Genomic DNA, 125,389 nt, shown 5'->3' with positions numbered 1-125,389 from the left:
GGGAGTTAAGGTGAAAAGAGGAGCCGGTAGTGGAGGGCTACTGAGTAGTTTCGACCACCTGGGGATCTTTAACGTGCGCTCGCATCGCACAGCACACGGGCGCCTCTTCGCCTCCATCGAAACGCAGCCGCCGAGGTCGAGTTCGAACCCAGGTACTACGGCACAGTGGTCGGACGTCTTACCACTGCACCACCCCGGCGGGGCATCGTGCAGATATAGGGCTCCGGATTTCGAACCGGCTGGCGATCCGAGCATTGATATTGCACACACAGACGCCTTGCTTTTAGTCATGGAACGGAAATTGGCGCAGTAGCTCACACTTCTTCGTGGACACCTGCCCGCGCTGTGAGGGAAATGGGGAATGAAAACGAGGTGGCGAAGTGGAGGGCTCCGGAATAATTTAGATCACCTGATATTTTTACCATTTGGTTTTATTAATAATAATAATTGGCTCACAGGAAAGGAAAGGCGCAGTATACTGTCATACTTTCTGTGGGCACCTGAACCGCGCCGTAAGGGAAGGGAGAAAGGTGGGAGTTGAAGTAGAAAGAGCGAAAGAACAGCCGTAGTGGAGGGGTGCGGAAGTAATTTCGACCACCTGGGGATCTTTAACGTGCGCTGACATCGCACAGCACACGGACGCCTCTTCGTTTCGCCTCCATCGAAACGCAGCCGCCGCGATCGGGTTCGAGCGCGGGTGCTCCGGCACAGTAGTCGGGCGTCTTACCACTGCACCACCCCGGCGGGGCATTAACAAATGGTTTATACAGGAACAGAAAGGCCCCATAGCTAACTTCATTCATGGACACCTGACCATGCTGTAGGGAAGGGATGAAAGTGGGAGTGAAAGCGGAGAGAGCTGAAATGGAGGGCTCTGGAGTAATTTCGACCACCTGGGGATATTTACCCTGCACTGACATATTGCACAGCACAAGAGAGGGGGGGGGGGGGGGGTGAAGGGGGGGTTTCCCTGGCCCTATGGGGCCGGGACTGTCAGCTCTGCTTGCGGCGGAGCTATCCTGCCACCGAAGTTTTATCTGCTGTAGGCCGTCATTGCCACCGCTCGTCTTTCTTTCCCTCTTCTCTCTCTCTTCTGTCCGCACCGGACAGCGGAGCCCCGCCAGGGTGGTGCAGTGGTAAGACGCCCGATTGCTGTGCCGGAGTACCTGGGTTCGAACCCGACCTCGGCGGCCGCGTTTCAATGGAGGCGAATGAAGAGGCGTCCGTGTACTGTGCGATGTCAGCGCATGTTAAAGATACCCAGGTGGTCGAAATTACTCCGTAGTCCTCCAATACGGCTCCTCTTTCACTCCCACCTTCCTCCCTTCCCTTACGGCGCGGTTGAGGTTTTTACAGAAAACAAGTGAGACAGTTACCGCACCTTTCCCTTCCTATAAATCAATCAGTATAAATCAATCAATCGGATGGCTCAGCTAGAGCCAGTAGCAGGCCCGTGCATTTTTTCCTTCTTCCTACAGCCACAACAGCACTAGGATGCTTTTGCTTTTATAAATTGATTTAAATGCGCTTTGGCTCCCACTCCTCCATGGATACCCGACCATGCTGTAGGGAAGAGTGGGAATAAAAGCGGAAAGGTGCTGAAGTGGAGGGCTCCGGAATACTTTCAACCACCTAGGGATTTTTACCCTGCATGACATATTACAGAGCACAGGGACGTTTTTGCTTTTATAAACAATTGGTTTATAGGAACAGAAAGACCTCAGATCGCATTTCTCCATGGTCACCCGACTATGCTGTAGGGAAGGGAGGAAAGTGGAAGTGAAAACAGTGCAAGGCTCCCAAATAATTATGTCTACCTGGGGATCTTTAACCTGCACAGACATCGCACAGCATACAGACGCCTTCCAGTTTCGCCTCCATGGAAACGCAGTTCACTAGCAGTCTGATTCAAACTAGGGTACTCCAGAATAGTTAAGTGCCTTATTAATCCCCAAGCCACCATGGCGGGGCCCCTGGTGTTTCAACTCTATCAAAACGGAGCCACTGCTGTTGGGCTCAACCCCGGGTACTCTGGCACTCTGGATAAAGCACTTATAACAAATTCGTTTATAGGAAAGGCAAGGAGCAGTAACACTTTTTTTCATGGACACCTGAAGGCAAGTAGGATTGAAAGCGGAAACAGGTGCCATAGTGGAGTGCTGCAGAGTAATTTTGACCACCTTGGGATCTTTAACATGTGCTGACATCGCACAGCACATGAACACCTCTCCCTTTCGCCTCCATCAGGCCGCGGCTGCTGAAGTCGGGTTCGAACCCCATGCAACATGCAAAGGGTTGCATTTTTTCTATGCCTTAAAGCATGGAAATTCAGAACACTGCCGAAGCTCCTGTAAATCTTCGAGCACATTGATAGTTTCGTGGCTTCAAGCAGACAAGGGAGCTGCAACAGCAAACATATGAAATGCAACCAGTCGTACTAGTACTGCACTTGATTTGGCTTTGAATGGCTGCTTAGCCGTTGATGGCAGTACTGGTGAGTACAGTGCACCTGCAGTTTCTGTGGTGTGGGTTAGATAAAGACCATTCTTGCATGGGAAGAGGCAACTTATTGGAAGATGTAGAACAGTGGTCACAGCATCTAAAAGTTCAGCGAAAAATGGGGAGTCTCCCAGTCAAATCAGGAGTATTTGCAGGTATGTTGTTATGGCAGCCTAGTTTGTCACTAGTCTGTCAGTCAAACTTTACTATGGGTCTAAGCTATTAGCCAAAGATCAGCAGCAGTACATAGGCAGTTTTTGATGAATTTAGTGTGTTATGTTGAACAGCAGAAATATTTGGCAATTTTCTATGTAATCTGCCGTATACTGTCACTGAAGCTAGTTAAACATAAAACTTGCACCTGTCTTTCATACTCGAAGTGTTCAGGCCAAATTTAATGCAAGGAAAACAGAACAAATCTCAATAGGCACTTCTGTATAATATGATGATTGTTATTCTCTTTTCTTCATCACCTACACCAAACAAAAATGAAGTAGCAAGATGCCTGCCATCGCATCAGCCACATTGGCACTGTGTCTATGCGAAACCCTGAAGCAGATCCAAACACGAATTTCTCGGCTTGATCAGTCTTTGAGACTAGTCACGCCGCACCCTAGAGGAGGCCTTCTGGAACCATTCCCAGGACATGGAAACGCCGGTCGATGCTACTAATTTTCTCCAGACAGCTGTTTAAATCTACTGTACGAGGAGAGGCTGTGTTGTCACGACGACCAGGGCAGTGTCATGGGTTGAGGGTTCTGCAAGTATGTCATGACCACTGCAGAAATTGACAGCCTGTAAAAAAGAAGGGCAACGGTGAGTGCACACTGCAGATCATGAGTTCCAGTTTCAATACACTCGCGGAATGTAAATAGTTGAGAACTGTGTTTTACACCTGATACCTGTGTATTGTGATATCGTTAGGTGTTTGTACATGAATGAATTGGTGCTGCATTTACTGGCCTTAAAGACGATAGCTGAAAAAAAATAATCTAGTGAATTTGGAAGTTCAGTCACCTTTCGCAGTAGCAGGAAGATTATGTGTCGAGAGAGTTTCTTGAAAAGCTCATTGGAAGAGCTTAGTCCGGGTTATTGCCTTAGGTGCAAGGGACTGACATAATGCTTCCAACGTCCCTTGCTGCTCTTCAACTTCAGAGGAACTAAACTCGAATGCAAAGCATTTTGGCATTCTTCGTATAGCAGAGCAGGGGTTCTCCAATTTCTTTTTTGCCTCTAGTAACCTCAGCAGATATCCCTGGGAACTCCCCTACTCCACTTTTTTTTTTTATATTTAATTCACCTTTTGTATGAATTTGTTGTTTCCTTGCTTTCGGCACTCGGGTTTTTATTCATTGGCCACCTCCCACTCATACGAGGGCCTTTGAATTCAAAACAAGAAAGCAAGACACTGCAGTTAAAAGGCCACTTTCCTATCTCACTTGCGTACTTTACCGACACCGGTAGCTCATTGGCTGGGCTGCGTATGGAATCACATGCTGGTTTGCCCAGTTTTCACTGGTCATCTCTCACTCCCTGCATTTAGGAAGGAGCTGGGACAAGAAAAACTAAAGCTCTAAAATGGATTTCGACGACGTAGGCACTATGCCTAGTTCACACATAGAACAAAAAAAAAGGGGGGGGGGGGGGGGGGGTTAAGTCTAGTTGGAGCATGTGGAAACTCGAAAAGCAGATCAGGGAATGGTGGAAGCCAGTTTGAGAATCCCTGCAGTAGAAAAACCAGGTCCTTTGCCATCATTTCCCCATTTTTATGGTTCAGGAAGCGACTTTTTGGTCACAATAGATTTGTATTTTAAGCCATGGTGGCTGAACTAGTGACAGTCAATGTGGAACTACGAAAATATAAGCCAGTACTGGGCATGTGATGACACCAGCCTGGCTTTTTTTTTCCTCTCTTATTTTTGATGTACTTGAAGCAATGCAATGCAATGCATTTTTCCAATAAACAGCACTTCAAGCTAAAGAGTATTTATATTTTTGCACTCTAAATGCTGTTTTTTCCTCAATTCCTAAATAATGTTGGAGGTGCAGCCAAGGAAATTTTCTCTCATTAGTAGCTCAGTTGGCATGAACATGATGTTTACATTTTCCTGTTAACAAACCATGGTTCTGATATTAATTGCAATTATATATAGTTATATTGTATAGCCACACAGTCAAACTGGCACTCACAGCCTTTTTAATGTGCCATTAGGCCAGTGCAGCAGGAAATCTACTAATTCCATAACCCTCAATAAATAATGTGCACAGATAAGAATAATATATGTGTCTCTGGCTTTCAGTGTATTACGTAGGCAAATGTAGGAAAAATGAGGAGCCCGTTATGACACAAATTTTGGCTGCTCTCATATAGCTATTCAATGAGCAAGTTATGGCTGCTAGCAATGCCAGCAAAACAGCTATCTGTTGAAGGATTAAGCTGGTTAAAAAGCAAGGAGTGTAACCATACATCATTAAATCATTAGTGCTCACTAAGGCCCACTTATAAGATTTTGGTTAACTTAAGGAATCACTCAACCTCGAGCTCACCGAACCCATCATGGAGGAAGGAAAGAACTTAGGAGAGGCCCTGACGTCATTTTTTTGAAGCCAGTGCGGCCGCGCCGCGACCGGACGCTGCGACGTCTCTCCTCCTCCTTTACCCTCCGCATTTTCTTTCTCATCGACGCTCACGCACCTAGGGCCCTTAGCAACGCTGTTGCTAGTGGCCCGAGTTTTCATAGCAACAGCGTCGCCGTTGCTAATCGCCCGACTTGGCTAACCCTAAATTTTGACGTCACTTCCGCCACACTTTCTCTAATGCATTGGGAATGGCAAGGGCCTCTCCTAAGTTGTTTCCTTCCTCCATGGAACCCATGAACTCAAACTCATTTAGGCTCACAACTCACTTGGACTCGCGACTCATCCAGAGTCAACCCTTCAGAGTGACTCACGAGTCATTTCGACTTACAAATCAACTGGACTAACTCATTTTGACTCGCAGCTCACTTCGACTCACAAGAGCTCAATCACTAGCCTAGTGACTCATCTGGACTCAGTCACTGATTAGGGCTCACTAATGTCGACTGAAGTCATTTAGATTCACTCACTGAGCTGAGCAATTTCTTTATCCCAAGTGGCCCTGACCATGGCAATTATCTAACAGCTTCATTTTTTGTTTTGGTCGATTATTTTTGTTGCTAGTGAAGCGCCACATGCAATTTTTACTTTGTTATCAAACACAACGTTTAACACATATAGGTTGTCAGTAGGCATAAAGAAAAAAAAAAGGACATGACTAGGACTCTATCCACATTGAGTTATATACACGTGGCAACATTCATTCTGTGCAAATTCCACAAAATACTTCAGGGAGCGCACATAGGAAGACATTCCACCATTGGCAAGGCAATGCGTCCACAAGCCTCCTTTGCCGTGGCAATAAATCTTTCCTCTCCTCCCCTGTCAGTATATAAGAAAAGATAGCACACACTGTCAACACGAAAACAGGTCACGATCTGAGCCTGAGCACGGACTCATGATTGAGATCATGATCTGAACATTAGTCTGGACTAGCACAAAACTCAGATCATGATCTCAACGCAACTCCATGCTTGCTCATGACTGAGATCATGGTCTGGATACGAGTGGGAGTGAGCCCGAGTGAATCAACTCAACAACTTAAACGTTTTACCTCAATTCATTTACTGTTTACATGAATACTTCAGCATGGATGCTGAAATGTACTGACAGCTAAGCAAAAGCTTCACACCAAAAAAGGAGGAGGTCAAAAACAAAACTAGTAATTGCGCATAAGGAGTGCTGATGAATAAATCACTGGGGAACTCACATGAAACTGCTCAGGATCTGTTTTGTGTCGTCATTTATTCGTGAGTTTGCAAAACTGATACTGGAACAGTAGAGGGCTACCCAGGCACACCATTTGAGCTGAAACAAAAATGAATGGAGCCGGAAACAAGAAACATGGTTGAAAAACGAGAAAACACAAACAACTCCCACATCATCTGTTGCACATTATTACAGACAGATCTAGCAATGTAGGTAAAAGCCAACATAACATGTCACAAACAGCAAAAGTTATGAATACGGATCTGAATGCCTTTTGCATTTCTATTTTTAAGGCGGATCATGAAATGCATGCTCTAGAATGTATCCACATAGGCCTACAGCAAGCAGAAAGGAATGAAAATAACCTGCTGGTCGCAAGATTTATCCCTAGTTTTGCAACTAAGCTTCAAGGTGGGCCACACTTCTTAATTCTACCCGTAACGTGGCATGGCCATGGCAGCAATGTGGCAGCGAAATTGTAACTCCTACATGCACAGCTTCTTATCATTCTATATATGATACATATCATGACCCAACGTGGCCCCTTACCTTGAGCATAAGACCGCACATGCTGAATATCATGGAAAGAACATTCATGTAATCTGGCGTCGGGTCATCCCCGGGTGTGCCAGCTGCAGGAGGCTTGTACCTGCAGAAAATCAGACACATTTGGAGAAGACACATTATCCCAGTGTCCTTGCAAGTAAAGTTTTTCAAAGTAAAAAGACATGCGCCTCGACGTAATTGGCGGCCGAGGTGTTTTTTTTTTATTTAGAAATTCATGAAGCAGAAAGCACGAAACTGTGGAACCTCAATAGCTTTACAGACTAGCAAACACGGCAGGAAACTAGAAGAAAAAAAAAAAAAAAAACGATACGAACAATCAAACAGCCAGTTAACCTTCGACAGATTATCGCATCGCCTACATCGCCGAATCTACCACTAGTTCCGCAAATGAAACCTAGCTTCTTGACCTTATAAACTCAAGAATGCGCCTCCAGCTCTCCACGCCGCGATGGTTTCGAAACGAGACAGAACATCACAATCAAAGGGCTTCCGACACAGTGATGTAGTTTTCACGGAACGTGCATACTGGCTTTAGCAGTGACGCAGCCGTTTGTAGTCACTCACTCACTCAAAGACGCGGAGGAAAAAACCTTGAAGAAAGCACGGAACCAAAGAGAACTTCCAAGGCCGAGACACTAGTTACAGCAGGAGCGAAAACATACGGCGCCAACACTGAGCGCAGCTCAGAGCTTTAAGCTAGCTATCCTACCGCTAGCAAACTAATAAAAATTTCCTTTTAAAATCGCGAAGGTTAACAACTCAAGCGTGCGCCATAGAGGCGGAACTTCACGCGCTGTCACTATCAGCACCTAAAAGCATCTCGATTGTACGCCAACGAAACAAAGCGTTTTTCAGTCAAGTGGCTTGTTCTTAATACAATCACGACGCAAACTTCCGAGGGATGCTTTTTGTATGTATTTCACGATTCGTTTCGCTTGAAAGCTAATTTCCGAGGTCATGCCACTCGCCAGACGCACCTGATAATCCTATCCGCTCGACGCGGATCGTTGACGTTGTTGCTGGAATGCATGGCTGATCGAGACCTTCAGTTCTTCCACTTGTTTTATTGTAGGACGAACAGCAATAATTTTCAAACCCAATTTAACTAGCACACGCTGAAAGCAACGTCAACAGAGGAGCACGGACGACTCAACGCCTGCGCAGCCATTACTAGCGTATCCGTACCAATGATGATGACATTCTCTTTCTCCAAAATGATGGAAAAAAAGCATAATAGTAATTAAATAATAAATAAATTGATTGTTTTATATTAAAAAACGAATATAATATAATATTATAAAGTTTTAATATATATCTTTTTTACTTTAGGTTAACGGTAATAAATAATGCAGCTGTTGTGATTATGTAGCCAATAGTAGCCAGAAGCAACAATAACGAGCGGTGCATTTTATAAGCCGTTGTGGAAGAGGGGGATGCATTCGTCTCCGCTTCTCTCCGCTTGCTGTTCCCAGCTGCTTCGTGCCCCACATCACCCGCTACGTTGTTACTGAAAAGGCTGTCGCTGTGCTTGGAACGGTATAGTATCGAGTGAGCGCTGAACTGTCATCTCCGCCCACCGGTGGTGTCGTTCGCCGACGGGGGACACGAAGCCGTCGCGCGATGTGTCGACGGCAGACACTGCCAAACCGCGCCGTGCGTGGCATGCGCGGTCGCGCTGTGTGGCTCGCGGACTGATTGCGGGTTCGCACTCATGAGACGTTGTTTACTGCCTCCGACGCGTTTTGCTCGTTTGCTGCCGTCTTCTCTACGCGAGTGTCGTTAGTTCGCCGAAGTCTGTGCGTCTGTGATCGCTACATTGGTGCAATAGCGTATGTGCTCGTGTTGCTGCAAGCATTGTCGCCGCCTTGCGTTTTAGTGAGAACGCGAAGTCTTTCAACATGACCCGAAAGTCGAGGACCGTCGCCCTGTGCTGCCTGGCCAACTTCGTGAACGCGGCCGACCGCGTTCTCATGCCGATAGCCATCGTTCCGATGAGCGAACAGTACCGGTGGAGCCTGTTGTCGCAGGGATGGATACTGAGCGCTTTCGCCGTCGGCTACATCACTAGTCAGGTGAGCCGCGAATGTCAAGTCCGACCGTCCGACAGTTTCGCGTGAAAGTGCTGTGCGCGCTGTCTGCCGCCGTGAGCGACGTGTGTTTTATGCGAGGTGCGGTGTTGGCAAGAGAGAAAGAAACCACGTCGTCGTCGGTCGGGTTTTTCAACTTCCGGTGCTCCCTCGCAGGCGCTTGACACCGCGAAGCGTGACTAGCGTACGCGCCGACACCTTCACGCCCTTTTTGTTTATTCAGCCGGCGTTTAACGGTTCTGCGCCGTGTGGCTCGCACAGTTGTCTTGTCGAGCCTTAAGAGTTGGCCTAGGCTTCGTAACAGACTGCTTCTTGGCAGCGCTTGGTTGGCGTTTGAGATGACTCGCGGACAGCAGGCACTCCAAAAAGTAAAATAACTCCATTATAACTTCCGGAACGCTTTGATCCAACAAACCTTTAGTTTAACGGCTTTCCATAAAGGCTTTCCTTAAACCAACTGCGATTTGGAATTATGGAGAATTGGCTCATGTGAAGAGAAACTGGCATAAATCTAAATTTACTTGGCAGAGTGCTATAGCTTGGAACAGCCATTCCCCAAGTATGTTCCACATGTGCAGGTGCGCTGACGTAGTCGGTGCAGAGTAGAAAGTAAATCATTAAAGTATAAACATAGAGTTTGATCAGCTGAGTGTCAGCTGATCAAACTCTGTAGTGTAGAGGAATGTCGTCTCTGTCAAGTTCTTATTCTAAGTGTGCTGCATTTCTAGAAGTGGTGGCCTATATAGAACTGAATATTATTTCTGCAACTTGAGACACGTGGTTCTGTTCAATTGCACTGTAGCTTAAAGCTCCTGTGCAGATGGCACGTGTGAGTTGGGTGGCAACTGGATATTCCCTAGAGGGTGGTATTGTAAGAGGGGGACAAGTAAGATTCTTGAGCAGGCATTGTTCTTCTGCAAGATGAAAATAAACTAAACGGGCCATCAAGAGCATCCACTCATATCCCAATGCACCGATATCGCACTGCACACAGACTTCTCTTTGTTTCGCCCCCATCGAAATGCAGCTGCCAATGTTCCCGGCTACTCCGGCACAGTATTCAGGCTCAAATTGCGATAACTTGAGGAATTAATGCAACATGGAGTGAATACCAAGTTGTGAAAAATTGGAAAAACAAATTGAGAGAAGTTTAGAAATAAATGCATTACCAATTTTCATTTAAATTTGTAATGCATCTATTCCTAAAGTTCTCTGCTTTTCCAATTTTTATTGAAATTTGTTTTCACAACCCAGTATTCGCTCCCATGTTGCAGTCATATTAATACATCGCATGGTGCATAAAATAAACTGGCATATTGTAAATGGTTTTGGCAGAATATTTCTATTCTGCATAGTATATATACATGTATATATATAACAAATAGTGTAGTGGATAGTAACAGAATAGTAAAGGCTAGCAGTAATCATAAGAATTGCATCACATTTGTGCAGTGAACTGGTTGCGAGGTCAATGCAACCTTGTGTGTATAGTTATTTGTAATCCCCCTTTTTTTACATTCAACCGAGAAGAGCTCCAGCTTTTCTAATTTTCTTTTTGTGCGCTGCCATTATGGTTCGAAGATGTGTCTTTTCTCCGCTGTGCAATGACTGCTTGACTGCTAAATACATTTCTCTGGTTTTGAAGGCCAAAGCGTGGTATAAAACTGGTTTCAATTGTCACATTCTTGTTTCAGATGGAAATGTATAAATCTTTTTTCCTTGTCATAGGCTGGCATAGTGAATCCTGTTGTAACAAAAATGCAGTGTCGCCAAAGCTTTGTGGTTTGATTGTAGTGGCACCAAGGCATTTGATTATTGAAAGCGCGCATTGTATTAGCTTTTCATTGTGTTGTAAGAATATGCAGTCTTAAGAGTGTATTGCAGACTTTATTCACTTTATTTATCATTTACAAGCGACTCATCGCAAGAATGTGTATACTCTTGTCACCACTACAATCGCTGTTCTTGGCTGCGCATGCTTTTCATTAAGTGGCAGAGGTGTTACTTTCATATCAATTACTTAGTCACATTGTTGTGATGTGTCTGCACCTGTGTGACCCTTTGTCTGGAACACTTAAACGAGCTGGCTGATGTCACAGCACACTATGTGGGCATAGAAGCAATGCTACGGAGCAGATGGCCACAGAATGGGCGAAGCTGTTCAGAAGAACAGATGGTAATATGGCGAAGGAAGGTGCTTGGTCGTCGTCTGCCCACGCCATTATGGGTCTTCTGCAGCGCATTTAGGCACGAGATGCTTGCAGCATCAGTTTGCTGTGCCGACGCCTACATCTTTAGATCAGTAATGCATGTTGCTGGGCTAGTTGGTTTATTAGGGTTGAAAATAACTTGGTGCAATCAAGACGCGGCAAAGACAGACGGGCATAGAACAGTGGTCGTACTGTGTTTGTCTCTCTTCCTTTTTCTTTTTGTTGAGGTAATGTTTTTAACCTGGTTCTGTAGTTTTGCAGCGGAACCAGTTTTCTGTGCTAAGACAGTTACTGCCAATGACTACCACAACCATCGGCAGTGCCTACAGCTCACTGCCTTCAACCAGTGCTGAGGCGCAGACATAAATTGCCTGCTTTTTATGCAATGGTGTAAAATGGCCCGTTCTCCAGAAAACTCTGTGTCAGTGCGGTGACCAAAAGATCAAAGGCATGATTCTTGAGTGGTCTTTCTTTCACATAGAGTAACTTAAGACTGCTTGCTGATCAATATGTGTGAGATAGTACAGGTGCAAATTAAGGGATCAGTGATAAGTGAGGTTGTGTATTAATTGATTATCTCCAAGAGAGTACTTGCAGATGAGAGCCATTGATGCTGTTACCGTTAAAGGCATAGTTTAGGTGTCAACCCACTTTTTGTTTTTTTCTTGCATGGCCTTGAGGGTCATGGATCCTGAAGCTTCTAAAGGGAAAACGGCATAAAAGGGGGGGGGGGGGAGAGGAAACCCTGCCAGCTCAATTTCGTTTGGTCTCGTGACATCACAGAACCAACTGACTGATCAATGCTCAACCAGGTCACCTGCCAGAAGAACACTCGTGACTTTTTGGTCACAATGCCGTCTGCACCGGAGAACGGGACCTCTAACACAATCGTGTTAAAACACATTCATCTTTTTGTGGGTTCGCCGACATCTGCCTTCGTGCTTGAAATTTTTGGAGATATGAACGTTGATGGCTTGCGGTCCACGTCCAAACTGATTCAAACTTGAGGCAAAGCAGTGTCAAATGAGTGGAAGGATTTGCTACCATAATAGAGTATGTTGTTACTGAAATCGCTTGTCTTCAATTGCTGGCCAATGGGAACAATATTAAGTTGGGCATAAGCTATTTGGACTGACGATCAGACAATGTATGATGTTCAGCTATGTGACCATTTCAGCAGATGATTTGGGAGGCAGGCAGTGGTGGTATGGAGCTGTCGCTTCTACTGCGCTGTGGACATAGATTTGGGTGTTCAGGTCATTCTGCCCAGGGCACAGCGGGCATCACTATGGACAGTGTAAAGTCAGTGAATTCCTTACAGAATTAGGAGAGGCTTAAGTCAGTTTTTTCAGTGGCACTTGCTGAGAAGTACTGGTTTGGCTCCTGGTTTAGGTAAGGATTAAAGGTCAGGCTGTGGTCGCTTGGAAGCTATGCTGACCTTATAGTTTCAATTATTGACCCGAGGCCACATGGTTGTGATGCCGCAATGCAGCTTAGCCAATCAGAGTGTGTGCACATGCTGTTCCATTCTCATCTCACCTTTCCTTCCATATGGAAGGAGCTGCCTGAGCTGTCAGCTCATCTTGTCACCTTCAAACTACCACTTGCATGCTTATGAATTTTTTGAGGCTGCGAGCTTCAAATGTAGAGTGGTAGACTCCCATAGGTTTAGGTTGATATGGAAACGGCTGATGACGTCATTCACTTAATGACGTCACAAAACAGCTTATCTAATCAAAGTGACAACACAAAATGATGTCGCTAAGCAGATTAACCAGTGAGAGCAACTGCACATACAATGTAGGTTGCTAGGGTGTAGATTGCTATGGCAGTGGCTAAGGACGTCATTCGCAATAATGATGTCACAGAACAGCTTAGCCAATCAGAGCGACAGCGCAAGCACAATTCCGATACTTAGCTTGGGTGATCCTACGACTGTACTCACCATATCCATGTCTTTCGCAGTTGGTGGGTTCCAGTGCGCCGTCGCGCTACGGTGGTCGCACCGTCATGGCGGGCGCCGTGCTCCTCTGGTCAGCCTCGACGTTGGTCACGCCCCTTGTGGCCTCCTCACTGCCTCTGCTGCTTCTGTGCCGTGCCCTATTGGGCTTGGGCGAAGGCCTGGGTCTGCCCTGCATGTTCCACGTGGTAGGGCAGGCTGCAGCCGTGCCGGAGGAGCGCTCGCGAGCAGTGGCCAGCGTGCTGGCTGCGGGAGCCGCGGGGCAGACAGCCGCAGCACTGGTGTGCCCGCACCTGGAATGGCACCGGGCCTTCTATGGCCTCGGCGCGCTGGGTATCGTGTGGACGGCTGCCTGGACTGTGCTGCACCGGGACGACGCGGCCGCTACGCCGCATAAGGAGTCCAGCAAAGTGGCTGCTGGTAGGTATACCCCATGTTGCCATTTTGCTCGCTGAATTGCTTCATGCACCGGGATTAGTTACTACCGTGGAAGCGGTAGTGTGAGGGATAGGCAGCAGTACAGCCGGTAATATGGTGACAGCGAGGGTCTATATTCTGAGTTTGCGTCGTTTTCGGAAGTGTCGTTATCTCCCCGACCTCGAGTTATCTGATTAGTGGGAATGCTGGAACTGGTAGTGGCATCGGTATCCGGTGTTTCCATCAATCAGATGACTCAAGGTATGGGAGATAACAACCTTCCGAAAATGACACAAACTCGGAATGTGGATCCAGGTTGGAAAGCACTGTAAATGTTGTACTGTGGCTGCCATTTTGAAGAACTAGGAGCATGATGGAGAGTCTGTTGCACCTGTCTCATCTGCTTTTCGCCTGCCGCACCATGAAAGCTTGGTGAGACCTGTTCATTGTGCACCATCATGGCACCTGCAAACCATGCATAGCTTGTGGAACTGCCTATACATTATGCATTTTGAAAAAGAAGAGGGAAGGGAAATACATGGAGTGAATAAGCAGGGTACCTGCATGTTCTGATGGAAAGTGCAGAAATGCTTGTGCTAGGACTTAGGCTAGTGCACACTGGGAACCGGAATTGTGTACTGCTCTTGCAGGAAGCACCTTGGTTGCACCTTTTTAGATGTTTTCCCTCTATTTTTTCCAGCATCCCCCCACTGGTTAGAGCTGGTCAGCCACTGGCCCCTGTGGGCCATCTATATTGCGCACTTTGCCATGAACTGGTCCAGCTACACCATCATGCAGTGGCTGCCCACATACCTGGCCAAGGCCCTGTCTGCCCGGCCGGGCCACCTCAGCTTGGCCGCACTGCCCTACGTGTGCAACTCTCTCTGTGGTCTGCTCACGGCTCGGGCGGCCGAACTGGCCGGCCGCCAGTGGAGCCTGCTGGCAGTGCGCCGCCTTGCCACCTCGTGCCTAGGCCTGCTCGCACCAGGCATTGGCCTGCTAGCGTTTGCCGCTGCTGGCAATCTGGCCTCGGCGCTCTTTATCGTCTCCTGTGCCATGGGCCTACTGGCTTGCAACTCAGCGGGGCACCTGGCCAACCATGCCGATGTGGCGCCCGCGCACGCGGCTCTCACGTTTGGAGTGAGCAACACACTGGTGAGGACCGCACGCACTGCTAACCAGTGTTTAGTGGCAACACTTGAACACTGTCGTCACTTGAAAATCCGCCGTCGGCGGCCTTCTGCCAACGTTGCCGTTGTGAACGAAAAATTGCAAGCATGGTGCTGGAAGGGGGTAGCTGGCAGGTGACATGGCCGAGTACTAACTTACTTAGGGCTGCTTGTCATTACGTTTGGTAGAAACTGCCTAATCAGGCTCCTGATTTCATATTGGTGGGGGCTGATATCACAATCAGCCTGCCTTCCTTGCATTCGCATTACCCCTTGGTTGCGCAGGCACGTTCACAAGGCTTGGTTAAAGCGGCGCTCTATATTTGGGATGGTAGCCTACGCTATCACGTCATATCCTTAAAGGCAGAGCTTAAGTGTCGCCCATAGTTTTCTTTCGTTTGTTTAAAGCAGTACGTGTACAACTTAGTACTAGTTGTCATGCAAGCTGTGACTGGTTTGTCACCATGACATCCGGCTCCTAAGCACAAATGAGGGTTCATTCTCGCAAGAATGCGCCACGGGGGCTATACGCTACAGTCGTCTCCTAGCCCTAACGTGCCAGCCCTAGCAGACAGAGCTGTGACCCCCATCCCGTGGTGCGAGAAATCTGTGGCGGGTTCGGGCCGGAGGGGACAAACACGAGTCGCGCAGCTTTAATCTGTCCGAGTAATTATACACGGCAAATCAACAGCACACAAATACAACCGCTGCTTAGTGAGCGAACGCCACGTACGGGGGTGAAATAAAAACCACCTAATAGGGAAGCGCGCCAAGAAGGTGAGAAGAAAAGTCTTCTCACTTGACACAGCTTCGCGCTCACATCCCGTTGCGATAAGTGCCTACGGTCAGTGGGCGATTCTCGGTGACGGCGGTGGCCCCCTCGGCAGAAATCATGAACCGCGCGCGTGCACGATCAACCGCCGAAGAGCCCCAAGTGCGATGAGACAGACACGCTGCTCGACTCGCATGGGAAAGGAGGTCTCCCGGTTATGCCGGCAGGAAAGAGGGAAGCCCGCGGCAGCGTCACCAGGAGACTGGGAGGCGGCTGGGGTGGCCAGCGTGCCCTCTCCTCAGCCCACCTCTCTACCAGTGCGTGTAATCATGCGTGTTAATTACGTGCGGGCGTTATAATGGAGGAAGGAGGTTGTGAATCCTCACAGTTTACAGGTAATGAAATGATCCAAGCCCCGTTGAGAGAACACCTGTGTGGAGAAGTGTGATTGGGTTGGGTTGAAGACTAGACTGTGCAGTGCAGGGCATCAAGCCCTGCTGTTTGAACATGGAAAATTGAGTGCAAACATGCAATTTCGCTGCTCTAGTTACCTTCTTTTCTGCATGCCAAGATGTGGTTGCTACAAAGAAAAGTCAAGCAACTTTTACAGTTATGGCCATGAATGGGAAGATAAACAAACACCCACGCAGTGGAAAGCCACACAGGGGAAGATGTAGGAAAGGAGTATGGAGGCTGTGTGCAAAGCTGGAGCGTCTGTAGTTACAATCCAATACTGTGGAAGAGAGATGTCGTGGCATGGTGCAGGGGGACGGTGCACTGATCAAAAGATGTCGGGCTAGCATTATATAGCACTGTGGAGTGTCTCTCAATCAGCTATTCTTCATAGCATAAACACATCAGTTTTTTGCTTTTTTGTTCATGAGAATGGCTCACTGCATGCAGGCGACCATTCCCGGAATACTGTGTGGACCACTGACTGCGGAGCTGGTGACGCAGTCGCACGGACGCTGGTTCCCCGTGTTTGTGCTCGCCGCAGCCGTCAATTTCGTCGGTGCTGTTGTCTACGGAAGCCAGAGCTCAGCCAGCCAGGTCTTGTGACAACCAAGCTCGGACCAATCAGCTTTCTTCGTCTCTGCCTAGTCTCGATGGCACTGTGGGACATGACTGATGCAAAGTGGACCGATCGTTGGGAGCCGAGGAAAAAGACGAGCGGATGCTCGGACCAGAGACTGTGAACTGTTTAGAGGATATTTTTTCGTTTCCACTACAGAAATACGTGGCAGTGAGTGGCTTAGATCCTTTTTCCCCGGTGGGCCACAGTTGTAGCCGTGCGTTAGTGATTGTTGTGCAACAAGTCGCAGAGGGTGACTTGGGCAAAATGCCATGTGTGTGTTGATTGGTTAGTTGAATGTGATCGTATAGGCACTGCTGCTGGGAGGTATCTCGGCTATGATGCCAGCTGCAGTAAAGCACACTTGAGGCACGAACTCAAAAATGGTGGGCAAAAGGAAACCCATTTGAAGATGTTATATTGATACGACATTGAGTCTGTATTGGCTTGTGCAAGTTTTATGGGACCTAGATTTACATTCTTCTCTTTATACCATAATTCCCATGATGTAGCCAGCTGAGGACAGTTAGTCCGTGTTGTGTACTGTTACACCTTTTTCCATTGCGAACTCAGCAGCGCAAGGGGGGAGGAAATTAATTTGTGCTGCAGGTGTCGTATTTAGGTTGTGGCCATCAACAAAAGTTTTCGGCATTAGTATGTCATCAGGTAGTGGCCTTAACTCACAGCTTCCTGTCAAGGGGGTAATACTCATGATGTCATGGGCATTCAGCCTGGACCATTGTCGGTCCTTTCCCAGTGTTCACGCCTTGTCCATCATAGGCAGCAGCACCACCTTGGTACACAATTTTTGTTCTGAATGACACCTTTGGTGGTGTTGAGTCATTCCTCCACCAGTAGTGTGATTAAAGGTGGCAAATGGCAGCCTTCACTGTATAAACAGCAAACACTAACGAAGGCATGCAGTAATTGATAGCTTATATATAATTCGATGTTGAGGGTGTTGAAGGTTTCAGCTTAGTTTGCTGCACTTTTTTTTCTGTTTGATGCTCAAATGAGACAGGCGAAAATAAATATTTGTTGCGAGGCATTTTGGCCGAAAATTCACACTGTAATGAGTGTTCTCTCTCAGCCAGATGCATTCAGCAAAGTGCGACTCCGAGTGAAGAACGAGACAATGCATGAGTGAAGACGTCCAAGTGACTGTGCATCAGTTCAGTGAACTTTGGCGAACCCCAGTGTTTGTGGACGGATACAATCTCAATTGTGGCATTTTATTTGTCAACAAAGAATTCTCCCGAACATTGTGGTTCTGTGCGTGGGTAAAAACAAAATCCATACATAAGGAGAATATATTGTTCTGCAACCCTTCAGAGAATCGAATGAGTGGTGTGGTGGGGCATTCTTTTCATGACAGAGACATTTCAGTGTGTTTATGAGCGTTTCATTTTTGTTGTCTTTTAAGAGTTGTTCTTATCGTGTTTGCACTCTTTTTCAATGGCACAATGATTTGTCCAGAGCTTTCAGTGACACTGCTAGGATTGGCATTTTTTACTTCCCAAGTGTAGCCGATTCGTTGAAATGCTATACATATATTGATGGCATGCAAGATGCTGTCATTGTTTTACACAGACAAGCATGCCTTGGTCACGCTGTTTTACATAAAGCACGAGTAACCTTATCCGACCAATGCAGACTTTCTGCAGGATAGATGCGTCGGTAGAATGTCTTTCGCATAAGTGCTTTGTATAATCCCGGTAAAGATTTTGTAAACCATGACACCTCAAACCGAATCTGTTGATTGTTAATGTGAAAAAATTCAAAAGCATAAAACATGTTCTTGAATGATAAGCTTGTAGTCCATCCTAGATAACAATGAAAGGCTGTATTTTCTGTGTTGAGGTTCTTCGACAGTGTTGGTTCCCGATACCACCATGTCTGACTGGAAGACAAGTGTTGGTACTAAAAGATTTATTTCTTTACTATGCAACATATGTACACTTTCAATTCCTTCTGCCCGGAAAAGCATGTCAAATTAGCATCTGGCAGCACACAACATGAAAGCAATGACCGCAGACAGAACATATAGGCAGGTTGCAGAAACTTGATGTGGTGCTAGTTCAAAATTCTCATTGGAAAACTAAAGCTGCCACAGTCTTAGACCTTACCATGAACTGAACAGTGTGGAAATCGTATATATATTAGACAAAGTTTTACCAGGTTTCTTTCCCTTCTTTCTTTTGGGCAGCGTTTGATCACATTTTGTCAGTTCAATCATGAAAGGGGGGGGTCATGCATCTGGGACTTCAAATATGCATGTTAGGGTGGATGTACAGACACAAGCCTGGTAAATATAACAGCAGCTATACAGCTGAAACATGAGAGAGAGTGGAAGATGCGAAAACTTCGACAAGAAAAGAAAGCCAGAGCTTGAATTTGCTGTGCCTAGGCAATCAAGTTCAGAGAATATGCGCGGAGAGTTTCACGCGTAACATGAAAAAGGAAACTGCAGCAGCAGCTTGTCAGCTGGTGAAATCACTGCAATGCGCCTCCCGGAAAGAAAAAAAATCTGCGATGAGAGAGCGCGGTCATCCAACATGAAGGTATAGGCGGCAGTGTGCGTAAGTGTGTGCAGGCTTTTTGTGAACACAGGCATGTCGGTTGTGACCGACACACTGCGGCAAGCAGATCTCTTAAGGTAATGCCGCGGAGGAAAAGTAAGCCCTGCACATCAGTCTTCTCACCACCTGTGGAAGTGGCGGACATATGCGTGAAGATGACCACCGCGGCCTACCTCCACGGGAAGTCATCGAAAGACTTGGCTTGACGTTTGTCGTGAACTAAGCGGGCACATTCCAGTAGGGATCTAGAACCCTTCTCATTCCTTTCCTTCCCTGGGAATTAAAGAAGGTCGCCACAACGTTGAAATTTGCAAGTAACGGGTTAAGTATTGTATTTCACTGTTTACCTTGTTTAGTGCTGCAGCCTCAACTTATATTACAGTTACCCCTCTGACTGACCTACTGGACTACAACTGTAGAAACTGATAGTAGTGGCTCTAATCACGAGACTGAAAATTCACCCAAGTTAATGCATCTTCTCTCAAAGCTATTTCAGGCCTCGAGGGTTGAGATGTGGACACCACGAGGAATAAAAAGCTTAGATTACTTATATAACTAAATTTCACAGACTCCAATTTAAATTCCCACAGCTTTCATGCTAGCCACAATGGCAGAAGTAGGCCTAGCCTCAAAGTCGCCACTTTTTCGTTTGTTCGAAGGCTTCGTGCAACGCGCCCCACTTCTGACATATACGCAATGACTCTAAGCTGGTGGCAAATGTGATTAGGTGAGCAACGACACATGACTATGGTTGCGGCAGCCTGGCGCTCAACAGGGGGTGCAGGGAAAGCATCCAGCCTTGGCAAGCAACACTGCAGTTCCCCCAGGCACAACGTCGGTGCCTCAACAGGAGTACATTTCGGTCCCAATGTCCTGGCGGGGAGAAGAAAGCTGCGCTGCATCGTGGGCTTGCTGCAACACCGTGGAGTGTCCACACTACAAAAGGCAATGCTCGTAAAACGGAGTACTCCGTATCACAGGTGCTAGTACAGTACTCTTGCACCACATCCACCGGAAGAGCCACAGCACCGCACCTATCCGCACAACAGCTGCACCGGTTCCAAAAGGTAATTTACGGTGTAGTGCAAATCGGTGACGCCACCCAATGACCTGTCGAATGGCCGGCACACAACGGGGCGCTCTCCTGGTACGTGCGGATGAAGGGGCAGTCGGCACTTGCTGGTTGTGTCAGTGCAATGATCCCCGCCACACAAGCGCTGCACCACGAAAGCACAGTCTCAACCAAACGAATCTCTCCTGTGCTGTATTATGCTCACAAATGCAAGCTAGCTCGAGTGATGAATGTCCCAAGGAAGAGCACGTCGTCGCTGAACACATGTTCACGCACACTCGTCCAAGAAATGCATTTATGTTCACACAGCCATCTGCCCCCACCTTGGCAATGTGGTATTCAAAGTGGGCACGCACTCGCGCCATGCGTGGTGCAGTGATGAAGTATGCTGACGACGCCCAGAGAGTCGAGACGGTTGCGGCGACACCACAGTCACCACAGTCACAATGACGTTCTTTCACAAGTGCGGCCCACTGCGACGACCCAGTTTCGAGACCTGCCACGAGTGCGGCACGATGCTGCGTCCGCTCAGGACAGGGAAATGGTGACATTGATGCCCAGGTTTCCGCTGTCGGCAAACAGCTGGGCGATGCTGGTGTCAAAGACGAGGCAGTCGCTGCTCATGATGGCCGCCTGAACGCCCTCGTGGATGCTGCGCGGTGTGGCCTCCCACGTGAGCCGGCGCTTGTGGCCGTTGAGCTCAAGCCGGTAGATGAAGTTGTCGGCTTGCTTGCGCGAGCCAATGAGCTGCACCACGGCGAAGAACTGCTGGTGGCCGTCGTACTTCTCCTGCTTCTCCAGCACCAGCATGAAGTGGTGGCCAAAACATGACTGCATCATTACCCAGTCGACAGCCCCCGGCAGGTTGATGTCAGTCGCCAGGAACACGATGTCCTCGCCTGGAAAGAAGGTGGACATGAGAATGCTTAATGGTCAGCAGGAGTGCGCACATTGTGGCATTTTTGGCTCAAAGTAAACTCAAAGTAAATGGTAAATTCTCCCGAATAACTTACAAGCAAACAGTTCAAATAACTTTTTAAAGCTAAGGGGTGAACAATGTAGCTCAGTGTTTTTGGAGCCACTTGTATTTCTTATGCATTGGGAATTGATTCGGGTTTAGGTTACAGGTTTAGGTTAATCGGTCGGCCCACTCCCACCAGATCGGCTATCCTTTCTTGCAATCTACAGCTCTCCTGCAAGGATGGTTACATAGCAAGTGTTCTCAAAATGCATCCAAGCGCCTCTTGAGTGTGTGGTTTATGCCTTTACATTTGCTAGCATTTTTAACAGTGCCTTGCATCTTGTACAGCTGGCCTCACAGCCCAAGGGAAAGGTTGAGTAGCAAACTATTTCTGATGGTGGATTGTCATTGCGCAAGGGCCCTTTGGGATCAAAGATAGCTTGGTTTTGAGGTTTAACGTTCGAAAGTGGTTCAAGCAATGAGGGACGCCGTAGTGGAGGGCTTTGGATAATAACGGCCACATGGGACTCTAACATGCATTGACATCGCCCAACACACTGACACCTCGAATGCCACCGTCACCAAAAGCGGTCGCCGTGAGCCCGCACTAGCACTGAGCCCGGGTCCTCCGACTCTGCAGTGCTGCGGCATCAAAGTAATACAATTTCACTCCAGGTAAGCCAAGCACCATGTCAAGCGTGCAAGCTTCAATGATGCTTATCTTAAGAGCACAAATTTATTTATTTATTTATTGATACGTCAAGGGCCCCAATATGGGACTTTACACGAGGGATGGGGCCTGTGTACGGCGATACGTGGTGACAGGCTAGTGTTATACATGGCTATGATGAGACAGCTTTCTCAATGGCAGCTTTGAAGCGTACAGCATCACCGACGAGTGCCATATGGTGCTAAATGGTATTGCAGCAGTGTTCTTTTTGTCTGAAGCAAACTCTGCACATTTGACAAGAGTGCCGCCGGACACTGCCACAGTCGAACCTTTCCTGTTTGCCTTTCGCTCCTGACAGCCTCCGAATGATCATTAAGAAAACAGTAAACAGCCCGGAAATGTGGGAAAACAAAAACTAAAAGTGCACCAAATGAACAGAAAAAAGGAGACTTCTAAGCATAGAGAACAGCACCAAAAGCACTCCGCTTATTTCGAAGAGATCTAGCTTTTCAACTCTTCTTCTGAATATTCACTCAGAAAGCATGCATCTTTTCCGATAGGAAAGCTGGCAGCTAACCACGAAGATAAGAATAAGTAAAAGAGGAAACTAAATTGTTAAATTTCGCATCTCGAATAGATATGTAGGCTATAAGGAATGCCACAGTGGATGGCTCCGGGTTAATTTAGTCCCACTAAGTTTCTTTATCGATGCTGGCATTGCACAGCATGCGCATGTCTGTGCATTTTGCCTCCATTGCACTGCGGGCACCGTGGCTGGGATTTGATCTGCAACTTTGAGATCTGCAGTAAAAAAGGAAGCCACTAACCCGTCATTATATATCAACCAGATAATTCCCACATTCTGTGATTATGGGTTGCTAAATGCAAGCAGCAAATATTTTTCGAAAGAAAATATTTAATAAGAAAGCTAAGCACAGTTATCAGAAGTAAGGCAGAGTCCACGTGATCAAGAGGTTTGGTTAAAATTCAGGAGCCTCCTAAATAATCGAAAAAAGTTGGCAGGCAAGGCTTTATGCCTCAACAAGGCACGCGTATCTAAGGAAGTGCATGCAGCCCCCTCTTTCAATAATACGAGAAGGTACCACAGGCCCTTCCCTTCCCAAAATTCTTGGCTGAATGCCTGGTCTGTATAACCGTCTCTGGACACCGGTTACATTGAATCAAGGTTTCATAGTACCAACATTTTCATCCTCTAAATAATGTGGATCAATATTTGTAGGCAAAACGTCTGAACGCCTCCTTTCTTAGCGATTACAAAGCTTTGCATAAATCTGCATTGTCCAAATTACCAAGGATCTGCAAATAAACGAGACTTGTACCACCTCAGTTGTCCCTTTATTCGCCCACTCGAAAGCACAAAGCTCCAGAATTTTTTCACACTTTGGAAGTACAATGCTCACCTGCTGATTTGGCAGAACAACACAAATAAAGGTAGTACATCAAGATACTGAGGATCCAATCAATGTACACCCTTCGTAAAAAGTTTAGAGCCCAGGGGGTCTACTTCTGAGCCATACTATGTGGCTCATAATGCATTCCCAGGTTTCCATACTTTATGAAGGCAAGAAGATTTTTCGTCTTACCCTCTCCAATGGCTAGGACTTCCAAAGTTATTAAAGAAGTCATAGTATGCGGCTTAAGCAAACCCTCTGGTTTTGCTGTACGTACCTGCTGCAGAGCGTGGAAGTCAACGACCCTCTAATGAAGCTGAACGAAGACCAGCCGCTGCTGGTTATGGCTAAACAAGTGACAAACCAGGGTCCGTATTCCCAGATGACTCGAGGCTACGGACATAGTGACACTTTCCATAATAACGCAAACTCGGTATGGGACCAGCACTGTCACCTAGCCAGCAATTCGTAGCTACAAGAGTGTGACGAAGGCCCGCTCACCTTGCAGCGTGGTGATGGACTTGTGCGAGTGCACCAAATGTGCCATCACCTGGTCCAGGGAACCCTGCCACTTGCACGAGGCACCGGGGCAGGGGCACACGTAGGGCCTGCACAGGAAAGGGAGAGAAAAGGCTAGCACCACAGCAGCAATGCTGAAGACGAGTGAGCACAGGACGCAGGAAAAAAATATAAAAAAAAAACTGGTTTCTGTGCTGGCACGCACTACTTCACGCGTAACAGCAGCTCTGTGCCAGTGATGCACAAAGAGCAGTCTTCTGTGAAGAAAATAACTAGTACAAGGAACAGGTACTTTGTTTTAAGGCAAAAGCCTTTCTAGGCTTATGAGCTGTGGAAATGTCAACAGGAAATGTTCGCACGAACTGACCGTTAAAAAAAAAATGTCTCCATCGAAAATCGAACAATTATCCCTATGATCCTCAGCAGAGCACGCAGAGAAACTGATCGTAACTATCCTTGTCTAGCGTGAGGACAACAGTAGCGATGACAACAATGCAGTCTGTGACAATGATGATGATAGGAGTGATGATAGTAGGAAAGACAATGACGATGCAGTTAGTGAAAACAGTCCTGTAAAGTGCTGCTTTTAAGCAGACTTAAGTGTAGTCCTGCCATTTTCTTTTTTTTTGTGTGTGTGTGAAATTTCGTGTCCATTCCCAGTTTACAAATCACAAAATAGAAATAAAAATGCTCTGGCTTTGCAATCTACTATTATTATTTTAAAACTGTTATAGCCTGACCAGGTGGCACTGTGGCAAATCACTTAACTGCCATTGTTGCGCCAATATGGCCGGAAAAAGGGGGGACCAACTAAAATATCAGCTGATGGCTAGCTCAGGTCGCCAAATGATGAGCAGCCTTAGACCAACTTCTGTCAGTGCTCCGTCCCATCAGCTGCAGCACGTGTCCAGAAGTCAAGGCAACCACTCCCTTTTGGACAGCAACCATGGGAACAGAAAGGGTTCCCAGACATACCTGAACTCGCAGGCCTCCTCGTGCTCGGGCTTGTCGGAGTGTGAGAGCAGGGCGGGGCAGCCCGTGAGCGAGTACTTGCACGGGAAGAACACTGTGTTCGCCACCTTCTCCATGGCCAGGTTGCGAATGTTGCCTACAGACAGGACAGAGCCAGGGAAAGAGGACTTTTATTTTGTGGCCTATTTCATGGCCTAAGAGGCTTCCTTTTCTCTAAGTACACCTTGGGTGTGGCATACCTGAGGTCACATACAGAGAACAGGAAGTACTAAGGTGTGACCAGGTTCCCAGGCAATATTAGGTAGTGTGTACAATATGCCCAAATTATTGATGCTTGTAGTCAAAGGAGTCATCTGATGCTCAGGATTTGTTATACAATGTTCTAGTTGGGCGCTCTGTAACTATAGTAATATATCGGTAATTTGAATGCCTACATAATTCGAAGATGTTCTGCAGAACCACTACGCGTACAAATTCGATTGGATAATTGAAGCAGCAGCTCTGTTAATACAATGAGTTGGGGTGCTATGCAGGAATGTTCAATCCATATTTTACTGCTATTCAATAAAGTGGTGAAAAAGTGACGCCAGTTCTTTGATGTACTTTAGAGCCCCCTGACCCCGCAACTCCCACAATAAAAATCTCCTCTCGTTAAGCTTCCGAACTGCTGAAGTGTGTGCCTGCAGAGGAAAAGACGTGCTGCACTGCAACGCAGCCACTGATGCTTCCGGTGCATCAAGGCATGGCTGGTATAGAAGCAAGATTGCGTGCACTTTTCGCTTTGCTTTGGACCAGGCATAGGTCAAGGTAATAGGGGTGCTGGCATCAAAGCAGTTCGGTGCATGTCCTGTGATCCGCCCATTCCTGCCCTGCGCTTGCAGAGAGGTGACCGAGCGCTATACTAGCCTGCGCCGTTTATATTATTGGTGTGCCGTAGCTTCGAAGATTAGATTTTATGAGTAGTATGCATGGGTAGTACTAACAGAACCTATACCTGACAACTTGAATCTTAACGATCAAGATACCGCAGTTCGCAGCCATGAACGATAAAAGATGGGGTGCTAACGCACATTCATAAAAACCGCGACACATGCATTAGCACCCCATCTGTTATTGTTCATGGCTGTGAACTGCAGTATCTTGATGGTTAAGATTCAGGTTATCAGGTATCAGTGCTGTTAGTACTACTAACGCGTGCTCCTGGTTGTCAATGGAGTAAATATTTGTGTTCTTTCCAATAAAATCTTCAGTTGCTACTCAGCACTGGTCCTGTCTTCTCTCTTGTCTCCATCGTTGCGCTGTTTTTTGTCTAACTATAAACCAACTCTCTCAACTCACCATTTTACTGAAGTACCACATAACCCTCACCCTTATTACGCAAATCAGATTCCAGACTGAACTTTAGAGCCTGCACTGTGACCCAACAATGCATAACACTCACTAATGATGCCCATTTTGTCAGAAGCACTGACACGGCAATGCACATATCAGTGCCTAATGCAACATCATAACCTATCGCGACTTCATGGGCATGTGATTCGTGTCTACTCTGCCCACTTACCGATGGGACCTCGGCAGGTTGGGCAGCAGGTGAGCTTCTGTCGGCACGAAGAGCACACCAGGTGTCCGTTCTGGCACTGCAGGATCGGTGGCAGCACATAGTCGAAGCACACGGGGCACTCAAACAGGCTGGCCAAGGCCGAGGCCGAGGTGGATGCCGAGGCTGCTGGCGAGGCACTGCCGCCCGGGAAAGGCCCTCCCCGGCCCCCCACGGCCGCGTCCCCTGCACCTGCTGCTGCACCACCGCGGGCGGGGTATCCCCCCGCCTCGGACTTGCCACCACCGCCGCCGCCCCCCTTGTTTCCAGCCGCCTGCCGACTCATGCCGTTCCCGCCACAAGAGTCGATAACTGGACGCTGCCCTTCTCAGCACGCGCCGAAGCCACCGATGTGTCCGCCGCCGCGGGCGGACAACCCCTGCAGAAGAAACGAGAAAAAAAAAAGGAAACCTTAGGCGCCCCGCAGTGCTTGTCAAAAGTATGTGGGCCAAGTAGCCTAACATGTCACTAGACTTGCACTCAGTCTTACCTATGAGCTATCGATAAAGCCTAGTGACAAGTCCCTTCACCAATACAATCCCCACATTGAACAAGACCAGGGCCCGTATTGCGAGTTTGCGTCGTTATCGAAGTGTCGCTATCTCACGTGACCTCGAGGCATCTGATTGGTCGAAATGCCGGAACCGGGCGTTGCCACTACGGAACCGGAAGTGGTGGCAACACGATGTTCCGGCATTTCCATCAATTAGATGACTCGAGGTCGGGGAGATAGCGACACTTTCAATATGACGCAAACTCTGAATACGGACCCTGGTCAGTCAACCTTCTGGCCGGTAGACCGATCAGAATGCTATAAAGATGAGCTTAAAAAAGAGTAGAAGTGGAAGGGGCTCAGCTGCTATCACTTCTATACATAGAAGGTAGGTCAAAGGTCAAGGGCTGTGCTCAGCAACTGCCACTGTTAACAGTTTGTGGGCTCAACGCTTCACCCTTGTACACTTTCACAGGATATTCAAGGTACATAAAGTTCACGCGTAATGATTATGAAGTGTTGGTTCCTTTAATTGCTTCATTAAATACTTACATTTTGCCCAAAGGTATTACAGTAGGGGGAATATTGCAAACAAATGATGAGCATGAAATGACCAATACACATGTGATTAGAGATATATAAAGGAAAGGCCTCAAAAACTATGGTCACAAAAGTTGTACGCATCCAAGGAACTTTTAGAAAAACTATCTTAGTGAGCATGTGGTCATCCTACATCAGAATTTAGAAATCTTTTTTTCCTTCATTTCTAAAAAGGCAATGTGCGCATAACTTGAGATGCTTGTGGCTACAGATTTAAAATGGCTACTTAAAATGCTAGTGGTATTTACAGGCCGGGTGGCGAGAGTAGTCTATAGCAGGTAATGACTTGGGCTACTATACAGAGGCTTCCATGATCGGCTTCGTATCACTGCTCACCTTTGCGAAGATACACACTGCATCTAATTTGAAAGATATCATCCAGAGGTACAATGAAAGCTTGCTCTGGATGATGCAAATACTAGTAATGATAATGATAATCGATCAACAGAATACCCCAAATCAAAGCAATTTTGTGGGCAGGAAATGCTGCACTGCTGCCAATAAATACATGCCTACCCTGAGGATCTCTTACAACTCAATTCTATAGCTCTGAAAGATTAGACTACCTTGTAGCCATGATGGCTACTAGGTAGTCTAACTTAACCTAGTAGGTAGTCTAGGTAGGTTGCTAACTAAGGAAAATGACTTAGATGGAGCTAGGTGTTACCACCATCCTCATGAACAAGACTGAAGTGCAGTGAGAGATGGAAACCAACCATCTGCTTCAATGCCTGCTGCTGCTGCTGCTAGCCAATGACCTCACAGCACGTAGAAGGCAATATGATGAGATAAGGTCCAAGTTGAATACTACATGGATTAAGCCTAAATAACTACAAGTAATATGCAATTCACTTGGAAAGCAAAATAAGTTGTATAGTAAAGGCACTGCCGCTAAGGAAGCACGTAGCCATCTAAAGAACAGGCAAATCCTGGCACTACGCCAGTCTATGACACTAAACTGTCCCCTTATTCACAACACATCCCTGTACACTTCGATGAATCCTTGAATACACCTTTTTATTTTAATTTTTTGATAATTTTATTATAGTATTATAAATTTTAATTAGTATTTTAATTTTGCACTTAGGTACAAGCGGTCTGAACAGTGTCGCAAACTAAGAGACCCTCACTTGTCAATAATTTTCTTTTACTCTTTTAAACTGCAGACAAACTTCAAGGTATACTGTGACCGGAGCTGAGCTGTAGGCAAGACAGCTGAACTAAGCCCCGTGAGCTTGCCTAACACTGTGCATCATTAGATGGGGCTGTTAAAAGTGCTACAAAAACATTACACGACACAGCACGCCGAACGGCAGCCCTCAAAAATCCCAGCAATGCGAGCAGCCTTCGGCCGCACAGCATGTGGCATTGTGCAGTCAGACTGACACCTGTCACGTCGAAGCTCTCGACTGGTCAATTGTGGTGCAAAAGAGCAGCAAGCTGGGCTGAATGAAAGCCAAGTACACGCACACAGCAATCGGTAGCACAAAAAAAAAAAAACGAAAACAGAGCAAGATGGCAAAAAGAGAAACAAATGAATGGAAGACAAGCTTTACACTAACATCTGAAATCAGTATAGACTAACCAGACGAACAACAGAACTGAACATGAATCAACTAGTCCTTGGCCCAAATTAGATAACGGCATTTTCCGAGGAGTGCTCATGGGTACCGCTTACAAAGTACAGCAAAATATTTGTGTAACACTTACAGTTGATAACACAAAAATAGTTACCGATACTTAGGATCTTTAAACACACTCTTTCTGCGCATGATTGCCATAAAATATTGAGAAGTTTTAGAGCAATGGTACCTTTTAATTGACATGCTAGTCCCAAAATACACAGCGGTTGTTTAGAAATTTAAAAAAAAATGTTTCAAATACTTTTTTTTATAGGCAACGTTCAGTTTGAGATTCGAGAAATTAGAAAATTTGCACACTCCTGCACAGAGGCGAGACACATTAATCTGCTTGTCCTTTCAGTAGTCTCTGCTTTCAGCTGGTCAAACCACCAGAGGCATCCAGACAAACTAACTAGCCCTGCTCAATACATGCATAGAGTAGAGAAAGAAAAGTTGCAGAAAGCCACCAGTAGGTCAGCGTAACATGGCTTCAAAGCGAATTTCTCATCTGGTACAATCAAAAAGCCAATCTATCCAGAGTCATGCCCAAGAAGAAATACCCTGTGCAAGTTAGTGCAATGGAGACAGGGGCCTCACAACTGTAGCTGCATGGAATGACTTTCTAAGGACAGTCGGTCTGCAACAAAGATGAAAAAGCCCAGAAGGAAGATGCTTAGTGGGGAACAATAGATAATGGCAGGAAAAAAAAGGAAAACAGCATCACGAACAATAGCGGAATAAGAGGTAATAGACCCATAAAACAATAGCTTATGGTGAGAGAGCACGCAAATGGTTCAGTCATATCGCGCACCGCAGCACATTTTAAACATTTAAAATGCATATTATCGTAATACTCATACTTTCTTGTCTGGGGGACAAAGTGGGGAAGGATGCTTTCATGACATAACATGAGATCTGCTTCAGTTTGAACCTACAGTCATACACACAAATCATGACAGTTTTCTTCACGAAACAACGGCTGAAATTGACACCAATGAACGAGTAGCCAAACAGTTAAGCAATTTCGCAGTTTAACCAACAAACCACGCATTTGATGTTCGCGACAGTAATTAAGAATACACAATCAGAATAAAGCTCTCTCTTCGGTCTTGAATCATGTCCTAGCCAAAAACAACAAATTGGAACTCTGAAATACAGTTGGAACCAATCGAAAACAAACCACAATAACTGAATTCCAACCAATCTTGCCTGACGCTGGCCACACCTACCCAGAAATGACGATTCCGTAATCCTGCTACGGCCTGAAAAAAATTACGAGGGACTTTAGCGACTAAAGTAGTGAAAGGCGAAAGCCTGAGAAGTTTCATTGGTTACATCATGTCTAGCGTTCCTGCCATCTGCAATCCCACACTTGGAACGCGCGCCAAGGAACGCCACGCGACAGGAGCGATGGCGTGCCATCCAAACGCACACTTGTAGAAAGTGTGACATATACTGCGCCTTTCCTCCAGAAGACTCTTGTCTAGCGTTCCTGCCATCTGCAATCCCACACATGAACGCGGGCCAAGGAACGCCACGCGACAGCCGCCGCAAAAGCGGGGCACACTTTATCCACGACAGTATGAGCCATTGAAGGCTTTCGCCTTAATAAATAGTGCACATCGAATATATCAATCAAGCAACTCAAAGAATGTATCATGCGACACTGCGGTACAGACAAGTGTCAAAAGTGTCACAGGCCAGATTCCTGCAGTCACTGTGCCGTGCTTGTACACCTCAAACAAAACTCGACCGCACTGCGCAAGTTACTCATGATCGCTGCTTCTGCACCTGTACCTTTCGACCCGTGAGGTCCGCGCACTCGTTCCCATGGCTAGCTTCATATTTGTCTTTGCATTAAACATGCGCAGTTCTCGGTCACTCTTCCAATCGATCAGCAATCAGTCCGTCCGTACAATCACGTTCCACAACCGCAACAAGCGACAACACACACTATCGAAAAGAGAGTGACCTCAACCAAGCCGAGCGCGTCATATCACTTTGTCGCGTGCATCGGTTTGGGGGGCAACCTCACATCACCGACACGCGAAGCCAGCAGCTGCGCAACACAGCGCTCTCCCTCGGGTCCAGAAATGAGGAAAAAGTGAAAAATCCACGGTCACCGAAGAGACGGCAGAAGCAAGTCGTCAAAGCCGTCAAGCGTGGGACGATACGGCGACGACGCGCAGAGAACGACGTCGACCCGAAAAGACCAGTCGAAGAAGCACACCACCAATCACTCGGAGTAACAAAACCTGTCCCCCAGAGTTCAGAACAGTCTCGGCCGCCGTCGCATTTATCGACGGGTGACGGTCGGACTACGCTAGCGCAAAAGAAAACAACCACGGTATGGAAGCAGAAGAAAGAAAAAAGGCTTTGCTTTTACTGACCTCCCTCGCTAGCTCCCGCAGCCGAAATCGTCTGCCAAGCAGCAGCAACCAATTTGTCTGTCGAGGGTTAGCACGTCAACACTGCTGCCTTTTCGTGGACGGCCCGTCGCTAGCTGCTGATCGCGCTTCGTTAAGACCAAGAAGCCGCGGGCCGTCGAGAAAAAAATGTGCCCAAAAAGTATATATCTCTCGCTCCAGAGCGCAACCTAGTTGCCGTTCCATCGTCGACGGCCGACCGACCTCGGCGATAGCTTTCGCTGTACTCACGCGGCTCGAGTGGTGCCGTCTGCTCATCGGGTCTTGTAGCCGCCGCTCCCCGTTTCCCAGCTACGTCGACGGCGCCCGAGAATTCACGACGCCGACGGTAGCGACGTCGGGCCGCGGTGCAGACCCATACTTCTTGCCCCGAAATGCCTCCGGAGCCCACGGCAGCAATGGCGAGAGGCGAATGCAGCACAGCCAGCCCCACACGAGCCGAACAAAACCAAAACAAAAAGCACCGTCGAAACGGGCAGAAACAGGAAATGTTGGGAAATGGTGATTCGGCCTGTCGCGTTCGCCAAAGCGAGACGAGTGGTGTTTCCTTGCGTCCGGCTCGTAATAACTGCGCCGAGCTTAGCGATGCCTGCGCGCTAACTGCGCTAACTGCTTAAAATACCGACGCAAAGAAAAAAAAAAAAATTCTTTTTGTTACCTTTCTTTCGAGAGCTGAGGAAACCGGGCACGGCGTCGCGTCGCAAGCACACTACTCGGTCATCAGCTGTTTTCGCGGTCGGCCGCTCAGGAGGTTTTTGGCCTGCGTACGGTTGTTTGTCAACGGCCGTTGGTAGCAAACTGATATGGAACGTTATTGAGCCCACGTGACGCTGTTTTACTGCGGCAAATCATCGAGATCGGCCACTGACGGCCTCTTCTTTTGCATGCGCGGCTTGTCTGCGCGCGCGCGTAGAGCGTGTAGCGAAGCAAGGTGTCATCATCATGCCATGTTTCGCTTCCTTGTCGTCTGCTCGACGTTCTCCTTTAAATCGTTTTTCGTATTCTATTACGGCATAATATTTGCCATAGTAAATTTTAAGAAAACTCATGAGGGACTTTAGCGACTAAAGTAGTGAAAGGCGAAAACCTGAGAAGCATCATCTTGTCTAGCGTTCCTGCCATCTGCAATCGCACACTTGAACGTGCTCCAAGGAACGCCACTCGACAGCCGCCGCAAAAGCGGGACATACACTGTTTGTCCATGACAGTGTGAGCCATTAAAGGCTTTCGCCTTAATAAACGGTCGCGAGAAAAACTTCCGAGAGTAATACAGAATGTGCAGCGAAGAAATGCGAAAGCCTGAGCTTTGCTGCTGCACACGGTACATCGAGCGCGCCTTGTCGAACACAGCGTTCTGTTGAACGCATCGAAGTTCACCGGCATTCTGTAATTAGTTTACAGGAAAGGAAAGGCGAGCTGTCACTAGCGGAATCTCGCTCACACGTCTCGCTTACGCGTTGTTGTTGTTGTGGCTGTAGGAAGAAGGAAAAGAAAATGCACGGGCCTGCTACTGGCTCTGTAGCTGAGCCACCTCCGCTGCCTCGTGCAGACAGAAGAGAAAATAGAGATGAAAGAGGGAGAGAAAGACGCGCGCCGCAACAACGGCCGTCGTCCACCACCGAAACGGCGGCGGGTGCAATGACGGCCTACAACAGATAAAAATTCTGTGGCAGGCCAGCCCCCGCCGCAAGCGGCGGTGACCCACCTGTCACAGCCCCATCAGGGGAGGACTTATAGTTTACGCGGTTTTCACAAATGAACCTAGTCTTAATCGGTTAGCAGGGAGGGAAAGGCGCAGTACCTGTCACACTTGTTTCGGTGGATACTGCACAGTCGTTTGGGGTACCAGCGAATTCACAAGGCGGCGACCGGATTTTCGTTTTAATAAAATTTCTGCGAACGGACGTATAAGAATGGTAACTAACATCCCATGCAAATATAAAGATAAAAAGTTCTAGAGGGCACTAGACCATTAAAGTGGTGATGGTGGTTGTGGCTGTAGGAAGAAAGGAAAGAAAATGCACGGGCCTGCTACTGGCTCTGTAGCTGAGCCACCTCCGCTGCCTCGTGCAGACAGGAGAAAATAGAAAAGAAAGATGGAGAGAAAGACGCGCGCAGCAACAGCCGTCGTCCACCACCGAAGAGGTGGCGGGTGCAATGACGGCCTACAACAGGTAAAAATTCGGACAGGCTAGCCCCCGCCGCAAGCGGCAGTGACCTACCTGTCCAGCCCCATCAGGGGAGTGAGGTAGACCATTAAAGTGCGACGAGGCGAAAGCCATTATATCGCGATGGATCATAGCCCTCCTCCACTACGACACCTCTATATCCCTCTCTTCTTTCCCTCCCACCTTCCTTTACGGCTTGGTACATGTGTCCGCGGAGAATTGTGATAGATACGGCGCCTTTTCTATCCTGCAAATCAATTGCAAAAGCCGCTGATGCCTGCTGTACTAACGCCTTGTAGACATCTGGGTCTGCGTTTGCTGTGTGGTATTCTAGTTCACTATACTGTGTGGTGTGGCGTTCGAGGGAGCGGCAAATGAAAGGCTCCACACGGACACCTGGATTGGACGCCCGGAGAGGTTATTTTCCACCGATTTAGGAGACCCGCTTCTAAATACCGGCTCCTGGCACGCAGGCCTGAATCGCCTGGTGACGTCATGACCTGCCTCATGGTACATCGCACGCCTCTTGTCGAACGCAACCAGCATTTCATTGAAGGCATCAAAGTACACCGGTGTTCTATAATTTGTTTACAGGAAAGGAAAGGCGCAGTATCTGTCACTCGCGGAATCCTGCTATCATCCTCACGGTAGGCAGGGAAAGCGCTGGGCTTGGGATCCAAGGGATGGAAGTTCGATTCCCGGTGGAGACAAGGTTCATTAATTTATTAACTCTCACTCTCGAAAGCATGACAACTCTGCTGACAACCTTCTGTCGACAACGATGAGGCATTAAAGGCTTTCGCCTTAAAAGGCGCTTGCAAACACGACCGAATTTACTTTCTTCAGTGCCTCGTTACTTCTGTTATAGGCCTCATATTTAAGAAAATCCGGTCGTCGGCGTGTGTACTCCATGGTACCCCAATAGGTGCCCACAGAAACAAGTGCGACAGATTATGCACCTTTCCCGTCCTGTGAACTAATTAAGGCTCATGGTGAAAATTGGCATCGGCGAGATTTGTCCGCGAGTGACAGAGTGAATCTCCTTTTCTGTAAACCAATTATAGAATGCCGGTGAACTTTGATGCCTTCAACAAAACGCTGGTTGTGTTTGACACGGGGCGCAGGATGTACCCTGTGCGGCAGCAACGCTCAGGCTATCGCATTTCTCCACTGCCGATTCTGCAGTGCTTTTGGAACTTTTATTACACATAAGAAATACATTCACTCCCTGCAGAAGCAAAACTGGGAGAATCCTTTGGACCTGTTACCTCAAACTCACTTTAAAATGGTACTAAACATCAAGATAAGCAAGAAAGGCTCAAACAAACCAAAGTGCTAAGATTCGGCCGTACTGCCGAAAAGTCATCTATGGCACTAGCACAGGGCGATGAGGTCGTATTGCTGTTGTTCCGATTTCTGTGTGATGCATTTTTGTTTTGTTTGTGTGTATTCAGAGACTATTCTTGATTGACTATTGATTTTCATTGTGTTCTGTATTGCTCATTTTTTCGTTTTGTATTTTCTGCTCCTGTTACAGCCCCTTATGGTGGCTGACAGTATTAATAAATGAAATGAAGTTCAGCCTTATGCAAGGATACTAACAAAAAGAATTGAGGACAATTAAAATTGAGTCATATGTGCAAAAAACGCCTCTATCGAAAAGAAGCCACGGCAGCCTCGACATTGACAGTTATAGCCGAACATCACAGCCACAGAAGCAGGCTCCATAACAGACACAGACAACCACTGTAAACAAGAATGGCTTCATAATTTTATTTAACCTCCATGAGTGATCACTTCTCATGCTGCACTGCAGCTGGCCACAAAAAAAATCAAATGTGCCGTATCTGTTCTTGACAGCACTTTTAAGGTTAAGGAATCAAGCTGTCCGTGCAAGCACAAAAAAAAAAAAAAAAAAAAAAAAAGCAGCCATCACCCCATACGAGATAAGGCTGTGTACATCACCTTGGCCAGCTGGGAGCATGAGAGACTGAAAGAAAAAAAATTGGTAAAACCAACAAAGGATGAGCGAAGTGTGGCTTGGTGAGGTGTGCTGAGAAACACCTTGTCTCAGCAGAAACTGCTCGTGGATGACTGCGGGAGCAATGTTGTCTGCTCAGTGGCCATTCATCTCCTCCATCTCTGCATCCTCCGCTGGAAAAAGAAATCAAACACACATACACACAGCGAGTTTTAAAGGCTGGTGATCAGTTCCTACAATCATAAGCTAGAAAAGCCTCTTCAACAGGGGACGCCTGTAGGTATAGTAAAACGTCGTCGCAGCGAACTTGTAAAGCATACAAAAACTGTTTAATATTGTCAACATTCGCATTATAAAATTTTGTTAAAGATCAGTTAAGTTAGCTTCCTTGCACAGCACTGACAGAGTGCAATGAATGTAGGTCAAGAGCAATCTAGTGGCTTTTCTGCATTACAGGTGTGTAGCGTGGGAAAGGGCATGTTAGAGAACTATATTTCTTTTTTTTCATCACCTCTGTGACAGCCAATAATAGGCACAAGATGATTGCACAAAAGTACAACTGTCTGCACCGCTGCTTCCGGGGTACTAATGCTCAGTGTGCAATAAGAACAATACAGTGCAAGATAAATTCACCAACAATGGCATAAACGCTTACAGCACTACCCCTAATGACTTGTTCGAAGGATTTAAGAATAAGTGTTATTGTAAGAACGCCACGGTTGTCTTCTATTAAATGAGTTTTTTGCTGTCGCAACGTCGGGAGTAAAATGTTCATTCCTCCAACATGCGCGAGATGCCGCTACAGGTATGACTGCTGCAAAAAGTTTTCTTCGTTCAACGGCTGCATCGGAGGATGAGGATTTATTAAGGCCTACTACTTCTGGCAGGTACACCACCCAAACATAATACAATAATTGTAATTAAATGCCACCACTGAATAAAATTTAAGCCAGAATGAGCAAACGGTTAGGGTGAAATAATTTGTTTTTTCTCATATGCTCAGAGTGACACAAAAGTCCGTAGTACTGTATAAAGCAGACATTCTACCCAGAGATAAGATAAATGAAGACCTTTGAGTTTTAACAAATCTCAGTTGCTCATTAACCAAGAATTTTCAGTGGATGAAGTCCCATGCTTGAAGAAATTTTAAATGCTTCTCTGATCCTCTCTTAGGTGCTGCCGAGTGAGTTCTGAGGCTAACTATTGCAGCTACATGAGCCCCGTGATATTACAAGATGAACTCTACTTGCCAAAATAAAAAGACTGCTAACTATTGCTATTTGCATGGGCTCCCCTGCATGTGACTTAGCACATTTTGCAATCAAATGCTCCATGACCTACCAACAAGTTAAATAACCCAAGAAGCAAAAAGTAAACAGAGCAAGTACTAACAAGTGCGAACAAAGCACAAATGGATGACAGTTGACCTCTTTGCCACAAGACCAGCTTCATTTCGTGATCACATGGTGGAAATGAAAATCCTGAAGGCAATGCAAGCGCATGATGGTAGCGTATAGACAAGTGCCGTGGCATTTTCCCACACTGCAACGCTATCTTTGCACTGTTGCAGCCAGTGCTTCCTTTCTGGAGGCAATGATTGTGACTTTCAACTGCACTTTGAAACATCTGGATGTACTCTTTTTATTTATTGTTCTTTCTATTGCGAAAGCAATACTACTCGCACCTTCAAGCCTTCGCGTGACCTGGCCGCAGTTACGTCTTACCCACGTGACGCTGTGACGTCACACCCCACGTGGCACACGGGCTGGCAGGAGCTGCCAACTTGGGTCTCTCGTTTCACATGAGACGGTTATGTCAGAATCAGCCTGCTAGAACCTTGGCATTCACGTAACCCCTATAGGCCACTAAGGCATGTTCATATGAGTTGGTTTAAGCGGGGCTTTATATGTGGGCTGAGGAAGAAGAAAAATAGAAGAATGCTCGGTCACCCGCAGCTAATGCTTTCGCTCAATATTTGGTTCAGCAGCATTGAACCCTTGTAATTTTTTAATTTAAGAACTCAGAGCCATTGCCAAGGATTTACTTACTTCGAGATTCACTGGACGTGGCATACCTTTGAGGGCAACATGCAAGCCTGTACCTCTAGGCACAGCGCGTGAAAATGAAATACGGTTTTCAGCTAGCTTAAGAAAACCTAGCCATGCTGTTCCTGGCACCCCCCTGTAGTGCTACCATCAGCGGCTGCCTGCAGCTCAGCAGCGCTGAGCGTTAAAAAATAACTGAGGACAACTCCAAGCAATTTCTGCCTCAGTCAAGACAAACTGTTTGGATTTTCGTCGCTACGCCGATGTTCCTTTAGCAGCAACAGATGAATTTATAGCTGAGAAAAATGAATTTAGAAATATCAGCACGAAAGACCTGCTTATTTTTCTGCCACTCGACTCAAACCTGTGACACTGAAAACAACTCAACAACCACAGAGTGGCTCACACTCCAGAGATATGCACCAAAGAATAGACGCCGATGGTTTACTTCTAAAAAATAACCATTAGTGGAGATAACTTCACTTTCCGGCTTTTCCCATCCTTTTCTAGCCTAACGCCGCCAGAGAGAACAGTCCCAGAATAACTTTGGCTAGGGTTTTGATAGAAGGTACAATTTACATAGCGTGCGACAAACGTTCGCTTTTGCTTCATCTTTGCAGCTCAGAACACCACTGATACCAGCTCCAGCATTTCTCAAGCTAAGCGACAAACAAAAAGCTACAAGCGGTGCTAGAAGTGCTTTAATCACCGCAGCTGGCACGCCCACGCTAGTTGGTGAATGCATTCTCGTCGCATGCAGTGACTTGATTCTAGCGCCACATTAGGGGAGAATGAGGTTTGCCACACTGCGCTGCCAAATGAGTGTAGAGATGATGTCCCTAGAGCAAGGGAAGCTGCGAGGGTTGAGAGGTGACACTCTCATCAGCCTGCCTAGCTCCCTGTTACGACCGTGCATCACTTGCGCGCTCTATTGTTCGCCTGTGGGCATGGATAAGTGCTGTGGATATGTGGTGTTGGTACAATGGCTCTAAGTGAGCCTGTTTCCAGGAATCCTGTTTTGTAAGCCTGTTTTGCTTTGTGGACACCCTGCAAATGCCAAATTGACCCTGTCAAGAGAACGTCTAGAAAAACACAAAGAAATGTCCCCCTGCGGGAAATAGCCGGAAGTGCTTTCTTTCTTTTGTTCACCCTTCCAGTCGAGAAGCGCCATCGTCCAGTAAGGAATGCCTACTATCTAAAGGAGACGACAGAGTGACATGTCCGCTGACTTGCAGGACAAGAAAGGAGCATGACGCATACGGCCATTAGATGATTACCCGGGAATGCAGGAAAGATTTGCAATTGCCGGAAAGGGACAATGCTGGAAGCGTATGCGGCGCGCACGTGCACTTGGGTTTCTGAGAAGTAAATCCACTAGCCGGAACCAGCCTACCGATTCTTGGCTGAAGAATAGAAATGTACCTCCTCGCCATTCCCAAGCTTTTCCCGCCAACTAGTGATCACGCCCAACGAATCAATGCCGGACCAGTCAGAGCTTCAGACCATCAGTGCAGTGATGTGTTCGATTGGATGCCGATATCTGAGGGGCGTGCCCTGGATTTGGTTGGTCAGCATCTTCAGAGAGGGGCTGGACATAGGGGGTTTTAAGGACATTGCAGAGCACGAAAGGCTCTGAGCCCTGGGTAAACGGCTCATCCAGTCGCTTCTCGCTATGAACTCTTAACGCTTGCCATTTTGCTGATGTACCTTTCTTTTTTCTTGTAAATAATCTTGTAAATAAGTTTTCTCAAAGTGCCATTAAACCTGCTTGTACATATTTCACCAACTTCGAAGATTCAATCCTTCTTCAACCCGGAGTCTCTGCACGCTACCAAGTGAAGGCCGGGTCGACTTAGCGCCAGCGTCACGACAACTGGTGACCAGCGGTGGGATCTGGATCTACAAGCTACAACATCTGGTGATTCGAGGTGGATCTGAAGCTACAAGCCACAACATCTTGTGATCGGAGGTGGCATCTCAAGCAACAAGCAGGAGCAACAATCGGCCAACAAGAAAGCAGCTCGGAACATCGATCGCATGTGTGGGTGAGTGCTTGGCTTTTCTTCTGATGTGGACCAGGTTCTAGAACAGGGTTAGATTTTAGAACTGGTAAAAAGAGTGTGGAAACGCCTTTAGGTTTGGTAGTTTGCACAGTTGTTTTGGAAGTAGCCGACACTCGGAGCGATCATGGACCTACAAAAGCTGCAGAAACCGGAACTGTTGCAATTGTGTGAGGAATTGGGAATTGATACAAGTGGTTTGGCACGAAAACCCTTGATTATAAAGGCAATCACTGATCTGGGAACCGATGATGAGGAGCTCAGTGAAGCATGGAACCTCATCGGTCAAAAAAAGGAGCAGCTCAGACAGCAGAAAGAGCGGGAAAAAGAGGAAAAGGAGCGCGAACGTGAGAGGGAAAAAGAGGAAAAGAAGCTAGACATTGAGCTCCGGAAATTAGAACTAGAGTTGAGCAAGAGGTCGGGCGATTGTCCCCAGCTAGCGGTACCTCGTCTCAACAAGGAGGCAGATTTCAAGATGTCAAAGTACATGCAGCCATATGTGATATCAGGGGATATCGGTCTGTATCTGGCTAACTTTGAGCGAACCTGCGAAAAACTGTCCTTCCAGCGAGACACTTGGTCTCAGAGATTATTGACGGTTCTGCCCTGCGAGGCAGCGGAGGTTGTCGCGCGGCTAAGCAAGGAGGACGCGGACAACTACGAGAAGGTCAAAGCTTGCCTTCTGAGAAAGTATAGGCTTAGCGCCGAGGTGTTCAGACGTTTTCGGAACGCTACTAAGTCCAGGGACGAGAGTTACCCTGAATTCCTGTACAATTTAAGAGTTAATTTGGGCGAGTGGCTAAAGAGCACTGATTCCTACAGTGATAGGGACGCTGTAGTCGAGCGAATTCTTTTGGAGCAGTTTTATAACTGCCTCCCAGAAAAAGAAAGAAATTGGTTACAGGACCGAGGCGAAATTAAGTCGGCAACTGAAGCTGCCGAACTTATTGAGGAGTATGCTTCGCGCCGACAATTCAGCAACCCAGCAGTGGATAGGCCCCGCAATCCCAAGTTGAGTGTGAATAACCGTCAGGAAAGGCACTTTGCTAGAGTTGGAAACGAAGAAATGAAGGTTTCTTCAGGCAAATTCCCTAGAAAGGACGGCAGTGAGAAAAGTGGGGAAGTGACCAACGCGCAGAACACAAAGAATAAGCTTGAGGCTAGGAAGCCGCTCACATGCTTTAGGTGTAATGAGCAGGGTCACATTGCCGTCAACTGCCGGAAAGAAAAGATTGCTTTCTCGTATGTCAGTGACTGCGATGAAAATATGCAGCTTTTAGAACCCTACCTGCATGACCTAGTAGTCAACGGGAAGCCTTGCAAGGTACTGCGCGATTCGGCCGCAACGATGGATGTTGTCCATCCGGCGTATGTGTCGCCTTCCGACTATACAGGACAGTGTGCGTGGATCCGCCAGGTAGTGGAGGAACAGAGCGTGTGCTTGCCAATCGCGAACGTGGTCATCGAGGGCCCTTTCGGCAAGTTAACAACCGAGGCTGCCGTTTCAGGAAAGCTTCCTAAGTGCTATCCGTATTTGTTCTCCAACAAATCGGACATGCTACTGCGAAAGAGGGGCATCCTTTTTGGAGACAGAGTTGTGCAAGCCTTAACACGTTCAAAGGCGCGAGAACTAGCTACACTGCTCATTCCAGAAGAATCCACAGCGGAGGAAACGGCAGTTAAAACAGTGGTCGATGCGGAAGATAGCGGGTCAGAAAACTTTGAGAGCGAGGCATCTCAGATAAGTCAACTTGAAAGTGAGCTTGATGAGACGCGGAATGAGGACGTTCTTGAGAGTAACCTCTTGCCGCCAGTGTCTAGTAATCTCACGAGACTTTTGAGTGGAACCCGAGAGGACTTAGCTATGGAGCAAGCCAATGATCCCAAGATACAGGAGATAAGGGAGCGCCACCGCGCCACTAAGACAGCAAAGAATATTTCTTTTGAGATGAGAAAGGGAGTGCTGTATCGCTTATTCAAGGATAAGCGCGGAGTAGAGCGGGACCAATTAGTCGTTCCCCAAAAGTACCGCGGAGACTTACTGCGACTTTCCCATGGCAGCTCGTGGTCATGTCACCTTGGAATAAAGAAAACAAAGCAGAGGCTGTTGCAAGAATACTATTGGCCTGGATGTTTTAAGGACACGGAAAATTTTGTACGATCATGCGACACGTGCCAGCGGGTTCGAAAGGCGCAAGATAAGTGGAAAGCTCCGATGGTGTTAGTACCAATCATTACCGAGCCGTTTCACCGGTTAGTAATAGATGTAGTTGGGCCACTTCCTGTGACAGAGTCAGGGTACCGTTATATCCTCACTATGTTATGCCCAGCCACAAAGTTTCCAGAGGCTGTTCCGCTGCGCGAGGTGACGTCCGAGAGTGTAGTGGATTCGCTGCTGTCAGTGTTTGCACGAGTTGGATTCCCTTCCGAGGTCCAAAGTGATCAGGGTAGCGTTTTCACGAGTGTCCTCACCACCTCATTTCTCGAGCGATGCGGCATTAAGGTAGTGCATAGCTCGATCCATCATCCGCAGAGCAACAGCGTAGAAAGATGGCACTCTGTTCTCAAACGAGTCCTGAGGGGACTGTGCCATGAAAACAAGCGCGAATGGGATACCTGCCTGCCTGCAGCGCTTTTCGCTTTGCGGTCAGTGCCGCACGAATCCACTGGATTTAGCCCAGCCGAGTTGGTGTACGGAAGGTCACTGCGCTCACCTTTGCGAATGGTGCGCGAAGCCTGGGAGGGGCGCGGAGAAGACCCAACAGTAGTAGAATTCATTCTGAACCTCTTGAATCGCTTACATAACACTAAGGAACTCGTTGAGGCCAGCATGAAGTCAGCCCAGGCTCGTTCCAAGGTGTACTATGATAAGTCAGCCCGTCAAAGGACGTTTTGTATCGGGGACCAGGTGATGTTGCTGAGAAGTTCAAGGCAGAATAAGCTCGAAGTACAGTGGGAAGGACCGGCTGAAGTCGTTGCAAAGCTTTCTAACACTAACTACGCAGTGAAAATTCCCGGTAGGCGTAAAGAAGTGCGCATTTATCATTGCAATCTTATGAAGCCTTATGTGCAGAGGGAAGCCGTGGTAAATCTAACGTTAAACCTTCCCGAGGAGATGGGGGACAACTTGATTTGCCTCAGCGGAAAAGGAAGCAACGCTCTGGAGCTTCTCAGAAAGACGGAGCAGAGAGGAGAACTAAAGAAATCCCAGCTGTCCGATCTGGGCGAGATAATAACAGAGTTTGAGGCCTGCTTCGTGGACAGGCCAGGCAGGACTGATTTGACTGAGCACGATATTGAGCTGACTTCAAACGTGCCAGTGCGATCAAGGTGCTACCGATTTTCTCCAAGGCAAAGAGAAATTCTGGATAGGGAAGTAACTCGCATGCTGGAATTGGGAGTAATAAAACCCTCGGAAAGCGATTATGCTTCGCCTATGATCTTAGTAGAAGCTCCAGGTAAAGACCCTAGGCCTGTGGTAGACTAACGAAAGCTAAATTCTCTCACCAGGGATCAAGTGTATCCTATTCCGAATATTGAGGAGAGAGTAGAACAGGTCAGTAGAGCGGCATGTGTGACTACGCTGGACCTTACTCGAGGATACTGGCAAGTACCGCTCACTGAACGCGCCAGCAGATACGCGGCTTTCGTCACTCCGACGGGCAGCTACCAGCCAACAATGATGAGTTTCGGGCTCAAAAATGCTCCATTTTGTTTTTCCCGACTCATGGATAGGGTTTTAAAGGGGTGTGAAACATTCGCGGTGCCTTATTTAGATGACATTGCGGTTTTTTCCGACTCATGGGCGGACCATATGGTACATCTAAGAGCTGTACTGAGCCTTTTGCGTCAAGCTGGACTAACCGTAAAGGCCGAGAAATGTTGCCTGGCAAGGGCGACCGTGGACTACTTGGGTCACAATGTAGGTCAAGGTTTCAGGAAACCCAGCGAGATTAAGATTTCTGCGGTAGCAGACTACCCGCGGCCGAGCACGAAGACGGAAATTCGAGCATTCCTGGGTCTGACTGGGTACTACAATCACTACATCCCTAACTATTCAGCTTTGGCCAGCCCTCTGACCGACGCTCTCCGCAAGACAGAACCGACAAATGTAGTCTGGGACGAACAAAAGGAAGCCTCCTTCGTAAACCTGAAGGCTGTGCTGATTAGCCGTCCGGTATTGCGAGCTCCAGACTATGACCAAGAATTCACGGTCCAGTGTGATGCAAGTGATCGAGGGCTAGGTGCTGTTCTCTGCCAGAGAGATGACGACGGTAATGAGCACCCCGTGCTCTACCTGAGCAGAAAACTGAGTTCTAGAGAGAGAGCTTATTGCGCGTCAGAGAAAGAGTGCGCTTGCATTGTATGGGCCATACAAAAATTGCAGTGCTATCTTGGAGGGGCCAAATTCACCGTAGAGACGGACCATTGTCCCCTGGCTTGGCTGCAAACTGCGACATCGAAGAACAGTCGCCTTCTTAGGTGGAGCTTGATTTTACAGCAGTACAATTTTGAAATAAGATACAAAAAAGGGAAGCTAAATGGGAATGCGGACGCGCTTAGCCGCTCTTTCTAAGCGGTCCGAGATGTTCCTCACCATGTATCCAAATTGATAATCAGGTTTTTTTTTTTTTTTTCCGTGCGCTTGTATATGTGTGACTATGTAAAGCAGCACGTTTGGTTTTCTAGGAATACGTGGGTCCTGAACGTCTTGAGAGTGGGCTTTTCTCGAACAACAATGGCAGTTTTCTTTTAACCTGGTCTCTTCAGACGGGAGCCGAGTGCTTGCTTCGACATGTGGTTGAGTTTCAGAGACAGCTCAAGCAAATTGGCCTACGACAATCAAGACAATGCGACAAGCAACAGCGAGCTTCAAGCGTTCATGTGCAGGCCATTAAGTCGTCTCTTCATGCAGCAGCTGCGACTGCTGCCCTCCGAGACTCTTCTGGCGGGGGAGGAGGCTGTTACGACCATGCATCATCCGCACTTGCGCGCTCTATTGTTCGCCTGTGGGCATGGATAAGTGCTGTGGATATGTGGTGTTGGTACAATGGCTCTAAGTGAGCCTGTTTCCAGGAATCCTGTTTTGTAAGCCTGTTTTGCTTTGTGGACACCCTGCAAATGCCAAATTGACCCTGTCAAGAGAACGTCTAGAAAAACACAAAGAAATGTCCCCCTGCGGGAAATAGCCGGAAGTGCTTTCTTTCTTTTGTTCACCCTTCCAGTCGAGAAGCGCCATCGTCCAGTGAGGAATGCCTACTATCTAAAGGAGACGACAGAGTGACATGTCCGCTGACTTGCAGGACAAGAAAGGAGCATGACGCATACGGCCATTAGATGATTTCCCGGGAATGCAGGAAAGATTTGCAATTGCCGGAAAGGGACAATGCTGGAAGCGTATGCGGCGCGCACGTGCACTTGGGTTTCTGAGAAGTAAATCCACTAGCCGGAACCAGCCTACCGATTCTTGGCTGAAGAATAGAAATGTACCTCCTCGCCGTTCCCAAGCTTTTCCCGCCAACTAGTGATCACGCCCAACGAATCAATGCCGGACCAGTCAGAGCTTCAGACCATCAGTGCAGTGATGTGTTCGATTGGATGCCGATATCTGAGGGGCGTGCCCTGGATTTGGTTGGTCAGCATCTTCAGAGAGGGGCTGGACATAGGGGGTTTTAAGGACATTGCAGAGCACGAAAGGCTCTGAGCCCTGGGTAAACGGCTCATCCAGTCGCTTCTCGCTATGAACTCTTAACGCTTGCCATTTTGCTGATGTACCCTTCTTTTTTCTTGTAAATAATCTTGTAAATAAGTTTTCTCAAAGTGCCATTAAACCTGCTTGTACATATTTCACCAACTTCGAAGATTCAATCCTTCTTCAACCCGGAGTCTCTGCACGCTACCAAGTGAAGGCCGGGTCGACTTAGCCCCAGCGTCACGACATCCCATAGGTCCTGTTGACTAAGCATTCAGAAGGCTATAAAAGCACTTCAACTGTAGAAAGGCAGAAGGCAGAGACTGCACTTCGATAACGAAAAAAATCTATGGCCACAGAGTACTCTGGTTGCTCTGAAGTATCACGCAGAGGTAAAATAGGGGCATACTGCAATATTCTTTCGTCAAAACCTATAAACTGCATCCATAACAGTCTTGTCAGTGACAAAATGAGAGAATAGGTTCTCTGCACTGAAAGAAGGGGGTGCTGGAACAGCTACAGCAATAGAGACTTACTCCGGAGGTTAATTTTAAATTTTAAAATTACCCTATGTCTGTCGCTGCAACAGACAGATGACATACCCAAGACCGCAGTTCAGCAAAGGATCTTCGCTTCCTGTTGCGAAGTAAGGAGCACCAGGCCCGTCGTGTTCTCCAAGCTATGCTTGCAATTAACTACATGCCCACTGCCTTCGAAGGGTGCGACACTCAGTCAGTAGAGTACCTTTGGCAATGTGTGCCTGTGTGTAAAAGTATTAGCTTATCCAGTATACCATCTTGAGGGGTTGGGGGCATACAGTTTATACTAGAAACAGCTCCACCTTATAACCACTGATGATAACTTAGACAACACACACACACACACATGCACACACAAAGGGGGGGGGGGGGGGGAGCAGTAAAAGCTGAGAGTCCAGTGGAGTCCTAAACAGGAAACGAGGAGGATTAATTAGGCAAAGAGAAAGCGGGTAGTGACAGGAATGAATAAATGTGGAAGGTGAAAAGAAAGGACAAGGGGAGAGTCTCAGAGGCTTTACTCTGACAAAAGGGTGGAAAGATGATGCCTGGCCTGACAACTTGCTCCATCCCCTCCTTGAAAAAAAAAAAAAAAAAGCTGCAGTGATGAGCTAATGCACGACACCATGTGTAATGATGGAAAGGCCCTTCACTAGATGCTGGATACGGAAGGCCACATGAATGCAATAGTAAAATCTTAAAAAAGAAATTGTTTAAAAGAGTGAGGAGGACAGGAAAAGAAGCAAATCTGCCTCACCTGTTTTAAAAGAATTGTGTATGCAAAAGAGACTCTGTGGGATGCACTAAAAAGCACAGCCATAGCGAAGGGCTGCAGATTAATTTAGCCAACAACTGAACTAGCCATCTTTATCAGTGGCTCTCTAACATGCACTTAGGTACATTTCTCGAATTTTGCCTCAAATTAAATTTGGGTTCTTAAGCCCCTACGCACTTGCGCTCAGCAGACAAGCAGCACACTAACTGAGCCAATGCTATGTAGATGCAGAGGGCTTGGTGCTTGTATTGCGAGACATCCTGAAACGGTGGCAACGAAGCATGCATACAAAAGTACCATGCGACACATGAGGGAGCATGATTGTCAAGGCATTGGCAGGGCTTCAGTTACTACCAGATTCTATCATTCAGGAAACTTGGGATGATTAAATTGAATCCATACAATTCTGCCACTCTTCTGGTGACTGCAAACACAACAACATTCATAAAGAAAAATATTTATGAAAGACCCCCAGGTGATCTAAATTACTTCTTAGTCCTCCACTATGGCAACTTTCACTCCAAGCTTCTTCAGTTCCATTATGGTGTGGTTCAGGTGTCCACGAGAAAAGTGTGACAAATACCGTGTCTTTTTTCCCCTGTTAACCAATTATTATTATTATACGATGCAAAACAGTTCCGTAAAAAAATGCGAGCATTTTCTTTTAGCCGGAATAGCAAGTAACTAGAGGCATAGTGCGTACCTAAAGAATAGCGAGGACAGGGAGGAAGAGGAAAGAGAGAAGAGGCACAGAGTAAAGGAGGAGAAGGAGGCCCCATGCCGAAAACACCCACTTCCTGGCGGCCTCGTGCTTGAGGACGAGGCCTTGCTGCCCGAGGGCAGCAGTGGGGCGCCTGACTGCAGAGCCGAGCTGAGGTGCTCCACTTGGTCGAGGGTAGTGGCACGTGACATGGCCTGCTTTAGGGCCTCCAGCTGGTTGTTGCGGCTGCTGCTCGACGAGGGGGAAGGGCCTGCACCAGGGGGTGGGGGCTGCTGGGAGGCGGAGCCACGAGCAGCCCCGCCCCCACTCACTGTGCCCACCTCCTTTTCGAGCTGCTTGCCCCGCTTGCCCTTGAACAGCTGCTGAGCATCCAGGCGCTCCTGCGCAGTCAAACAACACTCATCATCAGCTGGACTATACGCACTGCACGGCAAAGGCCTCTCCCATACTCCCCCAATAAACCCGGTCTTGTGCTAGCTGCATACACTTCACCCCTGCAAACTTCCTAACTTCATCTGCCCACCTGACTTTCTGCTGCCCCCTACTGAGCTTTCCTTCCCTTGGTATGCAATTTGTTACCCTAAGTGACCATCAGTTGTCCTCTCTATGCAACACATGCTCTGCCCATGCACATTTCTTCTTCTTGATTATCACTAGAACATTACCCCTACCATTTTCCGTTCCGTAGCCCTCTGCGTTGTCCTCAACTTAAGTGAAACCCTCTTCGTTAGCCTACACGTTTCAGCCCCATAGGTGAGTACAGTTAAAAACAAATTGCATACCAACACAATATCAAAGATGACCCTGCACGATACAAACAGTTGCATGTGACGAAGGGAAGGTGATCAATGGCTGTAGTGCAAGCTTTTCTCACTTTTACCTTTCCTTTGGTCATGAAATGACAATGGGTAGGGCTGGTCTGGACATCGTGCAATCTGCTAACATCCAAATGCTTGTTACACCTAGTCTGGCTGTGTCACACAGACTAAGCTCTGCCAATTCGCAGAACATCCATGAGACAAGGACAAGGGTTGAATTTAGGAGACCGTTCGCTTCCCAGTGGGTTGTCACGCGTGACTGGCCGATGTGACATCTTGCGGGGGGTGTGGAACCACAGTTTCTGTACATGTCACCGGAGCTGCTAATGAAGTGAAAGCAAACGAGTGAGCCGCCTACATGCTGAACCGAGAAGACAGAGTTTGCTTTGCCATGACCATGGTTGTTCCTCCACTTGCGCTGTTGGGTGCTGAAGATGGTCCGAGGGCAAACATATGCAAAGATTCTTAGGAAATGCTTGATGCTTTTAGGCAACATTTCAGGTTGTCAAAGGGATTAGTAAGCCTCCTATCCACTGAGCTACAAGATATATGTGGGGTGCACTGACCCGAAAGAAATTTCCGTGCTTCAATTTTTCCGCAACCGGAGGCTTCCAGGTGTTTACGTTGGGAGGAGTGCTACGGGTATTGCTCAGCATGGGCATGTCGATAGCTGGCTCTGGTTTATGACACACATAGAGAAGTGGGCGGAAAAAGTGCTGCTGAGAATGTGCCATTGCCCCTCCGAATATCAACACGCATGTTTGCCGGTACATTGAAAGACGGTTCAGAAAACGCTACTACAGAGGCCTTTAAGAACACAAACACTCCGTCGTGCCGCATGGTGTAGGCTACCCTCCTCAAAAAATACCGAGGGTGAGTACAATATCCCCTAATGCGAAATTTGAGTGTAGCTCTTTAGCTTTGGCGGCGTGAACAGCCACTGGTTACTACAATTGATTAAAAAATTGAGGTATGAAGTGAGCAGCAGCAATGACCTTCTACGGCGCAAACTGTAGAGTCCTCTCAGGTGGCGCCTAGCTTGTGCTTCGGTGACATGAACAGCAATATCCCCTCGGCGGCGGCACGCACATCCATAAGACATAATACATAACCTGTATCTGCATGATAGTAAATAAGTTACCATTTTCTTGTGGTAAACTTTACCTAGATCAGACAGGGCACTGTGACAACAATTGTTTCAAGTAAGCAAAAGAAAGCAGTACTCCCAGCTTTTTGTTAAAATTAGCCTTTCACATAGCCCAAAAAAAGTTTTACTCATGAACTGAGCCGGCACATATCACCAGATAATAAAATTCTAGAGGGAACTTTGGACCACTGAAGTGCGATGAGGCGAAAGATATTATAGTGCGGTGGATTGTAGCTTTCCACTACTTACGTCGTACCTCCGGAGAATTGTGACAGATACAGCGCCTTTTCTTTCCTGTAAATCAATTTGAAACGCTGCTGATGCCTGCTGTAAAACAAATCAAAGTTCACCGGCGTTCTATAATTCGTTTACAGGAAAGGAAAGGCGCAGTATCTATCACTCACAGAATCCCACTATCATCCTCACGGTAGACAAGGGGATTTTTGAAGAGCTTTTCACGATCTGGGACATGGCACAGTTAGTAAAGCGTTCGGCTGGGGATCCAAGTGATGGAGGTTCGATTCCCGGTGGAGTCAAGGTTTATTTATTTTTATGGTGCGCTCTTGATAGTGCGGCAACCTCTGCCGACAGCTCCTGCTGACAACGATGAGGCATTGTTAAAGAATAGTAGTGATTGTGGCATCCAGCCATCTGTATAGTGGATGGCGAGGTGCGATTCGAAATTACAGTATAACTGTAATCGCGTTACTGACAGTGTTGTCTTCTGTTCACCTGCTTTCTTTTTTAATGCGAATGCCTTTAATGGCTCATGCTGTAGTGGACAAAATGTGTCCCGCTTTTGCGACAGCTCTGATTGGCTGAGGCGGGATGACGTCATAGAGGTCTCGGCCAATCACAGTGCACCACAACAGTATGCGCAAATGTGTGCCTTATATAGCCATATGTCAATCAATGATCAATGACAAATTAATGACTAATAAATTAATCAATTACTAACTGATGACTAATTAGTTGGTCAATTATTTATTAACAATTATTACATACTTAATGACTAATATATAATTACTTACCAAATAGTTCCAGTTGCGTAGCAAAATGCGGCACTCGGGCTTTCACCTTGGACTACTTTAGTCGCTAAAGTCCCTGGTAATTTGTTTCATGAGGTTCAGTAGTATAAATATTCTGCAGTAATCGAACCCGCATATATCGAATTCGAAGGGGATCGCGAAATAGTTCGATATATCGATAATTCGATATACAGAAATCGGCTTGTGACGGCACTTACGATGTGAAAAAACGATACCATATTTGTCGCGTAATCAACCCACTCGCATAATGAACCCACCCTCCACTTTTGCAACCGATAATTTGAAAAAAAAAAAAAAAATGCGTTAAGGCTAGCTCGCTCAAATGCAAGCGACTGAGCGATCTCAGCGACAGAGCGAAAATTTTCAAACTTGTTGGAACTGCGTCCCTCTCGCCGCTTGAGCCACCGCGGCAGCTCAAAACAAGGTTTCTGTGTCGCCGCGGATTTTCGCTTGCATGTCGATGGCGCGCGTCAGTCCGTTTCGGTCGTGTCATCCACAGCTCATTGGCAGCGTGCCAAGATGCTGTGCAGCGATAACGTCAGGGCGCGTTTATCTTTTTATAGCTCCTGCGGTGGCGGGGAGCGAACTTGGCAGAGTGCCCGTGATGGCTTGATTGCACAAGCCTGGTTCGATTTATCACGCGTCATGATCGCAGCAGTTGACTGCGTGCTTTCGCTGATTCATACATGCAAGGATAAACGATAAAAAAATAAAAATAAAATAAACATCCCCGCAAAAAAAAAAAAAAAAAAATACCCTGCCGCTTCTTAACGTCCGCAGCCGCCATATCTTACGCTACCCCGCGCGTACAGCCCAACGATAAGAAAGAATGACTCTAGCAAAAAAAAAAAAAAAAGAAAGAAAGAAAAACCCAGAGAGAGAGCCTTTTTAACATCCGCAGGCGCCATAGCCACGTCCGCCGCCGCGCCGCCGCACGCAGAGGGTTCGCAACACACGCTGGAGAAAGCCTCCGACATCGGTCTGAAAACGAGCTGAGCTGGCTTGGCGCATGCGTTGTTGCGCATGCTGAAGGAGAGAGATAGCTCAGCAAAAGTATGGGCACACCCACGCACATGGCTTGCAAACGTCATGTGTCGGCGCGCGGGAAACAACAACTGCAGATGCGCGCGCCTTTGGGGAATGGGCGCGACGCTGCCCAGACCAGCCGTCGCCGAACTGTCCCCTCTCATTCCTTCCGCGCGTGGCTTGAAAACGTCACGCGGCAAACGGTCGAGGGTGATGCGATCGTCTTTGGGGAAGGCACACTTTCCAGTGCGTGGTGAGGAGTTCGATATATCGAACGACCGGTGAAATTGAGTTCGATATATGACGCGGCTTTCCTATACTTTTACATGGGATTTTCAAGGGGATATTTCGTGAGTTCGATATAACCGAAATTCGATATATCCGAGTTCGATATACCCGGGTTCGACTGTATTAGTAGCTTTGCGCATGTGTCTGCTTCAGTCTCTTAGTTCAGAGTTTGTTAGCAAGTGCCCTTTATCTGCGATGCATTATCAGCAACTAGCCAAACCTGCAATTTTACTGCTCCATAAGTTGACCTATCAACGCAGGATAGCGCAGCGAAGACTGCAGACCCAGACGGGAGCCTTTTTCTATAGACGCTCTAACGGCCTTTGTGCACTACAAGCTCCACCAAATCGCATGAAAATGAAACAGGATGCAATTCCGCCATGCCACTGGCCTCCAGCACAAGTTCAAAATGGTGGTGCCCACTCATGAACACAAGAGAAAGCTCACCCGATTGTCTATTGGCTCCTGTCCCCTTGACGTTTTGTCATTCTTAGTATAAGAACCAAGAAATTTTTTTATTTTAAAACTCAAAGTTAAATTCCCCGCCCAACATTGTTCCGTTTTGTGCAAAATCACTACTTCATGAAGTCTAACTGGCTCGTCATTCTTTGCATCTTCGAATTGGCAGGAACTACCAGCTCGAGCTGTTTCATAAATATGAGAGGGTGAAATCGGAAAACACATCTTCCAGCACCCCTAGAATCTGAGTCAGACACGCTGACTTTATGCCATGCAGAAGGTTCGTATGGCGTGGTAGAGGGGCTTTATACAATAGGACATTGTTGAAATAATTAAAAAAAAAAAAAAATGCTTCAGTTCCTGCGGCAGCACTGCAGGGTTTAAAGATGACGGCGAGCTTGCCTTTTGCTTGATGCGCCGGAAGTCGAGCACTCGCAACTGTGGGATCCGGTGGATGAGGTACAACCGGTAGTGGCGCTTCACCGTCACGGGGTTCTTCATCACACTGCAAGACAAAGAAAGGCTGGAAAGGTGAGGCTGGCTTTTCACAAATGCCAATGTAGTAGTATACCTCAAAGACAAACTCTTCCACATTTGACTCAAATTTTGCCCATCAAACACTTGTGTATGGACGACATCTGCTTCCACCTGGTGCTTGCTTAATTAATGCCAGTGTCGTAATGCCACACCCAGTTGCTTGTAATCACTTCACCTCTAAACCCATGCCAAATTTCTGCACACTGCACACAATCCATCCTGTCCTCATTACAAGAGAACTCAAGGGAAGGGAACCCAAAAAGGTGTCTCTTGTAACCGAAAAATTCCTATCAATTCGTATGTGCGGCAGTTTAGATTCCTTTATCTAAATTCTGTTCTGTAACAGTGTCCCGTTTTGTTGCAATATGTCAGGAACCAAGAAGGAGTGCCTCCTTTTGACTGGGAAGTCAAAATTTCCTTATTGTTTCAGCCACTGTCATCACATTCCTGTGTGACTGAAACAGCAGGGACATTTTGACTTCTCAGTAAAGGAGAGGCACTCCTAAGTTGGTTTCTGACGTATTGCAACAAAACGGGACACTGATATGGAACAGAATTTCATTAAGGGAATTTAAACTGTCACACATATGAGTTCGTACGAGTCAGCTACATTGCATGAGTGTACCTGGGTTAACTGTGTCTCTTATAGATAGTGAATAAGTTACTCTAGGGACCTGCAAAAGTTGCCCTTGGTAACAGAGTGTCTCTTGTAACCATGTATCTTGTAACAAGATTTTACTGTATTGTGAGCCACCTCTCGAGCAAACGTCTTTATTCCAGCTCAAATCTGGAAGACTGCGCAGAGTGTCTCTTGTAACCATGTATCTTGTAACAAGATTTTACTGTATTGTGAGCCACCTCTCGAGCAAACGTCTTTATTCCAGCTCAAATCTGGAAGACTGCGTGCGATCTTCCGAACCCCGGTGAATGATGATGATGCTGCGTATGTACAGGTGAAAGAGGCGAAAGTTCCGGCACTGTGCTCACAATATATAAAAAAGAATTCACAAAAACTGAAACCATATCACGACATTCTACTGTATCTGTAAATAGTGTTCCCCTTCATACTGCATACAACTGTACAGTGGGAACAATGCTTCTCTAGAACGACCGAGCTGCATGCTCTGGGCCCCTCTGGTCAAAAAAAGAAAATAAAAAAAGCCAGCTGTGTGCATTAAACTGCCAAGTTTTTGTTTCGCAGCAAGCAGCACTGTGTGTGCTTAGGACTATGAAACAGGCAGCGGCAAGTAAGCCCCCAAAAGACTAACGCTGCTATCAGTTTTGCCGGGAATGCTCACACGAAGCCCATCTTGAACCAGGCGTTACCGCTATATGCAGCCCCGAGCAGCAAGGAGCATGCTGTTTGGTCGTTCTAGAGAAGTGTCTTGCCCTCCGTACAGATGAAAGCTATACCCCCGCAGCTTCTCAGGAGTTAGTCAAGTTCCACCAAGCCTCGCTTCCCATTCGTTTCACTCCCGTTCAGCACAGTTGGAGGAAGGCGGCATTGAACTACATCGCAAATGTATGAAAACGTACAAGTGGCATAAGCTGCCTGAACAGGTATGTCACATTCAAGGAAGCACATCACAATGGCTGGAGGCAGCAAATGATGACCCGAGTGACGACAGGTAGCGGAAGTCTTTGAGGTCGGAGGGCAGTTCTGGGGCTAACCATGCAATGTTGTAGATACATAAAGGGACGCTGAGGACAAACGGAAGGTGGCCTGTGCCGAGAAGGCATATGAAACACCAGTGCCGACATGTCTGGCCAATTTTGTCACCAATACAGCATGTGCATGTTAACCAATTTAAAAGCCGCAGATCTCAGAGGCTATGCCACATTGCCAAACGCCCCTTCTGGCAAAGACGCCTAGAGTTGTTTGAATTAACTGTCACGAAGATATTTAAATCCAGCATAAATCCAGTTTTTTTTTTTTTCAATGATATGCGTGTCTGCTGCTTCACGATAAACATTAACATGGCCCAAAAAGAGACAAAAAATCAGCTTTCGCCGAGAACAATGGCTGGGTGGAGTTCTCCTCAGTTCATGCTATGCCCTTCTACTTCTTTTATGCATACGAGTCCAGCTAAAACAATCATGAATGGTTCCCTCAGGGGCTTATCATATATCACTATGGAAGTAGCATGCAACTGAAGTGCTGCTCGTCTGCTGTTGAGAAGCGGGTGCCTCTCTCCACAACTTTACCTGAGGTAGGTCAGGGTCTTGATGCTCGCAAGAGGGTCCAGGTCACCCAGGTTCTGAATCTGGTTGTTGGTGAGCACCAGCGTCTCCAGTGCGGGCAGGTGTTCTTGCAAGTTTTCCCCAATGCGGCTGGAAGTGGAGTGCGAGAGAGAGAGAGAGACTTGACACAAGGGATGGGCTGCACTTATTTAGGTGCAGAGAAGACCCTTAACCCAGCCTGGCAGAAAGGCATATAGTATCGATATTTTTAATTGTTTGTATTTGACCCTAATGTAAAATGTTTTTCATCTTTGTTTTTCTTAATATGTTGTGTGATTTTGGCCAAATGTCTTATTCCGTTAGCCTAGCTGCTGTCTAGCTTGTTGTGTTGTCGCTAACAAATGTTATTAACTTGCTCATGCATTAAGAAGTCCCCCTGCAGTATCCATACTCAGGACTTCTTTCTGTAATATGCAATGCATTTATATTATTCTATGTATTTTTCAAATAAACTTCAAAGGCTATTGCATTGAGAGCTTTAATAAAACCGTCCACAATGCTTCGTCCACTATGGGGCAGACTGCAAATGTAAAACTTATTAACTCGTATATAAGCTCTCCAGATCAAAGTGGTGTGGATTACAGTGGGATAATAATAATAATAATTAAAAAGCAAATTCAACACTAGTATCAATTACGTCAACATGCAAGGTGATGAAGAAAGAGAGCAAAATGGTTAGAAAAATTCTAGGGACAATTACAGTACTCCGTAATGTGAAATTGGAGCGCAGCTACTTAAGCGTTTTTACGATACTATAAGCGGTTTTGTGTGGCCTGTCGCTGTCATCACTAGTGCTCTCTTCTTGGTCAGACTGTCCAGACTACCCTCAACACTACTACAACTTCAATCATTATGTAGTTTTACTTGGCTAATTAATAGCTCACACCAAGTACACTGTCAAAACAAGTGTAACTGCAAAAGTGCACCGAAACTGATGGGGAGACGTGGCAGATACAACTTTGTTGGATTGACGACAAGCAGCGCAGCCATCGGCAGCACGGCATGTTATAGCCGTGCTGTACTGGCTGGTATTGTAGTACATTTTTGATCTAATAGTTAGTAATACATAGTATTATGTTATGTGTTATATGTAACAATAATAATGCATATAGGTGGTATGCACTGGCGCCCAACCGTGCCGAGGCCGTCATGCTTGCGGTGAACGCAGCAGACGAACGCCTTCGCCAGCTTGCTTTCCTTGCGCGGCGCATTCAGAATGCCCGAGCACGGGATACTCGGCTAGCCGTAGCCGCGTACGATAGCTGCAAGAAACTATGTCGGAAATAAACACCACTTTGGATGGGCAGCTGCTAGAGCTGTGCACGGGCTCGGGCCGCTTGGAAGCCCTCTCGCTCGGGCTCGGACTGGGCTCGGGCCAAGGTATATTTTTCTCGGGCGGGCCGGGCCAAGCCGCGCAGCTCGATCCCAAGCACATGCAACTTCTACGAAAGCGCGAACGCAGCCATAGTGCGATAAACCTCTAGAATCCACAGCATTTTACAGCACCCTCACCACACCGAAGCTTCCAAGACCTTTCCCGGCGTCGACCCGCCTTTCCTCCTCGCCTCTAGGGACGCCGCAAAAGGCTCAGTTCAATGCACAACTTGCTTTTGCTCCATATGTTAATTCTACATATCTGCTGTGCCTCTATACATTAACCAAATTTGTTATTTCAAACGTGAGAACTCAACATTTCAATATCTTGGATAAATTTATCATCCGGAAACTACTTGCTTCTGTATCATCGCTTCAACTTTTTTCATAGCATGACGGGCCGGGTTCAGGCACTTTCACAGTCGGGCTGGGCCGGGCTCGGGCTCAAAATTATGGCCCGTGCACGAATCTAGCAGCTGCACTGCTCAATGATACCATGGGCTGACTCGAAGTGCAGATAATAGTCAGTAGTTGCAGCGCTTCCGTGAAATTGGAGTTGGAATTTGGAAGCCTTATTGTTACCACACTAGATCAATGCCTTTTTTTTTTTTTTCACACGAAGGTGGTTGTCCACTGTAGCAATGGGTCGTTCATTTTTGCACTGTGTGCCATGAGTGTTGGCAGAAGTCGACACACAAGTGTGTAGCTGATACTCAGTAGTGCACGCTTCATCATTGTCATGTCTGGCTTTCGTGTTGTCTTCTATAGACACATGCACGTATGGTGCAGTGACCAAGTTAAACTGGCAGATTGCCAAGCTAGGCGGCGAGCTTGCATTATCGTTCTGACGCAAGCATAAATTTCCAGCAGTGTAAAAGAAAAAAAAAAAAATCCGTCAACACCAGGGCAGCCACGACATCCCCGGGAAACAAAAGCGTATGCCCCAAAGACTGATTACAGGGTCCACAACAGGACAAGGTCATATATCAATTCATACGTACAGCTTTTGGGAAAGTTTAATTGGTGCCCCTCCTGCACTTATCCAGGATGCACCTCGTCCAAAACATTCGTGGGTGACCCCGAGATTAAATTCTAAGCGCTATGTCTAGGTCACATATGCAGAAGAGATGAAAATCAAGGATTCTGCGTAGAGATGTCATCCAGAGCAAGAGCACAGCATAGATCGCCACAGCAATCTGGTCGCATCCTCTTAATTCTCTCTTAGTGTGCTTGAACCAAATGAGGCTTTCCGGGTTTCTGGAAAGACTGTTGTCACTACTGTCCAAGCTTTCATTCCAGAATAGGGAGAAACCGAACCCATGAACAACACTCCTTTCACGCCCTTTCCAAGTACCTCAGCTCGAGCAGTGCTAACCAGCGCATGTGCCCACCCTAAGTGGCGTCTGTTTACAACATATTTTCATGCAGCTACCGCGTGCAACAATTACAGGCCCAACTTCTGGTGCATGCGGATTCTGAACGACAACATGGATGTGGTTTGTGAGCCATACAGTAACATGACGAAAGCAAACTTTCGGAGCAGGACTGGAAGGAGTTCGTCTGCTACGTGCACAGCAAAAATAGTAGCTAGTGGCTTGGTTGGGCACCATGTGGGCGTCGGTACATACCACCCATACACAACGTAGTACATGCATAATTTCAACTATTCTGTAAACATACAATATTGCAGAGCACGAGCTGCACAATATCAAGAGGGACTATATTCTTCTGAGGAGTGAGCAAATGCAATTCGGCTTGGCAACCTTTGCCGCAAAGCCACAAAAAAGTAGTCCCCATTCGAACTCACCACACACGGTTATTGTTCAGCAACAGGCACTTGAGCCGCCTGAGCAGGGGAAACCCATCAAGCTTCCGGATGTCGTTGTCAGAGAGGTCGATGGAGTCAAACTGGTCCTGCGTGTTGTGCCAAATTAACATCCTTTGAACCAGCATTTTGTGTGCCAGAAATATAATACAAAAATGGGGCAGCCAGAACGCTAGCAGAGTGCAGCGGCTGCTTATTCCTTTTTGGTGTCAGCTGAATGGTTATCTATCCACTCACTGATCTGATTCCACGTCTAGATGGACATGTGCATTCATTAGAAAGAACTAGAGGTGACAGAGTTCAGGCACGATAAATATGCTATCTACTTCCACCTTTCATACTAATCAGACTTAAGCAAATATGGAAGTGTTTAATTTTTTGAAGTGTTGTGAACAAGGCACCCACTGCAATGGACAAAGCTGACTTTCTGCTCTGCTTTTAAGGACAGGTTTCAAGGTGCCGTGATGTTCCCTTCTATTTCTGCTTCCTCCATGAATATGAATGGTGAATGTAGTTTAGTGGCAAAGGTAGGAAGACTTTATGATGCCTGGCTCAACACGCTGCTGCACATGCATATGAGGTCTCTGTTCAGGATTTGCTATTGCCAGGGTGCTTTACTTGGGGAAGCTGGTCTTCCCTTTGTGCCGAAAGAAAACACAAAAGGCGATCAATAAAGGCCCAAATGGGAAGCAATGTTTCTACAACAAGGGGGCGAGAATGTCGTCTTCACTATCTATTCATATCAGCTCACTGTTGGCCTTCTTAGCGGTTTGCCACTGGCGACACCAAGATTGATGCTGGCCCAACACCACAGAAACACTTCTTTCCATATTTCAGTCGTACCACACATAAATATGCAGTCTGCATCACTCTTACTTAAGGTGCTTGAGAAATGTATACCAGACAAAAATAAGCAGTCATGCATCATTTTCGGATGAAGTTCTAGTGCCCTCATAACTCGCACGTCGACGTGCCCCCATTTCCGCGTAAACGTAGCCTCTAGAGCCTAGATGCTCCGACACAAAGCAGTGCGCGGTTCAAGCGATCTACACAAATATGAAGCAGACTGTACTTGAAGCCAACCATACCATAATCGTACAATACTGCGCATTACCAACTTGTAGCACAATACAAGAAGCGCAGCTCTTTTTTCTAGCAGTAAAACAGGTCCACACGTATCGCTCATCCTTCGTTTTTCAACAATCATCCTAGCCCATCGCGCTTCTCGTATTCTAGAACATGCATGTGCAGAGTATACAAGTACAGTGCGCAACAAGGCGATCGCCCCTGTATTTATCTGTTTATTTACATAACGGCATGGTCCTAAAACCGGCATCTTACAACCCAAAGGCGCGACGACCAGTTGACGTAAACATCCACTGTTAATTTAAACAGCGCGAACAGGAAGACGCAGGACAAGATAAAAGGAAGCCACAGTATCTTCCTTTTATCTACTACAACAGTATCGCCCAAAAAAGTATCTTGGAAGTTAACGTAAGTTCTCAAACTCTGCACTGAACTGAGCACAGGCTAAACCGCGCGCAAAAAAAAAAAAAAAAAGATACGAAATTACAAGTTGCACATTTTCAAGAGCCAGGAAACACATGTTCAAGCAGCGGCGCCTGGAATGCGCAAAACAAGTTCGGCTCGAATGAAACTCAAGCTTTTTGCAAACGTACCAACGTCGCACCCAGGTTCTCAATTACGGGAATCTTGTAACCTGCATCAAAGGGAAAAAAAAAAAAAGTTTTCAAAGAAATAACAGGAACATTAAACAGGAGAAAGTGACGTTTGAGGAACGGAGTTAGTGCGGGGGCCTTGTTCTCACCTCGCAAGTCTAGCTCTCTGTCACGAACTGGATTTATGGACTGCGCAGCCATCTGTATGAGGTCTTGTGATAACTTCACCATTGTGAAGTATTTTTTGAGTGCGGTTAGCAAGAAATGACGCTCAACACGCAAATAATACAACAAACCGGACAACGTGCACGAATGAAAATAGACGCGGGTACGACTTTTCAACTGCTTTGGATTATACTGGATTGGATAAAGGCCAATGCCAGTTCAATGTAAATTCTTAGAACCGTACAACTTCAACCTATTTCTTAGCAAATACAGTTATTTTAACCAATATACGTTGTGAACTATGATGTTGTGAGTTAGCTTTTGTGAACAAGAAAAAAAAAGTCAAAGTTAAGCCATTTACAGTCGAAGCCAAGCTATAAACAAGAACAGTAGTAGTAGTAGTAGCAGTAGCAGTAGCAGTAGCAAAGCGGATCTACCTTGGCAGTAGTAAGAAGTTTCAAGTTTCTCAGCATATTGCCACTTCAGCCATTTTAGCCACTTTGCTTCACATAGTTTACAACGGTGTTGTGTCGTTTGCTGCTTAGATTACAAGCTGATTTCGTTATGTCGGACACGGAGTCATCGAAGTCCGTGCTTTTCGTCTGCCTAGGTAAGAGAGCAAACATGCGCTACATATCTGCTTGTGCTTGCGTGTTTGCCGACAATAAGCTTCCCTTCAGGCAACATCTGCCGGTCTCCGATCGCCGAAGCTGTCTTCAAGCACGTCGCTAAGGAAAGAGGCGTGTTGGATGAGGTAAAGCTCTACAAATATCAAACTTTCTTGCGGTTTTAACTTAGGCTTTGGGATAGTGCAACTTTCCGTGCCGACGGCGGCAGATAACGAAAAGCCGGCGTTATCGAGGTTTTTGAGGTAACTGTAGCTCCTATGTATAAAGATCGACGGAAAATGTAGCTAGGAACTCCACGTATTAAAATAAATTAGATTGCTCCGAATGTCAAATGAGCCAGTAAGAATGCAAAAAGAAAAAAAAAAAAATGTACACGGTGGTTTACGCATTGTTCAATTAACGGTTTCAGTAAAATGAAACAGTACTTCAGCTCTGTTCAGCACTTCTGGTAGCAGTTCCTTGCCGCCAAAATGCCCCGTATCACGATCTGCTTAACCGAGGGTACAACGGCACAGATGTGTTGTCACCTGCAGGTTTATCGAAAACACATGGGAAAAAAGCTGTTGCACAGGATATACGCTCGTTCGTACATGTTCCAGATGAGACATCTGGCTTTGTGCCCTGTTGGAGTAAGAGTTCACAAGCGATGCTACACTGCAGTTGTGCCTAGTGCTGCGTTGCTTTTAGAAATAATTAGTAACGCTCGCCTCGAAACAAATAGCAACATTGCCAAGTAGCCATGGAACACCTGATCAAAGTAGATGTTAGGTTAGCTGGCTAAGACCCTGACAGTGTCTGTCAGGTAGTGGAGGACATTAAGAAATAATTGGTATATCATTCCAAGGGTAAACTACAACTAGTAAAACTGCCAAATTAACGAATTTTAGAGTAAAACACTTGGAAGTCTTGCATGGAAGGATTGAGGAAGTATTAAAAGGCCGTGAAAGTTGCAAAGAAATTGTACATTTAGTGTGAGGCAATGGCGACATTCTCTTGAGTGAATTGGGTAGCATGGTTAGGCACAATACACCTTGCACAAAACACAAACAACATGTGATGTTGAGGGGTGCAAACCTGCTTAAAATGGCAAACACATTGCACTACATAAGCTTGCCTCCATGTATTTGCAATAATCCATGACCTCAAATGCACTGAAGTAGGAAAAAGCACTAATGTAATACTAACCATGACTTAAATGGTGGCATCAAGAACCTAAAGAGTTGTAGCCAGATTTGCTTACTCTCTGTTAGCAACAAGGCATTTATTTAGGCATATGTGTAGAATCCTAGCAATGTTCACTTCAGGCAATGCAGGTAACAGCCTGATTCTCAGAAACAGCACTCAGCAACTGACCCAATTCATGGCATGAATTTATAGGATATATAAAACTATTTGAGTGACTCATAGATTATAAGAAAACATTGATTCAGTAGAAAGGCCAGCAGTCATGCATGCATTATGTAATGGTGGTGCAAATAAAAAATGTTGATATTCTAGAAAATAAATACAGTAACTTTACGGTTTGAAGTTTGAAAGTTCAGTTTATTAATAAAAAATAGTGAATATAATAAAAAAAAATAGTGAAAATGCAAAGTGATGAGATACCATTTAAGAATAGTTTCAGGCTCATATACACACAACCCACTCTCTTGCTATTCATTGCATGCTTACAGAAAGTATATTCAGAAGCTTGATATGAAGAAGCTAGGTATGACAGTTACTGGAGAATGCTTCAGCAACCACCAGCTTGCAAATGACATTCTGTTAAGTAACTTGGAGTATGAATTGATGCTCGCTCATATTTGGGCACTTTAACAGAAAATGTGCAATAGAGCCATTAGAAATCAATGCAAAGAATGCTCAAGTAATGTTTAACATGCTTCTGAAAAAAGCAGCAGTTTACAGTAGGCTGTGAAAAATTGGAGGACTCTTTCCAGGCCAAGTAGTGGCTGCAGATTCAGACTATGAATTTCAGCAAGTTTGTGGCCATGAATGAGCGCAGACTGAAGGAATGTCAGAGTAGACCGGCTCAAAACATGGATTTTTATATCAGTTTCTTCCTTGTTCTATCTTTCTTTTTTTCTTTTCTGGCAACTTGATGGTCGTGCACAAAGTGGGTGGTCGACAGCGCCGCCACCGGCGACTGGCACGTTGGCAGGAAGCCTGACAGGCGTGCGATCCAGTGCATGAAAGACCACAAGGTTGAGATGGACCATCGGGCCAGGTTGGTAAGTACCTACACTGCCTGACTGGCTTATTTCTCCCTCCCCAAGTGCTTATATGAAGACATTTTAAACATTTGAATGAGAGCGAGGTTCCACATCCATAGTTGCATACGTCTGACCCGTTTATTACTACCATCAGCTCTCATTGATTCACATTAAGCGGAGCTCTTTTTAATGCACACTTATGATGAATGCACTAAAACATTGGTCTGTATAGCTTGAAAGTTTAAATTCTGTGAATTCAAATTATAATGATTTTTTTTTGTTTCTTTTATGGAGTTTAATGTTTCAAAGCAACTCCGGCTATGATAGACGCCATAGTGGAGGGCTCCGGAAATTTTGAATAGGTGGGATTTTAAAGATCTCCGTGCTAAGTAGAGTGCATGCTTCAGTATGGTTTGGTTTGTGAAGTTTAATGCCACAAAGTGACTCAGGCTATGAGGTACGGCGCAGTGGAGGGCTCTTGATAAAATCGACTATCTGGAATTTTCAAGCGCGCACTGACGCCACACAGTACATGGAACCCAGGATTGAACCTGGGCACTAAAGCACGCTAGCCACTGAGCTGCCACGGTGTGATCGTGCTTCAATATAAAAATGAGCCTAAATCGAGAGATTATCTGTCAGGGACAGCAAATATGCAGACTTTACCAAAAACAAGAGCTTTGTGTAGAGTAAAGCGAAAACAGACATGCAGTGTCTGTAGCACCTTGAGATGCATGTTTCCATGGTACGAGCAGCAAAAATGTGAAAATTAGCTGCTTTAACTGGCTGCATCTAGCATATGTTTCAGAGAAACGACGAATGATAGTACAGTAGAGAGGTAATTTACATTTGGACCTATCTTTTATGAGTTTTGTTGAAGTGGGAGGTTGAAAAATGGAAAAAAGCAGAAAGCCAGCAGTGATATCATCTTAACTGGCCGGCCCTGCTATATTGTGCGATTTCACACTGTCACACTTGACATCAGAAGCTTGACTGCTGTAGTGTGACCACGAATTTTTCTGGTCGTTTGTGGACTTTTAGGCTGATGAAAAATTGAAAAAAGGAAGAGCCTGCCAGGGAGAAGGATTTGGAGAATTGGGTCTTTGTGCCAGTGCCATTTACGAAAGCGAATCTCCGTGCAATGAGGCAGTCGTTTCTTCCTTCCATAGTTCTCTTCTAGCAGATTTGGCAGAGCAGCATCCAAATCTTCAGTTCACAATTTCATAACTGTCGCAGGAATATGGTCATTTTTGTGTAGATAGCCGCCTGCTCAGTTTATAGAAGCCTTTTATTTACTCTGGGCAAAAGTGGGCACACCACTGCCAGAGCCAACAAGGGTAGGCATAATTGCTAATGTACGGGCAACACCAACACGAAAAGGAATACAGCACCTACATTCAGCCAGTGATTACAGCATTAGTATGCTTGAGAAGTTCACTTTTTACTGTGGTTTAAATACTTTCGCACTGAGTGAATGTCCGTGAGACATTCTCGGTTACAGAATTTATTCTTTTGCAAAAACAAACCATTACCTTTCCTGCTGGCACTGTGTGTACTTTGTGGACCGTGCATGGAAGGAACTGAGAGGACAAGGACACGCAGCAGGGAGAAGTACTGTGGGGCAAAGTGACCAGTTACAAAGGAGAGAGGGTTGGGTGTGTTGCACCTGGACTCTTGTGTGACGTCTCTCCTCCCGTGATCTGCAGGTGACGACCGACGACTTCACCACATTCCAGTACATATTTGGAATGGATGAGGCCAACATCTCCGACCTGCACGATCTGAAGCCCAAGAAGAGCACGGCACAGATCGAGCTGCTCGGGAAGTACGACCCCGAAGGGAAGACCATAATTCGGGATCCCTACTACGTGAGTGTGGACGTTGCTTCACCCTTTGGCAGTGTGCGGCTCTGGAGAGCCAAACCTCCCTGGATAGACTGATTGTCTGTGGATGTATGCAGCGAATGCATTTTAAACCTTTAGTCTAAAGGTCTTGAGTGTAGCAGCGAAAGGCATCCTTTTGGGTTATTGACGAGTTTTTCGTTGAAGTTGGCTTCTCTGAAGAATGCAGTTTTTTGCAGGCAATTTTAATTCATGAATGTGACAGTGCCATTATGAGCTTGGATGGGTCAAACAGCTTGTTTGAAAAATATTTTCAATGCCACTATGATGGCACTGGGTTAAAACGACCATGTGTGCTCATGATGACAGTGGATGTTATTGACAGCACTATAGCATTACTGTATCACCTCCAAAATGTTGGCAGTAGAAAAAGACACCTATGAGACTTTTATCTTCATGCACTGCCAGCCTGAGATTTGCTGAAACAGTTCTGCATTGCAATTCAATAAACAAGAATTAATTTGTTTTCAAGTCTGCTGGAGATGTCAAAATTGATGAGACGCTGTGGGCATGAAACAGAGAAAGAAAGAGCCCTGTACGGCCCTTGTCTAAATTTTGCCAGCGTTGTTTCTATTTTGTGAAATCATTCAAACTGATGTGAAGTGTTGCAGTATGTTGATGTCTTTCTACTGTTGCTTGCTGTTTGAAATTGAGGCTTTCCATGTCCGTGGCACTATTGAAGGATTTTGACAGTGGGTCTGCAACTCTTGTTATGCAGTTTTCTACAGCACTCAACTCTTTGCAACGACACTCAGCTTTTCAGCTGTAATTTTAGGTAGTACTGGTGCTGCTGTTACAAGTGCGGAGGACGGGTTAAAACACTGTCTTTACCCTTGCTAAAATTGTGAATGTTGATGAGGCTAAAGGAAGGACACTATTTAGGATTGGGCCGTCACTTCCCTTCAGAAGCGTCCCAAAGCTTTTTTGCACCCCTTTTTTTTAATTTTTTTTTCCTTCAATAAAATACATTAGAATCATGTCGAATCCAGAGTTCACAAGGAGTCAAATCTTAAGCGTTGAAAGAAAAGAGTGACGACTCGAATGAACACTGCAAAGCACTAGCAGGAGGCATCTGAGGCAACCATTGTCAATGCCATATTATTAGATTCTGTAACAGTAAAGCTATTGCTGCAGCAGTACATCAAGACAGCAGGACATGTCGCTGTTGCAGTGTAGATACTACTGCAAGATCGAGGTGGCGCTAGCTGCAGCTGATCATCGCAAACGAATACTCGGAGAGGAACGATTGAATTCACTTTGATGGGATAGCAGAACGTGGTAGAGGTGTGCTTGATTGGATTTAGTAATGATGCAAAAATGAGAGATAACGATGTGCATCATACACCTGTCCCCAGTTGTCATGAAAACTATGCTGGTCGAGAATGTTGCATCTTTCTTCGTGCCACTGAAAAACTAACACCAGTGCAAACTGCCACTGTGTAAATAGAACAGCTGCAACTTATAATGGCTCCAGCAGCAGTGGTGGGAATGCTGTGCCGATTGCGCTATTGCATTAGGCCTGCTGCATGCCACCGCAGAGTGGTTTTTATATAAAACTGCACTGGACCATCATTACAGCAACCTAGAGCCGCTAACTATGGTGTGCATATTTTCTTTTGCAAATCTGCTTCAGAAATAACAGCGCGGAGACGAAGGACAAGGAATGAAACCAAAATTCTGAATGAAATGAAATAATCTGATAGAAACCAAAACCAAATTAATGCAACCAAAATTCTGTACAAACACAAAGGTAAACCAACAAGAGAAATCAGTGAAGCGTTTCATATTCATAAAAATCATGACTCGTGTGTAAGCACTCCTTCTGTATCTGTTCATGACAGTGAATTAATATATCTTGATTCAAAAGACTGAGTTATCTGTTTGGCGGTTGGAGTCGCACATGCGCTCTTGGTTGTGAAAGAGAGTATATTTTGCGCGTTTCTTTCTAATAAACTGCAGTTGATAGTCAGCGCAGGTGTTGTCTTTTTCCTTGTCCTTCGTCTCCGCGCTGTTATGTACCAACTAGCTCAACTCTCCATTTTATTGAAATCTGCTTTGCAGTGCTGTCAACATTGTCCCATACCAACATGGTGAATGCAGATGCAAAGAAGGAATTGCTTTCAAGAGGCTCAACTAGATTTATGCAGCACCATTTCATGTCCCACAAGTTCAGTGTAAGATGGGAAAAGTTTTGGATGTGCTCAACTGATACTGCGATCGTGTGGACCTTATTCACACTCACTGTAACAGTGCTGTCAGTGGCTGAGATTCTAGTTTTCACTTTATTTGTAGTATAGAAATAATAATAATAAGAATAATTGGTTCACAGAAAGGGAAAGGCCCAGTATCTGTCGCACTTGCTCTGTGGACACCTAAACCACACCTAAGGGAAGGGAGGAAGGTGGGAGTGAAAGTAGAAAGAGAGGAAGGGGAGCCGTAGTGGAGGGCTACGGAGTAATTTCGACCACCTAGGGATTTTTAACGTGCGCTGACATCGCATAGCACACAGACGGACGCCACTTCTGGAGGACGCCACTTTGTTTCGCCTCCATAGAAACGCAGCCGCCGTGGTCGGGATCGAACCCAGGAACTCCGGTACAGTAGTCGGGCATCTTACCACTGCACCACCCCGGTGGGGTATAGAAATAAGTTAATTTGACTTTTCGATGCAGAAGGTTAGCTCGTGCAGATAGGAGTTCTAATCAAATCGAGTCACATGTGCACATTATCTTGAGCTTGTACTGTTGAAATACACGAACTCGAATTAAAACATTACGATGCGAGGGTGTCAAAACTGGCTCTTTCCACTGGGAACATTTAAACACGAGGCGCGTGGGAAGCACACGGCAACGTTGAACCAGTGGAAGAAAATTGGACCTTGCATTTGAGGCAAAATGCTTTGTTGCGAGAGGCACGGCCATGTTGTGCCTTAAAATTGCAATGGCATGTGGGCACTTGTCCAGATGCGATCCATGTCACCACTTATCCAGGCTGTCCCTAACAGGATTCCATCATCTGGAGCTCATTTTCAGGGCGTTAACGCCGCAGCACAGAAGCGCAGTCACGTGCCAATTTTAGAGTCGTGTGGGCTTTCTTCAAGTTTCTAAAAAATAAATCAGGGTGGGTAAATTAATATGTATTCAAAAAAATAACTGAGACAGGAATTTGTCAACATTCTCTGTAATGCTCGCGCTGAAAAATTTGCACTAATGTTAACAAAAATTTCGCACATTTTTATTTGTTAAAAAATGGGTAAATTTGGGTATGTTAAAGAAATATTGCACGGACCTGAATCCTGTGGCTTTGGAATCTTAGTCCGGTGCATTATCATTCTTGAAGAGCCCCCTGCACTTTTACTATATTTTTTCTGATGTTGGACTCCTGTTACTAAACATGAGGCAGTGCTCCAAATTGAATTTTTCGCTAATGCAAAGGTTGCTTTAAAATGCTCTTGGCCATTTTCACCACTACAGCAGGCTTCTTTTGTAACCTGTCTGGCAGCCTATTATAGGACCACTGGGATTAGCCCTTGCGATACTGGTAAGAGCAAGGAATAATGTAACCAATATTGGACAAATATTTGTGGAATGTTTTCACTTAGCTGGTCTGTATGACTAAGCATAATTTTTTTTTCTTAAAATTTATGTTGTACAAACTTTTGTCCACGAGTGTCCCTATGCAGATGCAGTTGCCTGACTGAGCATAAATGTATATATTTTTTTCTTTAAGCCTGCGTCCTGCAAAGTTTTATCCACAAGTGTTCTTAAACATATGGTGACACAATGAAGAAAACTTCCAGAATTATACTTATGCTGATACTTGCAGACATATGGGGCTGAAGGTTGAGTTTATACTCTCCCTTTTCCAGGGACCATTTTATTTTCAGGGGTGTTGAGTGAATTTCTCCCCTTCTGTACACGTTTCCCGCACGTGCAGGATGATGGCAGCCAGGGCTTTGAGGACGTGTACGTCCAGTGCCTGCGCTGTTGCAAGGCCTTCCTGGACCAGGTCAGCTGAGAGGTTCGGCCACCTTGGCTCGCTTGGGAGTGTTGGCAGCAGCCGCCTCCTCGAGGCGTCGCCGCTTCTTCTCCAAGTAGCTGCGCTCGTTGTTGAACCACTGCTTGTAGAGGTGGGCCAAGCCGCTCTTGGCGACGGCAGCTCCATTGGCGGTGGCGACAGAGGACTTCTCTGCACGAGCGCGGGCATTACGTTAATCAATACGGGTGTTGTTTGCACAGCGCTCACAATAAACGTTTTTTTCAACACTTGTTTTTGCAGTGTCTCAGCTGTTGCAGGCAGCCCAACTTCGTGCACTGACACAGAAGGAGATGTTTAATAATTGCACAGTTGTGTTAAGTATTTGATTAAGTGAGAAAAAACTGCATTCAGTACGATTGGCTGGCCTATCAATGTCAACGAGTGTTGAAGCAGTGTTCCGTTACGTAGCTTGCGATGAAACCTTTCAAAGTCCGGCATTCTGCTTTACTCAGGAAAAAACAATGCACTTCCATCTTCTGCTTCAGTCTGAGCTTACTTTACAGGCCCGCTTCGACTCTCCAAATTGTCCCAGCCTCGAAGACTGCAAATAGGCTTAGCACTAATTCTGGCACGAGTTGTAGCGCGTTTCAAAGTTAACCCATGCTCTGAGACTGGGGGACAGTAGCTATACATGAGCAACAGTTTTCCTATGTGAGCACGTGGGGCAGAATAAGTGAGTGAGGGTGTTCTCGTTAATTGATGAGAACTCGTTAAAGAGAGCTCCAGCCTGGTGTGAGCCGCAGCAATTGGTCAGAGGTCCACAAAACGCTGCAGTGGGCGTGCACTTACCTTGCAGTGTTTTGCACAGTGTCCAGCTGATGTCCTTGAGGAGAGGGGCCCATGGAAGTTGAGCAGCAGAGGATGCCTCGGCCGGCACTTCTTGTCGCTGCCAACAGCCCTGCACGAGAAGAGAGAGCTGGGCTTAGGCTGTGTAAAAGAAAGCGGACGCCGACAACCAGTACCTCTGAAGCAGCCCACAAGAGAGCCTGCGGGATTAACTCACTGGCTTCTGCGGCCAGCAATTCGCTGGCTGTGTGGACTGATCAGAGAATGGCTGTATTTTGCAATGTGTCGTAAAGGACAGGACAGTTTAAATATTTTAAAAAATTATTTGCTTGATATGTTTTCTACTACAGTCGAACCCGGATATATCGAACTCAAAGGGGATCGCGAAATAGTTCGATATATCGATAATTCTATATACAGAAATCGGCTTGGGACAGCACTTACGATGCGAAAAAATGATACCGCATTTGTCGCGTAATCAACTCACTCGCATAATGAACCCACCCTTCACTTTTGCACTCGAGAATTTTGAAAAAAAAAAAAAAAAAAAAAAGGCGTTAAGGCCAGCTCGCTCACATGCAAGCGATTAAGCGATCTCAGCGACGAGCCGCAGCGACAGAGCGAAAAATTTCCAACTTGTTGGAACTGCGTCCCTCTGCCGTTCGAGCCACCGCGGCAGCTCGAAACAAGGTTTCTGTGTCACCCCGGCAGAAATCGCCAGCGTTTTCGCTTGCATGTCGCACTCCGTTTCGGTAGTCTCATCCACAGCTCATTTCTTGGCAGCGTGCCAAGATGCTGTGCAGCGATACTCCTGCGGCGGCGGGGAGCGAACTTGGCAGACTGCCCGTGATGGCTTGATTGCACAAGCCTGGTTCGATTTATCACGCGGCGGCGCTTGGGACGGGCGTAGTCCACTGCCACAAAATATTGGAAAGCGTGGTACAGTAGCTGCAAATGCTGTTTGAAGCGAAAATTGCTAAAAGCCGGTGTCATGATCGCAGCTGACCGCGTGTTTTCGTTAATTCATACATGAATAAATGACTCCTGCAAAAAAAAAAAAAAAAAAAAAAAAAAAAAAAAGCCGCTTCGTAACGCCATATCTTACGCTACGCCGCGCGTACAGCACAACGAAAAAAATAGAGGACTCTAAGAAAAAAAAAAAAAAAGAGATCTGCCGCTTGTTAACTTCCGCAGGCGCCATAGCCACATCAGCCACTGCGCGCAGAGGGTTCGCAACACAAGCTGGGGAAAGCGTCCGATGTTCTGTCTGAAAACGGGCTGAGCTGGCTTGGCGCATGCGTAGCGCGTGCTACTGCGAACAAAGGCCGGGAAAGAGAAAGGAGAGAGATAGCTAGGCAAAAGAATGGGCACACCCTTGCGCTTCGCTCTGTCGCGTTTTTCCCCACTCGTTCCCACCGGTTCTCTCTGGTTCATTCACGCACATGGCTTGCAAATGTCACGTGCTGGTGCGCGGGAAACGATAACCGCAAATGCGCGTGCCTTTAGGGAATGGGCGCGGCGCTGCCCTAGCCGAACTGTCCCCTCTCATTACTTCCGCGCGCGGCTTGAAAACGTCACGCGGCAAACGGCCGAGGGTGATGCGATGGTCTTTGGGAAAGGCACACTTTCCAGTGCGTGGTGCGGAGTTCGATATATCGAACGACAGGTGAAATTGAGTTCGATATATGACGCGGCTTTTCTATACTTTTACATGGGGTTTTCAAGGGGATATTTCGTGAGTTCGATATATCCGGGTTCGACTGTAGTATATGAAAATAGGGTCTCTGAGATGCGGTATTTTGAGATTGACATAGCTGTTCGTCTCTTATGAGGGTTTTGTTTTTCTCTCGAACTGCAAAAAGCCAACATTCCTGCCTTGTGCAAAGATCACGGGTTGACGGCACAACAAATTCCTGAACTTGTTTTCGTCCAGTCATGCCGAGAGTGACGTCTAGGTTGATAGCGATGCCCCTTTCAAGGATGGGAAATAACAATATGTGGACAGTTGCAGCGATAATGAAGATGATTTGTTTTCAGCCAAATACAAGTTGTTTTTTCATGCTTCACATTCCTGCATAGTTCGAGGCATTGTATATTCACAAATATATTTTTACCGTTTTGATGGAATATGTTATCGTGAACAAATTAAAGCAAGGGTTGTTTGTCTACAACTTTTTGTCGGAATATGTTGAAGTTCTTGTACAGCTCAGTGCGTGGTCAATGGCAGAGGACTTGTGGTGCAGAAGCCAAGGGATTAATGCCAGTGATTGTGCTACAACCCTAGGGCTGCTGTTCTCGTGAATCTTGCAAGATGACATGAGAAGCTTGCATCTTGTACCCTATCGGTGGCAGCTGGCAAAAACTCTATCGCAAAAGGAAGAGTTACACATGTATCGTGTAAAACTGGTCGCACTGGTCCAGGCAGCGCAGTTTGATATTGCTGAAAGGGAACATGGAAGATAGCAGTCTGTCTTTTTCATTATACCGTACCCTCTCTTTTGTGCTCTGGAGTAAGGAAAACAATGGAAGTGTCATTCTTGAAACTGTAATGTGGTAATCTCGGTTTTAACGGGGCATTCAGGGCATATTGAAGGTGACTTGTACGATGGGGCACAGTGTTATAACTGGAAATACACTACCTTCACTTAAAATGGAAGCTGCCATAAGCTAGAAAAGGCTTAGAAGTTAAATGCAGGCATCGCCAACATAGGCCGTCTGGATGAGGGAACTGCAGTGCGTCAACAGATTCTTGTATGCAGATTCCCGTTATCTACCTTCAGATGGTTACATGGAATATTACCTTCCAATCTTGATGTCATAAGCTTGAACTGTCACTGAAAAGGAATTTAGACGGGATAGTCCTACGAGGAATGCCATTGTAGAAAAGTCTGGATAAATTTCAACCACCTGGGGTTCTTTACCATTGCTCACATCATGCAGCGTGTGGGCACCTTTTCTTTTTTTGTTTTTCTCATCTTGATTAAAAATGCAGCTGCTTTGGCTGTGAACTGGTCTCGCAACCTTGGGCTGAATGTCCGAACATGACAGCTACTAAGCCTCGTAAAAGTCGGCCAACACTGTTGATTTTGGGCCTACGAACTGCAGCAACGCTGACATATGCGTGTGAGGAGAATGCAGCCCCTCCTTTATGCCCTACCAAAACACTACGGCACACCACACAGGCCTAGATTGTATTTTCTGGCTTTAGTGCTCCCGAGAGGTCTGAAAACAAGCCACACGGCAGGTGGGAAAGTAGAATCGAGCGACAGCTCCAAACTCACATCGGCTCCTCCCGCTGAGCGTGCAAACAGCTGCACCGACGGAGGGCTGCTCAGGGCAACCCAGAGTTGGCCGTCCTCGTCGAAAGTGATGTCATCGGGTGCACATGGAACAGCGAGATTCTGTAACCGACTCCAGCCAGCTTCCAGGCCCCCCCACTGGAGCAAAACCACTTCTGGAACCCTGCGTAACAAATGCACAACTTTAGCATACGTGTATAGTAGGTGAACATTTCAGGCCCGAAATATCCCTAAAGATGTCAAAAACATACTGAAGTGCATCGTTCAGTGAAACCCAACATTAATCAATTCTGTGGCTTCATTGCGGATTTTTAAAATTACAAGAGTTTACGAGAGCTTGTGTTGTCTGCGTGATTTTTTCGGGTGAAACATTCATGTCTCTGCAAGCAGATCAGCACATACACAAAGTTTTCTACTATTCCAGGGGTGGCCAGGAGGAGGAGGAGGAGGAGAAAACATGTATTTACGATATGATTTGGGAAGCGAGGTGCATTTCGTTGTGGAGCTGAGTGGCAGACCCTATTCCGGGACGTCATTGGCCGCTGCCGCTGCCTGAGTTCTCTGGACCAGGACATGCTGGGCCTCCAGGTCGGAGCTGGACAGGGCCGCCTCCGAGCCCTCCCTAATTGGCTGTTTTATAGCTTTTATTTTTGTATTTTGCTGGCAGGCCCACACCATGTGGTATAGATCAGCATACTGCCCGCAGAATTTGCACCTACCCATGAATGTCTGGTCCATGTGTTTTAGTATGGCGGGATTTAGAAAACACCCGGTTTGGAGCCGTCTAAGGTGGCACTCCTCAGATCTGTCGAGACCTTTGGCGGGTCCCGGGAGTGCCCTCCTGCAGAGGTGTAAATAATTTGTAATGTCCGCAGAAGTTATGAGCGGGATTGGTATGGTTGCCTCGAGAGGCATAACCAAAGAGCCACGAAAAAATAGAGATAGCGAGGAGGAGGGATGTCAAGGATGTTAACCAAAAGGTTTTCGGTTGGCTGGGAAAAGGAATAAGGGGATTAAAGAGGTGAAGAGAAAAGGGACATGGAGCACAGTCACAACTTGTCGTTCAAGCCGGTGGCTGTTGTCACTGGCGGAACGTCTGACTGCTTTTTCATACTGCCAATTTCATTATTGTCGTGACTACTTTGGCTACTGTAGAGATCAGTATAGAACTCCTCGGCTGCTTTGACTATCTTGTCCATATTCGAGACGACACTGCCCACCTTGTCCCTTAGCGCATGCATCTGTTTTCTGTCTATGCCCAATGTCTTCTTTATAGCTTGTAAGCCGTCCCCCATTCTTTACAGCATGCTCTATTTTCTCCTTGTTATACTTCTTTATGTCGACCCCCTTGCACTTATTGATTAGTTATGATATCTCTGTCAGTTCTATCTGGTCTGTTGGGTTGAAGGCTTTCATTCTTTGGCGTTTCTTAATCAAATCTTTCGTCTCCTTAGATAGTTTACCGGTATCAACTCTAACAAATCTGCCGCCCACTTCTACCGCGCACTCAGTAATGATATCGCTGAAATTATTCTTGATTGCCTCTATGCTAAGGTCGGCTTCCACGGTTAACACTGAATATCTATTCTGAGGCGAGAGCCTGAATTATTTTACTTTTACCCTTTCCACTAAATCGTTGATGGGCTCCTTCCTCACTAGTCTGTTCCATAAAGCATTGCTACTGCCCTGCCCCCCCCACTGCCTATAAAAGGGCGGGTTAATAAACCCTTCTTGTTCTTCTTGTTCCTGCCACCATGTAGTTGCCTCTCTCCTTTGTGCGACACACATCACGATACATTGTGTTAGAAGCGGGATACTGCGACAGCTATGGAACTTTAAAGGCCCCGCCACCTTTGCAACTGACCGGCAACCTCTCTGATAATTGGAAACGCTTCAAGCAGAAATTCGACCTGTTCCTGTACGGTGTTCCGGTCTCGCCCCATCACATATCTGGCTACAGCGCTACAGCCCACAGAGTGTCACGTGACAGTGCGGCCAGCGTGCTCTCATTTCCAACGCCTGGTGGGAGGAGCGCGTGTCGCCGCACATGAGGCCAATGGTGTGCTGCCGCTGTGTTGTGGGCACACCTTATTCACACTTAGTGGGTTACAGAGAGGCTCATCCATTGGACTGCCTTGTGTATCCAATTACTGATACATCAAACCTTTTCGCGATCCCCCTTTGAATTTGATACATCTGTGTTCAACTGCATTTCCTTTTTGTGGTCCGGACCAGTGGCTACTACCCCATCTTAAGCAGACTATTCCACTACCACTTCCAGCACCTCGTTACCAATCGTAAACTGCTGTTCCTTCAGTTGAACATTACGTTCGTCTCCACATTAATTTTCCCTGTCGGGTTGCATTCCGTTGGAATCAATTTTGTTACCTTAGCTGCCATTAGTTACCTTGCCTTCGCATTACATGTCTTGCCCATACCCATTTCTTCTTTTTGATTTAGACTGAAATTGTGTGCACAAAAGATAATATGTGTATCTACATTTTGGTATCTGTTACATGAGGGTTGTTTAAGTACATCAATAAATATATGTTTTAATAAAAAGCAAATTTAATGACGGTGACCTCGGGTGAGGTCTTAAGAAATGTGGGAGAGTCTTGGCTCACCCGTCGATGAGGCAGGCCAGGGTTGTCCGGAAGGGTTCCAGAGCCAACCGTTTCACAGCAGGCTCTCGTGCGCCACCCTCCATCTCCACATCCCCGGGCACCGACCTCTCCACGCTGACATCAAACCGGTGCAGCTGGCGGCCAGTCTCCGGGCACCATGTGCGGACGGTACCATCCTAGTAACATGCACCAAACAACACTTGTCTCCATTCTCTTGAGACTGCTTCATGTTCCCAGCTGTCAGAACAACTAGCTAAAAAAATAAAAAATAATAAAATAAATGTTACTTTAGCAATATCGGCTTGGTTGTAATTATCCTTCTGTACCAGAAATTATTTCATGCCAGTCCTTTTATTTATACACAGGCAATGCCTTCACTAAATGCCACTTATCGAGCACATCACACCTGACATGTGCTGGTTGGCTCTCTCTCGATGCCAGCACAAGAAGACCAAAAAACGTACAGAAGAGATAATCTGGACAAGGCACTGTCCAACAAATCAAAATTTCAATTCACAAGCACAATTTAAATGAAGTAGACAAGGCATTTGGCTTCCAAGAATGAGACTGAAGCCTCAAGCATAGAGTTTCTCAAAACTGTCAAGAAGTGGCACTGCTGTCAAAGTGAGTTTCTTCACTGGCATTTTATCAGAAGATGTAGAACTGAAGTAACTTCATACACCTTCCTGCCCATTCCACATGCGACCGCTTACAAAGCACAAACTGGAGACGCCATCAAACCAAATTATCCCACAGCTGGTCCATTTGTTCCACCCCACGCTCCAGGCTGGAGAGGAAGGCAAGAGGGCTTTTGCACTGAGGAGTCTTCTTGAGGTCTTAACATTGTTCTTAAATAAAGTTTACTCTGTCGTATTTGGCTTGGCTAGAGTTGGGCCAAAAATAATGCTGATTCTGCCATAGAATCAAAGCTGTACTTCGATATAACCGCTAAAGCTGGCCACTGTAGTTGCAATGCTCTACACACAATAAGTGATTTCGATAAATTATCTTACAGGATAGGCTTTAGTACTTAGGGTACAACTTCAGATTTTGCCTCAGTGGGTATGAATGACCTTGACCTAATTAAGTGTGTCCACAGAAAGTGAGACAGATACTGCACCTTCCTTTTCCCAGAAACTGACTTTCAGTATTTATTTGAATCTAGACCGATTGATTTCTTTTTTGTTTTTTGAACACCAGATATGAAAACTCCTAGGTTGGTTTAGTTTTGAGGATTTCGCTGTCAAAAACTCATAAAACGAAAAAAAAAAAAAAATTCATGCATGTGGTGCCGTCGTTAGGAGTTGTAGATATAGCTGGATTGCTGCAGCCTGGGAGGATATACCCGAAGGCCTATTTGCGCGCTCGTTCCAAACGTGCAGCATCTACAATGTACCTGATGGCCCAGAAGATTTGGTACCGTACGAGCATAGTGAGATGGAAGTGAGCGAACAGGGATGGTCGCGAAGGGTGAGCGGGAGCAGATTTATTAAAAAAAATGCCGCCTGCATGATGTCCCTGCTGTTTTTCTTCATTGTTTTTTCAGCAATCCCAAAAGAGACCGCCAATCTTTGCAATGTACCTTTAACCCTTTCGGTGTCGGGCGTTTCTGGCCGTGACGCACCCCCAGTGTCGGCTTGGTTTCAGGGAACTAGCACATCTGGGAACGAGCATAGCGATTTATTTTTGATTATGATTGCTATACAAATAACACAGTCAACGAAATATGCACATTTTAGTGTTATGTAGGTGTTGTTAATTAACATCATCATCATTATCAGCCTGATTATAAATTAGAAAATTAGGATAATATAAGAAAAAAAACTGCTCGTTAATTCTCTAGAGACTGAATCCGAGCTCGACACTCATGTTTATGATCAAACGATCAAAAGAGCCATCGCTCCAGTGCGAAGTCGAAGGTCCCGTGCGGTCAGCTATACGAAAGTAACCGCGTGCACGGAGGGCGTACTTTCGGTAGCCCGCACAATGGAGATAAACGACACGTTGTGAAATCAAGATGACAGAGAGATGGACAGAGGGTAAAACAGCCTACTTTCTTGCTGCTAGCCATAAGCAAGAGCGCGGCAAGAGAGAGAGCGAAAGCAGCGTCTAGTCGTGTTGAGAGGCAACGGCGCGAGCCCTTGAATGTGAGGCGTCGTAGCAGACACGCCAACAGAATAGAAATAAAAACCTACAAACCTGCAGAATATGGCAGAGCAACCCTTGAACTCATAACTGCACGCACGTGCCGCGAAATACGCGTGCCACGCAGAGCGATCCCGCCCCCCAGCAAAGAAGGTGGCGGGAGTGGGCACGGTCGCTCCATACTCTTCAGTATATACATATCAACACAACGCGGGGTGAAAATACGAACTTGTAGAAAGATATGACAGATGGCGCAGCCTGTCCAAGCGCGCGAGCTTCACGCTGAGGCGCGAAGTTTTGAATACACAATAAAAAACGTACCAGTATATCGGTGACACTGTGGGGGCGAAGCGCGAAAACATACCGGTACGTTTGTGACAGTGAAAGGGTTAAACATTTACAGCAATTTAATTTAAAGAACTTGCAGCCACAGCTGGCTAGAACAATAAAAATTAACTTGGTGGTGAAGCAAAGATTATGGCTGCTCACACTCAACAATGCCAATGTAAATGCTGAGTGCGTGCACTGACATGAACCAAAAAGCGCTATCTTGTCCTATGAGTTCCTTTCGAAAGCAGCCCGGTAACAGTCTCTTTACATGTTGTAATGTGAACATGTTGGTTCCCTTATTGGGTACTGGTTTTTTAATATTTGATGTCCTAAAGTGACTAAGGCTATGAGAGACGCTGTAGTGGAGTACACTAGAAATTTCGACCACCCTTGGTTCTTTAATGTACACTGACATCGCACAACACGCGGGCACCTCTTCCTTTTGCCTCCATCGAACCGCAGCCGTCGGCTGTCGGGATCAAACCCGGGTACCCCGGCACAGTATTTGGGCATATTAACTATTGCACCATCGCGGCAGGGTCTTACTCGGTATTAGAATAGTGCTCATATTATTACTGCAGCCCATTCGACACCTAGTTCTGCAATTTTTGCAAAGCATCTTTCAAGACCAAATGATGACCCAAGAAACACAAAGCAATCTTCCAGGTGCATCAATAGGCAACTGAGTAACTCCAGTTGACGTTTAGAGCACTGACAATGTGTGATGCAGAAACAAAAGTGCCGCGTGGAAGTGACTGTCTGAGAGTAGAACCTTGGATCTTCTTTTTTTAGACCAGCAAGCAAGTTTTATGCGTGTAAAAATGATGGAGGGTAATCCGCTATTTTTTCTCAAGGCCACTGTGCATGCAGGTTAAAGGAAAACTGCAGTCCTGCTTAGTGCAGGTGTAGTTCATGTCAACAGGTGCAAGCACAGACACGTGCTACGCACCTGAAACCTGACCTCACAGAGGCAGAATCACACCTGCTTATGATAGGTGGAAATGGCAGAACCGGAAGTGATAGTGAGATCCGGTTCCAACGTTTCTACCAATCAGACAACACGAGGCCGAGAAGATAGCAACACCTCCGATAACAAAGCAAACTCGGAATATAGACCCTGTACCGTTTATACACGAGTTTCCATCTAGTTTTCTGCATAGCAGACGAATTTTTGTGTACTCCCAAAACAGCAAAAAAAACAAAACAAAAAAAGGAGGCTATTTGCAAAAGATATCACAAATACTTACACCAGAGCCAGAAACCAGGAGCTGTGGTGGACCAGGCAGCAATCCAAGGGAAGTTACAAACCTGTGGGCGGGGAAGAATAGCTGCGGTTTAACTCTGGTTAAGCTAAAGGTTTGCGAAAGCAATACTATGGGTGGCTCTTCCTTGGCTTAGCTCGGTTATGCTTGGTTTATCAATGAAGACAGAAAAGTTTAACTTTTCATCGGTGGCATCCATGGTGTGACAGATCAGCCTACACGTAGCGCACTGCTATATAGCCCCCCCCCCCCCCCCCCCCCCTTACGCGCGCGGAACCGCCGTGGAGCGAGAGCGTAAGGGTTAGAGAGGAGACACTGAGCGAATGTCATCATGTTGCTACAGCATTGGCATTGCCATGGCGACGGTGCGCCATCTACTAAGCGCGATGGGCCACGAGCTACCGTGAAGAACGGTTCTATCTAGTGTAGTATTGCTTTCGCAATAAAAAGCAAAGGAATGCACAACACAGACTATATTTTTTACCATGGGCTAACCTAGAGCACAGTGCCCAGAAAACAGGATGACATGTCTATTTTTCATCCCTAGAGAAGGCAATTGCTAGAAATGCCTGCTCTTACAGACTCAACAGCATGTGTTAGTAGTATTATATGACTACAAAGAATATGATACGCTGCGAGGTTAATTTCAGCTCTGAATTACACACACTTTTTCTGTCAAAGCACACACACACAAAAGAACAGCGAAAGAAATACACTTCATCAAGGTACACTGCTGAGCGAGTTGGTTAATCATTGTCAGAGGAAGAACACTAGCAGACAACGCAGAACGCTAGCAGCCTCATGCTTGTCCGTCGTCTGCTAGCGTTCTTCCTCTGATGATACTTCATCCGTTTTACAGTGCTGGAGCATCTAGGCAGAACGCCACTGAATTGCAAACATTAGACTTTTAAGTCCTTTACTCTGTTTTAAGTCCCTTACTTTGAAATCTGATGTGCTCTGGTTAGACCTGAGAAAATTGTTAAATAATCATTGTTTTGCACTTCAATATGCACACATGCTTCCACTGCCACTTGTTTTCCAGCTGTAAAATGTAGAGGCCCCATTTAGGAAGTGCGGGATGTACAAGGATCACTCATTTAATGCATCAAGTTTTTCCTCCACAGGCTGCTACGGCTTTAACACTGCCATCCTTACTCTTTCATGCCCTCGACAATCTTTTTGTTTTTCTGCTTTAGAGTCGAGCTTGCCCTCTTTACAAAGACCACCCAACATAAATATACAGACCTGCTTTGACCAAGACATACAAGTGTACTCGCGTGACCAAGGAGTAGTGTTTCTGACTCTTGACCCAAGGGTCTTGGCAGGTTTTGATTCCCATCTCACCCTCCATAAAGAAGGAAAGTGGGCATGGTTTCTTGGTCACGACGCTGGCAATGACAATGCCAGATTTTCTGCAAAATGAGCGTATTAACGGTGTCATGTTAGCACCTTGAGCTTTTTCTTCTAGAACTCAGCTGGGCAATGCAGAGGCGGAATAGCGGTTGAGCAATATTTTTCAAGCTCACTGCTTGTGGCCGAGGCAGAAGGTGCGGATGTTGTAGCAGTTTGGATAGCACGACACTTGGATCTTCTCATCGCGGTCCGAGACTGCCAAGAAACGGTCTTCCTCCCCAATCACCTACACAGAGATGCGAAGAGACTGACACATTCAAGCACTCACAAAAGCAATTCATGCTAATATCTTGGTGTGTCCGCTAACAACATATCCACTTCCCTTCACACCCAAATCAACAGAGCAGTGAATGCAGTGGGTGGTGCCTGCGCGACAACAGATCAGCCATCTTTCCTGTTATACCACCCTGGCTAAAGTTCCAACTGCTATTGCTTCAATGATTGTATACACCATAAAAGTGAACAATGCAATAATAAATAGCAAGGTTATAGTCTATATTAATGTGCTTGAAAAAAGAAATAAATGGCTTTTCTTGACTTAAAAGCAGTACGAACTTCTATGCGATTAATGTAATTAAAAACAGCAGTTGTGACCTTTTTTTTTCTGCAGCAAGAAAATGTACCCATTTTACCCTGCACACCCATACACATTCACACATGGCCTGGCATATATCAATGCAATAATAATAATAATAATAATAATAATAATAATAATAATAATAATAATAATAATAATAATAATAATAATAATAATAATAATAACAACTGGTTCACAGAAAATGAAAGGCGCAGTAACAGTCACACTTGTTCTGTGGACACCTGAACCACCCTATAAGGGATGGGAGAAAGATGAAAGTGAAAGTAGAAAGAGAGAAAGGGGTGCCCTAGTGGAAGGTGTAGTGGAAGGTTGCAAAGTAATTTCGACCACCTGGGGATCTTTAACCAGCTGGGGATCTTTAAACACAGCCGGCGGCGGCCAGGATTTGATCCCGCATCCTTGGGCACAGTAGTCGGGCACCTTAACCACTACACCACCATGGCGGAGCATTATACGAGTACTCGTACAGTTTGTGTTTAACCTCTGTCTATGCAAAAACACCTGAATCTTTAATGTGATAAATCTGCACATTTCCCATTGTTATATGCGTCCTGCGTTCCAGAGATTCTCCTTTTATGTTCACTGCTCTAGTTGTAGATCTGAATACAAAACAGTGAATAAAAAGGTTGGTACTGGTGTTATGTCTCATTTAATATTTGAAAGTGACATACAGGCTAGGAAGGATACTGCAGTGGAGACCTCCAGATTAATTTCGACCACTAGGTTTTTTAAATGTTTGCTCACATCGCACAACACATGGGCACCTTGTGCGTTCTGTCCCTACAAGATTACAGGGGACACTTAAGCTTTGCTTTTAAAGGTATGATGCAATAGCTTAGGCTACCCCTCTTTAACCAAGCTGTATGAATGTGCCTGGCTTAGGGGTAATGTGAATGCAAGGGCTGATTCTAGGCTGATTCTGAGCTGAATGAATGCAAGCCGATTCTTATATCACCCTCCCATAGGAAACGAGAGGCCCAAGCTGGCAGTTCCTGCCAAACTTAACTTCAGAAAACCCTGTCCAGTTAGTGCTCGGCCATGTCAGCAGCCAGCTGCTGCCTGCCAGCACCATAATAATAATAATTGGTTCACAGGAAAGGAAAGGCGCAGCATCTGCCTCACTTGCTCTGTGGACACCTGAATTGCACCTTAGGAAAAGGTTGGAAGGTGGGAGTGAAAGAGAAAAGAGAGAAAGGGGTGCCCAGTGGAGAGCTCGTGATTAATTTCAACCACCTGGGGATATTTAACATGGTCCAAATTACTCCGGAGCCCTCCACTTGTGACTTTAAAGCAAACACCTACAACAATGATAATGCTGGGATGATGCTGGATTTCGGTGAATGTGACCTTTAACTCGTATCCCGTTGAAATGCGTCCGCCGTGATCCCACAACCTTGCTCAGCAGTTTGGTGTCACAACCACAGAAAGAAAGGCTCCATTAGCTGCTGTAACTTGTTTATTTTGAGCCAAAAACTGCAGCAAAACATTATTTTTTATGAATATTAGTCCTTTTACCTTTATTATACAGTGAGCTACCCTGATGACCACCACGTCCATTATTGGATCTAAATTTCAGAAGAACCTGCTATTGTGTGAAGCAATACTTAGCAATGCAGTGCATAAAATAGAGGTTTCTGTTCTGCACAGTTTCTCGTTATTTGAAAGTGCTCATTAAACAATTAAACGTGCCATTGGGCGAACCATCATAAGGACATCATAAAGGGGCATGGAAATTTCAGCCCAAAAGGTACAAAGTCGAAATATCAGTAGGACACAACTACCTATTCCTTTTTAACTGTGGCTAATTACTGTGCCACTACTTTTAATACTTCCTTTACACTGTGAGATCAAGGAACATTACTTTTTGGGAATGCAATTTTGGGTAGTATTTTCTAAAGCTATTTTCCATTTGCCTTGTGTATAGAATCATGGTCTGATCAGCATATTGCCATGAAACTTTGCTCTGTTTGGTTACACTCAATTTTTTCTGAAACGACAAGGGTTTACCATTTTTTTTGTAACACAAGATGCGTCGAGAGTTATCTCGAAATGCAGCCTCATGCATTCCTTGCCAGCTTTAAATTAAGCATGGTCGAGAGCAGCAGTTATTCTGTCCTGTAATGACCACTGAACAAGCTGACTGCTATCGCCGCCGCTGCTGAATTGTTTCTTCCTTTACGGTCGCAAGGCAGCTAAAAAAAGTTTTACTTAAAGAACAGCCTCGGCTAAAAAAAAAAAAAAAAAAAAAAAAAAAAAAGTGGTGGTGGTTTAAGCATGGCTTGAATCTAGTGATACGAGTGAAAGCTGTGAGAGTAGCCGCGATAGCCCCCGCAACATTGCCTTTTCTATCCAACTATCCAAGATTTTTTTTTCTTTCATATTTTTCTTTTCTTTATATTAACAGGTTTGGGGGAAAGGAAAGCGCAGTATAGTTTCGGGTGGGCACCATGGAATGTTGGACATCTACACTACACAATCGGGTCAAGGTCACACCACTTTTTGAAGTTCAAGTGGGCCCGGATGTTTTGGGCAAAGGGAAGCGCAGTACTATACTTATAGCCACACTTTGCATCTGGCTTCTTAAAAGTCAATTGCTAGCCCATGCTGACATTGGAAATTGGTTTAGAGGAAACGAAAGGCATAGTATCTGTCATATTTTCACCATGGACACCTGAACTGCATAGCAACACTTTGCTCTCTGAATTTTTGAAGGTCAAATGGCAGACTAGGCTGACCTTGGCGCAAGGTGGTGTAGTGAAGCTTTCACTTCGAGAACAGGACAAAGCTTTGCAGTAATATAGCTGCTCTTAAACATTTGGGAGAGCAAAGCAAAGCTAAATTTTTTGCCGTAATGGATTAACAGGTGATCGGCAGTAATTCAAGAATGGTACAGGACCAAACTTATAGGCAAGCAAGCTGGGGTTTTTATCACGCATGGAAGAGGTCGTACCATGTCAAGTACCATGGAGAGGCGTCCCAGAATGAGTTCACCAGTGTCGTTGGTTGGATCGTTCAGGAGAAAGGAGTAGACGTCCCCTGAACGATCCGCCACGAGAATTGTGTCTTGTGTGGCACACATCCGGACTTGGACGCACTTACGTGCCACATACCTGCATGAGATGTGCAAGGCTTTCAATATAGATATAGCATAGCATATAGATATAGCATAGTATCCAACAAAAACAAAAATGTTCCTCCTTCCTCTTAGTGGGACACTCGGTAAAAATCAACACAGTTAGCATAAAAAAGTCCATTGTTCGGCTCTTCATGGTTGTGTTGACGCTCGTGTAGCCTCAAAAAGAAAAGATTACTGCTTGGGAAATTAGATTAGAAAAGCCATATTTCTTTGTCCTGCCAACTCCTTCAAACATCCAATCTTCCAACTGATTCAAACTCCTGATGTCAGTCATGAAAAAGTCTTCGTGGTCACCTACTAGAAACAAAAAGTGGTGTGGCATAGGCTCGGAGATCCACAATCCCCCTCCCCCTCTAAAAAAACAATGCAGTTAACATATACCTGTATTTACTTATTGTTTTGCCTTCACTATTTTATAAAAGCTTGATTTTGAGTGAAAGCAGCATTTTCATTGCTAGAATGGTGTAATAAGGAATAGAATTCAACCTTGGTTTATTCTCAACGTCCCTTTGAGATTTTTTTCAAGGAAATTGGATATCCTTATTCGATTTGCTAGAACAAATTTAATAGTACGAACAGAAAAACTACTATACGTTTTAAGGTGAAAGCCTTTAATGGCTCATAGTGTTGTCTGTTCGCAGAGGGTGTCATACTTTTCCAGTGGCCCAAAAAATGGCTAAAACATTTACAAGCTATCAGTTACTAGTTACCAGACTAACTACGATACTTAACAATGACCACTAATTAGTGAGTACTAATTGAGTACTAATAAACACTAATGAATTATTATTAGCTGGGTATTAACACTAATTTGGTATCGTTATTTGAGTACTGATTAACCCTAGTCAGCTAGTACAAATTTGGTACTAATTGACACTAATTAGTTACAACTAATTGGGTACTAATAACTGATTATAAAAAATTGGTTACTTTTAACACTAAATATTAAGCATTAACTAGGTACTAATAACACTAATTAGTAAGCACCAAAATTGTACAATAGCAAAGTATAGTATGAGATGTGGTAGTTTCTAGAGCTTTAGACAAGCAATGCAATGACATCGAAACAACAGACTCCGCAGCAGTCACCAAAGAGTAGGCACCTTCAAAGCCTCATCAACATGTGCTTCAATAAAGCATTAGCACACATGGAAACAGTTGTCGCATACTTTAATCACAATCCAGCACTCGCAAATGGTAAGCAATCACTTGCAATCATTTGCAATGCCTAGCAGCATGCCAACCAAAGGCTTTCGCCTCTCAATACTTTAGTCGCCAAAGTGTCTCACAATCTTTAAGTATTATTTCAACAGAAATATGATTATACTGTTGTTAAACTTGATGTTACATAGTGAAAACGATTTATGACAAGATATTGTTAATAACGGTACTTTTGAAATATTTTGTTGCTCTTTATTAGCAGTCTAGACATATTCTAGCAGCGCTTCCAAAATATTCTATCCGTATTCAATTCACTTCTTCCCCAATTATATTCTGAATATGGCTGTTCTACTATTCAATTCAGCTTTGAAGTGCCACTATTTGCACATTCCGAGAAATTGACATCCTGACTGATAGTAGTGCTAGTCAATGTACACTCACTGCCAAAAGTTTATGAAACAACTGTTAGTGAAAAGGTTTAATTGCTGTTTCTGCAGAGCTGCAGAGTTCGAAATAGATACATACAGAAAAATTGAGCATGTGTGAATTATATAACATCCCATTCAATCTCAAGCACTCAGGCCTGGACGTAAAGACATCAACTTTCTTTATCAAAGTGGCATTCTGCAGACTTTTAAATGTTAGTGCACAAAAAGTTACATGAGCAGCAAAAAAAAAGCAAAACAAGGTCACTGTTCATAATCACCCTACTGAACGATTTTCATGTCTAATGCACAATACAGGCACAAGACCACAGCAAGCCTTGCACGCGCTTACCTTTGTAAAATGATCGTCCAGTCACCAGGCTTGTGGCGTTTCCACACGATAAGTTTCTTGGCATGAGTCACTGCCATGAAGTAGGTCGAACATGGTGAAAAATTGGCGCAAGAGAATCCTGGTTCCTCCGGCTGCTTGTCTTTCTTGTTGGTTGACTGGCCATTTTCTTCCTCGTCACTGATGAAAGAGAAAAAAACAGTATTACTGGCTGCATCAGCCATTTGTTTTTCTCTGAAAAATAAATGCTGCTTTTAACGATGTTCCTTCCTCTGCGCATTACTATTACTACGTCACCAGCCATTAATATTAAGATGGCAAGACTGATCAGCTGAAAATTCCCAGCTGAGCCAGAGGCAAGGTGCAGGTATATATTAAGAACAGCGTCGTTCAAGGTCATGTGGAAGGTGCGTGCAAACATGGCATGGTACGTAGTTGTGTGGTGGTCACATATGGTAGGTTCGCGCGTGCCAAACTGGGTCTAGAAGACACCAGCGTGGCACCTAGTTTTTGCCTTAGTGAGAGGTCGCGCAGTCAGCTCATAAAAAACTAGGTTTATTAAAACATAAATTAGGCAGATCAACAGCTGCACTGAGAAACAAGGCGTACAAAGCCATGGTGAGACCCTCTTTGGAGTACGCGAGCATTGTGTGGGACCCTCGACCCTCACACAAAGGTAGAAATAGAAAAACTTTAAAGGTTGGCCATTCGTTTTATTTACAACCACTATAAACGCCGAGACTCTCTATCTGCTATGTTAAATGACGTAAACCTGGAGTGATTGAATGAATGCAGAAAAAATTTGCAAATTAAATTCCTTAATTGCTTATATTTTTCGAAACTAGGTATTGATCCACAAGAATACATAACTAAACACTCCTGAAGGAAGTCTCGTCATAAGCACAAGCACTACATAGAACCTATTTTTGCTCGCACAGATGTCTATAAATTTTCCTTTTTTTCCCACACGATCTCGGATTGGAATGCACTGCCGCACGATTCCCCACAGCTTGTTTCCGACGAGCGACTGCATCATTGACACTGTCTGTAATGCAATGTGTTGTTGACTTTGTGCAGTGTTTCTTTCAACTAGAGTAGTCTTTTGATGCGTGATTTCACCCCATTTAGTTTTGTATAAATATTCATAGATCGTTTTTAATTTTTTTTTTTTTTTTTTTTTTTTTTGTGCGTGTTCTGTCAATACCAATGCTGTCCAGGGTCAGTTTTTTTCTACTTTGTTTGTACCGTGCCTCTCCTGCTTAGACCATGTTTGGTCCGCAGTATGTGATAAATAAAATAAAATACTTTTTCGGCATGAACGGAAATTGCCCCAGACTATTTGCAAAGAGGTGGTGACTAATTGTCGGGCTTTTAATGAAAAGAAAACGTCACCTATCACGGCAGGCAGCTTCCTCCGTTTCCTCTGGAATGGTGAGCTGCACTTTGTCAAAACCCCTGTAATGTGTAAAGATTAAAATTAATGACAGTACACTAACGCTACGAGAAACTGACACGAGCACTACATGAGGGAATCTGGCAAGCATTCGTTGGTTGATTTCTGAAACTAGGCTCAAATTATCAACTTATGCATCATAACACGATAATGCAGCTGCGAGGAAGGGCGAAATCAGCCAGTTATTGACCAGACGACATTCACACGCACGATTTTGTAACGAACGTCACCAAGCGCCAATGCATACCCGTCTTTTGTTTCGTACATGTGCACCAGGTCGGCGCACAACAGGGCAATCCTGTTGTTTATACACTTTATCAAGGCCATGATTTCAAGTTAACAAAGCTGATACAACACACTACTTAGCTGAACACACGTGAACTTTGTTTCGTCACGTAAAAGTAACTTCGCGGTTCTGGTTTAGCCATACGCGCGGCCATGTGCTCTTTCCAGCGTGTTGAGCTTGATGCCCGAAACCTCCGAAACCAGCCCAAAACTTGCCAACTGCAAAAACATAATTAAAGCCTTTTGTAGTATACAAAACCTACCAATATAATAAAGCTAATTGTAAATTTTATTGCGGTATATTTAATTTTGTAATAGTAAAGTTATAATGCGTTTTTTATCAACTATAATCAACAAATTTGTAGCCAACCCAAGGCCGGTGCATGGTCAACCGCAGATGACAAACATGGCGGCGCCGCGTCCAGCGGCGTGTTCGCCGACTTTCAGCGGATGCAACTACTTTCGCCAGCGGCTTGTGCTATCCACGCTCAGCAGCAAGCCGATCGAGATCAAGAACATACGCCACAGAGACGAGGAACCGGGTTTGAAAAGTACGACATGCTTTTGCAGTCTCTTTCGCATCTTTCGTCATTGCTGCTAGCGCGGCGGTTTGCTTGCCGCCATCGCAGTCAACGTAATTCATTGGCACAAGTTGTCCCTTGCAAGTTATTTGTGATATTTCAGCGCAAAAAAAATTAGGGGATTTGGAAGCTCTCGCGTATATTTGTTTCTAAATTGTTTGCTTACGCTTAATAATTCCAAGGGGGTCTTTTGATCAGCACTTGATCTTATGGATTTCGAGGACTATGAAAGTCTACCGACCGCTAGTGTGGTTACCCATATGCTTGCGGGTGCTGCGGCAGGAGTCATGGAGCATTGCGTTATGTACCCTTTGGATTCTGTCAAGACTAGAATGCAAAGCCTGCGGCCTAGCCCCGGTGCTAGATACAGCTCAATTCCTGATGCACTCTACAAGATGGTACGGCATGAAGGTGCACTCAGACCTGTCCGGGGCATGAGTGCTGTGGTTATCGGTGCTGGCCCGGCTCATGCCTTGTACTTCTCATGTTATGAAAAACTCAAGCGAAGTATCAGCGGCACGGAACATGGAACGAACAGTCCCATTTCACAGGGCCTTGCGGGGTGTCTGGCCACTGTGATGCATGACAGCATAATGAACCCCGCTGAAGTGGTGAAGCAGCGAATGCAGATGTACAACAGCCAGTTTAAGCGATGCACAGAGTGCTTCTTGCATGTGTGGCGGCATGAAGGAGCACACGCCTTCTACCGGAGCTACACAACCCAGCTGACCATGAACATTCCGTTCCAGTGCGTCCACCTTGTCACCTACGAGTTCATGCAGGTGGTGACTAACAAAGAACGTGCCTATAACCCGCTAGCGCACATGGTATCTGGTGGTGTAGCAGGAGCATTCGCAGCAGCTGTCACTGCACCATTGGATGTGTGCAAGACATTGCTGAACACACAAGAGACTTCCCTGCTCAAGACTACACACCAATCTCAGATCAATGGCCTCATCAACGCCGCGAAGACTATCTACAGCTGTTGCGGCTTGAAGGGATACTTCCGGGGGATGCAAGCTCGAGTGCTATTCCAAATGCCCGGTACAGCAATCTCCTGGTCTGTCTACGAGTTCTTTAAGGCCAACCTGAACAGGCGCAGTTCTAGGGAAAGTGAGTTCAGTACTGCAACCAGTATAGACACTGCAGTTGCTAGTACATCCACGAGTCGTTCTGGCACGAGCTAGGAGCCTGTCTACTTGAGGACATCAAGTTTCCTGCAGCAAGTTGGCTCCTGAAGCCAAAATGCGTGACCATGGAAGAGCTAGTCAAGTGGCAGAGTGTCTATTAGGCAGAAGTTTCTGCCACAAAGATGAAACCTGCCTTACTTGCACTACGGCAGGCATGCAGCGAGTTATCAGCAGACTTTGAAGATGAACAAGTTCACCGCCTTCGTCTTTCAAAACAAGAGTGAGACATCTTGGGTGCAGCTGTTGTGTGACAGTGTAGTGTGTGGCTTTTAAGCCAAGGTGTGGACGTTTGGCCATGTATGGCCTCCAGAGACATCGGTGCTGTTGAATGTTTCTATCGTGGCCTACCAGGTGGCATGTCATCAGCTAACCATCATGTTGCGAACATTCTAGCTAGCACTTTCTAACCAGTGCCTTCTCGCCCGCTGCCATTTTATTGTCGAAAATTAAAGGAGTATAGACACCAAATCTTGGTGGCAGTTTTCTTCTTTTTAATGATGTGAAAGTCATTCCTGTATATAGATGCGCACGCAGTTTTCGCCTACGACCTTTAAATAATTTATAATTGAATTTTATTTTCTTACCAGTTTCGGTTTCGATAGCCGAGGGCTGGCTGTGATGTCACAATCACGTCTTGATGCGCGGCATGAAAAAACAGCAATATAATTGCTCATTCTTCACTTGTAGTGATTCCTGCTCTTAAGGCAGGCTGGCTTTATCAGTTGAGAAGAGCGTATTGCCGGGCTAGTTGGTGATCTATTGGGTAAAAAATTGCGCAAAAAAACACAAAGGACAAAGAAGAACACATAAGACGTGTGACAAGCGCTTGTCACACGTCTTATGTGTTCTTCTTTGTCCTTTGTGTTTTTTTGCGCAATTTTTTACCCAATGGCTTTATCAATGTGGTGAATTCAAATGACACAGCAATGACTATAGCGCTGTATTTTCATCCCTCACGTGACCTAGACTCAACTGTGACGTCACAGCCATTGCTCGGCTGTTGAAACCGAAACAGGCGAGAAAAGAAATTTGTAATTTATTCAGCAGTCATAGGTGAATGTGACGTGGTGATCCAGTAATGCCCTAGGCATCATTACAAACGATAAAACACGAACCCAAAAATTAGGTGTCTATAGTCCTTTAAAGCTGTTTTAGTGCTAGAGGTGAATGTGCACATTGGGTGGCATGTCAAAGTGCACCGTGTTGGCACGTCTTTGCAATTAACACGGTGAGCTTGCGCTTGAGCGCTGACCTTTCAAAGTGGTTTGCAACAAAACAGTGCCTGTTGTCAGCAGTAGCTTTCTGGGTTTATGCAAACATTAGTGGCGCACCTTGAGCTTGCTAACGGGTGTCGATGCTCTTTTTACCCGGTGTCTCCGGAGTTTGCGTCATGCTGGATACCAAATAAATGCGCGTTACAAGGCGGGGAATTATGCTGCAGACCTGAAATGCGAGTAACTTAAAGGGCCTATTATTTGCTGAATACACATACACAAAAGATAAACATAGTATTTTCTACATTATTGCACAGTGCTTAGCTTGTTGCTAGTTGTGCGTCAACCTTGCTTGTTAGCTTTTTGGTGGTGCTTGAAAAGCCACAATCGTTTTGAGTCAAATAGACGCTGCAGATTGTGGGTCGAACCTAATCTCGGTTACACGCACATGTGGAAACGCCTGCTCTTCTGACTGCTGCGAGCAGTGCACCGCTGCTTCACTTCATTTGCGTCGGGAGCCCACAGTAGCCCAGCAAGCACTATGGTGACTTCCAGAAAGTGCTGATTAATGCGATAGCGTTGGAAGCTTCGTTGGGAAGAAATTATGTTCTCGGTCATAATTTTTTTGGTCACTGGCTGCAAGGAAATGACGTCAGCAGATTGGAAGTGACAACTATGCTTTCAAATGTATCGTCATTGTGGCCTCGTTGTCACCTCTAGACACCTTTGGAGAAATATGTGACCACCAACTAGGTAGCCTGAAGAGATGTCTAGTTGCGTACAGACATACTTGTAGGGGTCCACAAACAGAAGTGTGAAGCTTTGACACAAAACTTGATGTAAAAGCATCAGGAGCTTCTAATGATATTGCATTGCCAACGTATAGTGTATTGACAATGAAAAACATTAGAAGGGTTCAACGCTGCTGAACCGAATATGGAGCAAAAGCATTAGCTGCGGGTGACCCAGCATTCTTCTTCGTCTTCTGTGGTGCCACGGTAACACACCGACGGCGTTGAAACCTAGCGCAGTGTAGCTTTCGCTACAATATCATAACCGTAACCACTGTGTTATCCGCCGGTGTGGCGCAGTGGTTAGGGCGCTTGACTACTGAGCCCAAGGATGTGGGATCAAATTTTGGCCTCAGCGGTCGCTTTTCGGCAGTGGCGAAAAGCAAGGCCTCCGTGTGCTGCGCGATGTCAGTGCACATTAAAGAACCCCCGGCGGTCACAATTTCCGTAGTCCTCTACTACGGTGTTTCATAGCCTGAGTCGCTGAGTGTTAAACCCCACAAACCAAACCAGTACATAGTGTAATTAGGTGCCTCTGTGATTGTTTGTAAAGGTTTCTAAGGCATGCCAAAGCTAGCTCTTCAGCAGTATAGACTTTGTGGGTGCACTAATTGCAGCTTGGACCAAACCTGCAAACTTAAGCTTGGCTTAGCAGCGGGCCACTTTTTAATTGTGGTGGGTGCTTTTGGGCTTCATTCCATATTGCTGTTTGAGAGTTGACATGTACTGTGGAAAAAATGGTTTTTGGTGTGGTAGAACCATATGTGTCACTTGTGAAAAAGCCATTATGTCTGGCTGAAGCAAGTGGTAGGTGATAGGTGACATGGGCATCGGTTGTTTGGCGAGCTGTATGACCTTATGAGACTGCATGGCACGGCCAAGTAGAAGCGCTACCAACTGGGGCTGCTGAGGCTGATAAAACTTTATTCACAATAAGTGGGAGGAATAGGGGAAGTCAGCTAGCGTGCCGCAGGCCGTGGAGACTTTTGGCAACGCCGGCCCATTCGACGGCCTTGAACTGAATGCCAGAGTCATCGCTGGACCTTAGCTTGTCCCAAGCTTCTTTAGAGGGATCAGGCAAGAGTTCTGAGGGAGGCTTATGGGCTTTGCACGCCCAGATCATATGCTTGAAGTTGTCTTTCTCCCCGCAAAACCGGCAGAAGGGATTCATATCCTTATTTATGAATTTTAATATGTAGTTTGGATTGGGGAGGGTCCCCGTCTGTAGCTGTCTTCATATTACTTGTTGTTGTCTGGTCAGTGTTTTATGGGATGGTGGGAGTGTTCTTCTTATTGCTTTGTAATGTGCAGTGAGTTTGTGGTATGATAAGGCTGGCTCACCGAAGGGTTCCGGTTCCTGATTTTGCGCCACCGCTTGGCTGGCTAATTCTCGAGCGTATTGGTGGCAGCCTCATTTCCCGGATTCCCCGCATGAGCTGGGGTCTATATTAATTCAATATCTCTCGAGAGAGGAGATTCTCTCACTTCACTGAGTATTTGTAAGACGGGTTTGGAGACTCTACCTCTAGCAAAGTTACTGATTGCCAGTTTGGAGTTGCTTACTATAGTTGTTGCATTAGTAAAAGCGATGGCCGCGGCGATGGCGGCCTCCTCCGCTACTAGGGGTCTGGATGTGGAAACAGTCTCCGCCACAACGAGTCTCGCTGGGTTAGTGTTGGGCTGTGTGACTCCACATATCGAATATTTGTTAGGGTCTTCCGCATCTTCTGCGGCATCGACGTAGATGACATCCTGTAGCCGGCTCAGGGTTTTGTGCAGGCTCTTAGCTCGTGCTTTTCTTCGGCCTTGATGGGTGGGGGGGTTCATGTTCCGAGGAAGAGGTTTGATGGTGATCCTCTTTCGAATATCGCGTGGAATAATTTGAGGGAGGTCTTGTAGGGGTTCGCTCTCAATACCTAATCTTTCAAGTATTGTCCTACCGGCGGGCGTGCTGGATAGGCGCCTTATTTGGGCAGTTCGTTGTGCTTCTTTGAGTTTCTCGTAGGTATTGTGGACCCAGAGTTTGAGTCTTTCCTTTCAGATGGGGGGAGGAGTGGAAAGGGAGGTGAGATCAGAATCAGACTTTCAGGACCCTTGTGTTCGGAGTCTACCTGAGAACACTCTAGACTAGGCCAGGCAGGCACATTTGTACAGCTTGGTTAAGCAGCCTTTATATCTCTGTTGGGTGGCCTTTCATGTTGGCTGTATGCTGAAGAGTAGCAAAGTCTATGTATGCGAACTACAATCCACAGTGAGAGTTGGCAAATGGAAGTCTTTAACACTGTCACAGCTAAAATGTCCCCCCAAGGTTTTCATGGTTATTGTTGATGACCTCTTTCATTAACAGGATATCACAATTTGGTCACATAAGATTTAGTTCAGCTGTTGATGCCTTGTAAATTAGTGTTGTCCTTATAAGACAAGCTTGGTAAATTTACGAACATTTTTTTCAATTCCAGAGTTCGAGGTCGACTTGCTGAAACTGTTGGAAAAAGTAACCAATGGAAGCGTTATCGAGATCAGCGAAACAGGTGGGCTACTTTACTTTCTTGAAAACTCCTTGCTTTTACACATTTGCAGATAAAATGTTAATGGTGGTTGTAGTTCATAGGGAAAGAAATGACGACACAAAGGAAAGACTGTACAGGAGATAAATTTAGCCGAAGGTTTAGCTCAAATGCTAGGATGTGTCGTCGTGCTGGCACATTTGTTACTCTCGAGAGTCTCACTGTGTCAAGCAAAAACTCATTGTGATTCACATCTCAAGTTTTGTTTTTGTTTTCTGCTAAGTTAAGCTGAGAATAATTTGAGAATGCCACTCACTATCACATTGTGTGAAACTGGTATATTGGGGGTGTTCTTTTTGATAACAACACATGAGAGCGAGTTATGGCCTTAATGGCCCCACTGTGGTGGTTCGGTGGTTAGGGAACTCGCCTACTGTACCTGAGGATATGGGATCAAATCCCAGTTGCAGCGGCCGCTTTTCGGCGGAAGTGGAAAGCACGGCATGTGTGTACTGTGTGGCGTCAATGCACCCCAGGCGGTCAAAATTTCTGGAGACCTCCGTCACGATGTCCCCTACTGCCCGAGTCACTTCGTGATTATTAAACCCTGTAAACCAAACCAAATTAGCTTTACAATCCTTGGCCTGGCATTCGGGGTTTTATTGGGTTTAAGTACGTAGGGAAAGAGCCACATCAGGCATCGTTGCATGATTTAGGTTGATGATTTGAAGTGGTCAAACGGAATGTTGCTCTTGAAGAAAGGGGCCCAGCAACCACTTGAAAATGCGCTTGTGCAGGGCGTCTCTGTCCTTTGACACAGTAACGTCGGTACACTAAGTGGGCATTTGATGCAACATTGGTGCGAAATTACCTGTGCCTCTGCACTAGTATATCTCATCGTATCCAGTTCCACCTCTCCAGCTGAAGAGTGTGTATAGAGGGAGGTCCATTAAGTGGATTACTCCAGATTTTGTTTCTTTGTACATTTCCTTTTCAACAATGCTTCAGTTACTTATGGTTCCCCTTCAATATACAGGCACGTGCGTGCGATACAGGCCAGGCTTACTGTATGGGGGCAAGGTGGAGCATGACTGTTCGACCGAGCGGGCACTGGGCTATTACTTGGAGGCCCTGTTGTGCCTGGCACCCTTCTGCAAGAAGCCGATGGACGCCACGTTGACGGGTGTCACTCACCACCCACTTGACCCTTCGGTGAGGCTGAGATGTTTGTTCACGTGTTTACTTTATTTGTTTAATTGTTTTTTTCACATTGTGCAGCTACATTATCACTCGCATCTTGGGGGGAGTTGTTTGAGCACTAGTTTTCATGTGTAGGAATTGTGCCTGCCTGCAGTGTACAGGGACTTTACTGTTGAGACTTAAACGACTGCCCCTCTATGAGGCGCCAAACTGAGGAGGAGTAAAACCTGTGCCCCGATGGGATTAGGCTCAGTGTCTCAGCAATGAGCCATTACTGAGACTCTAACGTTTGACTGGGTCTTTGAAAACGAAGGAATGAGACTCTTAGAGGGAAATAAAGATATGACCTGTAGGAAAGGATAATGGTGTGTGGTTGCTTTAGTGCTATACACTTTAATGAATTATGCAGCGTCAGTGTGTATTACATAATAAAATGCTGTGAGCAGACCAGTTGACTTGTGTTGTCACGTCTAGATGGCCTATAAGATAGCACAGTATGTCTTAACATGCCTGTTCCAGGGAATGGGAGTTTCTTTGGATGGCATTGTGGGAACAGTTTTTAGTTACAGAACATCCCCCTCTGCACAGTGATAATGCAGCAGTTTCATCTTGTAAGCTCTCGTTTTGTGGTGAACATCCAATTGTACTTTATGGAAAGGGGCTAGAAAAGTATGGAGGACCCAGTGTTGACTTGCAAGTTGTGTTTTTGTTTTATTGCCACTGATTTACATTATTACAATCCTGTGCCACTTCAGCACATTGTGCTTGTGTACAGCACTGGCAGTCAGCTTAAGTGGTCCTTCGCTCTAAAGCAGAGTAAAAAAAGAAATTGAATTAAGAAAATGTGCATATACAGCTCAGTCAGAATAAGGCCTTTAGTGACTCAGCATTGAGACTCTATATATATATATATATATATATATATATATATATATATATATATATATATATATATAGAGTTCCACTTATAACTGGAATGTATGTGGATCTAGATTAATAGTGTACGAATAGCTTGTTCTTTTTTTCTATTCACACTTTATGTCAATGCAGCTGTGCTTAGTTTTGGCTGCTAGCCACATTTTCAATTCTTTTCGGGTGTCACGTTCGTTCCTCTGCATTTTAGCGGTTGCCCACAGTTGATGCATTTTTTCTCCATCGTAAATAGGCCCCATTGCATACATTACTTATGTGTGTGCACTTCTGATGCTTGCTGTGACCGCTTTTTCCTTCACCTGCATTTGTGCTGCTTTTTTTTTGTGCCCACTGTTCTGCCAGGTGGACGCCATCAAGCAAGCCAGCCTTCCCGTGCTGGGCCGCTTCATGTTCACTGAGGGCCTTGAGCTCAACATCCTGAGCCGAGCCGTGGCGCCCCTGGGTGGGGGCCGCGTGCGCTTTCGTGCCCCTGTCTGTCGTGCCCTGCGGCCGGTGCGGCTGCTCAACCCGGGCAAGGTGAAGCGGGTGCGTGGCTGGGCCTTCACTGTGCGGGTGTCGCCCACTGTGGCCAACCGCGTGGTCTCGGCCGCCAAGGGCATCCTGCTGGGCTTCCTCCCCGATGTGTACCTCTACACGGACCACACGGGTGGCGCTCAGGGCACCAGGTATGGGTGACTAAGATTCATTTTGTGACGGTGTAGCAAGCTGCACTGGACGGTGAAAGTTTTTGCTTGAAAGGCTTGTAATGTGATAAAAGACATGGGATACAGAAGGAGGACTCCACATAGATGCTGGCACTCACAGCTGCAGTTTGAGTCACAGGGTGTAATTTGTGCAGGCAGCTCCAGTATTATGTACAGGTGGCATGCAAGAAATGTAGGATACACTATGCACCCTGAGTGCTTCTAAAGACAGGTTTCTGTGGAAAGGTATGTCTGACAAATAACTCTTGGAAGACAGTACACCTGGCGGCGGGGATCACTAATTAGCAAAACACAGTGCAAATACTGTATACTTTTGTTAACTCAAGCTTCAAGGGGCCTTAGGGTTTTTTTGAACTATTAAAGCATTTCTCAATACAATTCAATACCAAATGTGGTCTACTGTATGAATGTATCTAGGCATTCAAGTAGTATTTTGGAACTTTTTTTGTTTTCTTTCTGAACATGGTTACGAACAAGTGCAATATAAAATAGAGCTGGAAGGCACTGATACATTTACCTCAACCAGCTGTCTCCAACTTGTCTATGTAGTTGCAAAAATAAATTATCCAATTTAATGCACTCGTATTCTGATTATAATAAAATTGTAATAACTGGGATCTCAAGGGAAAAAAATGTCAGTTTTTCGAAGGTTGAGTCATGGAAATTTAATCAGACAATAGCCTTCTGCTTTTAAAGGAAAACAGCACAAAAAAGCTGAATTTTCACAATTTCTTTATGGTGTGTTTCAAAACCTTTGCAACATCAGTCGCTTGTACTACTTTCAAGGGGCCGGTCATCTAGTACATTGCAATGATCTGCACCATCACCGAGTGCTCTATTTGGTAGGATGATCCGCTTTATTTCGGCTGTGGTCCTTCAGGTCCCCGGGCTTTGGCATTTGCCTGGTGGCCGAGACTACAGAGGGTGCCTTTCTCTGTGCGGAGGCCATGTCGAACCCTGGGGGAGTTGAGGAGAACCCCAGCATTCCGGAAGATGTCGGAGAGCAGGCAGCCCGCGCACTCCTTCGTGAGGTATACAGGGTGAGTTACAGGTCGTCATCGCAACCTTTTTGTTTTGTTGTTTCTTGCTAAAGCCTCGTTTTTGGACATTGTCAAATTACCTCTCTGTGAAGTTGCTTGAGAAAGTGCTAACATGCACCTCCATTTGAACTCTTGTATGTATGTTTTCAGTTGGCATTTATCTTAAATTCATTGTGGGAAATTCAGTTTATGTGGCAGTAATGCATGCCTCTTGTAACCTCTAATCCAACAAAATATTTTACTTCCCAGTGCATAGCTAACATTGTGTGATTGAGAGAAAGAAAAAAAAAAGTGTTTTAGGGGCACTTCTCTGCCTTTATCCAATGTCAATTTTTTTTTCTTTTTTTTCGGAGAACATTTACTACATTTACTTGCCACTTTGGCCTGATGGTACCGCAGTAGGCCATATCAGTTTGAGAGTGGCTACTTTTTAGTCACATTTATGTGACTTTGGCTGCTTGAGATCAGTAAAAGCCCGACCACATAGCAGCATTTCTTGGTGTCACGTCAGCATCTCGTCTACGGGTGTTGTCGCTCGGTGTGCATGGGCAAGGGTGATCAAGCACATGACGCCGTATGAGCTGGCGTCTGCAAGCCATGACATGGAGGGATCCTGGAAGTTCGAACCGTCATCTTCCGCGTGTAGCTAAAATCATCCTGCTGAGCGGCGATGTGAACCTACAGAGGAGAGGGCGAGGAGGCAGGGAGAAAAAAAAAAATTCTGAAGATAAAATGTTTTGCGTGCCCTCTGGTTAAGACAAACTTTCACTGGCAGGTGTCCATATGGCTCTGTTGAGGAAAAAAAGGAAGGCGTGATTGACAGGCGTATGTGACAGAAATGGTTAGAATTGCACTTTCATTTTCATGACACGACGCATCACATTTCGTTACACCCATCCTTATTGCACACATAAGTCTTCTCTGTGCTACTTTACCCTTGCGTGCCTTCTGTTTGTTTTTGATGCTTCTGATGCGCTCTCCTTAGGCGTTGCACTGTGGCTTGCTGTGCATCCTTGGTACTTTGTGCGACGCTTATTGAAAGTCCCACTACTTCACTGAAACCCATTCACAAGTACTGCATGGCTAAGTTGAATTATCAAGAGAAGTGTGCACCGTACGACTTCAATGGAAGAGCAGTATCTGGCATGTTCTACCACCATCAGGATGTTCAATTCATCTGCCTGCGTCAGAACCTCCTCCATCCAGGGTAGCCACCATCTGGGATCACGCTGTGGCCACACCTTTTGGCTTCTATATCATCTTCTCTACAAATGGAGAGAAGTTTTCTCTATTTTGCCACCTTAGTGAACCTGTTTGAATAATTGTTTTTTAAAATTTAGTACAGGGGACCTTTCAAAAAATGGCATAAACATCTCTTGTTTCTTGCTAGCTGGAGTGCTGCTGAGTTTGGCTAGCCGTACATGTTTGACTGATTTGAGCAAAATTTGTGTGCTACCGAATATTGGTGATTGAAGGGCAACTGTTCCATGCTTGACTATAGACTCTCTTGCTTATTCAGAATTTTTCTTTTTCGGAAGAATATAGATTCTGAACTGTTTAAGCTGGGGCACAAGAGCCATAATGTTATTTTCAGCTGGCACAACCATGGCCAAACTTGTCTGCTTTTGCAAGAAAGCCCTGCATACTATTAAATAGCTCTGAACTGTGCAAGTATTTCATGACTGTGTCTGTAACTTACTAACCGTTTCGAAAGTCAACTGTGGCTGACGATAGTTTGATTTCGTGCAGGTGAAGAAGTTACTGAAAGGGCTAAAATATTTTATGTCTTCTCACCTGTGCAGGGGGGCTGTGTTGACTCCTCCAACCAGGGACTGGCAGCCCTTTGCATGTGTCTCGTTCCTCCTGACGTCTCCAAGTGCTTGATGGGACCCCTGACTCCGTACACGTAGGTCTATGCGTACTTCATTGTGCAACTTTTACTGGAAAATCCTCTGCTAGAGCAAGCATAGAGAGCCGGAAGGAAGGTGTCACTCCTTAGTATTTACTTTATTTGTTGGGGCTAGGCTGAACATGAAAAGCACCTTTGAGGTTCATCTAAATCTGGAGCCGTCCGATATGGCATCCCACAAAGCCTTGTGTTTCTTCAGGATGTTAAATACCACAGTTTACGATGCACTGTTCTAGTCATTAAATTGTCTGTGCATCAAGGATTACTATTTTGCAAAGGAACCTGGAATACATATTTGTGGAAAACAAAAAAACTTACCTTTCAGTTGATATTTTTGTGGTACTTTATATGCTTGGGCCTGAGTTTGAGCAAATTACCATATTCATTGGAATGTAACGCAATCGCGAATGCGCGAGGGGTAACTTTGCATATTGTCCAATAGGAAAAAATAAAACCACGAATGTAACATGAGATAAGCTTTGGAAAAGTACCTTTAGAGACATTATGGCCATTGCAGTCTAATTAAAAAACGCTCGTTCGTCATCGTCTGAGGCCAGGCTCTCGGAAGCTGAGTCCTTCTTTTCCTCTCATCCTCCAATATGGTTGGTTGGTTGGTTTGTGGGGTTTAACGTCCCAAAGCAACTGAGGCTATGAGAGACGCCGTAGTGGAGGACTCCGGTAATTTCGACCACCTGGGGTTCTTTAACGTGCACTGACATCGCACAGCACACGGACGCCTAGCCTTTCACCTCCATCGAAAAGCTGCCTCCAATATGATTCGGAAGCCTTTGCGGTCGGGCTCACGTTTAACGACCATCTCCCGCTGCATCCGCCACCCACGTAAGGTAGATTAGTAACGTCTAGCCGTCGAGCTGCCGCAGAATTTTCGATTTCTGCTGCTATCAGAATAGCTTTTTTGGGGCAAGCATTATACCGTGCACGGCACGTTGCCACCAGGCGAAATGCGATAACAACAGAAGTAACCATGCTAATCCACTGTGAAAGTTGAGACAAGCACGTGATCACGGGGACAATGTGATTCTGAGCCCATGAACAAAAAGCGCGGCGTTTTGACTTTGGATGGATTGGAGTTTGGCTGATTTGGCCTTCCTGGTACCCATGTTGCCAACATAACATCGCAAAACCACGGAAACCAAAACCGAGTGGTGGCGGATTCAATATGGCTGCACCACGGCTCTGCTTTAGGCCGTCCGAATGGCAGTATTCGATTATAATGCGAGGATAGACTTTGAGAGCCTAAAATCATGAAAAAAAAACTCGCGTTACATTCGAGTAAATATGGTATGCAGCGTTTCACTACCTAAGCCACATACTCATTTTTTGCGATGTGATGAAGTAATTCTGACCCCATTTTGTATTTAGTGGACCCGTTAGGCTTTGGATGGCACATAATAGCACTGTCGTGAAGATTTGTGACAGGCGGAGAAAAACCTTAGTTAAGCAGCAAGTGGGGCTAGTTGGTGATTTCTCATGACTGGAAGTTACCGCTCTACTAGACGGTTACAAATCAGGTCAATAAGGATTATCCCTAACGAGCCCAACGTGCTGCTTTACTACAACTACGCACATTGCTTTTCGAGATGTGTCTGTGTTTTTGGCTGAGTAACTTTCATTCAGTAACGAAAATTTAAGCGACGGTCAAGACGAGCATTGTCAACGCAGCTGTCCCTACAAAGGTGTCAGGTGTAAATAAGGTGATTGCACTCGACGACAGCTCTTTTTTGGCCATGAAGAGAAGACTGATAGGTCTGTGACTATCGCTGTGCCAGCCATTCTCCCACAGTATGGCCAGTATGGCCGGCAACCTGGTTACTGGCTCGCCTCATGGTTGCTTCAATTCAAGACGTTGCTGGCCTGTGGCTGTTTCCTTTGTACTGGGTGGGCAGGACATACATATCCTAGTAACTAGTGTAACTGGTTCGATGTTTCGATGCTTGTTTCGATGTAACTGGTTCGATGCTTGTTTAAACAGTTTGTCGTAATAAAAAAAAGAAGTAGTTCTTTCCACTAGTCTTCGCGTCGAAAATGGGCCTTAAATAATGAGTATCGGTGTGTACCGTGTTTAAAGAGATTTAACTGCTGTCAGGTGCAAAATTCTGCTGCATAGGAAGAGCAGTAAATGCCGTCTCTGCAGCCTCTAGCTCGTGGTCGTGCAGTCATAGAAGTTAAAGGGGGGAGACTGCAAGAAAGGCTCACGGGGCATCAACTTTTAAGGCAAAAGATTAAGTATGACGGTTGATTAGCTTGGTTAGGCAGCACTTCATTTTCCCTTTGTTTTTGAGTTGCGCTATCTACCACATGTGAAAGACCGTCCCACAGGGATATAATGTTGCGCACTATCCAAGCCATGCGAGCATGCCTGCATGGCCTTTTATTGTAAACTCTCGAAGTGACAAAAATCTAAATAAGTGTGAGAGAAAACCTGCACCAAATCAGAGGTTATCGCAGGCAAAAACCAATTGAAAATAAAAGAAAATGCCTGCATGGCCTGAAAAAAGCCGTCCAACTTGGGATCCTAGGGTCCCGACAGGTTCATTTCATTTCATTTATTAATACAGTGAAAGCTCGTTAATTCACAACTCGTTAATTCGAAATTTTGGATAATTCGAAATAGTCATCGTGGTCCGGTCCGCAGTGCATAGAAGTCTATGCGCGTAACAGCTCGTTAATTCACTCAAAAATTGGCGCCGCCACCCATAATTCGAACTGCTCGCCGCCAAGCGGCGCTGTTAAAAACCATCGTTGGAAGCTTTCACGGCAGAACGATAGATGGCACAACCATCGGGGCGCCGCTAGGGTGCTGGAACAAGTACTAAACAGTTTTTCCTGCCGCGACTTCTTCGAGGAACGACGTTTTAGTGTTATCGACCACGGTTTCGTGTTGCATTTCGTGAGCCCTCGTTTTGCACGCCGCTTGTTGTGAGCTTGTGTCCGCGAGATGTGTTCGCGTGGGAAATACTGTGCCAAGACGGTGAAGGAGAAAGTGGCTATTTTATGCGAGGTGGATGAACGGAACGCCAGCAAAGTGGAAATCGCGAAAAAGCACGGGATTCCACCAAGCACGTTGTCGACGTACGTCCGAAATAGGAAGGCCATCGAGGATGCCTATGAAGCCGAAGATTTCGCCAGCAACAGGAAAAGGCTTCGGTTAGCCAAGTATCCGGAAATTGAGACCGCTGTGATCACGTGGGTGAAAGAAATGAGAAGCGCTGACATTCCACTGAGCGGCCCAATTATCATGGCGAAGGCGGCCGATTTCACCCTGCGCTTGAATGTGGAAGATTTTGTCGCCTCCGAAGGATGGTTTCACCGCTTTAGAGACAGACATAATCTTGTCTTCCGGGTGTTGTCTGGAGAAGCCAAAGAAGTGGATGCAGAAACTTGTGCCACGTGGCAAAGCGGTGCTTTGCAGCAGTACTTAGAAAGCTACTCGGCACATGATATATTCAATGCTGATGAGACGGCTTTGTTTTATAAGCTCCAGCCCGACAGAACAGTAACATTTAAAGGGGACAGCTGCGCTGGCGGCAAGCGAAGCAAAGAGCGGATTACTGTTCTGGTCGCCGCTAATATGACCGGGACGGAGAAGGTCCCTCTTTTTGTTGTCGGCAAGGCACATAAGCCTAGATGTTTCAAGAACATTAGGACGCTGCCGACGGAATACTCCGCCAACAGCAAGGCGTGGATGACGGGCGAATTGTTTAAAAAATGGCTCTTGAAATTCGATCGGAGGATGGAGCTAGGGAAGCGTCAAGTTCTCCTCATTGTGGATAACTGCTCGGCACACAAAGTCGACGCCGAGCTGAAAGCCACAAGGCTCGTCTTTTTGCCCGCCAACACGACTGCGGCGTTGCAGCCGATGGATCAGGGGGTGATCAGAAACATCAAATGTTGCTATGGGCACCACATGATCGAGCGCATGACTTTGTGCACTGGAAACCAGAAGACCAGCACCATCACATTGCTCACAGCAATGCACATGTTGGTGCGTGCATGGGAGCAGGTCACGCCATCCACAATTGCAAACTGCTTCCACCACTGTGGCTTTGCTGCCGGAAGTAAGAAAGAAAGTGGCGACGATGGGAGTCCGGAGCCTCTGCCTGCGGCTGTGCGTGCTGTGCTGCAGGACGTCAGTTTTGATGATTACGTTGGAGTAGACAGCGATGCAGCAGTGTGCGGTGCCCTAAGTGATGAGGACATTGTCGCTGAAATTGTTGGGGAGCAGTCTGTCCCAGAAGAGGCAGAAGACGAGGACGACGACGAGGAGCAAGAGCCCGTGCGTCCATCCGCGGCAGAAGTTATGGGAGCGCTGAATGTCGCGCGCCTTTTCTTCAGCTTTGAAGAGGGGGAAGAAGACTCCCTGCGTCGCATTCGCATGCTAGAAGACCGAGTGAGTACGGTAGCCCTCAGAGAGAAGAAGCAGAAGATGATAACAGACTTTTTTGCTAAATAAATGTTTTTCGTGCCCTCCGGGCATCAAACGCCTTCATTTTTGCTCACTTTCATCAGTTCGAATTTTGGTTAATTCGAACTGGCCTGGCGGCCCCGTGGAATTTGAATTAACGAGCTTTTACTGTACTGTCAGCCACCATAAGGGGCTGTAACAGGAGTGGAAAATACAAAACAAAAAATGAGCAATATGAGGTTCGATTCATATCCCAAAAATGCTGACCAAATCGGTAGCTCCGCCCAATTTGGCCATGGCATATGGCTTAGTGACATCACTCAAACTGCTAACTAATCAGTGTTTTGCCATGTCACCTGCCAACTACAACCTGTCGATGGCAGTTTCAGACACACCGACAGACGAACATCAGTGAGCCCCCGCTGTGGGACACCGTGAGAAAGATGACAGGGAATACAGAAAACTAGAGCAGTGTCATTTTCAAGCTGAGCTATTTTTATGCTTTCACTCTTCTGCTCAATATATAGTGCAGTGACGCTTTATTTTCAACCATTATCCCTCTGGAAGGCTATTTTAGTGTTTGTTCTCATGCAATGTGTTTTTGGGTACAGCTAGTATGCTCGCAATCTTTTTAGAGGAACCCTTGATAAAGTAAACATATTTTCTGTCTCCTTCAAATTTATTTGAAGGGAGTCTACGATTTGTTTTTGTTGCGAAAGCTACACTGTGGTAGGTTTTCAAGACCTCTGGTGGCCGCAGCTACGCTGTGAAAAGGTGTAGCTAGGGTCTCCTCATAAAAAAGTCAGCCTGCCATGACATTTGAATTCATGTTACCCCTATGCCACGGGCAGGAGCTTTCAATTCGGGTCGCACCTTTCATATGGGAGGACGATATCAGAATCAGCTTGCCAGAACTGTTTGCATTCTTGTTACCCCTACGAGACGCAGGCACGTTCATACGACTTGGTTAAAGCGTGACTTTGTATGTGGACTGGTAGCTTAATCTCTCACGTCATACCTTACACTGATAGGGCATGATAGGGGAATAATGTAACAGGCAAAAGAAGCTTCCGCCGTTGCTTTCGCAATTCAACTAGGGTTAACCAGAGCTAAATCACAACTAATTTTTAATACACTTTCTCCCCACATTTTATTGAAAAATTTTTGAAATAGGTCTTTGTAATGGGCCTTGCAAAATGTGCACAATTCATCAACTGGTTGCACATTTATGGTGTCTGATGAATAATGCCTATGGGTTTATGCACTTGAGCTTGACCAATTCATGTTCAAGCATCCATTTAGTGCTCTAGCACTAAATGTGTTGCTTGCAAAAGAGCCATTCTGTACTGGTGAAGCTACAAACAAAGCTAAACTAGGACAAAACATGCTAGTGCACCCTAAGTTTTGAATTTAGCTTAGCTGGACAAAATGGCCGTCACATTTTATTGACAGACTTTAATGTCAGAATTCTTGGGAGTATGTAATTATACAGGACCTCTTGTTGTTTGCTGTGGCGGCCACCTTTTGGATTGACGTAGTTTCTATAGTTTCTAAAGGAGAGATAGGGTCGCACGTTTTGCACGATTATTTTCCTGTTCGATGCAGTTTTGGATTGCTTTTATCTGAAGAGTGTAATGTGAATCTACACCCTTTCCCCTGCAGGATACAAATGCTGCGTCATTTGCGGGACTTCTTTGGAGTTACCTTCAAGGTGGATGGTGACTGTCCAGGCATAGGAGCACCCAAGGTTCAGCTCACATGCGTTGGGGTTGGATTTAGCAACTTGGCAAAAACGACATCTTAACTCCTCTCTTTATGCTTATCATTATGTTGGATCTGTTTCATTGACATAATGCTTGTAAATAAATTGATACGAAACCTGATTCATGATGTTTTTTTTCTCATTTCTTGGCAGTGTTTCTTTAATTCGGTGTGGGCTGTTCAGAAACATGAGCAGATAAGATTCCTATTTCAGGTTCAGTTTACTCCAATGTTTCATAGACCTTGCAAATGCTATACCAAGATGCTTGGGCTCTAAGCAACTATGGGCTTGTGTGTAACTGTAAAGACGATGCATGGAAATTACAGTTGAAGCAAATAATTTTAAAAGTTGGTTGTCAAGCTGTAGCTGATTTATCAGCATAGCTAATGGTGCTTGAAGTGCAAAAATCATGGTGGGTTGTAAGAGTTCTTTGTCTGTTAGCTTGGAACATTTATTTGAAACTGATTATATTGAAGTTCTGTGCCTCACATGACCTGCACTGACAGGGAATTTCAAATTCTTTTTGCATATGCAGGGGGGCAGTTGCCACCAGTAACAACAATGAACTGCACATACTTGCACACAAAGAAAAGTAAATGAACTACCTATACTGGAAATATTCACGAAACAAAGGCAGTGAGACCACTGAACATCGTAGCGAACCATATGGGTCCAGGACCGGCCTTATCCCAATCGATGCCTTGTGCAAACCTATTCAGCTACCCTCCTCGGAGTATACTGGAAATACTCATCCCAATCGGTGCCTTGTGCGAACCTATTCAGCTACCCTTCTCGGAGTATACTGGAAATACAAAACAAAGGCAGTGAGACCACTGAACATTGCAGCGAACCATATGGGTCCAGGGCTGGCCTTATCGCAATCGATGCCTTGTGCAAACCTATTCAGCTACCCTCCTCGGAGTATACTGGAAATACTCACGAAACAAAGGCAGTGAGACCACTGAACATTTTAGCGAACCATATGGGTCCAGGGCCGGCCTTATCCCATATGGGGCCTTATGCAAACCTATTCAGCTACCCTCCTGGGAGTATACTGGAAATACGAAACAAAGGCAGTCAGACCACTGAACATCCTAGCGATCCATATGGGCCCAGGACTGGGCTTATCCCAATTGGTGCCTTGTGCAAACCTATTCAGCTACCCTCCTCGGAGTATACTGGAAATACTCACGAAACAAAGGCAGTGAGACCACTGAACATTGCAGCGAACCATATGGGTCCAGGGCCGGCCTTATCGCAATCGATGCCTTGTGCAAACCTATTCAGCTACCCTCCTCGGAGTATACTGGAAATACTCACGAAACAAAGGCAGTGAGACCACTGAACATTTTAGCGAACCATATGGGTCCAGGGCCGGCCTTATCCCGTATGGGGCCTTATGCAAACCTATTCAGCTACCCTCCTGGGAGTATACTGGAAATACGAAACAAAGGCAGTCAGACCACTGAACATCCTAGCGATCCATATGGGCCCAGGACTGAGCTTATCCCAATTGGTGCCTTGTGCAAACCTATTCAGCTACCCTCCTCGGAGTATACTGGAAATACTCACGAAACAAAGGCAGTGAGACCACTGAACATTGCAGCGAACCATATGGGTACAGGGCCGGCCTTATCGCAATCGATGCCTTGTGCAAACCTATTCAGCTACCCTCCTCGGAGTATACTGGAAATACTCATCCCAATCGGTGCCTTGTGCGAACCTATTCAGCTACCCTCCTCGGAGTATACTGGAAATACTCACGAAACAAAGGCAGTGAGACCACTGAACATTGCAGCGAACCATATGGGTCCAGGGCCGGCCTTATCGCAATCGATGCCTTGTGCAAACCTATTCAGCTACCTTCCTCGGAGTATACTGGAAATACTCACGAAACAAAGGCAGTGAGACCACTGAACATTTTAGCGAACCATATGGGTCCAGGGCCGGCCTTATCCCGTATGGGGTCTTATGCAAACCTATTCAGCTACCCTCCTCGGAGTATACTGGAAATATGAAACAAAGGCAGTCAGACCACTGAACATCATAGCGAACCATATGGGCCCAGGACTGGGCTTATCCCAATTGGTGCCTTGTGCAAACCTATTCAGCTATCCTCCTGGGAGTATACTGGAAATACTCGCGAAACAAAGGCAGTGAGACCACTAAACATTTTAGCGAACCATATGGGTCCAGGGCCGGCGTTATCCCAATCGGTGCCTTGTGCAAACCTATTCAGCTACCCTCCTCGGAGTATACTGGAAATACGAAACAAAGGCAGTCAGACCACTGAACATCATAGCGAACCATATGGGCCCAGGACTGGGCTTATCCCGTATGGGGCCTTATGCAAACCTATTCAGCTACCCTCCTCGGAGTATACTGGAAATACGAAACAAAGGCAGTCAGACCACTGAACATCATAGCGAACCATATGGGCCCAGGACTGGGCTTATCCCAATTGGTGCCTTGTGCAAACCTATTCAGCTACCCTCCTGGGAGTATACTGGAAATACTCGCGAAACAAAGGCAGTGAGACCACTGAACATTTTAGCGAACCATATGGGTCCAGGGCCGGCGTTATCCCAATCGGTGCCTTGTGCAAACCTATTCAGCTACCCTCCTCGGAGTATACTGGAAATACTCACGAAACAAAGGCAGTCAGACCACTGAACGTCATAGCAAACCATATGGGCCTAAAGCTGGCCTTATCGCAGTTGATGCCTTGTGCAAACCTATTCAGCTACCCTCCTTGGAGTATACTGGAAATACTCACGAAACAAAGGCAGTGAGACCACTGAACATTTTAGCGAAGCATATGGGTCCAGGGCCGGCCTTATCCCAATCGGTGCCTTGTGCAAACCTATTCAGTTACCCTCCTCGAAAGCTTTGTTTTCTTCTTTTTATTTTCACCTTTTTGTGGCTGATATTTTTCTGTTATTTTTCAGCAGAACATAACCATGCAGCAGCATTATTTGATAGTGCATGACAGCGAGCTATGTATTTAGATGGCTGAAGGTGAACGAACAATGCCAATAAATAACACCAATCAATTGTAATCACCAATATGTCACCATATTTGGAGTAAGGCTTCCGTCATGTCCCAGACCACACGTCTGCCACAGTACACTGCATATCACCAATCACTGCTGATCACATTGGTGTTTCCAATAAAGGGTTTAAGGTATCTAATCCGAACAGGATGTGTGAAAGATTTTGTACACAGATAAAAAAAAGAACTGATAAAGATGGCCACGTGCCATTAAAAATTATAATAATGTACAGCTCGATGATGGGTTGCAGTCTGGGCTGTGGTGATAGCCACGACATTCGGTACTCTGCTCCCATGAAATATACTAGGTTCGAATCTGATCTGCTTCGATGATTTCTTTTTTTGTGCGATCTCGGCTTACGCAGGCCACAGCTTTCTTGGTTGGGTTCGACCATTTCAAGTAGTGTCTTCGCACTAAATGTACCTGGAATTTAACCTATTGGGAGCCATGATACCATGGGAAAGCAGTGTTGAATTATCCGCGCCACAACACATGGGCTGTGACGTGCCGATCATGTGGGCCAATCAGAAGTGAGGCACAATCAATACAGTTGCTTGGCTTCAACGATTGTATGATGCTTTTGCACCAAGGAATTTAGTGCACTACAGAACCTGCTCTGGAGAAATGTGAAAGCCTAACCGTTGGCACTGCTTTATTGACACTTTAGTTTTATGTTTATGTCTATATATATATATATATATATATATATATATATATATATATATACTTACTTTTATTCTGTCTTTCCTTAATTTTTTCATCTGTTTGTTGGCATGTTATCAAAAGCCAGTTGAACTTCACCTGTACAACTTGAGATAACAATGAACTTCATACTTGAAGGATTTATGAACGCTTAACATCTAGAGGGAGTCGAACCTCTTTTCTGCGACTGAAGAACAGTGAACTTCATGCTCAAATAACTTAAGAGCGCATATAATCTAGAGGCAGTCGAGTCCTTTTTTTCTACGATTTTGCATAACAGGGAACATAATGAAGAAAAGACTTATGAACTCTTATCAAGTGGCAGTCGAACCTTTTCTTGCACTCAGCAATGAAATTGTGAAATGAACGGATGTCATCAAGAAACAGGTTTTCAGGCAGCAAGGGGTTTGATGGTTAGCTGTCATGGATGCCACTATCAGCTTTTGGTAAAATTGAGAGTGCAGTTCACAGATAGCAACAATTGAGACACTTCTTTTAATTTTCTCAAATTGCTTGGTTATTATGTTAGCCAAATTATTCAATAAATTTGAGAGATCACTTGTTGCCTTATGTGCGGTTTGACTTCTCATCTGAAAGGTGGTGTTTTGGTTGCTTTAAAGTTGCAAAATTAACAAGTTAACGCAAACTTATATTTGTTAAATTATGCTATGTTGTTAGGTTCTTGTGGGATGGCACTAGCAATGAGACAAGTAGTGCCAGTGACATGAAGGAATTGTTGCATGCATATTTTATTTGCTGCACTTTCTCTCTTCACTTGCACCTTCCTTCCCTCACGGTGCGGTACAGGTGTCCACCGAGGAGCGAGATAGATCATGTGTCTTTCCTTTCTTCAAAAATCAACCAACAAAGACTTCTGGACAAGAAGGCTGAAACAATTAATGTTCATGCCTGTAGAAAGTAGGGCTGATGCCGAAATAATTTGGTTTTGTCAAAGAAGAAATGTACAAGGAGTTGCATTTTGTATGTTTAACTCATTTTTTGCCAGTATGCTTGCATCGAACACGCGTGTCAGTGCGGCCAGACAATAAAGACGGCGTGCTCCTGAGGCACCTAGCCCCTGGGCTTCTTCGCGTTGCCTAAATTCTCAAACCCACACCGCAGATGTGACTAGCAAGTAGTTGTCGAATAGGTAACCAAGACGCCATGACTTCGTAGATGAGTCGGACGGTGGGCAAAAATACGCGAAACATGATCACAGCTACATGCAGAAAATGCACCATTGATGCCCGCCCCACGGTGCAACACATGTTGCGGGACTGCCGTGGTTATGACATAAGAAGAAAACACTTTGCAGACCATGTCACCACATTCAGTGCTTGGACTGCACTTAGCAACGACGTTGCCGGGCCCGGCCCCGGCCCACATTGCTATCCTTCTGAAAGCTGGCACGTGAGGCAGTCACTGACGTCAAACTGTAATCTCCCTGTCCCTGCACCCCTCTTCCCATGAATGGGCCTTTGTGCCAGACCCATTTAATAAAGATCACTCACTCACTCGTAGAGCAGTTAAGTCCATTTAGCGTTACTTTGCATTCCTACTAGAGTTCTGTGGCTCGTTTATTTGCAGACCTTTTTTATATGGCTCTTTTGCGGCATGGCCGGGATATGTGTGTGCTATATTGGATGTGCTTCCTCTGCAGGCAATCGTGTGTTTGTAGTGATTGTTTTTGGCCATGCCATGCAAATATTGTGTGTTGTTGTGCTTTGAGTGTTTTTGAAGCGTATATTAATTGCATGACATTCTTCTTTTTGTTGTCTGATGGTATGGATTATCAGGCTTTTCAGCACACTGTATACCACATTTCTATTTTTGACTGCAGGCAAAATATTTCTTTTTAGGTAACGGGGCTCTTCCTCCCATATAAAAGGTACTGGTTGTAACTGCTACAAGGTTTTGTCTAGCTCTATGCTTTCAAGGGCAGAAAGTAATCGAAAAAAGACCGGATTAGATATTCATGCCTGAAATCACGTCAAAACCCTTGTCAAAGCAATGACCTAAAGAAGTTTCCTGTTAAACCTGTTGAGTTAAAGTATGCATGATAAAAGTAGCATAAGGTAATTGTTGCGTCTTTATCATGTATTTTCAAGCTGGGAAATAATGTCCTAGGCTGCTGAGATAACTTTTTCATGTCGAGGGCTCTGTGTAGTCCTCATGCTGCATTTGCAGCTCGTACGAAAACGAAATGAACACGAGTTGTTCAGGGGCTGGCCTGCCACCAGATTTGCATCTGTTGTAGGCCGTCATTGCACCCGCCACCGCTTCGGTGGGGGACGACGGCTGTTGCGAGCATCTTTCTCTCTCTTCCTCTTTTTTCTTTCTTCTCTTTTTTTTTCTGCTCTGTCCGCACGAGACAGCGGAGGTGGCTCAGCTACAGAGCCAGTAGCAGGCCTGTGCATTTTCTTTTCCTTCTTCCTACAGTCGCAACAACATGCGCGTGTTGTAACTTGTGTAACTTGTTATGCCCTTTTATGGCTCGACTTCAGGTTGCGTGACGTCACATCCTTGATTTGACATCACCCTTATTGACTGATTTATTTACTATTTTAGTATTTGATACATCCAAATATCGCGCCAAGCCATTCACTAATGAGGCTAATTTCGCCTTCACTGTTTCATTTCTTGCCTCTAATTAATTACCTAATAACTTATGGGCCTAACTTTTTGGTACACGACATTACGTCATCCTCGTCAATTGACATCACTCATTAACCTCTACGACTTCTCAATTACTCACAACTGCTGCGGACACGATTTTGCGTGTTTCGCCTGTAATTATCTTATTGGCCTAATTATTATTTCGGACACAACATTATGTCCCCTTCTATCGACTGACACCACTCATTAACCTCTACCACTTCTCATTTACTCACAACTGCTGCGGATACGATTTTGCGGACGCGGCCGGTGGACACGGTCTGCGGACAGAAATCTGTGAACATAGCGAAGAAATGCTTCGCATTAAAAAAAACTATTTTCTACAGATTCGATGTGTTTGGGACCACTCCTGGTGTTTGCGATCGACCACAGTGCAGTAGCTACAAATGCGACGGGCGTGACTTCGAGTTGCGCCGCCTGCCGCCGGTTACTTATATGTTGTAGGCCGTCATTGCACCCGCTACCGCTTCGGTGGTGGAGGACCGCTGTTGTTGTTGACCAAATAAAATATGGCACTAACCACAGAGGGGATCGGCCAAGAATTGGGTAGCAAAGAAATTTTTTGGTTCCAATGGTTCCAATTGATTTCAGCTTTCGCCCTCGCTCTTGATCACGGTCTACGTGACGCTGGCGGTAACAAAGGACGTTCTACGTCCGCCGCTATGGCTGAGGGTGGCGCTGGTGAACACTCTCAAAGTTCGTATACAGACAACATAAATACCCAAGAGAGTAGCAGGGTTGACAGCGGCCGATGTAGCTCAGTTGGAAGAGCACCGGACGCGTTATTCGGAGGTCGTGGGTTCGGTTCCCACCATCGGCACGTTGTTTTTCTTCTACTTTGTGTTTAATTATCTTTCCCCTAAATAGATTACATTACTAATTTCTGTGATTATCCAAGTAAACTTAAAAGAAAAAAAGTCATAAAGTACCACCCCCAACGCTTTCCTTGGCCTCGCCGACTGTTGGCTTCTTTCGTTCGTTTGGTTTGGTTTGTGGGGTTTAACGTCCCAAAGCGACTCAGGCTATGAGAGACGCCGTAGTGGAGGACTCCGGAAATTTCGACCACCTGGGGTTCTTTAACGTGCACCGACATCGCACGGCACACGGGCACCTTGCTTTTCGCCTCCATCGAAAAGCGGCCGCCGAGGCCGGGATTCGATCCCGCGTCCTTGGGAACAGTAGTCGAGTGCCGTAACCACTGCGCCACCCCGGCGGGCTCTTTCGTTCGTGTGCATATATATATATATATATATATATATAATGCACCAGCACGTGATTCATGCCAGTGGTTGTGATGACGAAGATTACCACCCTACAGTTTCCCCCCGGGTAGAGAAGGAGCCATCCTGGCGACTTATGGAACCGAAAGGACAGACGGATCGTAGTAGGGCTTGATTCGGCTCACATGAACTGTTTCGCGTCCACGGCGACGCAAGTCCGCAGAGGGCGTAACAGGCTCAACTACGTAGTTAACATGGTTAACAGGAGATGATTGTTGGAAGACTCGGTATGGACCGTGATATCGAGAAAGAAGCTTCTTTGAAAGGCCGGCGGTTGTGGCAGGGACCCAGAGCCACACCAGGGAGTTAGGTGCATATGAAGAAGCCTCGCCGGTGTCACGATGGTATTTTTGTTGCCACTGGTTTTCCGTTGTAAGCGAACGAGCGAGCTGATGGCATTCTTCTGCGTACTGGGCGGCGTCCGAGAGTGGCGTCGATTCAGAGACATCAGGGTAGTAGGGAAAAAGCGTGTCCATTGTGCAGGTTGGCTCGCGGCCGTGAAGAAGGAAAAAGGGAGAGAATCCAGTGGTGGTCTGTGTCGCAGTGTTGTACGCGTAGGTTACAAAGGGAAGAACCTGGTCCCAGTTGGAATGAGCGTCGAAGACGTACATGGCCAGCATGTCACTCAGAGTACGGTTGAAGCGTTCTGTTAGGCCATTCGTCTGAGGGTGGTAAGAAGTGGCGGTGTGATGAATGATGCGGCATTCGTTCAGTCGGGCCTCAAGAGCGTCGGACAAGAAAACGCGTCCGCGGTCGCTGAGTAGTTCCTTCGGAGTCCCGTGGCGAATAATCAAGTTCTTGAGAAGAAACAAAGCAACGTCTCGTGCGGAGGCAGAAGGTAACGGTGATGTTTCTGTGTAGCGAGTAAGATGGTCTACTGCCACGATAATCCATCGGTTTCCAGCGGGAGTAGTAGGAAGAGGGCCATAGAGATCTATGCCAACGCGCTCAAACGGACGAGCAAGACAGGGTAACGGCTGCAACGAAACAGGAGACTTCTGAGGAGGTCTTCGGCGTTGACAAGATTCGCAAGCGCGTACGAAATGTCGTACAAAGCGATACATTCCACGCCAGTAAAATCGCAGACGGAGGCGCGTGTAGGTTTTCAATACGCCACCGTGGGCACCCGTGGGTCACAATAGAACGCAGCGCAAATTTCGGCGCGGAGATGACGTGGGATGAATAGAAGCCATTTCCGCCCGTCCAGCAAATTATTGCGGCGATAGAGAAGACCTTCACGGATGGAGAAGTGGTGGGCTTGCTGGACGAGTGCTTTCGATGAATGACCGGGAGTAGGACTCGAAAGGAAATCCAAAAGTGCACTGATCCACGGGTCATTCCGCTGCTCGGTGGCCATGTCGACAGTGGCGAGAGTCGACAAATCGTAAGCACAGACGTGGTCAGACGAGGAATCACTAGGCAATGAAGAGCGGGAAAGAGCGTCCGCGTCCGTATGCTTCAGACCTGATCGATAAATGATATGAATGTCATACTCCTAGAGACGGAGAGCCCAGCGAGCAAGGCGACCGGATGGGTCTTTCAGAGAGGCCAGCCAGTACTAAGCGTGGTGATCGGTCACAACATAAAACGGTCGGCCATACACATAGGGACGAAATTTTCCGATGGCCCAAGTAATGGCCAAACATTCCCTTTCTGCGACTGAATAATTGGACTCTGTTTTCGTCAATGTTCGGCTGGCGTATATGCCACAACATACTCGCTGTAACCAGGCTTACGTTGGGTAAGGACGGCACCAAGCCCAATACCGCTGGCATCAGTGTGGATCTCCGTAGGCGCAGTCGGATCAAAGTGGCGTAGAATGGGAGGCGAAACCAAAAGGCGGCGTAAAGTGTCGAAGGCTTTATCGCAGGCTGGAGTCCAGGCGGAAAGGTCGGAGCTGCCGGCAAGGAGCTGGGTCAGAGGAGCGATGATAGAGGCGAAGTTCAAGATGAAGCGTCGAAAATAGGAGCAGAGGCCTATAAAGCTCCGGAGCTGCTTCAGGGAGGTGGGCTTCGGAAACTTTGCAACTGCTCGAAGTTTGGTGGGGTCGAAAAGAATGCCGGCCTGTAGTGTGGTAATCTTCGTCATTATAACCACTGACATGAACGACGCGTTTTGGCCTCTGAGCGCAAAGTCATTGCTGATAGCGTGAACGACATGCTTCACCGGGGTGTCATACAGCCATCTAACAGTCCATGGGCTTCTTCGGTTGTTTTGGTCACCAAGAAAGATGGTTCCATCCGGTTTTGCGTCGATTCATCATCATCATCAGCCTGATTATACCCACTGCAGGGCGAAGGCCTCTCCCATATTTCTCTACTTAACCCGGTTCTGTGCTAGCTCCATCCACTTGACCCCTGCGAACTTCTTAATCTCATCCGCCCACCTAACTTTCTGCAGCCCCCTGCTACGCTTTCCTTCCCTTGGAATCCAGTTTGTTACCCTCAGCGACCATCGGTTATCCTCTCTTCGCACTACATGTCCTGCCCATGTCCATTTCTTCTTCTTAATTTCCACTAGAATGTCGGTAACTTGAGTTATTTCTCTGATCCACTCTGCACGCTTCCTATCTCTTAATGTTACCCCTGCCATTTTTCGTTCCATAGCCCTCTGGGTTGTCCTCAACTTGAGTATAACTCTCTTAGTTAGCCTCCACGTTTCAGCCGCATAGGTGTGTACAGGCAAGATGCAACTGTTGTATACTTTCCTCTTGAGCGATACCGGTAAGCTGCTAGTCATAATCTGCGAGTGCTTGCCAAATGCGCTCCATCCCAATCTTATTCTTCTTGTTATTTCCTTTTCATGGTCCGGATCTGCGATTACTACCTGTCCTAAGTAGACATATTCGCCTACTACTTCCAGTATTTCGCTACCTAATGTAAACTGCTGTTCCTTCCCGAGGCTGTTGAACATTACCTTAGCCTTCTGCATATTGATTTTCAAGCCTACCTTTCTACTTTTTCTGTCTAGGTCATCAATCATTATTTGCAGTTCATCCCCCGAGTTGCTTAGCAAGGTAATGTCATCAGCAAATCGCAGATTACTGAGGTATTCTCCATCTACCCTTATCCCTAACTGCTCCCATTCCAAGTCTCTGAATACTTCCTCTAAACAAGCTGTGAATAGTACTGGGGAGATTGTGTCTCCTTGCCGAACACCTTTGTTTATGGGGAATTTTGTTACTTTCTTTATGCAGAACTATGGTTGCTGTGCAGCCACTATATATATCTTCCAGTACTTTCACGTACGGCTCGTCTACCCCCTGATTTCGCAATGCCTGCATCACCGCCGAGGTTTCAACTGAGTCAAATGCTTTTTCGTAATCAATGAATGCTATGTATAAGGGCTGGTTATATTCCGAGCATTTTTCAATCACCTGATTGATGGTATGGATATGATCGATAGTAGAGTATCGTTTCCGAAACCCTGCTTGATCCTTTGCTTGATTGCAGTCTAAGGTTGTCCTGATTCTATTAGCGATCACCTTAGTAAATACCTTATACGTAACAGACAGTAAGCTGATTGGTCTGTAATTTTTAAGGTCCTTAGAGTCCCCTTTCTTGTGAATGAGGATAATGTTTGCATTCTTCCATGGTTCCGGTACCGTCGATGACACCATGCACTGCGTATACAGGGTGGCCAGTAGACATATCCCCCCGTCCTTCAGCAAATCTGTAGTTATCTGATCCTCTCCAGCTGATTTCTCCCTTTTCATAGTTTCTAGTGCCTTCTTGACCTCGTCCTTCGTCACTGGTGGAACGTCTGACTGTTTTTCCCTAGCGCCAATCTCATTACGGTCCTGACTACTTTGGCTACTGTAGAGATCTGTATAGAACTCCTCGGCTACTTTGACTATCTTGTCCATATTAGTGATGACGTTGCCCGCCTTGTCCCTTATCGCATACATCTGGTTTTTGCCTATGCCCAATTTCTTCTTTACCGCTTTAAGGCTTCCCCCGTTCTTTACAGCATGCTCAATTTTCTCCATGTTATACTTCCTTATATCGGCCACCTTGCGCTTATTTATTAGCTTTGATATCTCGGCCAATTCGATCTGGTCTGTTGGATTGGAAGCTTTCATACTCTGGCGTTTCTTAATCAAATCTTTCGTCTCCTTAGATAGCTTACCGGTATCCTCTCTAACTATCCTACCGCCTACTTCTACCCCGCACTCAGTAATGATATCTCTGAAATTATTGTTCCTTGCCTCTAGGGTAATGTCGCCATCCTCAGTTAGAGCTGAATACCTGTTCTGTAGCGAGATCCTGAACTCTTCTGCCCTCCCCCTCACCGCTAATTCATTGATGGACTTCTTTCTTACTAATCTGTTGCGTTCCTTCTTCAGATTCAGGCTAATTCGGGACCTCACCATCCTGTGGTCACTGCATCGCACTTTCCCGATTACCTCTACATCTTGCACAATGGCGGGGGATGAACACATTATGAAGTCGATTTCATTTTTAGTCTCCCCGTTAGGACTTTTCCATGTCCATTTCCGGTTCTTCCGTTTGCTGAAGAAGGTATTCATGATTCGTAAGTTATTGCGCTCTGCAAACTCAACTAGTAACTCCCCCCTGCTATTTCTAGAGCCAATGCCATAGTCACCTACTGCCTTGTCTCCTGCCTGTTTTTTCCCTACCTTGGCATTGAAGTCCCCCATTAGTACAGTATACAACGTCTTTACTTTTCGCATTGCCGATTCTATATCTTCATAGAAGCTTTCAACTGCCTGGTCATCATAACTACATGTAGGTGCATAGGCCTGTACAACCTTCAGTTTATACCGCTTATTAAGCCTAATTACGATGCCTGCAACCCTCTCATTAATACTGTAGAATTCATCTATATTACCCGCTATATACTTATTGACAAGGAAACCTACTCCTAGTTGTCGCCTCTCTGGTAAACCTCGATAACACAGTACATGTCCATCCTTCAGTACAGTATATGCCTCATTCGGCCTCCTAACCTCACTAAGCCCTATGACATCCCATTTCATGCCCTCTAGTTCCTCTAACAGCACTGCTAAGCTAACTTCACTAGCTAGGGTTCTAGCATTAAACGTTGCCAGGGTCAGATTCCGATGGCGGCCTGTCCAGCGGAGCCAGGCTTTCTTAGCACCCCCTGCTGCGTCACAGGTCTGACCGCCGCCGTGGTCAGTTGTTCCGCAGCCGCTGGTGACTGAGGGCCGGGGTTTTATGGAGCTTGTCATAGGAGGTTGTGGCCAATTACTGCACCAGGGTGGCCAACTCCTGTTCTGGTGAGGGAGTGCGTTGCCGGAGGTGTTCACCGGCATCAGGTCGCACCCCAAACCTGTTTATGCAATTCCATCGACACGCGGATTTTTTTTTTTCCATCCGGTGGAGAATTGCGCGGCACCGGGATTTGAGCCCCGGTCCTCTTGCATGCGAGGCGGATGTTCTACCGCTACGCCACCGCTGCACTCTCGTCGATTACTTTAGGCTAAACAAGATCACACGCAAAGACGTCTATCCTCTGCCACGAATCGACGACGCCTTGGACTGTTTACAGGCGAGTATTTCTCTTCTTTGGATTTGCGCTCTGGCTACTGGCAGGTGCCGATGGCTGACGATGAACTCGCAGCGGAGCGTCAGGCATAGCGAAGATTCATGCCAGTGGTTATGATGACGAAGATTACCAACTATAATAATAATAATAATAATAATATATATATATATATATATATATATAAATTCAAAATTATACATGTGTACAAAGTACGTTTCTGTATGTGCCTGTCTATGCTATGTGTCTGCGACTTAGCTGTGATATATACGTGCCTGGCTTGTTTCAGTGATTGATTTCAGAACTCTTGTTTCACTTGAATTTTAAACTCTCAGATAGCACATCCCATGTACACCCCAACTAGCTGCCACTTCACCGAAACGCTACAAAAATGCAAGGTAGTGCAAGTATTTTTTTTTTAAATTTTGCACAGGAGGTATGTACCCTATTCTGGATTGCAGTCCATTTGCCTAGGGCATATTGATCCCATTTTGTCCAAAACCTAGTTTTAGTTGGTGCCAACTGGTCGAACTGGGGCAAAGCACAACTGGAGAATTCAAATGGCACCAACTGGAAATTTTCCAGCTTTAGCCAACAATTTATTTTCGACTGGGACACCACGTGGACGGATCCCGAAGTAGCGGCGTAGTATAAGGCGAGTCGACAACGAGACCGAGAAGTCAGGATCTGAGTTAATCGGGAAATTAGGTAAATCACGCAGAAAGAAGACGATATTCAGCGTTTCTACCGTCATTTCTCAGTGCATTACCAAATCGGGTACGCTAGTCCCCAGACATGTAAAAAGCACACTGAGGCACTTTGTGTTGTGTATTCATGACTACTTTCACTGCATGGACGACCGCTGTAAATGTCATATGTTGAAGTCCAACACATTCTCTGGAGGTGAGAACGTACAACAATTTCTTCGAACCATAGGTCACTCGTATGTTTACTCCGCATTGTGTCGATTGTGCTCTTTAGACAGGTGTGTGCATGACTGTACGTACTACGCTACGCTGCAGGTCTTCCCACCCACCCAGAGCTGAGGTAGCCACGCGTCAGTGCTCATGGCTTCTGCGGCATGCTTACCTTGCCAATAAAGGGAGGCCTCAAGGAGGCCAAGCTCTTCCTCATGAATCTCAAGCTCTTCACCCCTGGGCAAATCTCGGTTCTATACACACCCTTGTAGAACTGTCGTGAGTTTTCTTTTCTTTTTTTTTTTTCATTGGCAGTATTCTGCACCATAAATGTTATTTTGAGACCTCGACGCCTCCATAGTACATGTTGTAAGCGACTCAATGCCCTCAAAGTAGTGTACGTGTAACCCAAAATAGCATATTGACGTATTTTTCCTCCATATTCGAATATTTTTTCTGCAACAATGACATGTCCCTTTTCACCCGAGCGCAGAGTTCAAAATAAAAGCAATATTGGATTGCACACTTGCCATCTGCTGAGAGCGCCACCTACCAGGCAGGGTACTGAATTTGAGTTTGTACTAAAATCCCCCTGTGTGATTCCTCCGAGAAGGTTCTATCTGACACTGTCCCATACAGAGGCTGCGCAAACGCAGACACGCAAAACTACGCCTGTAACAGGGTCGCTCCCTCCTCTAGACGGCTGGCACGATCAATCAAAAAGTCTGCACGTCGAAATAGCGAACTACGCCCGCTATATAGGACCATTAACTCGTAAAAAAGAAAGAACTTTGGGGACACTTAAGCTCCGCCTTTAAGGGTATGACGCAATGGCGAAGGCGACCAGTCCAATATAATGCCTCGCTCTAAACAAGCCGTATGAAGGTGCCTTGCCTACGCGGCTGGAGGTTATCGGGAATTAAAATGTTCTGAGTCATCCTGATTCTGATATCCCCTCTCATATTAAAAGAGAGGCTCGAGTGGGCAGTAGTACAGTTATATTTTCGGTGAATGGGGCCTTTAAAGTTCTCGTGTTAAGCATCACTAGTATGCACTTGGCAGGTGATAGTTTGCGGTGACAAGGCCAAGCAGTGAAAGCTCGGAGGTGCAGTGACACACCGGCGCTCATTTCACTTTCGACCATGCACAATCATCGCCGGGCGTACAATTGGTCTTGTGTGACACAACGAGACCAGATGGCATGTTCGATTTGGAAAGTGCTGCCAACTTGACCAGCTCCTTTCATCATGGAGGAAGCCTCCATATGGAAGGGTGAAAGGGTAACTGAACACATCGGGACTCTGGCACACTCCATCTGGGCCCTCGCCATTCCAAACAATCATGAGCCTCCCTCTGGAAGGTTACATTGAAGTGTTCGCTTCTCTGTTCAAAGCGCTATGATGATCATACTAAGTTCGAAACCTTCTACTGAAATATTTACACTGCTATAGGACATCGCATTAGGTCTAGGTCGGGTAGGAGGAATCTGACACCCCGCAGGAAATGATTCAAAAGTGTCCCTGCCATTTTTTACATAAGCGATAACATAATCTTCTAGCATGATGTAGAAAAAGAACACTCTCGCGCGTATACTTCATGAATTTGATTGATTCTCTATCTATTTTTCGCTGTCACAGAAGTGTGGCGCGTCCCTTTCACAAAGCTAGCGACGAAATTAAAAACATAACTCAACCACAGTTGCGCTTCTGCTTTCCCTTTCAATGCGGCACCGGGGCGGTGCCTGTTCCAACGGGAAGGGTACTATATAACGCTGTTCGTCATTTACCTCCACCGACGTTGATTCAGGCTCATGGAGTTCTTGTTGTCCTCTGAACCATGGAGTTGACTGGCGCACGCTTGTCTTCTTTGTCTTCACACCCTTTCGCTTCGGCTGGCTCAGCCTTGTCTGCTCTGCTAGGGCTTCTGTGGCCTGTAAAGTTCGTCCCCAAGCTGCATCGGCTTAAGTGGCAGTATCAATGGGAAAGCATTTCTGGCTCATGAGTGGCTTAATTAGATCGTGTCACCATAGCGTGTCGCCAGTGCATGTCCTCATGAGCTGACAATCAAGAAAAAAAAATTTCAAAGGTTCAACGCTGCTGAACCAAATATTGAGCGAAAGAATTAGCTGCGGGTGACCGAGCATTCTTCTTCTTCTCTTTTGATTCTTCCTCAGCCCACATATAAAGCCCCGCTTTAACCAAGCCGCATGAACGTGCCTTAGTGGCCTATAGGGGTAACGTGAATGCCAGGGTCCTAGCAGGCTGATTCTGACTTAACCGTCCCATGTGAAACGAGAGACCCAAGTTGGCAGCTCCTGCCAGCCCACGTGGGGTGTGACGTCACAGCGTCACGTGGGTAAGACGTGGCTACCGGCCGCGTTACGCTGAAGGCTCGAAATCTAGAACAGTATTGCTTTCGCAATAAAATCCTGCCTACGCCAGAAATCGAACCACCATCCTTCTGCGTGCCCCAGCCGATCACAATAACCACAAATCTACGCTGAGTTCCAGCGAACATATCCATAATTCTCGCTGTATAGTCTAAAGACGCTGGAAGGCATTGAGGGAATTACAGAAATAAAGCATTCAGAAGAATGGCTAATAAAAATGAAATAAAGATTTAACAAATGACGACGCGTATAGTATCGCAACAACACCAGCAAGACTGCGGAATTTTTCCAGCGGAGGTACTGCAGTGTTTTTTAGTACGAAAGGACTCATACCACTGTCAGAGACGAGCAACTATATTGCTATAATAGAAATTCTGTAAGTATGAAAAAGCAGCAAGAAAAAATGAAGTGCAAGCAAAGCAGGACGCACATATTTTAGAATAACGCTACAATGACTTGGGGCGCTCTTCTAAGATCGACATTGCATGGTTTTAAGGCGGAAGCCATATATGCCACATATGCAACGGAACCCGATGACAGCGGCGTGTAGGAAAAGCAGTCGGGGAAAATATCATGACTTAATCAGACAGCAATGCGGTCTTAGTGTTATTAAAGACAGTTGTTGCAATAATGAAATTACTGATGACTATTGTGAACTATAATTTTCTCACCTTACTGTACATTTTGTTAAACATATTTCATACCGCACTCTCATTGACACATAGGAAGCGAATCGCCTACAAAATGCATTTGCAAATCCACTCCCGCAGAAAAAATTGCGGTGTCCATGTCAGACCATGGCAATGCACACAAAAGAAAACCTAGAGATACAGCAATGGAACTGCCGCAATCTTAAAACCAATAAAACTCCCATTCATCAATTCCTCCTCACGCTAGCATGTCTTCCTTATTTCCTTCTTCTAAAAGAGCCACTACTCTTCCTGAACGTTCTCGGCTGCCGAGTAATCCACGTTTCACAACTCCTCTTGTCTCCGCCGTTATCCGAAATTTCTTCAAATTCGAACACCTTGTGGTCACAGCGGCCTTGCAATCATACCCATCTCGGTCGCTTATTACCCAACATTAACTGCTATTCCCCTTTACGTTCTTAAATTTCACAACTCACATGCACATCAATAGTACCTTTCTCACCTTTTCCTTTTCACTACCCTACCCGCAATTACACTATTCCTAAAAGCGGTGACTAGAACACTCCCGGCGCATACTGAAGATACTGACTCATGCTGAAGCCTTCTGCAAATACGCATGCATCAGAACCACTTTTCCGTTCCCAGTACGTCCGACGAACAGAAAACACAGCTCCAACCCCTGATCTTTCACTCTTCTCTGACAAACTACACACAGCTTGGGAAGCCACTGAAATACGTTTCTGAGTGATCTCCCTTGATCTTCCGAAACCCAAAACACATACTTATACCAACTTGAATGACTTCTGGCTCAACCTCAAAGCCAAACTTTCAAGTTACTCACTTCAAAGATTACTTCAGCCGACTTGGTCTATTCTCCTCACAACGCACAAAGCAACAAATACCGAATATGCTACCCCCTATAGCTCATCCTGATCCGAACCTTCTCAAGCTGTGGAGTAAACGAAAAACGACCACTGCCTTGCGCGTAGCTTAAACCCCAGAACGCACAACTCTAATTTCACCTCAATTCGTTTCACAAAGAAATTATACATTCCTTACCTCAAAAGCCCATCTCGCATCTTCGCTCTCTTCTAGGTCCTCAGCCTCCCACTGCACGCACAGTTGAAAAAGCCGCAGCTCTGCACATGTGCAGAGCTGCGGCCTCATTAACGTTGCAATGCTAATGAGGTCACTAACAGCACTCATTGATATCTACATACCCCAATTCCTATATGACGCATACCTTACTCCGTAGGTTCGACTCCAAAATAGACGCCCATCGACCTGCCCAGAATTCGATTTCGCGCTTGCCAGCAGCAAAACCGACGCATCCTACGTGAAGACACAATTTCATACACTTTCATATACTCGGTACCATGAAAAGACATTGGGCCGAGGGAAACTCTCCGTCGAAATTGATATCATCTTTTATCCCTCTCATACCTAAACCTCTTTCTGTCCTTTGCTCTATCTCGCTTACTGCATGTGTGGCAAAAGCTTCCGAACGTCTAGCTCCCAGAAGATTTCTCGATTTTCTGGATCTCACAAACTTTTCTCTTCTTTATTGGTTTTTACTCCCATATTTCTGCTTGACACATCTTCCTGATATAGCAACTCACCTTCTTTTACCCAGCTTCCTCTCAGATACATGTTTTGGATACTGTGTACATCCACAAGGCTTTTGATTGCATCTCTCATGACCATATTCTAGAGGTTGTGGCCCAAAGTGGCTGCGGCTCCAATCTTTACACATAGCTGCAAATTTCCTCCGCCAACGCAAAGAACCC

At 45.9% G+C, this 125,389-nt stretch overlaps 8 protein-coding genes across 11 annotated transcripts; 4 read left to right on the top strand and 4 right to left on the bottom strand.

Annotated features, from left to right (window-relative positions):
* Window positions 1-2,027: 2,027 nt before the first annotated feature.
* Window positions 2,028-8,096, bottom strand: LOC146181642 (PAT complex subunit Asterix). Its single transcript, XM_084576644.1, has 4 exons — window positions 7,890-8,096; window positions 6,895-6,994; window positions 6,347-6,444; window positions 2,028-3,294 (listed from the first exon to the last, which is right to left on the bottom strand). Exons 1-4 carry the CDS (start codon window positions 7,940-7,942, stop codon window positions 3,222-3,224), a joined length of 324 nt encoding a protein of 107 aa, XP_084432770.1. The 5' UTR covers window positions 7,943-8,096; the 3' UTR covers window positions 2,028-3,221.
* Window positions 8,097-8,303: 207 nt separating this feature from the next.
* Window positions 8,304-17,660, top strand: LOC146181641 (sialin-like). Its single transcript, XM_084576640.1, has 4 exons — window positions 8,304-8,984; window positions 13,175-13,589; window positions 14,287-14,741; window positions 16,431-17,660. Exons 1-4 carry the CDS (start codon window positions 8,811-8,813, stop codon window positions 16,584-16,586), a joined length of 1,200 nt encoding a protein of 399 aa, XP_084432766.1. The 5' UTR covers window positions 8,304-8,810; the 3' UTR covers window positions 16,587-17,660.
* Window positions 17,661-18,511: 851 nt separating this feature from the next.
* Window positions 18,512-32,421, bottom strand: LOC146181640 (E3 ubiquitin-protein ligase Siah1-like). 3 transcript variants are annotated; one of them, XM_084576642.1, is made up of 5 exons: window positions 32,181-32,421; window positions 26,346-26,760; window positions 24,788-24,920; window positions 23,795-23,901; window positions 18,512-21,149 (listed from the first exon to the last, which is right to left on the bottom strand). In XM_084576642.1, the coding sequence occupies exons 2-5, from the start codon at window positions 26,665-26,667 to the stop codon at window positions 20,779-20,781; spliced, it is 933 nt and encodes a 310-aa protein (XP_084432768.1). In that variant the 5' UTR covers window positions 26,668-26,760; window positions 32,181-32,421; the 3' UTR covers window positions 18,512-20,778. The 3 variants fall into 3 exon arrangements, with proteins under 3 accessions (XP_084432768.1, XP_084432767.1, XP_084432769.1); XM_084576641.1 differs by lacking the exon at window positions 32,181-32,421 and adding an exon at window positions 31,754-32,112; XM_084576643.1 differs by lacking the exon at window positions 32,181-32,421 and adding an exon at window positions 31,487-31,732.
* Window positions 32,422-35,439: 3,018 nt separating this feature from the next.
* On the bottom strand, window positions 35,440-60,301 carry LOC146181639 (U2 small nuclear ribonucleoprotein A'-like). The gene is made up of 7 exons (XM_084576639.1): window positions 60,093-60,301; window positions 59,944-59,984; window positions 58,247-58,353; window positions 55,030-55,155; window positions 52,690-52,792; window positions 47,574-47,880; window positions 35,440-35,844 (listed from the first exon to the last, which is right to left on the bottom strand). The coding sequence occupies exons 1-7, from the start codon at window positions 60,172-60,174 to the stop codon at window positions 35,807-35,809; spliced, it is 804 nt and encodes a 267-aa protein (XP_084432765.1). The 5' UTR covers window positions 60,175-60,301; the 3' UTR covers window positions 35,440-35,806.
* A 166-nt stretch (window positions 60,302-60,467) lies between these two features.
* Window positions 60,468-69,116, top strand: LOC146181638 (low molecular weight phosphotyrosine protein phosphatase-like). 2 transcript variants are annotated; one of them, XM_084576638.1, is made up of 6 exons: window positions 60,468-60,555; window positions 60,654-60,718; window positions 60,789-60,862; window positions 62,852-62,965; window positions 64,654-64,815; window positions 68,785-69,116. In XM_084576638.1, the coding sequence occupies exons 2-6, from the start codon at window positions 60,673-60,675 to the stop codon at window positions 68,863-68,865; spliced, it is 477 nt and encodes a 158-aa protein (XP_084432764.1). In that variant the 5' UTR covers window positions 60,468-60,555; window positions 60,654-60,672; the 3' UTR covers window positions 68,866-69,116. The 2 variants fall into 2 exon arrangements, with proteins under 2 accessions (XP_084432764.1, XP_084432763.1); XM_084576637.1 differs by having other exon boundaries at window positions 60,496-60,718.
* Window positions 68,858-88,337, bottom strand: wuho (tRNA (guanine-N(7)-)-methyltransferase non-catalytic subunit wuho). The gene is made up of 10 exons (XM_084576636.1): window positions 88,115-88,337; window positions 87,807-87,869; window positions 86,418-86,594; window positions 84,294-84,453; window positions 80,859-80,971; window positions 79,318-79,378; window positions 75,596-75,771; window positions 72,954-73,134; window positions 69,676-69,784; window positions 68,858-69,036 (listed from the first exon to the last, which is right to left on the bottom strand). Exons 1-10 carry the CDS (start codon window positions 88,192-88,194, stop codon window positions 68,858-68,860), a joined length of 1,299 nt encoding a protein of 432 aa, XP_084432762.1. The 5' UTR covers window positions 88,195-88,337.
* Window positions 88,338-88,543: 206 nt separating this feature from the next.
* Window positions 88,544-106,530, top strand: Rtc1 (RNA terminal phosphate cyclase 1). The gene is made up of 7 exons (XM_084576634.1): window positions 88,544-88,703; window positions 94,388-94,459; window positions 95,472-95,647; window positions 96,911-97,233; window positions 98,153-98,312; window positions 100,115-100,218; window positions 106,310-106,530. The coding sequence occupies exons 1-7, from the start codon at window positions 88,550-88,552 to the stop codon at window positions 106,449-106,451; spliced, it is 1,131 nt and encodes a 376-aa protein (XP_084432760.1). The 5' UTR covers window positions 88,544-88,549; the 3' UTR covers window positions 106,452-106,530.
* LOC146181636 (mitoferrin-2-like) lies at window positions 88,703-90,391 on the top strand. Its single transcript, XM_084576635.1, has one exon. The coding sequence runs from the start codon at window positions 88,943-88,945 to the stop codon at window positions 89,918-89,920; it is 978 nt and encodes a 325-aa protein (XP_084432761.1). The 5' UTR covers window positions 88,703-88,942; the 3' UTR covers window positions 89,921-90,391.
* Window positions 106,531-125,389: the final 18,859 nt, after the last annotated feature.

The sequence above is a fragment of the Amblyomma maculatum genome, chromosome 8 (assembly GCF_055883805.1).
Source record: "Amblyomma maculatum isolate TAMU_Amacu chromosome 8, ASM5588380v1, whole genome shotgun sequence".
NCBI classification, from domain to species: domain Eukaryota; kingdom Metazoa; phylum Arthropoda; class Arachnida; order Ixodida; family Ixodidae; genus Amblyomma; species Amblyomma maculatum.
Note: the sequence above shows the minus strand (reverse complement) of the source record. Positions and strands in the feature narration are given on the sequence as shown.

Coding starts and splice junctions, on each gene's coding strand:
- LOC146181642 (XM_084576644.1), bottom strand. CDS start 7,942: ATGCATTCCAGCAACAACGTCAACGATCCGCGTCGAGCGGATAGGATT. Junction 6,995..7,889: donor CGAGCGGATAGGATTATCAG/GTGCGTCTGGCG, acceptor GATTTTCTGCAG/GTACAAGCCTCCTGCAGCTG. Junction 6,445..6,894: donor TGTGCGGTCTTATGCTCAAG/GTAAGGGGCCAC, acceptor TTTTTGTTTCAG/CTCAAATGGTGTGCCTGGGT.
- LOC146181641 (XM_084576640.1), top strand. CDS start 8,811: ATGACCCGAAAGTCGAGGACCGTCGCCCTGTGCTGCCTGGCCAACTTC. Junction 8,985..13,174: donor TCGGCTACATCACTAGTCAG/GTGAGCCGCGAA, acceptor TGTCTTTCGCAG/TTGGTGGGTTCCAGTGCGCC. Junction 14,742..16,430: donor TTGGAGTGAGCAACACACTG/GTGAGGACCGCA, acceptor CACTGCATGCAG/GCGACCATTCCCGGAATACT.
- LOC146181640 (XM_084576642.1), bottom strand. CDS start 26,667: ATGAGTCGGCAGGCGGCTGGAAACAAGGGGGGCGGCGGCGGTGGTGGC. Junction 24,921..26,345: donor AACCTGCCGAGGTCCCATCG/GTAAGTGGGCAG, acceptor TCCTGTCTGTAG/GCAACATTCGCAACCTGGCC. Junction 23,902..24,787: donor GAGGAGGCCTGCGAGTTCAG/GTATGTCTGGGA, acceptor TTTCCTGTGCAG/GCCCTACGTGTGCCCCTGCC.
- LOC146181639 (XM_084576639.1), bottom strand. CDS start 60,174: ATGGTGAAGTTATCACAAGACCTCATACAGATGGCTGCGCAGTCCATA. Junction 52,793..55,029: donor AAGACCCTGACCTACCTCAG/GTAAAGTTGTGG, acceptor TTTGTCTTGCAG/TGTGATGAAGAACCCCGTGA. Junction 47,881..52,689: donor TCCGGCGCATCAAGCAAAAG/GCAAGCTCGCCG, acceptor TTGACTGCGCAG/GAGCGCCTGGATGCTCAGCA.
- LOC146181638 (XM_084576638.1), top strand. CDS start 60,673: ATGTCGGACACGGAGTCATCGAAGTCCGTGCTTTTCGTCTGCCTAG. Junction 60,719..60,788: donor CGTGCTTTTCGTCTGCCTAG/GTAAGAGAGCAA, acceptor GCTTCCCTTCAG/GCAACATCTGCCGGTCTCCG. Junction 64,816..68,784: donor TAATTCGGGATCCCTACTAC/GTGAGTGTGGAC, acceptor CCGCACGTGCAG/GATGATGGCAGCCAGGGCTT.
- wuho (XM_084576636.1), bottom strand. CDS start 88,194: ATGGCCTTGATAAAGTGTATAAACAACAGGATTGCCCTGTTGTGCGCC. Junction 80,972..84,293: donor TCTCCATGGTACTTGACATG/GTACGACCTCTT, acceptor ATCTCTGTGTAG/GTGATTGGGGAGGAAGACCG. Junction 69,037..69,675: donor ACTGTGCAAAACACTGCAAG/GTAAGTGCACGC, acceptor GCGCTCGTGCAG/AGAAGTCCTCTGTCGCCACC.
- Rtc1 (XM_084576634.1), top strand. CDS start 88,550: ATGACAAACATGGCGGCGCCGCGTCCAGCGGCGTGTTCGCCGACTTTC. Junction 88,704..94,387: donor CGAGGAACCGGGTTTGAAAA/GTACGACATGCT, acceptor TTTCAATTCCAG/AGTTCGAGGTCGACTTGCTG. Junction 95,648..96,910: donor ACCACCCACTTGACCCTTCG/GTGAGGCTGAGA, acceptor CTGTTCTGCCAG/GTGGACGCCATCAAGCAAGC.
- LOC146181636 (XM_084576635.1), top strand. CDS start 88,943: ATGGATTTCGAGGACTATGAAAGTCTACCGACCGCTAGTGTGGTTACC.